The sequence below is a fragment of the Phyllobates terribilis genome, unplaced genomic scaffold (assembly GCF_046119375.1).
Source record: "Phyllobates terribilis strain yellow unplaced genomic scaffold, ASM4611937v1 Scaffold_2__4_contigs__length_985480577, whole genome shotgun sequence".
Classification (NCBI taxonomy): domain Eukaryota; kingdom Metazoa; phylum Chordata; class Amphibia; order Anura; family Dendrobatidae; genus Phyllobates; species Phyllobates terribilis.
This window is the reverse complement of record NW_027362762.1, coordinates 314,571,364-314,715,542: the sequence shown is the minus strand read 5'-3', so window position 1 is coordinate 314,715,542 and position 144,179 is coordinate 314,571,364.

The window sequence follows — 144,179 nt, the reverse complement described above, 5'->3', positions numbered from 1 at the left end:
AAAAATTATATTCAATTTGCAACCTGATGGAGGTCAGTATAGATGGACTAATAGACCAAATCCCACACACTGCTAGAAGCCCAAATATTTTTTCAGAGCTAGATACAGATAAAAATTATTTTTAATTTGCAACCTGATGGAGGTCAGTATAGATGAACTAATAGACCAAGTCCCACACACTGCTAGAAGCCCAAATATTTTTTCAGAGCTAGATGCAGAAAAAAATTATTTTTAATTTGCAACCTGATGGAGGTCAGTATAGATGGACGAATAGACCAAGTCCCACACACTGCTAGAAGCCCAAATATTTTTTCAAAGCTAGATGCAGATAAAAATTATTTTTAATTTGCAACCTGATGGAGGTCAGTATAGATGGAAAAATAGACCAAGTCCCACACACTGCTAGAAGCCCAAATATTTTTTCAGAGCTAGATGCAGATAAAAATTATTTTTAATTTGCAACCCGATGGTCAATATAGATGGACTAATGGACCAAGTCCCACACACTGCTAGAAGCCCAAATATTTTTTCAGAGCTAGATGCAGATAAAAATTATTTTTAATTTGCAACCTGATGGAGGTCAGTATAGATGGACTAATAGATCAAGTCCCACACACTGCTAGAAGCCCAAATATTTTTCAGAGCTAGATGCAGAAAAAAATTATATTCAATTTGCAACCTGATGGAGGTCAGTATAGATGGACTAATAGACCAAGTCCCACACACTGCTAGAAGCCCAAATATTTTTTCAGAGCTAGATGCAGATAAAAATTATTTTTCATTTGCAACCTAATGGAGGTCAGTATAGATGGAATAATGCAACAAGTCCCACACACTGCTAGAAGCGCAAATATTTTTTCAGAGCTAGATGCAGATAAAAATTATTTTTAATTTGCAACCTGATGGAGGTCAGTATAGATGGACTAATAGACCAAGTCCCACACACTGCTAGAAGCCCAAATATTTTTTCAGAGCTAGATGCAGATAAAAATTATTTTTAATTTACAACCTGATGGAGGTCAGTATAGATGGACTAATAGACCAAGTCCCACACACTGCTAGAAGCCCAAATATTTTTTCAGAGCTAGATGCAGATAAAAATTATTTTTAATTTACAACCTGATGGAGGTCAGTATAGATGGACTAATAGACCAAGTACCACACACTGCTAGAAGCCCAAATATTTTTTCAGAGCTAGATGCAGAAAAAAATTATATTCAATTTTCAACCTGATGGAGGTCAGTATAGATGGACTAATAGACCAAGTCCCACACAGTGCTAGAAGCCCAAATATTTTTTCAGAGCTAGATGCAGAGAAAAATTATTTTTAATTTGCAACCTGATGGAGGTCAGTATAGATGGACTAATAGATCAAGTCCCACACACTGCTAGAAGCCCAAATATTTTTTCAGAGCTAGATGCAGAAAAAAATTATATTTAATTTGCAACCTGATGGAGGTCAGTATAGATGGACTAATAGACCAAGTCCCACACACTGCTAGAAGCCCAAATATTTTTTCAGAGCTAGATGCAGAAAAAAATTATATTCAATTTGCACCCTGGTGGAGGTCGTTATAGATGGACTAATAGAACAAGTCCCACACACTGCTAGAAGCCCAAATATTTTTTCAAAGCTAGATGCAGATAAAAATTATTTTTAATTTGCAATCTGATGGAGGTCAGTATAGATGGACAAATAGACCAAGTCCCACACACTGCTAGAAGCCCAAATATTTTTTCAGAGCTAGATGCAGATAAAAATTATTTTTAATTTGCAACCTGATGGTCAGTATAGATGGACTAATGGACTAAGTCCCACACACTGCTAGAAGCCCAAATATTTTTTCAGAGCTAGATGCAGATAAAAATTATTTTTAATTTGCAACCTGATGGAGGTCAGTATAGATGGACGAATAGATCAAGTCGCACACACTGCTAGAAGCCCAAATATTTTTTCAGAGCTAGATGCAGAAAAAAATTATATTCAATTAGCAACCTGATGGAGGTCAGTATAGATGGACTAATAGAACAAGTCCCACACGCTGCTAGAAGCCCAAATATTTTTTCAGAGCTAGATGCAGAAAAAAATTATATTCAATTTGCAACCTGGTGGAGGTCAGTATAGATGGACTAATAGAACAAGTCCCACACACTGCTAGAAGCCCAAATATTTTTTCAGAGCTAGATGCAGATAAAAATTATTTTTAATTTGCAACCTGATGGAGGTCAGTACAGATGGACTAATAGAACAAGTCCCACACACTGCTAGAAGCCCAAATATTTTTTCAGAGCTAGATGCAGAAAAAAATTATATTCAATTTGCAACCTGATGGAGGTCAGTATAGATGGACTAATAGACCAAGTCCCACACACTGCTAGAAGCCCAAATATTTTTTCAGAGCTAGATGCAGAAAAAAATTATATTCAATTTGCAACCTGGTGGAGGTCGTTATAGATGGACTAATAGAACAAGTCCCACACACTGCTAGAAGCCCAAATATTTTTTCAGAGCTAGATGCAGATACAAATTATTTTTAATTTGCAACCTGATGGAGGTCAGTATAGATGGACTAATAGACCAAGTCCCACACACTGCTAGAAGCCCAAATATTTTTTCAGAGCTAGATGCAGAAAAAAATTATATTCAATTTGCAACCTGATGGAGGTCAGTATAGATGGACTAATAGAACAAGTCCCACACACTGCTAGAAGCCCAAATATTTTTTCAGAGCTAGATGCAGATAAAAATTATTTTTAATTTGCAACCTGATGGAGGTCAGTATAGATGGACTAATAGACCAAGTCCCACACACTGCTAGAAGCCCAAATATTTTTTCAGAGCTAGATGCAGATAAAAATTATTTTTAATTTGCAACCTGATGGAGGTCAGTATAGATGGACTAATAGACCAAGTCCCACACACTGCTAGAAGCCCAAATATTTTTTCAGAGCTAGATGCAGAAAAAAACTATATTTAATTTGCAACCTGGTGGAGGTAAGTATAGATGGACTAATAGAACAAGTCCCACACACTGCTAGAAGCCCAAATATTTTTTCAGAGCTAGATGCAGATAAAAATTATTTTTAATTTGCAACCTGATGGAGGTCAGTATAGATGGACTAATAGACCAAGTCCCACACACTGCTAGAAGCCCAAATATTTTTTCAGAGCTAGATGCAGATAAAAATTATTTTTAATTTTCAACCTGATGGAGGTCAGTATAGATGGACTAATAGACCAAGTCCCACACACTGCTAGAAGCCCAAATATTTTTTCAGAGCTAGATGCAGAGAAAAATTATTTTTAATTTGCAACCTGATGGAGGTTAGTATAGATGGACTAATAGACCAAGTCCCACACACTGCTAGAAGCCAAAATATTTTTTCAGAGCTAGATGCAGAAAAAAATTATATTCAATTTGCAACCTGATGGAGGTCAGTATAGATGGACTAATAGACCAAACCCCACACACTGCTAGAAGCCCAAATATTTTTTCAGAGCTAGATGCAGAAAAAAATTATTTTTAATTTGCAACCTGATGGAGGTCAGTATAGATGGACGAATAGACCAAGTAACACACACTGCTAGAAGCCCAAATATTTTTTCAAAGCAAGATGCAGATAAAAATTATTTTTAATTTGCAATCTGATGGAGGTCAGTATAGATGGACAAATAGACCAAGTCCCACACACTGCTAGAAGCCCAAATATTTTTTCAGAGCTAGATGCAGATAAAAATTATTTTTAATTTGCAACCTGATGGTCAGTATAGATGGACTAATGGACTAAGTCCCACACACTGCTAGAAGCCCAAATATTTTTTCAGAGCTAGATGCAGATAAAAATTATTTTTAATTTGCAACCTGATGGAGGTCAGTATAGATGGACGAATAGATCAAGTCGCACACACTGCTAGAAGCCCAAATATTTTTTCAGAGCTAGATGCAGAAAAAAATTATATTCAATTAGCAACCTGATGGAGGTCAGTATAGATGGACTGATAGAACAAGTCCCACACGCTGCTATAAGCCCAAATATTTTTTCAGAGCTAGAAGGAGAAAAAAATTATATTCAATTTGCAACCTGATGGAGGTCAGTATAGATGGACTAATAGACCAAGTCCCACACACTCCTAGAAGCCCAAATATTTTTTCAGAGCTAGATGCAGAAAAAAATTATATTCAATTTGCAACCTGGTGGAGGTCGTTATAGATGGACTAATAGAACAAGTCCCACACACTGCTAGAAGCCCAAATATTTTTTCAGAGCTAGATGCAGATACAAATTATTTTTAATTTGCAACCTGATGGAGGTCAGTATAGATGGACTAATAGACCAAGTCCCACACACTGCTAGAAGCCCAAATATTTTTTCAGAGCTAGATGCAGAAAAAAATTATATTCAATTTGCAACCTGATGGAGGTCAGTATAGATGGACTAATAGAACAAGTCCCACACACTGCTAGAAGCCCAAATATTTTTTCAGAGCTAGATGCAGATAAAAATTATTTTTAATTTGCAACCTGATGGAGGTCAGTATAGATGGACTAATAGACCAAGTCCCACACACTGCTAGAAGCCCAAATATTTTTTCAGAGCTAGATGCAGATAAAAATTATTTTTAATTTACAACCTGATGGAGGTCAGTATAGATGGACTAATAGACCAAGTCCCACACACTGCTAGAAGCCCAAATATTTTTTCAGAGCTAGATGCAGATAAAAATTATTTTTAATTTACAACCTGATGGAGGTCAGTATAGATGGACTAATAGACCAAGTACCACACACTGCTAGAAGCCCAAATATTTTTTCAGAGCTAGATGCAGAAAAAAATTATATTCAATTTTCAACCTGATGGAGGTCAGTATAGATGGACTAATAGACCAAGTCCCACACAGTGCTAGAAGCCCAAATATTTTTTCAGAGCTAGATGCAGAGAAAAATTATTTTTAATTTGCAACCTGATGGAGGTCAGTATAGATGGACTAATAGATCAAGTCCCACACACTGCTAGAAGCCCAAATATTTTTTCAGAGCTAGATGCAGAAAAAAATTATATTTAATTTGCAACCTGATGGAGGTCAGTATAGATGGACTAATAGACCAAGTCCCACACACTGCTAGAAGCCCAAATATTTTTTCAGAGCTAGATGCAGAAAAAAATTATATTCAATTTGCAACCTGGTGGAGGTCGTTATAGATGGACTAATAGAACAAGTCCCACACACTGCTAGAAGCCCAAATATTTTTTCAAAGCTAGATGCAGATAAAAATTATTTTTAATTTGCAAACTGATGGAGGTCAGTATAGATGGACAAATAGACCAAGTCCCACACACTGCTAGAAGCCCAAATATTTTTTCAGAGCTAGATGCAGATAAAAATTATTTTTAATTTGCAACCTGATGGTCAGTATAGATGGACTAATGGACTAAGTCCCACACACTGCTAGAAGCCCAAATATTTTTTCAGAGCTAGATGCAGATAAAAATTATTTTTAATTTGCAACCTGATGGAGGTCAGTATAGATGGACGAATAGATCAAGTCGCACACACTGCTAGAAGCCCAAATATTTTTTCAGAGCTAGATGCAGAAAAAAATTATATTCAATTAGCAACCTGATGGAGGTCAGTATAGATGGACTAATAGAACAAGTCCCACACGCTGCTAGAAGCCCAAATATTTTTTCAGAGCTAGATGCAGAAAAAAATTATATTCAATTTGCAACCTGGTGGAGGTCAGTATAGATGGACTAATAGAACAAGTCCCACACACTGCTAGAAGCCCAAATATTTTTTCAGAGCTAGATGCAGATAAAAATTATTTTTAATTTGCAACCTGATGGAGGTCAGTACAGATGGACTAATAGAACAAGTCCCACACACTGCTAGAAGCCCAAATATTTTTTCAGAGCTAGATGCAGAAAAAAATTATATTCAATTTGCAACCTGATGGAGGTCAGTATAGATGGACTAATAGACCAAGTCCCACACACTGCTAGAAGCCCAAATATTTTTTCAGAGCTAGATGCAGAAAAAAATTATATTCAATTTGCAACCTGGTGGAGGTCGTTATAGATGGACTAATAGAACAAGTCCCACACACTGCTAGAAGCCCAAATATTTTTTCAGAGCTAGATGCAGATACAAATTATTTTTAATTTGCAACCTGATGGAGGTCAGTATAGATGGACTAATAGACCAAGTCCCACACACTGCTAGAAGCCCAAATATTTTTTCAGAGCTAGATGCAGAAAAAAATTATATTCAATTTGCAACCTGATGGAGGTCAGTATAGATGGACTAATAGAACAAGTCCCACACACTGCTAGAAGCCCAAATATTTTTTCAGAGCTAGATGCAGATAAAAATTATTTTTAATTTGCAACCTGATGGAGGTCAGTATAGATGGACTAATAGACCAAGTCCCACACACTGCTAGAAGCCCAAATATTTTTTCAGAGCTAGATGCAGATAAAAATTATTTTTAATTTGCAACCTGATGGAGGTCAGTATAGATGGACTAATAGACCAAGTCCCACACACTGCTAGAAGCCCAAATATTTTTTCAGAGCTAGATGCAGAAAAAAACTATATTTAATTTGCAACCTGGTGGAGGTAAGTATAGATGGACTAATAGAACAAGTCCCACACACTGCTAGAAGCCCAAATATTTTTTCAGAGCTAGATGCAGATAAAAATTATTTTTAATTTGCAACCTGATGGAGGTCAGTATAGATGGACTAATAGACCAAGTCCCACACACTGCTAGAAGCCCAAATATTTTTTCAGAGCTAGATGCAGATAAAAATTATTTTTAATTTTCAACCTGATGGAGGTCAGTATAGATGGACTAATAGACCAAGTCCCACACACTGCTAGAAGCCCAAATATTTTTTCAGAGCTAGATGCAGAGAAAAATTATTTTTAATTTGCAACCTGATGGAGGTCAGTATAGATGGACTAATAGACCAAGTCCCACACACTGCTAGAAGCCAAAATATTTTTTCAGAGCTAGATGCAGAAAAAAATTATATTCAATTTGCAACCTGATGGAGGTCAGTATAGATGGACTAATAGACCAAACCCCAAACACTGCTAGAAGCCCAAATATTTTTTCAGAGCTAGATGCAGAAAAAAATTATTTTTAATTTGCAACCTGATGGAGGTCAGTATAGATGGACGAATAGACCAAGTCCCACACACTGCTAGAAGCCCAAATATTTTTTCAAAGCAAGATGCAGATAAAAATTATTTTTAATTTGCAATCTGATGGAGGTCAGTATAGATGGACAAATAGACCAAGTCCCACACACTGCTAGAAGCCCAAATATTTTTTCAGAGCTAGATGCAGATAAAAATTATTTTTAATTTGCAACCTGATGGTCAGTATAGATGGACTAATGGACTAAGTCCCACACACTGCTAGAAGCCCAAATATTTTTTCAGAGCTAGATGCAGATAAAAATTATTTTTAATTTGCAACCTGATGGAGGTCAGTATAGATGGACGAATAGATCAAGTCGCACACACTGCTAGAAGCCCAAATATTTTTTCAGAGCTAGATGCAGAAAAAAATTATATTCAATTAGCAACCTGATGGAGGTCAGTATAGATGGACTAATAGAACAAGTCCCACACGCTGCTATAAGCCCAAATATTTTTTCAGAGCTAGATGCAGAAAAAAATTATATTCAATTTGCAACCTGATGGAGGTCAGTATAGATGGACTAATAGACCAAGTCCCACACACTCCTAGAAGCCCAAATATTTTTTCAGAGCTAGATGCAGAAAAAAATTATATTCAATTTGCAACCTGGTGGAGGTCGTTATAGATGGACTAATAGAACAAGTCCCACACACTGCTAGAAGCCCAAATATTTTTTCAGAGCTAGATGCAGATACAAATTATTTTTAATTTGCAACCTGATGGAGGTCAGTATAGATGGACTAATAGACCAAGTCCCACACACTGCTAGAAGCCCAAATATTTTTTCAGAGCTAGATGCAGAAAAAAATTATATTCAATTTGCAACCTGATGGAGGTCAGTATAGATGGACTAATAGAACAAGTCCCACACACTGCTAGAAGCCCAAATATTTTTTCAGAGCTAGATGCAGATAAAAATTATTTTTAATTTGCAACCTGATGGAGGTCAGTATAGATGGACTAATAGACCAAGTCCCACACACTGCTAGAAGCCCAAATATTTTTTCAGAGCTAGATGCAGATAAAAATTATTTTTAATTTGCAACCTGATGGAGGTCAGTATAGATGGACTAATAGACCAAGTCCCACACACTGCTAGAAGCCCAAATATTTTTTCAGAGCTAGATGCAGAAAAAAATGATATTCAATTTGCAACCTGATGGAGTTCAGTGTAGATGGAATAATAGACCACGTCCCACACACTGCAAGAAGCCCAAATATTTTTTCAGAGCTCAATGCAGATAAAAATTATTTTTAATTTGCAACCTGATGGAGATCAGTATAGATGGACTAATAGACCAAGTCCCACACACTGCTAGAAGCCGAAATATTTTTTCAGAGCTAGATGCAGAAAAAAATTATATTGAATTTGCAACCTGATGGAGGTCAGTATAGATGGACTAATAGACCAAGTCCCACACACTGCTAGAAGCCCAAATATTTTTTCAGAGCTAGATGCAGATAAAAATTATTTTTCATTTGCAACCTAATGGAGGTCAGTATAGATGGACTAATATAACAAGTCCCACACACTGCTAGAAGCCCAAATATTTTTTCAGAGCTAGATGCAGATAAAAATTATTTTTAATTTGCAACCTGATGGAGGTCAGTATAGATGGACGAATAGAACAAGTCCCACACACTGCTAGAAGCCCAAATATTTTTTCAGAGCTAGATGCAGAAAAAAACTATATTTAATTTGCAACCTGGTGGAGGTAAGTATAGATGGACTAATAGAACAAGTCCCACACACTGCTAGAAGCCCAAATATTTTTTCAGAGCTAGATGCAGATAAAAATTATTTTTAATTTGCAACCTGATGGAGGTCAGTATAGAAGGACTAATAGACCAAGTCACACACACTGCTAGAAGCCCAAATATTTTTTCAGAGCTAGATGCAGATAAAAATTATTTTTAATTTGCAACCTGATGGAGGTCAGTATAGATGGACTAATAGACCAAGTCCCACACACTGCTAGAAGCCCAAATATTTTTTCAGAGCTAGATGCAGAAAAAAATTATATTCAATTTTCAACCTGATGGAGGTCAGTATAGATGGACTAATAGACCAAGTCCCACACACTGCTAGAAGCCCAAATATTTTTTCAGAGCTAGATGTAGAGAAAAATTATTTTTAATTTGCAACCTGATGGAGGTCAGTATAGATGGACTAATAGACCAAGTCTCACACACTGCTAGAAGCCAAAATATTTTTTCAGAGCTAGATGCAGAAAAAAATTATATTCAATTTGCAACCTGATGGAGGTCAGTATAGATGGACTAATAGACCAAATCCCACACACTGCTAGAAGCCCAAATATTTTTTCAGAGCTAGATACAGATAAAAATTATTTTTAATTTGCAACCTGATGGAGGTTAGTATAGATGAACTAATAGACCAAGTCCCACACACTGCTAGAAGCCCAAATATTTTTTCAAAGCTAGATGCAGATAAAAATTATTTTTAATTTGCAACCTGATGGAGGTCAGTATAGATGGACAAATGTACAAAGTACCACACACTGCTAGAAGCCCAAATATTTTTTCAGAGCTAGATGCAGACAAAAATTATTTTTAATTTGCAACCTGATGGTCAATATAGATGGACTAATGGACCAAGTCCCACACACTGCTAGAAGCCCAAATATTTTTTCAGAGCTAGATGCAGATAAAAATTATTTTTAATTTGCAACCTGATGGAGGTCAGTATAGATGGACTAATAGATCAAGTCGCACACACTGCTAGAAGCCCAAATACTTTTTGAGAGCTAGGTGCAGAAAAAAATTATATTCAATTAGCAACCTGATGGAGGTCAGTATAGATGGACTAATAGAACAAGTCCCACACGCTGCTAGAAGCCCAAATATTTTTTCAGAGCTAGATGCAGAAAAAAATTATATTCAATTTGCAACCTGGTGGAGGTCAGTATAGATGGACTAATAGAACAAGTCCCACACACTGCTAGAAGCCCAAATATTTTTTCAGAGCTAGATGCAGATAAAAGTTATTTTTAATTTGCAACCTGATGGAGGTCAGTATAGATGGACTAATAGAACAAGTCCTACACACTGCTAGAAGCCCAAATATTTTTTCAGAGCTAGATGCAGAAAAAAATTATATTCAATTTGCAACCTGATGGAGGTCAGTATAGATGGACTAATAGACCAAATCCCACACACTGCTAGAAGCCCAAATATTTTTTCAGCGCTAGATGCAGAAAAAAATTATTTTTAATTTGCAATCTGATGGAGGACAGTATAGATGGACGAATAGACCAAGTCCCACACACTGCTAGAAGCCCAAATATTTTTTCAAAGCTAGATGCAGATAAAAATTATTTTTAATTTGCAATCTGATGGAGGTCAGTATAGATGGACAAATATACCAAGTCCCACACACTGCTAGAAGCCCAAATATTTTTTCAGAGCTAGATGCAGATAAAAATTATTTTTAATTTGCAACCTGATGGTCAGTATAGATGGACTAATGGACTAAGTCCCACACACTGCTAGAAGCCCAAATATTTTTTCAGAGCTAGATGCAGATAAAAATTATTTTTAATTTGCAACCTGATGGAGGTCAGTATAGATGGACGAATAGATCAAGTCGCACACACTGCTAGAAGCCCAAATATTTTTTCAGAGCTAGATGCAGAAAAAAATTATATTCAATTAGCAACCTGATGGAGGTCAGTATAGATCGACTAATAGAACAAGTCCCACACGCTGCTAGAAGCCCAAATATTTTTTCAGAGCTAGATGCAGAAAAAAATTATATTCAATTTGCAAACTGGTGGAGGTCAGTATAGATGGACGAATAGAACAAGTCCCACACACTGCTAGAAGCCCAAATATTTTTTCAGAGCTAGATGCAGATAAAAATTATTTTTAATTTGCAACCTGATGGAGGTCAGTACAGATGGACTAATAGAACAAGTCCCACACACTGCTAGAAGCCCAAATATTTTTTCAGAGCTAGATGCAGAAAAAAATTATATTCAATTTGCAACCTGATGGAGGTCAGTATAGATGGACTAATAGACCAAGTCCCACACACTCCTAGAAGCCCAACTATTTTTTCAGAGCTAGATGCAGAAAAAAATTATATTCAATTTGCAACCTGGTGGAGGTCGTTATAGATGGACTAATAGAACAAGTCCCACACACTGCTAGAAGCCTAAATATTTTTTCAGAGCTAGATGCAGATACAAATTATTTTTAATTTGCAACCTGATGGAGGTCAGTATAGATGGACTAATAGACCAAGTCCCACACACTGCTAGAAGCCCAAATATTTTTTCAGAGCTAGATGCAGAAAAAAATTATATTCAATTTGCAACCTGATGGAGGTCAGTATAGATGGACTAACAGAACAAGTCCCACACACTGCTAGAAGCCCAAATATTTTTTCAGAGCTAGATGCAGATAAAAATTATTTTTAATTTGCAACCTGATGGAGGTCAGTATAGATGGACTAATAGACCAAGTCCCACACACTGCTAGAAGCCCAAATATTTTTTCAGAGCTAGATGCAGATAAAAATTATTTTTAATTTGCAACCTGATGGAGGTCAGTATAGATGGACTAATAGACCAAGTCCCACACACTGCTAGAAGCCCAAATATTTTTTCAGAGCTAGATGCAGAAAAAAATGATATTCAATTTGCAACCTGATGGAGTTCAGTGTAGATGGACTAATAGACCACGTCCCACACACTGCAAGAAGCCCAAATATTTTTTCAGAGCTCAATGCAGATAAAAATTATTTTTAATTTGCAACCTGATGGAGATCAGTATAGATGGACTAATAGACCAAGTCCCACACACTGCTAGAAGCCGAAATATTTTTTCAGAGCTAGATGCAGAAAAAAATTATATTGAATTTGCAACCTGATGGAGGTCAGTATAGATGGACTAATAGACCAAGTCCCACACACTGCTAGAAGCCCAAATATTTTTTCAGAGCTAGATGCAGATAAAAATTATTTTTCATTTGCAACCTGATGGAGGTCAGTATAGATGGACGAATAGACCAAGTCCCACACACTGCTAGAAGCCCAAATATTTTTTCAAAGCTAGATGCAGATAAAAATTATTTTTAATTTGCAATCTGATGGAGGTCAGTATAGATGGACAAATATACCAAGTCCCACACACTGCTAGAAGCCCAAATATTTTTTCAGAGCTAGATGCAGATAAAAATTATTTTTAATTTGCAACCTGATGGTCAGTATAGATGGACTAATGGACTAAGTCCCACACACTGCTAGAAGCCCAAATATTTTTTCAGAGCTAGATGCAGATAAAAATTATTTTTAATTTGCAACCTGATGGAGGTCAGTATAGATGGACGAATAGATCAAGTCGCACACACTGCTAGAAGCCCAAATATTTTTTCAGAGCTAGATGCAGAAAAAAATTATATTCAATTAGCAACCTGATGGAGGTCAGTATAGATGGACTAATAGAACAAGTCCCACACGCTGCTAGAAGCCCAAATATTTTTTCAGAGCTAGATGCAGAAAAAAATTATATTCAATTTGCAAACTGGTGGAGGTCAGTATAGATGGACGAATAGAACAAGTCCCACACACTGCTAGAAGCCCAAATATTTTTTCAGAGCTAGATGCAGATAAAAATTATTTTTAATTTGCAACCTGATGGAGGTCAGTACAGATGGACTAATAGAACAAGTCCCACACACTGCTAGAAGCCCAAATATTTTTTTCAGAGCTAGATGCAGAAAAAAATTATATTCAATTTGCAACCTGATGGAGGTCAGTATAGATGGACTAATAGACCAAGTCCCACACACTCCTAGAAGCCCAAATATTTTTTCAGAGCTAGATGCAGAAAAAAATTATATTCAATTTGCAACCTGGTGGAGGTCGTTATAGATGGACTAATAGAACAAGTCCCACACACTGCTAGAAGCCCAAATATTTTTTCAGAGCTAGATGCAGATACAAATTATTTTTAATTTGCAACCTGATGGAGGTCAGTATAGATGGACTAATAGACCAAGTCCCACACACTGCTAGAAGCCCAAATATTTTTTCAGAGCTAGATGCAGAAAAAAATTATATTCAATTTGCAACCTGATGGAGGTCAGTATAGATGGACTAATAGAACAAGTCCCACACACTGCTGGAAGCCCAAATATTTTTTCAGAGCTAGATGCAGATAAAAATTATTTTTAATTTGCAACCTGATGGAGGTCAGTATAGATGGACTAATAGACCAAGTCCCACACACTGCTAGAAGCCCAAATATTTTTTCAGAGCTAGATGCAGATAAAAATTATTTTTAATTTGCAACCTAATGGAGGTCAGTATAGATGGACTAATAGATCAAGTCGCACACACTGCTAGAAGCCCAAATATTTTTTCAGAGCTAGATGCAGAAAAAAATTATATTCAATTAGCAACCTGATGGAGGTCAGTATAGATGGACTAATAGAACAAGTCCCACACGCTGCTAGAAGCCCAAATATTTTTTCAGAGCTAGATGCAGAAAAAAATTATATTCAATTTGCAAACTGGTGGAGGTCAGTATAGATGGACGAATAGAACAAGTCCCACACACTGCTAGAAGCCCAAATATTTTTTCAGAGCTAGATGCAGATAAAAATTATTTTTAATTTGCAACCTGATGGAGGTCATTACAGATGGACTAATAGAACAAGTCCCACACACTGCTAGAAGCCCAAATATTTTTTCAGAGCTAGATGCAGAAAAAAATTATATTCAATTTGCAACCTGATGGAGGTCAGTATAGATGGACTAATAGACCAAGTCCCACACACTCTTAGAAGCCCAAATATTTTTTCAGAGCTAGATGCAGAAAAAAATTATATTCAATTTGCAACCTGGTGGAGGTCGTTATAGATGGACTAATAGAACAAGTCCCACACACTGCTAGAAGCCCAAATATTTTTTCAGAGCTAGATGCAGATACAAATTATTTTTAATTTGCAACCTGATGGAGGTCAGTATAGATGGACTAATAGACCAAGTCCCACACACTGCTAGAAGCCCAAATATTTTTTCAGAGCTAGATGCAGAAAAAAATTATATTCAATTTGCAACCTGATGGAGGTCAGTATAGATGGACTAATAGAACAAGTCCCACACACTGCTAGAAGCCCAAATATTTTTTCAGAGCTAGATGCAGATAAAAATTATTTTTAATTTGCAACCTGATGGAGGTCAGTATAGATGGACTAATAGACCAAGTCCCACACACTGCTAGAAGCCCAAATATTTTTTCAGAGCTAGATGCAGATAAAAATTATTTTTAATTTGCAACCTGATGGAGTTCAGTATAGATGGACTAATAGACCAAGTCCCACACACTGCTAGAAGCCCAAATATTTTTTCAGAGCTAGATGCAGAAAAAAATGATATTCAATTTGCAACCTGATGGAGTTCAGTGTAGATGGACTAATAGACCACGTCCCACACACTGCAAGAAGCCCAAATATTTTTTCAGAGCTCAATGCAGATAAAAATTATTTTTAATTTGCAACCTGATGGAGATCAGTATAGATGGACTAATAGACCAAGTCCCACACACTGCTAGAAGCCGAAATATTTTTTCAGAGCTAGATGCAGAAAAAAATTATATTGAATTTGCAACCTGATGGAGGTCAGTATAGATGGACTAATAGACCAAGTCCCACACACTGCTAGAAGCCCAAATATTTTTTCAGAGCTAGATGCAGATAAAAATTATTTTTCATTTGCAACCTGATGGAGGTCAGTATAGATGGACGAATAGATCAAGTCGCACACACTGCTAGAAGCCCAAATATTTTTTCAGAGCTAGATGCAGAAAAAAATTATATTCAATTAGCAACCTGATGGAGGTCAGTATAGATGGACTAATAGAACAAGTCCCACACGCTGCTAGAAGCCCAAATATTTTTTCAGAGCTAGATGCAGAAAAAAATTATATTCAATTTGCAAACTGGTGGAGGTCAGTATAGATGGACGAATAGAACAAGTCCCACACACTGCTAGAAGCCCAAATATTTTTTCAGAGCTAGATGCAGATAAAAATTATTTTTAATTTGCAACCTGATGGAGGTCAGTACAGATGGACTAATAGAACAAGTCCCACACACTGCTAGAAGCCCAAATATTTTTTCAGAGCTAGATGCAGAAAAAAATTATATTCAATTTGCAACCTGATGGAGGTCAGTATAGATGGACTAATAGACCAAGTCCCACACACTCCTAGAAGCCCAAATATTTTTTCAGAGCTAGATGCAGAAAAAAATTATATTCAATTTGCAACCTGGTGGAGGTCGTTATAGATGGACTAATAGAACAAGTCCCACACACTGCTAGAAGCCCAAATATTTTTTCAGAGCTAGATGCAGATACAAATTATTTTTAATTTGCAACCTGATGGAGGTCAGTATAGATGGACTAATAGACCAAGTCCCACACACTGCTAGAAGCCCAAATATTTTTTCAGAGCTAGATGCAGAAAAAAATTATATTCAATTTGCAACCTGATGGAGGTCAGTATAGATGGACTAATAGAACAAGTCCCACACACTGCTGGAAGCCCAAATATTTTTTCAGAGCTAGATGCAGATAAAAATTATTTTTAATTTGCAACCTGATGGTCAGTATAGATGGACTAATGGACTAAGTCCCACACACTGCTAGAAGCCCAAATATTTTTTCAGAGCTAGATGCAGATAAAAATTATTTTTAATTTGCAACCTGATGGAGGTCAGTATAGATGGACGAATAGATCAAGTCGCACACACTGCTAGAAGCCCAAATATTTTTTCAGAGCTAGATGCAGAAAAAAATTATATTCAATTAGCAACCTGATGGAGGTCAGTATAGATGGACTAATAGAACAAGTCCCACACGCTGCTAGAAGCCCAAATATTTTTTCAGAGCTAGATGCAGAAAAAAATTATATTCAATTTGCAAACTGGTGGAGGTCAGTATAGATGGACGAATAGAACAAGTCCCACACACTGCTAGAAGCCCAAATATTTTTTCAGAGCTAGATGCAGATAAAAATTATTTTTAATTTGCAACCTGATGGAGGTCAGTACAGATGGACTAATAGAACAAGTCCCACACACTGCTAGAAGCCCAAATATTTTTTCAGAGCTAGATGCAGAAAAAAATTATATTCAATTTGCAACCTGATGGAGGTCAGTATAGATGGACTAATAGACCAAGTCCCACACACTCCTAGAAGCCCAAATATTTTTTCAGAGCTAGATGCAGAAAAAAATTATATTCAATTTGCAACCTGGTGGAGGTCGTTATAGATGGACTAATAGAACAAGTCCCACACACTGCTAGAAGCCCAAATATTTTTTCAGAGCTAGATGCAGATACAAATTATTTTTAATTTGCAACCTGATGGAGGTCAGTATAGATGGACTAATAGACCAAGTCCCACACACTGCTAGAAGCCCAAATATTTTTTCAGAGCTAGATACAGAAAAAAATTATATTCAATTTGCAACCTGATGGAGGTCAGTATAGATGGACTAATAGAACAAGTCCCACACACTGCTGGAAGCCCAAATATTTTTTCAGAGCTAGATGCAGATAAAAATTATTTTTAATTTGCAACCTGATGGAGGTCAGTATAGATGGACTAATAGACCAAGTCCCACACACTGCTAGAAGCCCAAATATTTTTTCAGAGCTAGATGCAGATAAAAATTATTTTTAATTTGCAACCTAATGGAGGTCAGTATAGATGGACTAATAGATCAAGTCGCACACACTGCTAGAAGCCCAAATATTTTTTCAGAGCTAGATGCAGAAAAAAATTATATTCAATTAGCAACCTGATGGAGGTCAGTATAGATGGACTAATAGAACAAGTCCCACACGCTGCTAGAAGCCCAAATATTTTTTCAGAGCTAGATGCAGAAAAAAATTATATTCAATTTGCAAACTGGTGGAGGTCAGTATAGATGGACGAATAGAACAAGTCCCACACACTGCTAGAAGCCCAAATATTTTTTCAGAGCTAGATGCAGATAAAAATTATTTTTAATTTGCAACCTGATGGAGGTCAGTACAGATGGACTAATAGAACAAGTCCCACACACTGCTAGAAGCCCAAATATTTTTTCAGAGCTAGATGCAGAAAAAAATTATATTCAATTTGCAACCTGATGGAGGTCAGTATAGATGGACTAATAGACCAAGTCCCACACACTCCTAGAAGCCCAAATATTTTTTCAGAGCTAGATGCAGAAAAAAATTATATTCAATTTGCAACCTGGTGGAGGTCGTTATAGATGGACTAATAGAACAAGTCCCACACACTGCTAGAAGCCCAAATATTTTTTCAGAGCTAGATGCAGATACAAATTATTTTTAATTTGCAACCTGATGGAGGTCAGTATAGATGGACTAATAGACCAAGTCCCACACACTGCTAGAAGCCCAAATATTTTTTCAGAGCTAGATGCAGAAAAAAATTATATTCAATTTGCAACCTGATGGAGGTCAGTATAGATGGACTAATAGAACAAGTCCCACACACTGCTGAAAGCCCAAATATTTTTTCAGAGCTAGATGCAGATAAAAATTATTTTTAATTTGCAACCTGATGGAGGTCAGTATAGATGGACTAATAGACCAAGTCCCACACACTGCTAGAAGCCCAAATATTTTTTCAGAGCTAGATGCAGATAAAAATTATTTTTAATTTGCAACCTAATGGAGGTCAGTATAGATGGACTAATAGACCAAGTCCCACACACTGCTAGAAGCCCAAATATTTTTTCAGAGCTAGATGCAGAAAAAAATGATATTCAATTTGCAACCTGATGGAGTTCAGTGTAGATGGACTAATAGACCACGTCCCACACACTGCAAGAAGCCCAAATATTTTTTCAGAGCTCAATGCAGATAAAAATTATTTTTAATTTGCAACCTGATGGAGATCAGTATAGATGGACTAATAGACCAAGTCCCACACACTGCTAGAAGTAGAAATATTTTTTCAGAGCTAGATGCAGAAAAAAATTATATTGAATTTGCAACCTGATGGAGGTCAGTATAGATGGACTCATAGACCAAATCCCACACACTGCTAGAAGCCCAAATATTTTTTCAGAGCTAGATGCAGAAAAAAATTATTTTTAATTTGCAACCTGATGGAGGTCAGTATAGATGGACAAATAGACCAAGTCCCACACACTGCTAGAAGCCCAAATATTTTTTCAGAGCTAGATGCAGATAAAAATTATTTTTAATTTGCAACCTGATGGTCAGTATAGATGGACTAATGGACTAAGTCCCACACACTGCTAGAAGCCCAAATATTTTTTCAGAGCTAGATGCAGATAAAAATTATTTTTAATTTGCAACCTGATGGAGGTCAGTATAGATGGACTAATAGAACAAGTCCCACACACTGCTAGAAGCCCAAATATTTTTTCAGAGCTAGATGCAGAAAAAAATTATATTCAATTTGCAACCTGATGGAGGTCAGTATAGATGGACTAATAGACCAAATCCCACACACTGCAAGAAGCCCAAATATTTTTTCAGAGCTAGATGCAGAAAAAAATTATTTTTAATTTGCAACCTGTTGGAGGTCAGTATAGATGGACGAATAGACCAAGTCCCACACACTGCTAGCAGCCCAAATATTTTTTCAAAGCTAGATGCAGATAAAAATTATTTTTAATTTGCAATCTGATGGAGGTCAGTATAGATGGACAAATATACCATGTCCCACACACTGCTAGAAGCCCAAATATTTTTTCAGAGCTAGATGCAGATAAAAATTATTTTTAATTTGCAACCTGATGGTCAGTATAGATGGACTAATGGACTAAGTCCCACACACTGCTAGAAGCCCAAATATTTTTTCAGAGCTAGATGCAGATAAAAATTATTTTTAATTTGCAACCTGATGGAGGTCAGTATAGATGGACGAATAGATCAAGTCGCACACACTGCTAGAAGCCCAAATATTTTTTCAGAGCTAGATGCAGAAAAAAATTATATTCAATTAGCAACCTGATGGAGGTCAGTATAGATGGACTAATAGAACAAGTCCCACACGCTGCTAGAAGCCCAAATATTTTTTCAGAGCTAGATGCAGAAAAAAATTATATTCAATTTGCAACCTGGTGGAGGTCAGTATAGATGGACTAATAGAACAAGTCCCACACACTGCTAGAAGCCCAAATATTTTTTCAGAGCTAGATGCAGATAAAAATTATTTTTAATTTGCAACCTGATGGAGGTCAGTACAGATGGACTAATAGAACAAGTCCCACACACTGCTAGAAGCCCAAATATTTTTTCAGAGCTAGATGCAGATACAAATTAGTTTTAATTTGCAACCTGATGGAGGTCAGTATAGATGGACTAATAGACCAAGTCCCACACACTGCTAGAAGCCCAAATATTTTTTCAGAGCTAGATGCAGATAAAAATTATTTTTAATTTGCAACCTGATGGAGGTCAGTATAGATGGACGAATAGATCAAGTCGCACACACTGCTAGAAGCCCAAATATTTTTTCAGAGCTAGATGCAGAAAAAAATTATATTCAATTAGCAACCTGATGGAGGTCAGTATAGATGGACTAATAGAACAAGTCCCACACGCTGCTAGAAGCCCAAATATTTTTTCAGAGCTAGATGCAGAAAAAAATTATATTCAATTTGCAACCTGGTGGAGGTCAGTAAAGATGGACTAATAGAACAAGTCCCACACACTGCTAGAAGCCCAAATATTTTTTCAGAGCTAGATGCAGATAAAAATTATTTTTAATTTGCAACCTGATGGAGGTCAGTACAGATGGACTAATAGAACAAGTCCCACACACTGCTAGAAGCCCAAATATTTTTTCAGAGCTAGATGCAGAAAAAAATTATATTCAATTTGCAACCTGATGGAGGACAGTATAGATGGACTAATAGACCAAGTCCCACACACTGCTAGAAGCCCAAATATTTTTTCAGAGCTAGATGCAGAAAAAAATTATATTCAATTTGCAACCTGGTGGAGGTCGTTATAGATGGACTAATAGAACAAGTCCCACACACTGCTAGAAGCCCAAATATTTTTTCAGAGCTAGATGCAGATACAAATTAGTTTTAATTTGCAACCTGATGGAGGTCAGTATAGATGGACTAATAGACCAAGTCCCACACACTGCTAGAAGCCCAAATATTTTTTCAGAGCTAGATGCAGATAAAAATTATTTTTAATTTGCAACCTGATGGAGGTCAGTATAGATGGACTAATAGACCAAGTCCCACACACTGCTAGAAGCTCAAATATTTTTTCAGAGCTAGATGCAGATAAAAATTATTTTTAATTTGCAACCTGATGGAGGTCAGTATAGATGGACTAATAGACCAAGTCCCACACACTGCTAGAAGCCCAAATATTTTTTCAGAGCTAGATGCAGAAAAAAAATTATATTGAATTTGCAACCTGATGGAGGTCAGTATAGATGGACAAATAGACCAAGTCCCACACACTGCTAGAAGCCCAAATATTTTTTCAGAGCTAGATGCAGAAAAAAATTATATTCAATTTGCAACCTGGTGGAGGTCAGTATAGATGGACTAATAGAACAAGTCCCACACACTGCTAGAAGCCCAAATATTTTTTCAGAGCTAGATGCAGAAAAAAATTATATTCAATTTGCAACCTGGTGGAGGTCAGTATAGATGGACTAATAGAACAAGTCTCACACACTGCTAGAAGCCCAAATATTTTTTCAGAGCTTGATGCAGAAAAAAATTATTTTTAATTTGCAACCTGATGGAGGTCAGTATAGATGGACTAATAGACCAAGTCCCACACACTGCTAGAAGCCCAAATATTTTTTCAGAGCTAGATGCAGAAAAAAATTATATTTAATTTGCAACCTGATGGAGGTCAGTATAGATTGATTAATCGACCAAGTCCCACACACTGCTAGAAGCCCAAATATTTTTTCAGAGCTAGATGCAGATAAAAAATATTTTTAATTTGCAACCTGATGGAGGTCAGTATATATGGACTAATAGACCAAGTCCCACACACTGCTAGAAGCCCAAATATTTTTTCAGAGCTAGATGCAGAAAAAAATTATATTCAATTTGCAACCTGATGGAGGTCAGTATAGATGGACTAAAAGACCAAGTCGCACACACTGCTAGAAGCCCAAATATTTTTTCAGAGCTAGATGCAGAAAAAAATTATATTCAATTTGCAACCTGGTGGAGGTCTTTATAGATGGACTAATAGAACAAGTCCCACACACTTCTAGAAGCCCAAATATTTTTTCAGCGCTAGATGCAGATAAAAATTATATTCAATTTGCAACCTGGTGGCGGTAAGTATAGATGGACTAATAGAACAAGTCCCACACACTGCTAGATGCCGAAATATTTTTTCAGAGCTAGATGCAGAAAAAAATTAAATTCAATTTGCAACCTGATGGAGGTCAGTATAGATGGACTAATAGACCAAGTCCCACACACTGCTAGAAGCCCAAATATTTTTTCAGAGCTAGATGCAGATAAAAATTATTTTTAATTTGCAACCTGATGGAGGTCAGTATAGATGGACTAATAGACCAAGTCCCACACACTGCTAGAAGCCGAAATATTTTTTCAGAGCTAGATGCAGATAAAAATTATTTTTAATTTGCAACCTGATGGAAGTCAGTATAGATGGACTAATAGACCAAGTCCCACACACTGCTAGAAGCCGAAATATTTTTTCAGAGCTAGATGCAGAAAAAAATTATATTCAATTTGCAACCTGATGGAGGTCAGTATAGATGGACTAAAAGACCAAGTCGCACACACTGCTAGAAGCCCAAATATTTTTTCAGAGCTAGATGCAGAAAAAAATTATATTCAATTTGCAACCTGGTGGAGGTCTTTATAGATGGACTAATAGAACAAGTCCCACACACTTCTAGAAGCCCAAATATTTTTTCAGCGCTAGATGCAGATAAAAATTATATTCAATTTGCAACCTGGTGGAGGTAAGTATAGATGGACTAATAGAACAAGTCCCACACACTGCTAGAAGCCGAAATATTTTTTTCAGAGGTAGATGCAGAAAAAAATTAAATTCAATTTGCAACCTGATGGAGGTCAGTATAGATGGACTAATAGACCAAGTCCCACACACTGCTAGAAGCCCAAATATTTTTTCAGAGCTAGATGCAGATAAAAATTATTTTTAATTTGCAACCTGATGGAGGTCAGTATAGATGGACTAATAGACCAAGTCCCACACACTGCTAGAAGCCCAAATATTTTTTCAGAGCTAGATGCAGAAAAAAATTATATTCAATTTGCAACCTGATGGAGGTCAGTATAGATTGATTAATCGACCAAGTCCCACACACTGCTAGAAGCCCAAATATTTTTTCAGAGCTAGATGCAGATAAAAATTATTTTTAATTTGCAACCTGATGGAGGTCAGTATAGATGGACTAATAGACCAAGTCCCACACACTGCTAGAAGCCGAAATATTTTTTCAGAGCTAGATGCAGATAAAAATTCTTTTTAATTTGCAACCTGATGGAGGTCAGTATAGATGGACTAATAGACCAAGTCCCACACACTGCTAGAAGCCCAAATATTTTTTCAGAGCTAGATGCAGAAAAACATTATATTCAATTTGCAACCTGATGGAGGTCAGTATAGATGGACTAAAAGACCAAGTCGCACACACTGCTAGAAGCCCAAATATTTTTTCAGAGCTAGATGCAGAAAAAAATTATATTCAATTTGCAACCTGGTGGAGGTCTTTATAGATGGACTAATAGAACAAGTCCCACACACTTCTAGAAGCCCAAATATTTTTTCAGCGCTAGATGCAGATAAAAATTATATTCAATTTGCAACCTGGTGGAGGTAAGTATAGATGGACTAATAGAACAAGTCCCACACACTGCTAGAAGCCGAAATATTTTTTCAGAGCTAGATGCAGAAAAAAATTAAATTCAATTTGCAACCTGATGGAGGTCAGTATAGATGGACTAATAGACCAAGTCCCACACACTGCTAGAAGCCCAAATATTTTTTCAGAGCTAGATGCAGATAAAAATTATTTTTAATTTGCAACCTGATGGAGGTCAGTATAGATGGACTAATAGACCAAGTCCCACACAGTGCTAGAAGCCCAAATATTTTTTCAGAGCTAGATGCAGATAAAAATTATTTTTAATTTGCAACCTGATGGAGATCAGTATAGATGGACTAATAGACCACGTCCCACACACTGCAAGAAGCCCAAATATTTTTTCAGAGCTAAATGCAGATAAAAATTATTTTTAATTTGCAACCTGATGGAGATCAGTATAGATGGACTAATAGACCAAGTCCCAGACACTGTTAGAAGCCCAAATATTTTTTCAGAGCTAGATGCAGAAAAAAATTATATTGAATTTGCAACCTGATGGAGGTCAGTATAGATGGACTAATAGACCAAGTCCCACACACTGCTAGAAGCCCAAATATTTTTTCAGAGCTAGATGCAGAAAAAAATTATATTGAATTTGCAACCTGATGGAGGTCAGTATAGATGGACTAATAGACCAAGTCCCAAACACTGCAAGAAGCCCAAATATTTTTTCAGAGCTAAATGCAGATAAAAATTATTTTTAATTTGCAACCTGATGGAGATCAGTATAGATGCACTAATAGACCAAGTCCCACACACTGCTAGAAGCCCAAATATTTTTTCAGAGCTAAATGCAGAAAAAAATTATATTGAATTTGCAACCTGATGGAGGTCAGTATAGATGGACTAATAGACCAAGTCCCACACACTGCTAGAAGCCCAAATATTTTTTCAGAGCTAGATGCAGATAAAAATTATTTTTAATTTGCAACCTGATGGAGGTCAGTATAGATGGACTAATATAACAAGTCCCACACACTGCTAGAGGCCCAAATATTTTTTCAGAGCTAGATGCAGATAAAAATTATTTTTAATTTGCAACTTGATGGAGTTCAGTATAGATGGACTAATAGAACAAGTCCCACACACTGCTAGAAGCCCAAATATTTTTTCAGAGCTAGATGCAGAAAAAAATTATATTTAATTTGCAACCTGGTGGAGGTCAGTATAGATGGACTAATAGAACAAGTCCCACACACTGCTAGAAGCCCAAATATTTTTTCAGAGCTAGATGCAGATAAAAATTATTTTTAATTTGCAACCTGATGGAGGTCAGTATAGATGGACAAATAGACCAAGTCCCACACACTGCTAGAAGCCCAAATATTTTTTCAGAGCTAGATGCAGAAAAAAATTATATTGAATTTGCAACCTGATGGAGGTCAGTATAGATGGACTAATAGACCAAGTCCCAAACACTGCAAGAAGCCCAAATATTTTTTCAGAGCTAAATGCAGATAAAAATTATTTTTAATTTGCAACCTGATGGAGATCAGTATAGATGCACTAATAGACCAAGTCCCACACACTGCTAGAAGCCCAAATATTTTTTCAGAGCTAAATGCAGAAAAAAATTATATTGAATTTGCAACCTGATGGAGGTCAGTATAGATGGACTAATAGACCAAGTCCCACACACTGCTAGAAGCCCAAATATTTTTTCAGAGCTAGATGCAGATAAAAATTATTTTTAATTTGCAACCTGATGGAGGTCAGTATAGATGGACTAATATAACAAGTCCCACACACTGCTAGAGGCCCAAATATTTTTTCAGAGCTAGATGCAGATAAAAATTATTTTTAATTTGCAACTTGATGGAGTTCAGTATAGATGGACTAATAGAACAAGTCCCACACACTGCTAGAAGCCCAAATATTTTTTCAGAGCTAGATGCAGAAAAAAATTATATTTAATTTGCAACCTGGTGGAGGTCAGTATAGATGGACTAATAGAACAAGTCCCACACACTGCTAGAAGCCCAAATATTTTTTCAGAGCTAGATGCAGATAAAAATTATTTTTAATTTGCAACCTGATGGAGGTCAGTATAGATGGACTAATAGACCAAGTCCCACACACTGCTAGAAGCCCAAATATTTTTTCAGAGCTAGATGCAGATAAAAATTATTTTTTATTTGCAACCTGATGGAGGTCAGTATAGATGGACTAATAAACCAAGGCCCACACACTGCTAGAATCCCAAATATTTTTTCAGAGCTAGATGCAGATAAAAATTATTTTTAATTTGCAACCTGATGGAGGTCAGTATAGATGGACTAATAGACCAAGTCCCACACACTGCTAGAAGCCCAAATATTTTTTCAGAGCTAGATGCAGATAAAAATTATTTTTAATTTGCAACCTGATGGAGGTCAGTATACATGGACTAATAGACCAAGTCCCACACACTGCTAGAAGCCAAAATATTTTTTCAGAGCTAGATGCAGAAAAAAATTATATTCAATTTGCAACCTGATGGAGGTCATTATAGATGGACTAATAGACCAAGTCCCACACACTGCTAGAAGCCCAAATATTTTTTCAGAGCTAGATGCAGATACAAATTATTTTTAATTTGCTACCTGATGGAGTTCAGTATAGATGGACTAATAGACCACGTCCCACACACTGCAAGAAGCCCAAATATTTTTTCAGAGCTAAATGCAGATAAAAATTATTTTTAATTTGCAACCTGATGGAGATCAGTATAGATGGACTAATAGACCAAGTCCCACACACTGCTAGAAGCCCAAATATTTTTTCAGAGCTAGATGCAGAAAAAAATTATATTGAATTTGCATCCTGATGGAGGTCAGTATAGATGGACTAATAGACCAAGTCCCACACACTGCTAGAAGCCCAAATATTTTTTCAGAGCTAGATGCAGAAAAAAATTATATTGAATTTGCAACCTGATGGAGGTCAGTATAGATGGACTAATAGACCAAGTCCCACACACTGCTAGAAGCCCAAATATTTTTTCAGAGCTAGATGCAGAAAAAAATTATATTGAATTTGCAACCTGATGGAGGTCAGTATAGATGGACTAATAGACCAAGTCCCACACACTGCTAGAAGCCCAAATATTTTTTCAGAGCTAGATGCAGAAACAAATTATTTTTAATTTGCTACCTGATGGAGTTCAGTATAGATGGACTAATAGACCAAGTCCCACACACTGCTAGAAGCCCAAATATTTTTTCAGAGCTAGATGCAGATAAAAATTATTTTTAATTTGCAACCTGATGGAGGTCAGTATAGATGGACTAATAGACCAAGTCCCACACACTGCAAGAAGCCCAAATATTTTTTCAGAGCTAAATGCAGATAAAAATTATTTTTAATTTGCAACCTGATGGAGATCAGTATAGATGGACTAATAGACCACGTCCCACACACTGCAAGAAGCCCAAATATTTTTTCAGAGCTAAATGCAGATAAAAATTATTTTTAATTTGCAACCTGATGGAGATCAGTATAGATGGACTAATAGACCAAGTCTCACACACTGCTAGAAGCCCAAATATTTTTTCAGAGCTAGATGCAGAAAAAAATTATATTGAATTTGCAACCTGATGGAGGTCAGTATAGATGGACTAATAGACCAAGTCCCACACACTGCTAGAAGCCCAAATATTTTTTCAGAGCTAGATGCAGAAAAAAATTATATTGAATTTGCAACCTGATGGAGGTCAGTATAGATGGACTAATAGACCAAGTCCCAAACACTGCAAGAAGCCCAAATATTTTTTCAGAGCTAAATGCAGATAAAAATTATTTTTAATTTGCAACCTGATGGAGATCAGAATACATGCACTAATAGACCAAGTCCCACACACTGCTAGAAGCCCAAATATTTTTTCAGAGCTAAATGCAGAAAAAAATTATATTGAATTTGCAACCTGATGGAGGTCAGTATAGATGGACTAATAGACCAAGTCCCACACACTGCTAGAAGCCCAAATATTTTTTCAGAGCTAGATGCAGATAAAAATTATTTTTAATTTGCAACCTGATGGAGGTCAGTATAGATGGACTAATACAACAAGTCCCACACACTGCTAGAGGCCCAAATATTTTTTCAGAGCTAGATGCAGATAAAAATTATTTTTAATTTGCAACTTGATGGAGTTCAGTATAGATGGACTAATAGAACAAGTCCCACACACTGCTAGAAGCCCAAATATTTTTTCAGAGCTAGATGCAGAAAAAAATTATATTTAATTTGCAACCTGGTGGAGGTCAGTATAGATGGACTAATAGAACAAGTCCCACACACTGCTAGAAGCCCAAATATTTTTTCAGAGCTAGATGCAGATAAAAATTATTTTTAATTTGCAACCTGATGGAGGTCAGTATAGATGGACTAATAGACCAAGTCCCACACACTGCTAGAAGCCCAAATATTTTTTCAGAGCTAGATGCAGATAAAAATTATTTTTAATTTGCAACCTGATGGAGGTCAGTATAGATGGACTAATAGACCAAGTCCCACACACTGCTAGAAGCCCAAATATTTTTTCAGAGCTAGATGCAGAAAAAAATTATATTGAATTTGCAACCTGATGGAGGTCAGTATAGATGGACTAATAGACCAAGTCCCACACACTGCTAGAAGCCCAAATATTTTTTCAGAGATAGATGCAGAAAAAAATTATATTGAATTTGCAACCTGATGGAGGTCAGTATAGATGGACTAATAGACCAAGTCCCACACACTGCTAGAAGCCCAAATATTTTTTCAGAGCTAGATGCAGATACAAATTATTTTTAATTTGCTACCTGATGGAGTTCAGTATAGATGGACTAATAGACCACGTCCCACACACTGCAAGAAGCCCAAATATTTTTTCAGAGCTAAATGCAGATAAAAATTATTTTTAATTTGCAACCTGATGGAGATCAGTATAGATGGACTAATAGACCAAGTCCCACACACTGCTAGAAGCCCAAATATTTTTTCAGAGCTAGATGCAGAAAAAATTATATTGAATTTGCAACCTGATGGAGGTCAGTATAGATGGACTAATAGACCAAGTCCCACACACTGCTAGAAGCCCAAATATTTTTTCAGAGCTAGATGCAGAAAAAAATTATATTGAATTTCCAACCTGATGGAGGTCAGTATAGATGGACTAATAGACCAAGTCCCACACACTGCTAGAAGCCCAAATATTTTTTCAGAGCTAGATGCAGATAAAAATTATTTTTAATTTGCAACCTGATGGAGGTCAGTATAGATGGACTAATAGACCACGTCCCACACACTGCAAGAAGCCCAAATATTTTTTCAGAGCTAAATGCAGATAAAAATTATTTTTAATTTGCAACCTGATGGAGATCAGTATAGATGGACTAATAGACCAAGTCCCACACACTGCTAGAAGCCCAAATATTTTTTCAGAGCTAGATGCAGAAAAAAATTATATTGAATTTGCAACCTGATGGTGGTCAGTATAGATGGACTAATAGACCAAGTCCCACACATTGCTAGAAGCCCAAATATTTTTTCAGAGCTAGATGCAGAAAAAAATTATATTGAATTTGCAACCTGATGGAGGTCAGTATAGATGGACTAATAGACCAAGTCCCACACACTGATAGAAGCCCAAATATTTTTTCAGAGCTAGATGCAGATAAAAATTATTTTTAATTTGCAACCTGATGGAGGTCAGTATAGATGGACTAATAGACCAAGTCCCACACACTGCTAGAAGACCAAATATTTTTTCAGAGCTAGATGCAGATAAAAATTATTTTTAATTTGCAACCTGATGGAGGTCAGTATAGATGGACTAATATAACAAGTCCCACACACTGCTAGAAGCCCAAATATTTTTTCAGAGCTAGATGCAGATAAAAATTATTTTTAATTTGCAACTTGATGGAGGTCAGTATAGATGGACTAATAGAACAAGTCCCACACACTGCTAGAAGCCCAAATATTTTTTCAGAGCTAGATGCAGATAAAAATTATTTTTAATTTGCAACCTGATGGAGGTCAGTATAGATGGACTAATAGACCAAGTCCCACACACTGCTAGAAGCCCAAATATTTTTTCAGAGCTAGATGCAGATAAAAATTATTTTTAATTTGCAACCTGATGGAGGTCAGTATAGATGGACTAATAGACCAAGTCTTCACACTGCTAGAAGCCCAAATATTTTTTCAGAGCCAGATGCAGAAAAAAATTATATTCAATTTGCAACCTGGTGGAGGTCAGTATAGATGGACTAATAGACCAAGTCCCACACACTGCTAGAAGCCCAAATATTTTTTCAGAGCTAGATGCAGATAAAAATTATTTTTAATTTGCAACCTGATGGAGGTCAGTATAGATGGACTAATAGACCAAGTCCCACACACTGCTAGAAGCCCAAATATTTTTTCAGAGCTAGATGCAGAAAAAAATGATATTCAATTTGCAACCTGATGGAGTTCAGTGTAGATGGACTAATAGACCACGTCCCACACACTGCAAGAAGCCCAAATATTTTTTCAGAGCTCAATGCAGATAAAAATTATTTTTAATTTGCAACCTGATGGAGATCAGTATAGATGGACTAATAGACCAAGTCCCACACACTGCTAGAAGCCGAAATATTTTTTCAGAGCTAGATGCAGAAAAAAATTATATTGAATTTGCAACCTGATGGAGGTCAGTATAGATGGACTAATAGACCAAGTCCCACACACTGCTAGAAGCCCAAATATTTTTTCAGAGCTAGATGCAGATAAAAATTATTTTTCATTTGCAACCTAATGGAGGTCAGTATAGATGGACTAATATAACAAGTCCCACACACTGCTAGAAGCCCAAATATTTTTTCAGAGCTAGATGCAGATAAAAATTATTTTTAATTTGCAACCTGATGGAGGTCAGTATAGATGGACAAATATACCATGTCCCACACACTGCTAGAAGCCCAAATATTTTTTCAAAGCTAGATGCAGATAAAAATTATTTTTAATTTGCAATCTGATGGAGGTCAGTATAGATGGACAAATATACCATGTCCCACACACTGCTAGAAGCCCAAATATTTTTTCAGAGCTAGATGCAGATAAAAATTATTTTTAATTTGCAATCTGATGGAGGTCAGTATAGATGGACAAATATACCATGTCCCACACACTGCTAGAAGCCCAAATATTTTTTCAGAGCTAGATGCAGATAAAAATTATTTTTAATTTGCAACCTGATGGTCAGTATAGATGGACTAATGGACTAAGTCCCACACACTGCTAGAAGCCCAAATATTTTTTCAGAGCTAGATGCAGATAAAAATTATTTTTAATTTGCAACCTGATGGAGGTCAGTATAGATGGACGAATAGATCAAGTCGCACACACTGCTAGAAGCCCAAATATTTTTTCAGAGCTAGATGCAGAAAAAAATTATATTCAATTAGCAACCTGATGGAGGTCAGTATAGATGGACTAATAGAACAAGTCCCACACGCTGCTAGAAGCCCAAATATTTTTTCAGAGCTAGATGCAGAAAAAAATTATATTCAATTTGCAACCTGGTGGAGGTCAGTATAGATGGACTAATAGAACAAGTCCCACACACTGCTAGAAGCCCAAATATTTTTTCAGAGCTAGATGCAGATAAAAATTATTTTTAATTTGCAACCTGATGGAGGTCAGTACAGATGGACTAATAGAACAAGTCCCACACAATGCTAGAAGCCCAAATATTTTTTCAGAGCTAGATGCAGAAAAAAATTATATTCAATTTGCAACCTGATGGAGGACAGTATAGATGGACTAATAGACCAAGTCCCACACACTGCTAGAAGCCCAAATATTTTTTCAGAGCTAGATGCAGAAAAAAATTATATTCAATTTGCAACCTGGTGGAGGTCGTTATAGATGGACTAATAGAACAAGTCCCACACACTGCTAGAAGCCCAAATATTTTTTCAGAGCTAGATGCAGATACAAATTAGTTTTAATTTGCAACCTGATGGAGGTCAGTATAGATGGACTAATAGACCAAGTCCCACACACTGCTAGAAGCCCAAATATTTTTTCAGAGCTAGATGCAGAAAAAAATTATATTCAATTTGCAACCTGATGGAGGTCAGTATAGATGGACTAATAGACCAAGTCCCACACACTGCTAGAAGCCCAAATATTTTTTCAGAGCTAGATGCAGAAAAAAATTATATTCAATTTGCAACCTGGTGGAGGTCGTTATAGATGGACTAATAGAACAAGTCCCACACACTGCTAGAAGCCCAAATATTTTTTCAGAGCTAGATGCAGAAAAAAATTATATTCAATTTGCAACCTGATGGAGGTCAGTATAGATGGACTAATAGACCAAGTCCCACACACTGCTAGAAGCCCAAATATTTTTTCAGAGCTAGATGCAGAAAAAAATTATATTCAAATTGCAACCTGGTGGAGGTCGTTATAGATGGACTAATAGAACAAGTCCCACACACTGCTAGAAGCCCAAATATTTTTTCAGAGCTAGATGCAGATATAAATTATTTTTAATTTGCAACCTGATGGAGGTCAGTATAGATGGACTATTAGACCAAGTCCCACACACTGCTAGAAGCCCAAATATTTTTTCAGAGCTAGATGCAGAAAAAAAATTATATTGAATTTGCAACCTGATGGAGGTCAGTATAGATGGACAAATAGACCAAGTCCCACACACTGCTAGAAGCCCAAATATTTTTTCAGAGCTAGATGCAGAAAAAAATTATATTCAATTTGCAACCTGGTGGAGGTCAGTATAGATGGACTAATAGAACAAGTCCCACACACTGCTAGAAGCCCAAATATTTTTTCAGAGCTAGATGCAGAAAAAAATTATATTCAATTTGCAACCTGGTGGAGGTCAGTATAGATGGACTAATAGAACAAGTCTCACACACTGCTAGAAGCCCAAATATTTTTTCAGAGCTTGATGCAGAAAAAAAATATTTTTAATTTGCAACCTGATGGAGGTCAGTATAGATGGACTAATAGACCAAGTCCCACACACTGCTAGAAGCCGAAATATTTTTTCAGAGCTAGATGCAGATAAAAATTATTTTTAATTTGCAACCTGATGGAGGTCAGTATAGATGGACTAATAGACCAAGTCCCACACACTGCTAGAAGCCCAAATATTTTTTCAGAGCTAGATGCAGAAAAAAATTATATTCAATTTGCAACCTGATGGAGGTCAGTATAGATGGACTAAAAGACCAAGTCACACACACTGCTAGAAGCCCAAATATTTTTTCAGAGCTAGATGCAGAAAAAAATTATATTCAATTTGCAACCTGGTGGAGGTCTTTATAGATGGACTAATAGAACAAGTCCCACACACTTCTAGAAGCCCAAATATTTTTTCAGCGCTAGATGCAGATAAAAATTATATTCAATTTGCAACCTGGTGGAGGTAAGTATAGATGGACTAATAGAACAAGTCCCACACACTGCTAGAAGCCGAAATATTTTTTCAGAGCTAGATGCAGAAAAAAATTAAATTCAATTTGCAACCTGATGGAGGTCAGTATAGATGGACTAATAGACCAAGTCCCACACACTGCTAGAAGCCCAAATATTTTTTCAGAGCTAGATGCAGATAAAAATTATTTTTAATTTGCAACCTGATGGAGGTCAGTATAGATGGACTAATAGACCAAGTCCCACACACTGCTAGAAGCCCAAATATTTTTTCAGAGCTAGATGCAGAAAAACATTATATTCAATTTGCAACCTGATGGAGGTCAGTATAGATGGACTAAAAGACCAAGTCGCACACACTGCTAGAAGCCCAAATATTTTTTCAGAGCTAGATGCAGAAAAAAATTATATTCAATTTGCAACCTGGTGGAGGTCTTTATAGATGGACTAATAGAACAAGTCCCACACACTTCTAGAAGCCCAAATATTTTTTCAGCGCTAGATGCAGATAAAAATTATATTCAATTTGCAACCTGGTGGAGGTAAGTATAGATGGACTAATAGAACAAGTCCCACACACTGCTAGAAGCCGAAATATTTTTTCAGAGCTAGATGCAGAAAAAAATTAAATTCAATTTGCAACCTGATGGAGGTCAGTATAGATGGACTAATAGACCAAGTCCCACACACTGCTAGAAGCCCAAATATTTTTTCAGAGCTAGATGCAGATAAAAATTGTTTTTAATTTGCAACCTGATGGAGGTCAGTATAGATGGACTAATAGACCAAGTCCCACACACTGCTAGAAGCCCAAATATTTTTTCAGAGCTAGATGCAGATAAAAATTATTTTTAATTTGCAACCTGATGGAGATCAGTATAGATGGACTAATAGACCACGTCCCACACACTGCAAGAAGCCCAAATATTTTTTCAGAGCTAAATGCAGATAAAAATTATTTTTAATTTGCAACCTGATGGAGATCAGTATAAATGGACTAATAGACCAAGTCCCACACACTGTTAGAAGCCCAAATATTTTTTCAGAGCTAGATGCAGAAAAAAATTATATTGAATTTGCAACCTGATGGAGGTCAGTATAGATGGACTAATAGACCAAGTCCCACACACTGCTAGAAGACCAAATATTTTTTCAGAGCTAGATGCAGAAAAAAATTATATTGAATTTGCAACCTGATGGAGGTCAGTATAGATGGACTAATAGACCAAGTCCCAAACACTGCAAGAAGCCCAAATATTTTTTCAGAGCTAAATGCAGATAAAAATTATTTTTAATTTGCAACCTGATGGAGATCAGTATAGATGCACTAATAGACCAAGTCCCACACACTGCTAGAAGCCCAAATATTTTTTCAGAGCTAAATGCAGAAAAAAATTATATTGAATTTGCAACCTGATGGAGGTCAGTATAGATGGACTAATAGACCAAGTCCCACACACTGCTAGAAGCCCAAATATTTTTTCAGAGCTAGATGCAGATAAAAATTATTTTTAATTTGCAACCTGATGGAGGTCAGTATAGATGGACTAATATAACAAGTCCCACACACTGCTAGAGGCCCAAATATTTTTTCAGAGCTAGATGCAGATAAAAATTATTTTTAATTTGCAACTTGATGGAGTTCAGTATAGATGGACTAATAGAACAAGTCCCACACACTGCTAGAAGCCCAAATATTTTTTCATAGCTAGATGCAGAAAAAAATTATATTTAATTTGCAACCTGGTGGAGGTCAGTATAGATGGACTAATAGAACAAGTCCCACACACTGCTAGAAGCCCAAATATTTTTTCAGAGCTAGATGCAGATAAAAATTATTTTTAATTTGCAACCTGATGGAGGTCAGTATAGATGGACTAATAGACCAAGTCCCACACACTGCTAGAAGCCCAAATATTTTTTTCAGAGCTAGATGCAGAAAAAAATTATATTGAATTTGCAACCTGATGGAGGTCAGTATAGATGGACTAATAGACCAAGTCCCAAACACTGCAAGAAGCCCAAATATTTTTTCAGAGCTAAATGCAGATAAAAATTATTTTTAATTTGCAACCTGATGGAGATCAGTATAGATGCACTAATAGACCAAGTCCCACACACTGCTAGAAGCCCAAATATTTTTTCAGAGCTAAATGCAGAAAAAAATTATATTGAATTTGCAACCTGATGGAGGTCAGTATAGATGGACTAATAGACCAAGTCCCACACACTGCTAGAGGCCCAAATATTTTTTCAGAGCTAGATGCAGATAAAAATTATTTTTAATTTGCAACTTGATGGAGTTCAGTATAGATGGACTAATAGAACAAGTCCCACACACTGCTAGAAGCCCAAATATTTTTTCAGAGCTAGATGCAGAAAAAAATTATATTTAATTTGCAACCTGGTGGAGGTCAGTATAGATGGACTAATAGAACAAGTCCCACACACTGCTAGAAGCCCAAATATTTTTTCAGAGCTAGATGCAGATAAAAATTATTTTTAATTTGCAACCTGATGGAGGTCAGTATAGATGGACTAATAGACCAAGTCCCACACACTGCTAGAAGCCCAAATATTTTTTTCAGAGCTAGATGCAGAAAAAAATTATATTGAATTTGCAACCTGATGGAGGTCAGTATAGATGGACTAATAGACCAAGTCCCAAACACTGCAAGAAGCCCAAATATTTTTTCAGAGCTAAATGCAGATAAAAATTATTTTTAATTTGCAACCTGATGGAGATCAGTATAGATGCACTAATAGACCAAGTCCCACACACTGCTAGAAGCCCAAATATTTTTTCAGAGCTAAATGCAGAAAAAAATTATATTGAATTTGCAACCTGATGGAGGTCAGTATAGATGGACTAATAGACCAAGTCCCACACACTGCTAGAGGCCCAAATATTTTTTCAGAGCTAGATGCAGATAAAAATTATTTTTAATTTGCAACTTGATGGAGTTCAGTATAGATGGACTAATAGAACAAGTCCCACACACTGCTAGAAGCCCAAATATTTTTTCAGAGCTAGATGCAGAAAAAAATTATATTTAATTTGCAACCTGGTGGAGGTCAGTATAGATGGACTAATAGAACAAGTCCCACACACTGCTAGAAGCCCAAATATTTTTTCAGAGCTAGATGCAGATAAAAATTATTTTTAATTTGCAACCTGATGGAGGTCAGTATAGATGGACTAATAGACCAAGTCCCACACACTGCTAGAAGCCCAAATATTTTTTTCAGAGCTAGATGCAGAAAAAAATTATATTGAATTTGCAACCTGATGGAGGTCAGTATAGATGGACTAATAGACCAAGTCCCAAACACTGCAAGAAGCCCAAATATTTTTTCAGAGCTAAATGCAGATAAAAATTATTTTTAATTTGCAACCTGATGGAGATCAGTATAGATGCACTAATAGACCAAGTCCCACACACTGCTAGAAGCCCAAATATTTTTTCAGAGCTAAATGCAGAAAAAAATTATATTGAATTTGCAACCTGATGGAGGTCAGTATAGATGGACTAATAGACCAAGTCCCACACACTGCTAGAAGCCCAAATATTTTTTCAGAGCTAGATGCAGATAAAAATTATTTTTAATTTGCAACCTGATGGAGGTCAGTATAGATGGACTAATATAACAAGTCCCACACACTGCTAGAGGCCCAAATATTTTTTCAGAGCTAGATGCAGGTAAAAATTATTTTTAATTTGCAACTTGATGGAGTTCAGTATAGATGGACTAATAGAACAAGTCCCACACACTGCTAGAAGCCCAAATATTTTTTCAGAGCTAGATGCAGAAAAAAATTATATTTAATTTGCAACCTGGTGGAGGTCAGAATAGATGGACTAATAGAACAAGTCCCACACACTGCTAGAAGCCCAAATATTTTTTCAGAGCTAGATGCAGATAAAAATTATTTTTAATTTGCAACCTGATGGAGGTCAGTATAGATGGACTAATAGACCAAGTCCCACACACTGCTAGAAGCCCAAATATTTTTTCAGAGCTAGATGCAGATAAAAATTATTTTTTATTTGCAACCTGATGGAGGTCAGTATAGATGGACTAATAAACCAAGTCCCACACACTGCTAGAAGCCCAAATATTTTTTCAGAGCTAGAGGCAGATAAAAATTATTTTTAATTTGCAACCTGATGGAGGTCAGTATAGATGGACTAATAGACCAAGTCCCACACACTGCTAGAAGCCCAAATATTTTTTCAGAGCTAGATGCAGATAAAAATTATTTTTAATTTGCAACCTGATGGAGGTCAGTATACATGGACTAATAGACCAAGTCCCACACACTGCTAGAAGCCAAAATATTTTTTCAGAGCTAGATGCAGAAAAAAATTATATTCAATTTGCAACCTGATGGAGGTCATTATAGATGGACTAATAGACCAAGTCCCACACACTGCTAGAAGCCCAAATATTTTTTCAGAGCTAGATGCAGATACAAATTATTTTTAATTTGCTACCTGATGGAGTTCAGTATAGATGGACTAATAGACCACGTCCCACACACTGCAAGAAGCCCAAATATTTTTTCAGAGCTAAATGCAGATAAAAATTATTTTTAATTTGCAACCTGATGGAGATCAGTATAGATGGACTAATAGACCAAGTCCCACACACTGCTAGAAGCCCAAATATTTTTTTCAGAGCTAGATGCAGAAAAAAATTATATTGAATTTGCATCCTGATGGAGGTCAGTATAGATGGACTAATAGACCAAGTCCCACACACTGCTAGAAGCCCAAATATTTTTTCAGAGCTAGATGCAGAAAAAAATTATATTGAATTTGCAACCTGATGGAGGTCAGTATAGATGGACTAATAGACCAAGTCCCACACACTGCTAGAAGCCGAAATATTTTTTCAGAGCTAGATGCAGAAAAAAATTATATTGAATTTGCAACCTGATGGAGGTCAGTATAGATGGACTAATAGACCAAGTCCCACAGACTGCTAGAAGCCCAAATATTTTTTCAGAGCTAGATGCAGAAACAAATTATTTTTAATTTGCTACCTGATGGAGTTCAGTATAGATGGACTAATAGACCACGTCCCACACACTGCAAGAAGCCCAAATATTTTTTCAGAGCTAAATGCAGATAAAAATTATTTTTAATTTGCAACCTGATGGAGATCAGTATAGATGGACTAATAGACCAAGTCCCACACACTGCTAGAAGCCCAAATATTTTTTCAGAGCTAGATGCAGAAAAAAGTTATATTGAATTTGCAACCTGATGGAGGTCAGTATAGATGGACTAATAGACCAAGTCCCACACACTGCTAGAAGCCCAAATATTTTTTCAGAGCTAGATGCAGAAAAAAATTATATTGAATTTGCAACCTGATGGAGGTCAGTATAGATGGACTAATAGACCAAGTCCCACACACTGCTAGAAGCCCAAATATTTTTTCAGAGCTAGATGCAGAAAAAAATTATATTGAATTTGCAACCTGATGGAGGTCAGTATAGATGGACTAATAGACCAAGTCCCACACACTGCTAGAAGCCCAAATATTTTTTCAGAGCTAGATGCAGATAAAAATTATTTTTAATTTGCAACCTGATGGAGGTCAGTATAGATGGACTAATAGACCAAGTCCCACACACTGCAAGAAGCCCAAATATTTTTTCAGAGCTAAATGCAGATAAAAATTATTTTTAATTTGCAACCTGATGGAGATCAGTATAGATGGACTAATAGACCACGTCCCACACACTGCAAGAAGCCCAAATATTTTTTCAGAGCTAAATGCAGATAAAAATTATTTTTAATTTGCAACCTGATGGAGATCAGTATAGATGGACTAATAGACCAAGTCTCACACACTGCTAGAAGCCCAAATATTTTTTCAGAGCTAGATGCAGAAAAAAATTATATTGAATTTGCAACCTGATGGAGGTCAGTATAGATGGACTAATAGACCAAGTCCCACACACTGCTAGAAGCCCAAATATTTTTTCAGAGCTAGATGCAGAAAAAAATTATATTGAATTTGCAACCTGATGGAGGTCAGTATAGATGGACTAATAGACCAAGTCCCAAACACTGCAAGAAGCCCAAATATTTTTTCAGAGCTAAATGCAGATAAAAATTATTTTTAATTTGCAACCTGATGGAGATCAGTATAGATGCACTAATAGACCAAGTCCCACACACTGCTAGAAGCCCAAATATTTTTTCAGAGCTAAATGCAGAAAAAAATTATATTGAATTTGCAACCTGATGGAGGTCAGTATAGATGGACTAATAGACCAAGTCCCACACACTGCTAGAAGCCCAAATATTTTTTCAGAGCTAGATGCAGATAAAAATTATTTTTAATTTGCAACCTGATGGAGGTCAGTATAGATGGACTAATATAACAAGTCCCACACACTGCTAGAGGCCCAAATATTTTTTCAGAGCTAGATGCAGATAAAAATTATTTTTAATTTGCAACTTGATGGAGTTCAGTATAGATGGACTAATAGAACAAGTCCCACACACTGCTAGAAGCCCAAATATTTTTTCAGAGCTAGATGCAGAAAAAAATTATATTTAATTTGCAACCTGGTGGAGGTCAGTATAGATGGACTAATAGAACAAGTCCCACACACTGCTAGAAGCCCAAATATTTTTTCAGAGCTAGATGCAGATAAAAATTTATTTTTAATTTGCAACCTGATGGAGGTCAGTATAGATGGACTAATAGACCAAGTCCCACACACTGCTAGAAGCCCAAATATTTTTTCAGAGCTAGATGCAGATAAAAATTATTTTTAATTTGCAACCTGATGGAGGTCAGTATAGATGGACTAATAGACCAAGTCCCACACACTGCTAGAAGCCCAAATATTTTTTCAGAGCTAGATGCAGAAAAAAATTATATTGAATTTGCAACCTGATGGAGGTCAGTATAGATGGACTAATAGACCAAGTCCCACACACTGCTAGAAGCCCAAATATTTTTTCAGAGCTAGATGCAGAAAAAAATTATATTGAATTTGCAACCTGATGGAGGTCAGTATAGATGGACTAATAGACCAAGTCCCACACACTGCTAGAAGCCCAAATATTTTTTCAGAGCTAGATGCAGATACACATTATTTTTAATTTGCTACCTGATGGAGTTCAGTATAGATGGACTAATAGACCACGTCCCACACACTGCAAGAAGCCCAAATATTTTTTCAGAGCTAAATGCAGATAAAAATTATTTTTAATTTGCAACCTGATGGAGATCAGTATAGATGGACTAATAGACCAAGTCCCACACACTGCTAGAAGCCCAAATATTTTTTCAGAGCTAGATGCAGAAAAAATTATATTGAATTTGCAACCTGATGGAGGTCAGTATAGATGGACTAATAGACCAAGTCCCACACACTGCTAGAAGCCCAAATATTTTTTCAGAGCTAGATGCAGAAAAAAATTATATTGAATTTGCAACCTGATGGAGGTCAGTATAGATGGACTAATAGACCAAGTCCCACACACTGCTAGAAGCCCAAATATTTTTTCAGAGCTAGATGCAGATAAAAATTATTTTTAATTTGCAACCTGATGGAGGTCAGTATAGATGGACTAATAGACCACGTCCCACACACTGCAAGAAGCCCAAATATTTTTTCAGAGCTAAATGCAGATAAAAATTATTTTTAATTTGCAACCTGATGGAGATCAGTATAGATGGACTAATAGACCAAGTCCCACACACTGCTAGAAGCCCAAATATTTTTTCAGAGCTAGATGCAGAAAAAAATTATATTGAATTTGCAACCTGATGGTGGTCAGTATAGATGGACTAATAGACCAAGTCCCACACACTGCTAGAAGCCCAAATATTTTTTCAGAGCTAGATGCAGAAAAAAATTATATTGAATTTGCAACCTGATGGAGGTCAGTATAGATGGACTAATAGACCAAGTCCCACACACTGATAGAAGCCCAAATATTTTTTCAGAGCTAGATGCAGATAAAAATTATTTTTAATTTGCAACCTGATGGAGGTCAGTATAGATGGACTAATAGACCAAGTCCCACACACTGCTAGAAGCCCAAATATTTTTTCAGAGCTAGATGCAGATAAAAATTATTTTTAATTTGCAACCTGATGGAGGTCAGTATAGATGGACTAATAGACCAAGTCCCACACACTGCTAGAAGACCAAATATTTTTTCAGAGCTAGATGCAGATAAAAATTATTTTTAATTTGCAACCTGATGGAGGTCAGTATAGATGGACTAATATAACAAGTCCCACACACTGCTAGAAGCCCAAATATTTTTTCAGAGCTAGATGCAGATAAAAATAATTTTTAATTTGCAACTTGATGGAGGTCAGTATAGATGGACTAATAGACCAAGTCCCACACACTGCTAGAAGCCCAAATATTTTTTCAGAGCTAGATGCAGAAAAAAATTATATTTAATTTGCAACCTGGTGGAGGTCAGTATAGATGGATTAATAGAACAAGTCCCACACACTGCTAGAAGCCCAAATATTTTTTCAGAGCTAGATGCAGATAAAAATTATTTTTAATTTGCAACCTGATGGAGGTCAGTATAGATGGACTAATAGACCAAGTCCCACACACTGCTAGAAGCCCAAATATTTTTTCAGAGCTAGATGCAGATAAAAATTATTTTTAATTTGCAACCTGATGGAGGTCAGTATAGATGGATTAATAGACCAAGTCCCACACACTGCTAGAAGCCCAAATATTTTTTCAGAGCTAGATGCAGATAAAAATTATTTTTAATTTGCAACCTGATGGAGGTCAGTATAGATGGACTAATAGACCAAGTCCCACACACTGCTAGAAGCCCAAATATTTTTTCAGAGCTAGATGCAGATAAAAATTATTTTTAATTTGCAACCTGATGGAGGTCAGTATAGATGGACTAATAGACCAAGTCCCACACACTGCTAGAAGCCCAAATATTTTTTCAGAGCCAGATGCAGAAAAAAATTATATTCAATTTGCTACCTGGTGGAGGTCAGTATAGATGGACTAATAGACCAAGTCCCACACACTGCTAGAAGCCCAAATATTTTTTCAGAGCTAGATGCAGAAAAAAATTATTTTTAATTTGCAACCTGATGGAGGTCAGTATAGATGGACTAATAGACCAAGTGTCACACACTGCTAGAAGCCAAAATATTTTTTCAGAGCTAGATGCAGAAAAAAATTATATTGAATTTGCAACCTGATGGAGGTCAGTGTAGATGGACTAATAGACCAAGTCCCACACACTGCTAGAAGCCCAAATATTTTTTCAGAGCTAGATGAAGATAAAAATTATTTTTAATTTGCAACCTGATGGAGGTCAGTATAGATGGACTAATATAACAAGTCCCACACACTGCTAGAAGCCCAAATATTTTTTCAGAGCTACATGCAGATAAAATTTATTTTTAATTTGCAACCTGATGGAGGTCAGTATAGATGGACTAATAGAACAAGTCCCACACACTGCTAGAAGCCCAAATATTTTTTCAGAGCTGGATGCAGAAGAAAATTATATTCAATTTGCAACCTGATGGAGGTCAGTATAGATGGACTAATAGAACAAGTCCCACACACTGCTAGAAGCCCAAATATTTTTTCAGAGCTAGATGCAGATAAAAATTATTTTTAATTTGCTACCTGATGGAGTTCAGTATAGATGGACTAATAGACCACGTCCCACACACTGCAAGAAGCCCAAATACTTTTTCAGAGCTAAATGCAGATAAAAATTATTTTTAATTTGCAACCTGATGGAGATCAGTATAGATGGACTAATAGACCAAGTCCCACACACTGCTAGAAGCCCAAATATTTTTTCAGATCTAGATGCAGAAAAAAATTATATTGAATTTGCAACCTGATGGAGGTCAGTATAGATGGACTAATAGACCAAGTCCCACACACTGCTAGAAGCCCAAATATTTTTTCAGAGCTAGATGCAGAAAAAAATTATATTGAATTTGCAACCTGATGGAGGTCAGTATAGATGGACTAATAGACCAAGTCCCACACACTGCTAGAAGCCCAAATATTTTTTCAGAGCTAGATGCAGATAAAAATTATTTTTAATTTGCAACCTGATGGAGGTCAGTATAGATGGACTAATATAACAAGTCCCACACACTGCTAGAAGCCCAAATATTTTTTCAGAGCTACATGCAGATAAAAATTATTTTTAATTTGCAACCTGATGGAGGTCAGTATAGATGGACTAATAGAACAAGTCCCACACACTGCTAGAAGCCCAAATATTTTTTCAGAGCTCGATGCAGAAAAAAATTATATTTAATTTGCAACCTGGTGGAGGTCAGTATAGATGGACTAATAGAACAAGACCCACACACTGCTAGAAGCCCAAATATTTTTTCAGAGCTAGATGCAGATAAAAATTATTTTTAATTTGCAACCTGATGGAGGTCAGTATAGATGGACTAATAGACCAAGTCCCACACACTGCTAGAAGCCCAATATTTTTTCAGAGCTAGATGCAGATAAAAATTATTTTTAATTTGCAACCTGATGGAGGTCAGTATAGATGGACTAATAGACCAAGTCCCACACACTGCTAGAAGCCCAAATATTTTTTCAGAGCTAGATGCAGATAAAAATTATTTTTAATTTGCAACCTGATGGAGGTCAGTATAGATGGACTAATAGACCAAGTCCCACACACTGCTAGAAGCCCAAATATTTTTTCAGAGCTAGATGCAGAAAAAAATTATATTGAATTTGCAACCTGATGGAGGTCAGTATAGATGGACTAATAGACCAAGTCCCACACACTGCTAGAAGCCCAAATATTTTTTCAGAGCTAGATGCAGAAAAAAATTATATTGAATTTGCAACCTGATGGAGGTCAGTATAGATGGACTAATAGACCAAGTCCCACACACTGCTAGAAGCCCAAATATTTTTTCAGAGCTAGATGCAGATACAAATTATTTTTAATTTGCTACCTGATGGAGTTCAGTATAGATGGACTAATAGACCACGTCCCACACACTGCAAGAAGCCCAAATATTTTTTCAGAGCTAAATGCAGATAAAAATTATTTTTAATTTGCAACCTGATGGAGATCAGTATAGATGGACTAATAGACCAAGTCCCACACACTGCTAGAAGGCCAAATATTTTTTCAGAGCTAGATGCAGAAAAAATTATATTGAATTTGCAACCTGATGGAGGTCAGTATAGATGGACTAATAGACCAAGTCCCACACACTGCTAGAAGCCCAAATATTTTTTCAGAGCTAGATGCAGAAAAAAATTATATTGAATTTGCAACCTGATGGAGGTCAGTATAGATGGACTAATAGACCAAGTCCCACACACTGCTAGAAGCCCAAATATTTTTTCAGAGCTAGATGCAGATAAAAATTATTTTTAATTTGCCACCTGATGGAGGTCAGTATAGATGGACTAATAGACCACGTCCCACACACTGCAAGAAGCCCAAATATTTTTTCAGAGCTAAATGCAGATAAAAATTATTTTTAATTTGCAACCTGATGGAGATCAGTATAGATGGACTAATAGACCAAGTCCCACACACTGCTAGAAGCCCAAATATTTTTTCAGAGCTAGATGCAGAAAAAAATTATATTGAATTTGCAACCTGATGGTGGTCAGTATAGATGGACTAATAGACCAAGTCCCACACACTGCTAGAAGCCCAAATATTTTTTCAGAGCTAGATGCAGAAAAAAATTATATTGAATTTGCAACCTGATGGAGGTCAGTATAGATGGACTAATAGACCAAGTCCCACACACTGATAGAAGCCCAAATATTTTTTCAGAGCTAGATGCAGATAAAAATTATTTTTAATTTGCAACCTGATGGAGGTCAGTATAGATGGACTAATAGACCAAGTCCCACACACTGCTAGAAGCCCAAATATTTTTTCAGAGCTAGATGCAGATAAAAATTATTTTTAATTTGCAACCTGATGGAGGTCAGTATAGATGGACTAATAGACCAAGTCCCACACACTGCTAGAAGACCAAATATTTTTTCAGAGCTAGATGCAGATAAAAATTATTTTTAATTTGCAACCTGATGGAGGTCAGTATAGATGGAATAATATAACAAGTCCCACACACTGCTAGAAGCCCAAATATTTTTTCAGAGCTAGATGCAGATAAAAATTATTTTTAATTTGCAACTTGATGGAGGTCAGTATAGATGGACTAATAGAACAAGTCCCACACACTGCTAGAAGCCCAAATATTTTTTCAGAGCTAGATGCAGAAAAAAATTATATTTAATTTGCAACCTGGTGGAGGTCAGTATAGATGGATTAATAGAACAAGTCCCACACACTGCTAGAAGCCCAAATATTTTTTCAGAGCTAGATGCAGATAAAAATTATTTTTAATTTGCAACCTGATGGAGGTCAGTATAGATGGACTAATAGACCAAGTCCCACACACTGCTAGAAGCCCAAATATTTTTTCAGAGCTAGATGCAGATAAAAATTATTTTTAATTTGCAACCTGATGGAGGTCAGTATAGATGGATTAATAGACCAAGTCCCACACACTGCTAGAAGCCCAAATATTTTTTCAGAGCTAGATGCAGATAAAAATTATTTTTAATTTGCAACCTGATGGAGGTCAGTATAGATGGACTAATAGACCAAGTCCCACACACTGCTAGAAGCCCAAATATTTTTTCAGAGCTAGATGCAGATAAAAATTATTTTTAATTTGCAACCTGATGGAGGTCAGTATAGATGGACTAATAGACCAAGTCCCACACACTGCTAGAAGCCCAAATATTTTTTCAGAGCCAGATGCAGAAAAAAATTATATTCAATTTGCAACCTGGTGGAGGTCAGTATAGATGGACTAATAGACGAAGTCCCACACACTGCTAGAAGCCCAAATATTTTTTCAGAGCTAGATGCAGAAAAAAATTATTTTTAATTTGCAACCTGATGGAGGTCAGTATAGATGGACTAATAGACCAAGTGTCACACACTGCTAGAAGCCAAAATATTTTTTCAGAGCTAGATGCAGAAAAAAATTATATTGAATTTGCAACCTGATGGAGGTCAGTGTAGATGGACTAATAGACCAAGTCCCACACACTGCTAGAAGCCCAAATATTTTTTCAGAGCTAGATGAAGATAAAAATTATTTTTAATTTGCAACCTAATGGAGGTCAGTATAGATGGACTAATATAACAAGTCCCACACACTGCTAGAAGCCCAAATATTTTTTCAGAGCTACATGCAGATAAAATTTATTTTTAATTTGCAACCTGATGGAGGTCAGTATAGATGGACTAATAGAACAAGTCCCACACACTGCTAGAAGCCCAAATATTTTTTCAGAGCTGGATGCAGAAGAAAATTATATTCAATTTGCAACCTGATGGAGGTCAGTATAGATGGACTAATAGAACAAGTCCCACACACTGCTAGAAGCCCAAATATTTTTTCAGAGCTAGATGCAGATAAAAATTATTTTTAATTTGCTACCTGATGGAGTTCAGTATAGATGGACTAATAGACCACGTCCCACACACTGCAAGAAGCCCAAATATTTTTTCAGAGCTAAATGCAGATAAAAATTATTTTTAATTTGCAACCTGATGGAGATCAGTATAGATGGACTAATAGACCAAGTCCCACACACTGCTAGAAGCCCAAATATTTTTTCAGATCTAGATGCAGAAAAAAATTATATTTAATTTGCAACCTGATGGAGGTCAGTATAGATGGACTAATAGACCAAGTGTCACACACTGCTAGAAGCCAAAATATTTTTTCAGAGCTAGATGCAGAAAAAAATTATATTGAATTTGCAACCTGATGGAGGTCAGTGTAGATGGACTAATAGACCAAGTCCCACACACTGCTAGAAGCCCAAATATTTTTTCAGAGCTAGATGAAGATAAAAATTATTTTTAATTTGCAACCTGATGGAGGTCAGTATAGATGGACTAATATAACAAGTCCCACACACTGCTAGAAGCCCAAATATTTTTTCAGAGCTACATGCAGATAAAATTTATTTTTAATTTGCAACCTGATGGAGTTCAGTATAGATGGACTAATAGAACAAGTCCCACACACTGCTAGAAGCCCAAATATTTTTTCAGAGCTAAATGCAGATAAAAATTATTTTTAATTTGCAACCTGATGGAGATCAGTATAGATGGACTAATAGACCAAGTCCCACACACTGCTAGAAGCCCAAATATTTTTTCAGATCTAGATGCAGAAAAAAATTATATTGAATTTGCAACCTGATGGAGGTCAGTATAGATGGACTAATAGACTAAGTCCCACACACTGCTAGAAGCCCAAATATTTTTTCAGAGCTAGATGCAGAAAAAAATTATATTGAATTTGCAACCTGATGGAGGTCAGTATAGATGGACTAATAGACCAAGTCCCACACACTGCTAGAAGCCCAAATATTTTTTCAGAGCTAGATGCAGATAAAAATTATTTTTAATTTGCAACCTGATGGAGGTCAGTATAGATGGACTAATATAACAAGTCCCACACACTGCTAGAAGCCCAAATATTTTTTCAGAGCTACATGCAGATAAAAATTATTTTTAATTTGCAACCTGATGGAGGTCAGTATAGATGGACTAATAGAACAAGTCCCACACACTGCTAGAAGCCCAAATATTTTTTCAGAGCTCGATGCAGAAAAAAATTATATTTAATTTGCAACCTGGTGGAGGTCAGTATAGATGGACTAATAGAACAAGACCCACACACTGCTAGAAGCCCAAATATTTTTTCAGAGCTAGATGCAGATAAAAATTATTTTTAATTTGCAACCTGATGGAGGTCAGTATAGATGGACTAATAGACCAAGTCCCACACACTGCTAGAAGCCCAATATTTTTTCAGAGCTAGATGCAGATAAAAATTATTTTTAATTTGCAACCTGATGGAGGTCAGTATAGATGGACTAATAGAACAAGTCCCACACACTGCTAGAAGCCCAAATATTTTTTCAGAGCTAGATGCAGAAAAAAATTATATTCAATTTGCAACCTGATGGAGGTCAGTATAGATGGACTAATAGACCAAGTCCCACACACTGCTAGAAGCCCAAATATTTTTTCAGAGCTAGATGCAGATACAAATTATTTTTAATTGGCAACCTGATGGAGGTCAGTATAGATGGACTAATAGACCAAGTCCCACACACTGCTAGAAGCACAAATATTTTTTCAGAGCTAGATGCAGATAAAAAATATTTTTAATTTGCAACCTGATGGAGGTCAGTATAGATGGACTAATAGACCAAGTCCCACACACTGCTAGAAGCCCAAATATTTTTTCAGAGCTAGATGCAGATAAAAATTATTTTTAATTTGCAACCTGATGGAGGTCAGTATAGATGGACTAATAGACCAAGTCCCACACACTGCTAGAAGCCCAAATATTTTTTCAGAGCTAGATGCAGAAAAAAAATTATATTGAATTTGCAACCTGATGGAGGTCAGTATACATGGACAAATAGACCAAGTCCCACACACTGCTAGAAGCCCAAATATTTTTTCAGAGCTAGATGCAGAAAAAAATTATATTCAATTTGCAACCTGGTGGAGGTCAGTATAGATGGACTAATAGAACAAGTCCCACACACTGCTAGAAGCCCAAATTTTTTTTCAGAGCTAGATGCAGAAAAAAATTATATTCAATTTGCAACCTGGTGGAGGTCAGTATTGATGGACTAATAGAACAAGTCCCACACACTGCTAGAAGCCCAAATATTTTTTCAGAGCTTGATGCAGATAAAAATTATTTTTAATTTGCAACCTGATGGAGATCAGTATAGATGGACTAATAGACCAAGTCCCACACACTGCTAGAATCCCAAATATTTTTTCAGAGCTAGATGCAGAAAAAAATTATATTCAATTTTCAACCTGATGGAGGTCAGGATAGATGGATTAATCGACCAAGTCCCACACACTGCTAGAAGCCCAAATATTTTTCAGAGCTAGATGCAGATAAAAATTATTTGTAATTTGCAACCTGATGGAGGTCAACATAGATGGACTAATTAGAACAAGTCCCACACACTGCTAGAAGCCCAAATATTTTTTCAGAACTAGATGCAGAAAAAAATTATATTTAATTTGCAACCTGGTGGAGGTGAGTATAGATGGAATAATAGAACAAGTCCCACACACTGCTAGAAGCCCAAATATTTTTTCAGAGCTAGATGCAGATAAAAATTATTTTTAATTTGCAACCTGATGGAGGTCAGTATAGATGGACTAATAGACCAAGTCCCACACACTGCTAGAAGCCCAAATATTTTTTCAGAGCTAGATGCAGATAAAAATTATTTTTAATTTGCAACCTGATGGAGGTCAGTATAGATGGATTAATAGACCAAGTCCCACACACTGCTAGAAGCCCAAATATTTTTTCAGAGCTAGATGCAGAAAAAAATTATATTCAATTTTCAACCTGATGGAGGTCAGTATAGATGGACTAATAGACCAAGTCCCACACACTGCTAGAAGCCCAAATATTTTTTCAGTGCTAGATGCTGATAAAAATTATTTTTAATTTGCAACCTGATGGAGGTCAGTATAGATGGACTAATAGACCAAGTCCCACACACTGGTAGAAGCCCAAATATTTTTTCAGAGCCAGATGCAGAAAAAAATTATATTCAATTTGCAACCTGGTGGAGGTCAGTATAGATGGACTAATAGACCAGGTCCCACACACTGCTAGAAGCCCAAATATTTTTTCAGAGCTTGATGCAGATAAAAATTATTTTTAATTTGCAACCTGATGGAGGTCAGTATAGATGGACTAATAGACCAAGTCCCACACACTGCTAGAAGCCGAAATATTTTTTCAGAGCTAGATGCAGAAAAAAATTATATTCAATTTGCAACCTGATGTAGGTCAGTATAGATGGACTAATAGACCAAGTCCAACACACTGCTAGAAGCCCAAATATTTTTTCAGAGCTAGATGTAGAAAAAAATTATATTCAATTTGCAACCTGATGGAGGTCAGTATAGATGGATTAATCGACCAAGTCCCACACACTGCTAGAAGCCCAAATATTTTTTCAGAGCTAGATGCAGATAAAAAATATTTTTAATTTGCAGCCTGATGGTGGTCAGTATAGATGGACTAATAGACCAAGTCCCACACACTGATAGAAGACCAAATATTTTTTCAGAGCTAGATGCAGAAAAAAATTATATTCAATTTGCAACCTGATGGAGGTCAGTATAGATGGACTAATAGACCAAGTCCCACACACTGCTAGAAGCCCAAATATTTTTTCAGAGCTAGATGCAGAAAAAAATTATATTAAATTTGCAACCTGGTGGAGGTCATTATAGATGGACAAATATAACAAGTCCCACACACTTCTAGAAGCCCAAATATTTTTTCAGCGCTAGATGCAGATAAAAATGATATTCAATTTGCAACCTGGTGGAGGTAAGTATAGATGGACTAATAGAACAAGTCCCACACACTGCTAGAAGCCGAAATATTTTTTCAGAGCTAGATGCAGAAAAAAATTAAATTCAATTTGCAACCTGATGGAGGTCAGTATAGACGGACTAATAGAACAAGTCCCACACACTGCTAGAAGCCGAAATATTTTTTCAGAGCTAGATGCAGATAAAAATTATTTTTAATTTGCAACCTGATGTTGGTCAGTATAGATGGACTAATAGAACAAGTCCCACACACTGCTAGAAGCCCAAATATTTTTTCAGAGCTAGATGCAGATAAAAAAATTTTTAATTTGAAACCTGATGTTGGTCAGTATAGATGGACTAATAGAACAAGTCCCACACACTGCTAGAAGCCCAAATATTTTTCCAGAGCTAGATGCAGATAAAAATTATATTCAGTAAGCAACCTGATGGAGGTCAGTATAGACGGACTAATAGAACAAGTCCCACACACTGCTAGAAGCCCAAATATTTTTTCAGAGCTAGATGCAGAAAAAAATTATATTCAATTAGCAACCTGGTGGAGGTCATTATAGATGGACAAATAGAACAAGTCCCACACACTGCTAGAAGCCCAAATATTTTTTCAGAGCTAGATGCAGATACAAATTATTTTTAATTTGCAACCTGATGGAGGTCAGTATAGATGGACTAATAGACCAAGTCCCACACACTGCTAGAAGCCCAAATATTTTTTCAGAGCTAGATGCAGTTAAAAATTATTTTTAATTTGCAACCTGATGGAGGTCAGTATAGATGGACTAATAGACCTAGTCCCACACACTGCTAGAAGCCCAAATATTTTTTCAGAGCTAGATGCAGAAAAAAAATTATATGGAATTTGCAACCTGATGGAGGTCAGTATACATGGACAAATAGACCAAGTCCCACACACTGCTAGAAGCCCAAATATTTTTTCAAAGCTAGATGCAGAAAAAAATTATATTCAATTTGCAACCTGATGGAGGTCAGTATAGATGGACTAATAGACCAAGTCCCACACACTGCTAGAAGCCCAAATATTTTTTCAGAGGTAGATGCAGAAAAAAATTATATTCAATTTGCACCCTGGTGGAGGTCATTATAGATGGACTAATAGAACAAGTCCCACACACTTCTAGAAGCCCAAATATTTTTTCAGCGCTAGATGCAGATAAAAATTATATACAATTTGCAACCTGGTGGAGGTAAGTATAGATGGACTAATAGAACAAGTCCCACACACTGCTAGAAGCCCAAATATTTTTTCAGAGCTAGATGCAGATAAAAATTATTTTTAATTTGCAACCTGATGGAGGTCAGTATAGATGGACTAATAGAACAAGTCCCACACACTGCTAGAAGCCCAAATATTTTTTCAGAGCTAGATGCAGAAAAAAATTATATTCAATTTGCAACCTGATGGAGGTCAGTATAGATGGACTAATAGACCAAGTCCCACACACTGCTAGAAGCCCAAATATTTTTTCAGAGCTAGATGCAGATACAAATTATTTTTAATTGGCAAGGGGTCAGTATAGATGGACTAATAGACCAAGTCCCACACACTGCTAGAAGCACAAATATTTTTTCAGAGCTAGATGCAGATAAAAAATATTTTTAATTTGCAACCTGATGGAGGTCAGTATAGATGGACTAATAGACCAAGTCCCACACACTGCTAGAAGCCCAAATATTTTTTCAGAGCTAGATGCAGATAAAAATTATTTTTAATTTGCAACCTGATGGAGGTCAGTATAGATGGACTAATAGACCAAGTCCCACACACTGCTAGAAGCCCAAATATTTTTTCAGAGCTAGATGCAGAAAAAAAATTATATTGAATTTGCAACCTGATGGAGGTCAGTATACATGGACAAATAGACCAAGTCCCACACACTGCTAGAAGCCCAAATATTTTTTCAGAGCTAGATGCAGAAAAAAATTATATTCAATTTGCAACCTGGTGGAGGTCAGTATAGATGGACTAATAGAACAAGTCCCACACACTGCTAGAAGCCCAAATTTTTTTTCAGAGCTAGATGCAGAAAAAAATTATATTCAATTTGCAACCTGGTGGAGGTCAGTATAGATGGACTAATAGAACAAGTCCCACACACTGCTAGAAGCCCAAATATTTTTTCAGAGCTTGATGCAGATAAAAATTATTTTTAATTTGCAACCTGATGGAGATCAGTATAGATGGACTAATAGACCAAGTCCCACACACTGCTAGAAGCCCAAATATTTTTTCAGAGCTAGATGCAGAAAAAAATTATATTCAATTTTCAACCTGATGGAGGTCAGGATAGATGGATTAATCGACCAAGTCCCACACACTGCTAGAAGCCCAAATATTTTTCAGAGCTAGATGCAGATAAAAATTATTTGTAATTTGCAACCTGATGGAGGTCAACATAGATGGACTAATTAGAACAAGTCCCACACACTGCTAGAAGCCCAAATATTTTTTCAGAACTAGATGCAGAAAAAAATTATATTTAATTTGCAACCTGGTGGAGGTGAGTATAGATGGAATAATAGAACAAGTCCCACACACTGCTAGAAGCCCAAATATTTTTTCAGAGCTAGATGCAGATAAAAATTATTTTTAATTTGCAACCTGATGGAGGTCAGTATAGATGGACTAATAGACCAAGTCCCACACACTGCTAGAAGCCCAAATATTTTTTCAGAGCTAGATGCAGATAAAAATTATTTTTAATTTGCAACCTGATGGAGGTCAGTATAGATGGATTAATAGACCAAGTCCCACACACTGCTAGAAGCCCAAATATTTTTTCAGAGCTAGATGCAGAAAAAAATTATATTCAATTTTCAACCTGATGGAGGTCAGTATAGATGGACTAATAGACCAAGTCCCACACACTGCTAGAAGCCCAAATATTTTTTCAGAGCTAGATGCTGATAAAAATTATTTTTAATTTGCAACCTGATGGAGGTCAGTATAGATGGACTAATAGACCAAGTCCCACACACTGGTAGAAGCCCAAATATTTTTTCAGAGCCAGATGCAGAAAAAAATTATATTCAATTTGCAACCTGGTGGAGGTCAGTATAGATGGACTAATAGACCAGGTCCCACACACTGCTAGAAGCCCAAATATTTTTTCAGAGCTTGATGCAGATAAAAATTATTTTTAATTTGCAACCTGATGGAGGTCAGTATAGATGGACTAATAGACCAAGTCCCACACACTGCTAGAAGCCGAAATATTTTTTCAGAGCTAGATGCAGAAAAAAATTATATTCAATTTGCAACCTGATGGAGGTCAGTATAGATGGACTAATAGACCAAGTCCAACACACTGCTAGAAGCCCAAATATTTTTTCAGAGCTAGATGTAGAAAAAAATTATATTGAATTTGCAACCTGATGGAGGTCAGTATAGATGGATTAATCGACCAAGTCCCACACACTGCTAGAAGCCCAAATATTTTTTCAGAGCTAGATGCAGATAAAAAATATTTTTAATTTGCAGCCTGATGGTGGTCAGTATAGATGGACTAATAGACCAAGTCCCACACACTGATAGAAGCCCAAATATTTTTCCAGAGCTAGATGCAGAAAAAAATTATATTCAATTTGCAACCTGATGGAGGTCAGTATAGATGGACTAATAGACCAAGTCCCACACACTGCTAGAAGCCCAAATATTTTTTCAGAGCTAGATGCAGAAAAAAATTATATTAAATTTGCAACCTGGTGGAGGTCATTATAGATGGACAAATATAACAAGTCCCACACACTTCTAGAAGCCCAAATATTTTTTCAGCGCTAGATGCAGATAAAAATGATATTCAATTTGCAACCTGGTGGAGGTAAGTATAGATGGACTAATAGAACAAGTCCCACACACTGCTAGAAGCCGAAATATTTTTTCAGAGCTAGATGCAGAAAAAAATTAAATTCAATTTGCAACCTGATGGAGGTCAGTATAGACGGACTAATAGAACAAGTCCCACACATTGCTAGAAGCCGAAATATTTTTTCAGAGCTAGATGCAGATAAAAATTATTTTTAATTTGCAACCTGATGTTGGTCAGTATAGATGGACTAATAGAACAAGTCCCACACACTGCTAGAAGCCCAAATATTTTTTCAGAGCTAGATGCAGATAAAAAAATTTTTAATTTGCAACCTGATGTTGGTCAGTATAGATGGACTAATAGAACAAGTCCCACACACTGCTAGAAGCCCAAATATTTTTCCAGAGCTAGATGCAGATAAAAATTATATTCAGTAAGCAACCTGATGGAGGTCAGTATAGACGGACTAATAGAACAAGTCCCACACACTGCTAGAAGCCCAAATATTTTTTCAGAGCTAGATGCAGAAAAAAATTATATTCAATTAGCAACCTGGTGGAGGTCATTATAGATGGACAAATAGAACAAGTCCCACACACTGCTAGAAGCCCAAATATTTTTTCAGAGCTAGATGCAGATACAAATTATTTTTAATTTGCAACCTGATGGAGGTCAGTATAGATGGACTAATAGACCAAGTCCCACACACTGCTAGAAGCCCAAATATTTTTTCAGAGCTAGATGCAGATAAAAATTATTTTTAATTTGCAACCTGATGGAGGTCAGTATAGATGGACTAATAGACCTAGTCCCACACACTGCTAGAAGCCCAAATATTTTTTCAGAGCTAGATGCAGAAAAAAAATTATATGGAATTTGCAACCTGATGGAGGTCAGTATACATGGACAAATAGACCAAGTCCCACACACTGCTAGAAGCCCAAATATTTTTTCAGAGCTAGATGCAGAAAAAAATTATATTCAATTTGCAACCTGGTGGAGGTCAGTATAGATGGACTAATAGAACAAGTCCCACACACTGCTAGAAGCCCAAATATTTTTTCAGAGCTAGATGCAGAAAAAAATTATATTCAATTTGCAACCTGGTGGAGGTCAGTATAGATGGACTAATAGAACAAGTCCCACACACTGCTAGAAGCCCAAATATTTTTTCAGAGCTAGATGCAGATAAAAATTATTTTTAATTTGCAACCTGATGGAGGTCAGTATAGATGGACTAATAGACCAAGTCAAACACACTGCTAGAAGCCCAAATATTTTTTCAGAGCTAGATGCAGAAAAAAATTAAATTCAATTTGCAAACTGATGGAGGTCAGTATAGATGGACTAATAGACCAAGTCCCACACACTGCTAGAAGCCCAAATATTTTTTCAGAGCTAGATGCAGAAAAAAATTATTTTCAATTTGCAACCTGATGGAGGTCAGTATAGATGGACTAATAGACCAAGTCCCACACACTGCTAGAAGCCCAAATATTTTTTCAGAGCTAGATGCAGAAAAAAATTATATTCAATTTGCAACCTGGTGGAGGTCAATATAGATGGACTAATAGAACCAGTCCCACACACTTCTAGCAGCCCAAATATTTTTTCAGCGCTAGATGCAGATAAAAATTATACTCAATTTGCAACCTGGTGGAGGTCAGTATAGATGGACTAATAGAACAAGTCCCACACACTGCTAGAAGCCGAAATATTTTTTCAGAGCTAGATGCAGAAAAAAATTATATTCAATTTGCAACCTGATGGAGGTCAGTATAGATGGACTAATAGACCAAGGCCCACACACTGCTAGAAGCCCAAATATTTTTTCAGAGCTAGATGCAGATAAAAATTATTTTTAATTTGCAACCTGATGGAGGTCAGTATAGATGGACTAATAGACCTAGTCCCACACACTGCTAGAAGCCCAAATATTTTTTCAGAGCTAGATGCAGAAAAAAAATTATATTGAATTTGCAACCTGATGGAGGTCAGTATACATGGACAAATAGACCAAGTCCCACACACTGCTAGAAGCCCAAATATTTTTTCAGAGCTAGATGCAGAAAAAAATTATATTCAATTTGCAACCTGGTGGAGGTCAGTATAGATGGACTAATAGAACAAGTCCCACACACTGCTAGAAGCCCAAATATTTTTTCAGAGCTAGATGCAGAAAAAAATTATATTCAATTTGCAACCTGGTGGAGGTCAGTATAGATGGACTAATAGAACAAGTCCCACACACTGCTAGAAGCCCAAATATTTTTTCAGAGCTAGATGCAGATAAAAATTATTTTTAATTTGCAACCTGATGGAGGTCAGTATAGATGGACTAATAGACCAAGTCCCACACACTGCTAGAAGCCCAAATATTTTTTCAGAGCTAGATGCAGAAAAAAATTAAATTCAATTTGCAACCTGATGGAGGTCAGTATAGATGGACTAATAGACCAAGTCCCACACACTGCTAGAAGCCCAAATATTTTTTCAGAGCGAGATGCAGAAAAAAAATTATATTGAATTTGCAACCTGATGGAGGTCAGTATACATGGACAAATAGACCAAGTCCCACACACTGCTAGAAGCCCAAATATTTTTTCAGAGCTAGATGCAGAAAAAAATTATATTCAATTTGCAACCTGGTGGAGGTCAGTATAGATGGACTAATAGAACAAGTCCCACACACTGCTAGAAGCCCAAATTTTTTTTCAGAGCTAGATGCAGAAAAAAATTATATTCAATTTGCAACCTGGTGGAGGTCAGTATAGATGGACTAATAGAACAAGTCCCACACACTGCTAGAAGCCCAAATATTTTTTCAGAGCTTGATGCAGATAAAAATTATTTTTAATTTGCAACCTGATGGAGATCAGTATAGATGGACTAATAGACCAAGTCCCACACACTGCTAGAAGCCCAAATATTTTTTCAGAGCTAGATGCAGAAAAAAATTATATTCAATTTTCAACCTGATGGAGGTCAGGATAGATGGATTAATCGACCAAGTCCCACACACTGCTAGAAGCCCAAATATTTTTCAGAGCTAGATGCAGATAAAAATTATTTGTAATTTGCAACCTGATGGAGGTCAACATAGATGGACTAATTAGAACAAGTCCCACACACTGCTAGAAGCCCAAATATTTTTTCAGAACTAGATGCAGAAAAAAATTATATTTAATTTGCAACCTGGTGGAGGTGAGTATAGATGGAATAATAGAACAAGTCCCACACACTGCTAGAAGCCCAAATATTTTTTCAGAGCTAGATGCAGATAAAAATTATTTTTAATTTGCAACCTGATGGAGGTCAGTATAGATGGACTAATAGACCAAGTCCCACACACTGCTAGAAGCCCAAATATTTTTTCAGAGCTAGATGCAGATAAAAATTATTTTTAATTTGCAACCTGATGGAGGTCAGTATAGATGGATTAATAGACCAAGTCCCACACACTGCTAGAAGCCCAAATATTTTTTCAGAGCTAGATGCAGAAAAAAATTATATTCAATTTTCAACCTGATGGAGGTCAGTATAGATGGACTAATAGACCAAGTCCCACACACTGCTAGAAGCCCAAATATTTTTTCAGAGCTAGATGCTGATAAAAATTATTTTTAATTTGCAACCTGATGGAGGTCAGTATAGATGGACTAATAGACCAAGTCCCACACACTGGTAGAAGCCCAAATATTTTTTCAGAGCCAGATGCAGAAAAAAATTATATTCAATTTGCAACCTGGTGGAGGTCAGTATAGATGGACTAATAGACCAGGTCCCACACACTGCTAGAAGCCCAAATATTTTTTCAGAGCTTGATGCAGATAAAAATTATTTTTAATTTGCAACCTGATGGAGGTCAGTATAGATGGACTAATAGACCAAGTCCCACACACTGCTAGAAGCCGAAATATTTTTTCAGAGCTAGATGCAGAAAAAAATTATATTCAATTTGCAACCTGATGGAGGTCAGTATAGATGGACTAATAGACCAAGTCCAACACACTGCTAGAAGCCCAAATATTTTTTCAGAGCTAGATGTAGAAAAAAATTATATTCAATTTGCAACCTGATGGAGGTCAGTATAGATGGATTAATCGACCAAGTCCCACACACTGCTAGAAGCCCAAATATTTTTTCAGAGCTAGATGCAGATAAAAAATATTTTTAATTTGCAGCCTGATGGTGGTCAGTATAGATGGACTAATAGACCAAGTCCCACACACTGATAGAAGCCCAAATATTTTTCCAGAGCTAGATGCAGAAAAAAATTATATTCAATTTGCAACCTGATGGAGGTCAGTATAGATGGACTAATAGACCAAGTCCCACACACTGCTAGAAGCCCAAATATTTTTTCAGAGCTAGATGCAGAAAAAAATTATATTAAATTTGCAACCTGGTGGAGGTCATTATAGATGGACAAATATAACAAGTCCCACACACTTCTAGAAGCCCAAATATTTTTTCAGCGCTAGATGCAGATAAAAATGATATTCAATTTGCAACCTGGTGGAGGTAAGTATAGATGGACTAATAGAACAAGTCCCACACACTGCTAGAAGCCGAAATATTTTTTCAGAGCTAGATGCAGAAAAAAATTAAATTCAATTTGCAACCTGATGGAGGTCAGTATAGACGGACTAATAGAACAAGTCCCACACACTGCTAGAAGCCGAAATATTTTTTCAGAGCTAGATGCAGATAAAAATTATTTTTAATTTGCAACCTGATGTTGGTCAGTATAGATGGACTAATAGAACAAGTCCCACACACTGCTAGAAGCCCAAATAATTTTTCAGAGCTAGATGCAGATAAAAAAAATTTTAATTTGCAACCTGATGTTGGTCAGTATAGATGGACTAATAGAACAAGTCCCACACACTGCTAGAAGCCCAAATATTTTTCCAGAGCTAGATGCAGATAAAAATTATATTCAGTAAGCAACCTGATGGAGGTCAGTATAGACGGACTAATAGAACAAGTCCCACACACTGCTAGAAGCCCAAATATTTTTTCAGAGCTAGATGCAGAAAAAAATTATATTCAATTAGCAACCTGGTGGAGGTCATTATAGATGGACAAATAGAACAAGTCCCACACACTGCTAGAAGCCCAAATATTTTTTCAGAGCTAGATGCAGATACAAATTATTTTTAATTTGCAACCTGATGGAGGTCAGTATAGATGGACTAATAGACCAAGTCCCACACACTGCTAGAAGCCCAAATATTTTTTCAGAGCTAGATGCAGATAAAAATTATTTTTAATTTGCAACCTGATGGAGGTCAGTATAGATGGACTAATAGACCTAGTCCCACACACTGCTAGAAGCCCAAATATTTTTTCAGAGCTAGATGCAGAAAAAAAATTATATGGAATTTGCAACCTGATGGAGGTCAGTATACATGGACAAATAGACCAAGTCCCACACACTGCTAGAAGCCCAAATATTTTTTCAGAGCTAGATGCAGAAAAAAATTATATTCAATTTGCAACCTGGTGGAGGTCAGTATAGATGGACTAATAGAACAAGTCCCACACACTGCTAGAAGCCCAAATATTTTTTCAGAGCTAGATGCAGAAAAAAATTATATTCAATTTGCAACCTGGTGGAGGTCAGTATAGATGGACTAATAGAACAAGTCCCACACACTGCTAGAAGCCCAAATATTTTTTCAGAGCTAGATGCAGATAAAAATTATTTTTAATTTGCAACCTGATGGAGGTCAGTATAGATGGACTAATAGACCAAGTCAAACACACTGCTAGAAGCCCAAATATTTTTTCAGAGCTAGATGCAGAAAAAAATTAAATTCAATTTGCAAACTGATGGAGGTCAGTATAGATGGACTAATAGACCAAGTCCCACACACTGCTAGAAGCCCAAATATTTTTTCAGAGCTAGATGCAGAAAAAAATTATTTTCAATTTGCAACCTGATGGAGGTCAGTATAGATGGACTAATAGACCAAGTCCCACACACTGCTAGAAGCCCAAATATTTTTTCAGAGCTAGATGCAGAAAAAAATTATATTCAATTTGCAACCTGGTGGAGGTCAATATAGATGGACTAATAGAACCAGTCCCACACACTTCTAGCAGCCCAAATATTTTTTCAGCGCTAGATGCAGATAAAAATTATACTCAATTTGCAACCTGGTGGAGGTCAGTATAGATGGACTAATAGAACAAGTCCCACACACTGCTAGAAGCCGAAATATTTTTTCAGAGCTAGATGCAGAAAAAAATTATATTCAATTTGCAACCTGATGGAGGTCAGTATAGATGGACTAATAGACCAAGGCCCACACACTGCTAGAAGCCCAAATATTTTTTCAGAGCTAGATGCAGATAAAAATTATTTTTAATTTGCAACCTGATGGAGGTCAGTATAGATGGACTAATAGACCTAGTCCCACACACTGCTAGAAGCCCAAATATTTTTTCAGAGCTAGATGCAGAAAAAAAATTATATTGAATTTGCAACCTGATGGAGGTCAGTATACATGGACAAATAGACCAAGTCCCACACACTGCTAGAAGCCCAAATATTTTTTCAGAGCTAGATGCAGAAAAAAATTATATTCAATTTGCAACCTGGTGGAGGTCAGTATAGATGGACTAATAGAACAAGTCCCACACACTGCTAGAAGCCCAAATATTTTTTCAGAGCTAGATGCAGAAAAAAATTATATTCAATTTGCAACCTGGTGGAGGTCAGTATAGATGGACTAATAGAACAAGTCCCACACACTGCTAGAAGCCCAAATATTTTTTCAGAGCTAGATGCAGATAAAAATTATTTTTAATTTGCAACCTGATGGAGGTCAGTATAGATGGACTAATAGACCAAGTCCCACACACTGCTAGAAGCCCAAATATTTTTTCAGAGCTAGATGCAGAAAAAAATTAAATTCAATTTGCAACCTGATGGAGGTCAGTATAGATGGACTAATAGACCAAGTCCCACACACTGCTAGAAGCCCAAATATTTTTTCAGAGCTAGATGCAGAAAAAAATTATTTTCAATTTGCAACCTGATGGAGGTCAGTATAGATGGACTAATAGACCAAGTCCCACACACTGCTAGAAGCCCAAATATTTTTTCAGAGCTAGATGCAGAAAAAATTATATTCAATTTGCAACCTGGTGGAGGTCATTATAGATGGACTAATAGAACCAGTCCCACACACTTCTAGCAGCCCAAATATTTTTTCAGCGCTAGATGCAGATAAAAATTATACTCAATTTGCAACCTGGTGGAGGTCAGTATAGATGGACTAATAGAACAAGTCCCACACACTGCTAGAAGCCGAAATATTTTTTCAGAGCTAGATGCAGAAAAAAATTATATTCAATTTGCAACCTGATGGAGGTCAGTATAGATGGACTAATAGACCAAGGCCCACACACTGCTAGAAGCCCAAATATTTTTTCAGAGCTAGATGCAGATAAAAATTATTTTTAATTTGCAACCTGATGGAGGTCAGCATAGATGGACTAATAGACCTAGTGCCACACACTGCTAGAAGCCCAAATATTTTTTCAGAGCTAGATGCAGAAAAAAAATTATATTGAATTTGCAACCTGATGGAGGTCAGTATACATGGACAAATAGAACAAGTCCCACACACTGCTAGAAGCCCAAATATTTTTTCACAGCTAGATGCAGATAAAAATTATTTTTAATTTGCAACCTGATGGAGGTCAGTATAGATGGACTAATAGACCAAGTCCCACACACTGCTAGAAGCCCAAATATTTTTTCAGAGCTAGATGCAGAAAAAAATTATATTCAATTTGCAACCTGATGGAGGTCAGTATAGATGGACTAATAGACCAAGTCCCACACACTGCTAGAAGCCCAAATATTTTTTCAGAGCTAGATGCAGAAAAAAATTATATTCAATTTGCAACCTGATGGAGGTCAGTATAGATGGACTAATAGACCAAGTCCCACACACTGCTAGAACCCCAAATGTTTTTTCAGAGCTAGATGCAGAAAAATTTATATTCAATTTGCAACCTGGTGGAGGTCATTATAGATGGACTAATAGAACCAGTCCCACACACTTCTAGCAGCCCAAATATTTTTTCAGCGCTAGATGCAGATAAAAATTATACTCAATTTGCAACCTGGTGGAGGTCAGTATAGATGGACTAATAGAACAAGTCCCACACACTGCTAGAAGCCGAAATATTTTTTCAGAGCTAGATGCAGAAAAAAATTATATTCAATTTGCAACCTGATGGAGGTCAGTATAGATGGACTAATAGACCAAGGCCCACACACTGCTAGAAGCCCAAATATTTTTTCAGAGCTAGATGCAGATAAAAATTATTTTAAATTTACAACCTGATGGAGGTCAGTATAGATGAACTAATAGACCAAGTCCCACACACTGCTAGAAGCCCAAATATTTTTTCAGAGCTAGATGCAGAAAAAAATTATTTTTAATTTGCAACCTGATGGAGGTCAGTATAGATGGACGAATAGACCAAGTCCCACACACTGCTTGAAGCCCAAATATTTTTTCAAAGCTAGATGCAGATAAAGATTATTTTTAATTTGCAACCTGATGGAGGTCAGTATAGATGGACTAATAGACCAAGTCCCACACACTGCTAGAAGCCTAAATATTTTTTCAGAGCTTGATGCAGATAAAAATTATTTTTAATTTGCAACCTGATGAAGGTAAGTATAGATGGACTAATGGACCAAGTCCCACACACTGCTAGAAGCCCAAATATTTTTTCAGAGCTAGATGCAGATAAAAATTATTTTTAATTTGCAACCTGATGTAGGTCAGTATAGATGGACTAATAGATCAAGTCGCACACACTGCTAGAAGCCCAAATATTTTTTCAGAGCTAGATGCAGAAAAAAATTATATTCAATTAACAGCCTGATGGAGGTCAGTATAGATGGACTAATAGAACAAGTCCCACACACTGCTAGAAGCCCAAATATTTTTTCAGAGCTAGATGCAGAAAAAAATTATATTCAATTTGAAACCTGGTGGAGGTCAGTATAGATCGACTAATAGAACAAGTCCCACACACTGCTAGAAGCCCAAATATTTTTTCAGAGCTAGATGCAGAAAAAAATTATATTCAATTTGCAACCTGATGGAGGTCAGTATAGATGGACTAATAGACCAAGTCCCACACACTGCTAGAAGCCCAAATATTTTTTCAGAGCTAGATGCAGAAAAAAACTATATTCAATTTGCAACCTGGTGGAGGTCATTATAGATGAACTAATATAACAAGTCCCACACACTGCTAGAAGCCCAAATATTTTTTCAGAGCTAGATGCAGATAAAAATTATTTTTAATTTGCAACCTGATGGAGGTCAGTATAGATGGACTAATAGACCAAGTCCCACACACTGCTAGAAGCCCAAATATTTTTTCAGAGCAAGATGCAAAAAAAAATTATATTCAATTTGCAACCTGATGGAGGTCAGTATAGATGGACTAATAGACCAAGTCCCACACACTGCTAGAAGCCCAAATATTTTTCCAGAGCTAGATGCAGAAAAAAATTATATTCAGTAAGCAACCTGATGGAGGTCAGTATAGACGGACTAATAGAACAAGTCCCACACACTGCTAGAAGCCCAAATATTTTTTCAGAGCTAGATGCAGATAAAAATTATTTTTAATTTGCAACCTGATGTTGGTCAGTATAGATGGACTAATAGAACAAGTCCCACACACTGCTAGAAGCCCAAATATTTTTTCAGAGCTAGATGCAGAAAAAAATTATATTCAATTTGCAACCTGATGGAGGTCAGTATAGATGGACTAATAGATCAAGTCCCACACACTGCTAGAAGCCCAAATATTTTTTCAGAGCTAGATGCAGAAAAAAAATATATTCAATTAGCAACCTGGTGGAGGTCATTATAGATGGACAAATAGAACAAGTCCCACACACTGCTAGAAGCCCAAATATTTTTTCAGAGCTAGATGCAGATACAAATTATTTTTAATTTGCAACCTGATGGAGGTCAGTATAGATGGACTAATAGACCAAGTCCCACACACTGCTAGAAGCCCAAATATTTTTCCAGAGCTAGATGCAGATAAAAATTATATTCAGTAAGCAACCTGATGGAGGTCAGTATAGACGGACTAATAGAACAAGTCCCACACACTGCTAGAAGCCCAAATATTTTTTCAGAGCTAGATGCAGATAAAAATTATTTTTAATTTGCAACCTGATGTTGGTCAGTATAGATGGACTAATAGAACAAGTCCCACACACTGCTAGAAGCCCAAATATTTTTTCAGAGCTAGATGCAGAAAAAAATTATATTCAATTTGCAACCTGATGGAGGTCAGTATAGATGGACTAATAGATCAAGTCCCACACACTGCTAGAAGCCCAAATATTTTTTCAGAGCTAGATGCAGAAAAAAAATATATTCAATTAGCAACCTGGTGGAGGTCATTATAGATGGACAAATAGAACAAGTCCCACACACTGCTAGAAGCCCAAATATTTTTTCAGAGCTAGATGCAGATACAAATTATTTTTAATTTGCAACCTGATGGAGGTCAGTATAGATGGACTAATAGAACAAGTCCCACACACTGCTAGAAGCCCAAATATTTTTTCAGAGCTAGATGCAGAAGAAAATTTTATTCAATTTGCAACCTGATGGAGGTCAGTATAGATGGACTATTAGAACAAGTCCCACACACTGCTTGAAGCCCAAATATTTTTTCAGAGCTAGATGCAGAAAAAAATTATATTCAATTTGCAACCTGGTGGAGGTCAGTATAGATGGACTAATAGAACAAGTCCCACACACTGCTAGAAGCCCAAATATTTTTTCAGAGCTTGATGCAGATAAAAATTATTTTTAATTTGCAACCTGATGGAGGTCAGTATAGATGGACTAATAGACCAAGTCCCACACACAGCTAGAAGCCCAAATATTTTTTCAGAGCTAGATGCAGAAAAAAATTATATTCAATTAGCAACCTGGTGGAGGTCATTATAGATGGACTAATAGAAGAAGTCCCACACACTGCTAGAAGCCCAAATATTTTTTCAGAGCTAGATGCAGATAAAAATTATTTTTAATTTGCAACCTGATGGAGGTCAGTATAGATGGACTAATAGACCAAGTCCCACACACTGCTAGTAGCCCAAATATTTTTTCAGAGCTAGATGCAGATAAAAATTATTTTTAATTTGCAACCTGATGGAGGTCAGTATAGATGGACTAATAGACCAAGTCCCACACACTGCTAGAAGCCCAAATATTTTTTCAGAGCAAGATGCAGAAAAAAAAATATATTGAATTTGCAACCTGATGGAGGTCAGTATACGTTCACAAATAGACCAAGTCCCACACACTGCTAGAAGCCCAAATATTTTTTCAGAGCTAGATGCAGAAGAAAATTATATTCAATTTGCAACCTGATGGAGGTCAGTATAGATGGACTAATAGAACAAGTCCCACACACTGCTAGAAGCCCAAATATTTTTTCAGAGCTAGATGCAGAAAAAAATTATATTCAATTTGCAACCTGGTGGAGGTCAGTATAGATGGACTAATAGAACAAGTCCCACACACTGCTAGAAGCCCAAATATTTTTTCAGAGCTAGATGCAGAAAAAAATTATATTCAATTTGCAACCTGGTGGAGGTCAGTATAGATGGACTAATAGAACAAGTCCCACACACTGCTAGAAGCCCAAATATTTTTTCAGAGCTAGATGCAGAAAAAAATTATATTCAATTTGCAACCTGATGGAGTTCAGTATAGATGGACTAATAGACCAAGTCCCACACACTGCTAGAAGCCCAAATATTTTTTCAGAGCTAGATGCAGAAAAAAATTATATTCAATTTGCAACCTGATGGAGGTCAGTATAGATGGACTAATAGACCAAGTCCCACACACTGCTAGAAGCCCAAATATTTGTTCAGAGCTAGATGCAGAAAAAAATTATATTCAATTTGCAACCTGGTGGAGGTCATTATAGATGGACTAATAGAACCAGTCCCACACACTTCTAGCAGCCCAAATATTTTTTCAGCGCTAGATGCAGATAAAAATTATACTCAATTTGCAACCTGGTGGAGGTCAGTATAGATGGACTAATAGAACAAGTCCCACACACTGCTAGAAGCCGAAATATTTTTTCAGAGCTAGATGCAGATAAAAATTATTTTTAATTTGCAACCTGATGGAGGTCAGTATAGATGAACTAATAGACCAAGTCCCACACACTGCTAGAAGCCCAAATATTTTTTCAGAGCTAGATGCAGAAAAAAATTATTTTTAATTTGCAACCTGATGGAGGTCAGTATAGATGGACGAATAGACCAAGTCCCACACACTGCTCGAAGCCCAAATATTTTTTCAAAGCTAGATGCAGATAAAAATTATTTTTAATTTGCAACCTGATGGAGGTCAGTATAGATGGACTAATAGACCAAGTCCCACACACTGCTAGAAGCCTAAATATTTTTTCAGAGCTTGATGCAGGTAAAAATTATTTTTAATTTGCAACCTAATGAAGGTAAGTATAGATGGACTAATGGACCAAGTCCCACACACTGCTAGAAGCCCAAATATTTTTTCAGAGCTAGATGCAGATAAAAATTATTTTTAATTTGCAAAATGATGGAGGTCAGTATAGATGGACTAATAGATCAAGTCGCACACACTGCTAGAAGCCCAAATATTTTTTCAGAGCTAGATGCAGAAAAAAATTATATTCAATTAGCAACCTGATGGAGGTCAGTATAGATGGACTAATAGAACAAGTCCCACACACTGCTAGAAGCCCAAATATTTTTTCAGAGCTAGATGCAGAAAAAAATTATATTTAATTTGCAACCTGGTGGAGGTCAGTATAGATCGACTAATAGAACAAGTCCCACACACTGCTAGAAGCCCAAATATTTTTTCAGAGCTAGATGCAGAAAAAAATTATATTCAATTTGCAACCTGATGGAGGTCAGTATAGATGGACTAATAGACCAAGTCCCACACACTGCTAGAAGCCCAAATATTTTTTCAGAGCTAGATGCAGATACAAATTATTTTTAATTTGCAACCTGATGGAGGTCAGTATAGATGGACTAATAGACCAAGTCCCACACACTGCTAGAAGCCCAAATATTTTTTCAGAGCTAGATGCAGATAAAAATTATTTTTAATTAGCAACCTGATGGAGGTCAGTATAAATGGACTAATAGACCAAGTCCCACACACTGCTAGAAGCCCAAATATTTTTTCAGAGCTAGATGCAGATGAAAATTATTTTTAATTTGCAACCTGATGGAGGTCAGTATAGATGGACTAATAGACCAAGTCCCACACACTGCTAGGAGCCCAAATATTTTTTCAGAGCTAGATGCAGAAAAAAAATTATATTGAATTTGCAACCTGATGGAGGTCAGTATAGATGGACAAATAGACCAAGTCCCACACACTGCTAGAAGCCCAAATATTTTTTCAGAGCTAGATGCAGAAAAAAATTATATTCAATTTGCAACCTGATGGAGGTCAGTATAGATGGACTAATAGAACAAGTCCCACACACTGCTAGAAGCCCAAATATTTTTTCAGAACTAGATGCAGAAAAAAATTATATTCAATTTGCAACCTGGTGGAGGTCAGTATAGATGGACTAATAGAACAAGTCCCACACACTGCTAGAAGCCCAAATATTTTTTCAGAGCTTGATGCAGAAAAAAATTATTTTTAATTTGCAACCTGATGGAGGTCAGTATAGATGGACTAATAGACCAAGTCCCACACACTGCTAGAAGCCCAAATATTTTTTCAGAGCTAGATGCAGAAAAAATTTATATTCAATTTGCAACCTGATGGAGGTCAGTATAGATGGATTAATCGACCAAGTCCCACACACTGCTAGAAGCCCAAATATTTTTTCAGAGCTAGATGCCGATAAAAATTATTTTTAATTTGCAACCTGATGGAGGTCAGCATAGATGGACTAATAGACCAAGTCCCACACACTGCTAGAAGCCCAAATATTTTTTCAGAGCTAGATGCAGAAATTTTTTTTTTTTAATTTGCAACCTGATGCAGGTCAGTATAGATGGACGAATAGACCAAGTCCCACACACTGCTCGAAGCCCAAATATTTTTTCAAAGCTAGATGCAGATAAAAATTATTTTTAATTTGCAACCTGATGGAGGTCAGTATAGATGGACTAATAGACCAAGTCCCACACACTGCTAGAAGCCTAAATATTTTTTCAGAGCTTGATGCAGATAAAAATTATTTTTAATTTGCAACCTGATGAAGGTAAGTATAGATGGACTAATGGACCAAGTCCCACACACTGCTAGAAGCCCAAATATTTTTTCAGAGCTAGATGCAGGTAAAAATTATTTTTAATTTGCAACCTGATGGAGGTCAGTATAGATGGACAAATAGACCAAGTCCCACACACTGCTAGAAGCCCAAATATTTTTCAGAGCTAGATGCAGAAAAAAATTATATTCAATTTGCAACCTGATGGAGGTCAGTATAGATGGACTAATAGAACAAGTCCCACACACTGCTAGAAGCCCAAATATTTTATCAGAACTAGATGCAGAAAAAAATTATATTCAATTTGCAACCTGGTGGAGGTCAGTATAGATGGACTAATAGAACAAGTCCCACACACTGCTAGAAGCCCAAATATTTTTTCAGAGCTTGATGCAGAAAAAAATTATTTTTAATTTGCAACCTGATGGAGGTCAGTATAGATGGACTAATAGACCAAGTCCCACACACTGCTAGAAGCCCAAATATTTTTTCAGAGCTAGATGCAGAAAAAATTTATATTCAATTTGCAACCTGATGGAGGTCAGTATAGATGGATTAATCGACCAAGTCCCACACACTGCTAGAAGCCCAAATATTTTTTCAGAGCTAGATGCCGATAAAAAATATTTTTAATTTGCAACCTGATGGAGGTCAGCATAGATGGACTAATAGACCAAGTCCCACACACTGCTAGAAGCCCAAATATTTTTTCAGAGCTAGATGCAGAAAAAAATTTTTTTTAATTTGCAACCTGATGCAGGTCAGTATAGATGGACGAATAGACCAAGTCCCACACACTGCTCGAAGCCCAAACATTTTTTCAAAGCTAGATGCAGATAAAAATTATTTTTAATTTGCAACCTGATGGAGGTCAGTATAGATGGACTAATAGACCAAGTCCCACACACTGCTAGAAGCCTAAATATTTTTTCAGAGCTTGATGCAGATAAAAATTATTTTTAATTTGCAACCTGATGAAGGTAAGTATAGATGGACTAATGGACCAAGTCCCACACACTGCTAGAAGCCCAAATATTTTTTCAGAGCTAGATGCAGGTAAAAATTATTTTTAATTTGCAACCTGATGGAGGTCAGTATAGATGGACTAATAGATCAAGTCGCACACACTGCTAGAAGCCCAAATATTTTTTCAGAGCTAGATGCAGAAAAAAATTATATTCAATTAGCAACCTGATGGAGGTCAGTATAGATGGACTAATAGAACAAGTCCCACACACTGCTAGAAGCCCAAATATTTTTTCAGAGCTAGATGCAGAAAAAAATTATATTTAATTTGCAACCTGGTGGAGGTCAGTATAGATCGACTAATAGAACAAGTCCCACACACTGCTAGAAGCCCAAATATTTTTTCAGAGCTAGATGCAGAAAAAAATTATATTCAATTTGCAACCTGATGGAGGTCAGTATAGATGGACTAATAGACCAAGTCCCACACACTGCTAGAAGCCCAAATATTTTTTCAGAGCTAGATGCAGAAAAAAATTATATTCAATTTGCAACCTGGTGGAGGTCATTATAGATGAACTAATAGAACAAGTCCCACACACTGCTAGAAGCCCAAATATTTTTTCAGAGCTAGGTGCAGATACAAATTATTTTTAATTTGCAACCTGATGGAGGTCAGTATAGATGGACTAATAGACCAAGTCCCACACACTGCTAGAAGCCCAAATATTTTTTCAGAGCTAGATGCAGATAAAAATTATTTTTAATTAGCAACCTGATGGAGGTCAGTATAAATGGACTAATAGACCAAGTCCCACACACTGCTAGAAGCCCAAATATTTTTTCAGAGCTAGATGCAGATGAAAATTATTTTTAATTTGCAACCTGATGGAGGTCAGTATAGATGGACTAATAGACCAAGTCCCACACACTGCTAGAAGCCCAAATATTTTTTTAGAGCTAGATGCAGGAAAAAAATTATATTGAATTTGCAACCTGATGGAGGTCAGTATAGATGGACTAATAGAACAAGTCCCACACACTGCTAGAAGCCCAAATATTTTTTCAGAACTAGATGCAGAAAAAAATTATATTCAATTTGCAACCTGGTGGAGGTCAGTATAGATGGACTAATAGAACAAGTCCCACACACTGCTAGAAGCCCAAATATTTTTTCAGAGCTTGATGCAGAAAAAAAATATTTTTAATTTGCAACCTGATGGAGGTCAGTATAGATGGACTAATAGACCAAGTCCCACACACTGCTAGAAGCCCAAATATTTTTTCAGAGCTAGATGCAGAAAAAATTTATATTCAATTTGCAACCTGATGGAGGTCAGTATAGATGGATTAATCGACCAAGTCCCACACACTGATAGAAGCCCAAATATTTTTTCAGAGCTAGATGCCGATAAAAAATATTTTTAATTTGCAACCTGATGGAGGTCAGCATAGATGGACTAATAGACCAAGTCCCACACACTACTAGAAGCCCAAATACTTTTTCAGAGCTAGATGCAGAAAAAAAATTATATTGAATTTGCAACCTGATGGAGGTCAGTATAGATGGACAAATAGACCAAGTCCCACACACTGCTAGAAGTCCACATATTTTTTCAGAGCTAGATGCAGAAAAAAATTATATTCAATTTGCAACCTGATGGAGGTCAGTATAGATGGACTAATAGAACAAGTCCCACACACTGCTAGAAGCCCAAATATTTTTTCAGAACTAAATGCAGAAAAATATTATATTCAATTTGCAACCTGGTGGAGGTCAGTATAGATGGACTAATAGAACAAGTCCCACACACTGCTAGAAGCCCAAATATTTTTTCAGAGCTTGATGCAGAAAAAAATTATTTTTAATTTGCAACCTGATGGAGGTCAGTATAGATGGACTAATAGACCAAGTCCCACACACTGCTAGAAGCCCAAATATTTTTTCAGAGCTAGATGCAGAAAAAATTTATATTCAATTTGCAACCTGATGGAGGTCAGTATAGATGGATTAATCGACCAAGTCCCACACACTGCTAGAAGCCCAAATATTTTTTCAAAGCTAGATGCCGATAAAAAATATTTTTAATTTGCAACCTGATGGAGGTCAGCATAGATGGACTAATAGACCAAGTCCCACACACTGCTAGAAGCCCAAATATTTTTTCAGAGCTAGATGCAGATAAAAATTATATTCAATTTGCAACCTGGTGGAGGTCAGTATAGATGGACTAATAGAACAAGTCCCACACACTGCTAGAAGCCCAAATATTTTTTCAGAGCTTGATGCAGATAAAAATTATTTTTAATTTGCAACCTGATGGAGGTCAGTATAGATGGACTAATAGACCAAGTCCCACACACAGCTAGAAGCCCAAATATTTTTTCAGAGCTAGATGCAGAAAAAAATTATATTCAATTAGCAACCTGGTGGAGGTCATTATAGATGGACTAATAGAAGAAGTCCCACACACTGCTAGAAGCCCAAATATTTTTTCAGAGCTAGATGCAGATAAAATTTATTTTTAATTTGCAACCTGATGGAGGTCAGTATAGATGGACTAATAGACCCAGTCCCACACACTGCTAGAAGCCCAAATATTTTTTCAGAGCTAGATGCAGATAAAAATTATTTTTAATTTGCAACCTGATGGAGGTCAGTATAGATGGACTAATAGACCAAGTCCCACACACTGCTAGTAGCCCAAATATTTTTTCAGAGCTAGATGCAGATAAAAATTATTTTTAATTTGCAACCTGATGGAGGTCAGTATAGATGGACTAATAGACCAAGTCCCACACACTGCTAGAAGCCCAAATATTTTTTCAGAGCAAGATGCAGAAAAAAAAATATATTGAATTTGCAACCTGATGGAGGTCAGTATACGTTCACAAATAGACCAAGTCCCACACACTGCTAGAAGCCCAAATATTTTTTCAGAGCTAGATGCAGAAGAAAATTATATTCAATTTGCAACCTGATGGAGGTCAGTATAGATGGACTAATAGAACAAGTCCCACACACTGCTAGAAGCCCAAATATTTTTTCAGAGCTAGATGCAGAAAAAAATTATATTCAATTTGCAACCTGGTGGAGGTCAGTATAGATGGACTAATAGAACAAGTCCCACACACTGCTAGAAGCCCAAATATTTTTTCAGAGCTAGATGCAGAAAAAAATTATATTCAATTTGCAACCTGGTGGAGGTCAGTATAGATGGACTAATAGAACAAGTCCCACACACTGCTAGAAGCCCAAATATTTTTTCAGAGCTAGATGCAGAAAAAAATTATATTCAATTTGCAACCTGATGGAGTTCAGTATAGATGGACTAATAGACCAAGTCCCACACACTGCTAGAAGCCCAAATATTTTTTCAGAGCTAGATGCAGAAAAAAATTATATTCAATTTGCAACCTGATGGAGGTCAGTATAGATGGACTAATAGAACAAGTCCCACACACTGCTAGAAGCCGAAATATTTTTTCAGAGCTAGATGCAGATAAAAATTATTTTTAATTTGCAACCTGATGGAGGTCAGTATAGATGAACTAATAGACCAAGTCCCACACACTGCTAGAAGCCCAAATATTTTTTCAGAGCTAGATGCAGAAAAAAATTATTTTTAATTTGCAACCTGATGGAGGTCAGTATAGATGGACGAATAGACCAAGTCCCACACACTGCTCGAAGCCCAAATATTTTTTCAAAGCTAGATGCAGATAAAATTATTTTTAATTTGCAACCTGATGGAGGTCAGTATAGATGGACTAATAGACCAAGTCCCACACACTGCTAGAAGCCTAAATATTTTTTCAGAGCTTGATGCAGATAAAAATTATTTTTAATTTGCAACCTAATGAAGGTAATTATAGATGGACTAATGGACCAAGTCCCACACACTGCTAGAAGCCCAAATATTTTTTCAGAGCTAGATGCAGATAAAAATTATTTTTAATTTGCAACCTGATGGAGGTCAGTATAGATGGACTAATAGATCAAGTCGCACACACTGCTAGAAGCCCAAATATTTTTTCAGAGCTAGATGCAAAAAAAAATTATATTCAATTAGCAACCTGATGGAGGTCAGTATAGATGGACTAATAGAACAAGTCCCACACACTGCTAGAAGCCCAAATATTTTTTCAGAGCTAGATGCAGAAAAAAATTATATTTAATTTGCAACCTGGTGGAGGTCAGTATAGATCGACTAATAGAACAAGTCCCACACACTGCTAGAAGCCCAAATATTTTTTCAGAGCTAGATGCAGAAAAAAATTATATTCAATTTGCAACCTGATGGAGGTCAGTATAGATGGACTAATAGACCAAGTCCCACACACTGCTAGAAGCCCAAATATTTTTTCAGAGCTAGATGCAGATACAAATTATTTTTAATTTGCAACCTGATGGAGGTCAGTATAGATGGACTAATAGACCAAGTCCCACACACTGCTAGAAGCCCAAATATTTTTTCAGAGCTAGATGCAGATAAAAATTATTTTTAATTAGCAACCTGATGGAGGTCAGTATAAATGGACTAATAGACCAAGTCCCACACACTGCTAGAAGCCCAAATATTTTTTCAGAGCTAGATGCAGATGAAAATTATTTTTAATTTGCAACCTGATGGAGGTCAGTATAGATGGACTAATAGACCAAGTCCCACACACTGCTAGAAGCCCAAATATTTTTTCAGAGCTAGATGCAGAAAAAAAATTATATTGAATTTGCAACCTGATGGAGGTCAGTATAGATGGACAAATAGACCAAGTCCCACACACTGCTAGAAGCCCAAATATTTTTTCAGAGCTAGATGCAGAAAAAAATTATATTCAATTTGCAACCTGATGGAGGTCAGTATAGATGGACTAATAGAACAAGTCCCACACACTGCTAGAAGCCCAAATATTTTTTCAGAACTAGATGCAGAAAAAAATTATATTCAATTTGCAACCTGGTGGAGGTCAGTATAGATGGACTAATAGAACAAGTCCCACACACTGCTAGAAGCCCAAATATTTTTTCAGAGCTTGATGCAGAAAAAAATTATTTTTAATTTGCAACCTGATGGAGGTCAGTATAGATGGACTAATAGACCAAGTCCCACACACTGCTAGAAGCCCAAATATTTTTTCAGAGCTAGATGCAGAAAAAATTTATATTCAATTTGCAACCTGATGGAGGTCAGTATAGATGGATTAATCGACCAAGTCCCACACACTGCTAGAAGCCCAAATATTTTTTCAGAGCTAGATGCCGATAAAAATTATTTTTAATTTGCAACCTGATGGAGGTCAGCATAGATGGACTAATAGACCAAGTCCCACACACTGCTAGAAGCCCAAATATTTTTTCAGAGCTAGATGCAGAAAATTTTTTTTTTTACTTTGCAACCTGATGCAGGTCAGTATAGATGGACGAATAGACCAAGTCCCACACACTGCTCGAAGCCCAAATATTTTTTCAAAGCTAGATGCAGATAAAAATTATTTTTAATTTGCAACCTGATGGAGGTCAGTATAGATGGACTAATAGACCAAGTCCCACACACTGCTAGAAGCCTAAATATTTTTTCAGAGCTTGATGCAGATAAAAATTATTTTTAATTTGCAACCTGATGAAGGTAAGTATAGATGGACTAATGGACCAAGTCCCACACACTGCTAGAAGCCCAAATATTTTTTCAGAGCTAGATGCAGGTAAAAATTATTTTTAATTTGCAACCTGATGGAGGTCAGTATAGATGGACAAATAGACCAAGTCCCACACACTGCTAGAAGCCCAAATATTTTTCAGAGCTAGATGCAGAAAAAAATTATATTCAATTTGCAACCTGATGGAGGTCAGTATAGATGGACTAATAGAACAAGTCCCACACACTGCTAGAAGCCCAAATATTTTATCAGAACTAGATGCAGAAAAAAATTATATTCAATTTGCAACCTGGTGGAGGTCAGTATAGATGGACTAATAGAACAAGTCCCACACACTGCTAGAAGCCCAAATATTTTTTCAGAGCTTGATGCAGAAAAAAATTATTTTTAATTTGCAACCTGATGGAGGTCAGTATAGATGGACTAATAGACCAAGTCCCACACACTGCTAGAAGCCCAAATATTTTTTCAGAGCTAGATGCAGAAAAAATTTATATTCAATTTGCAACCTGATGGAGGTCAGTATAGATGGATTAATCGACCAAGTCCCACACACTGCTAGAAGCCCAAATATTTTTTCAGAGCTAGATGCCGATAAAAAATATTTTTAATTTGCAACCTGATGGAGGTCAGCATAGATGGACTAATAGACCAAGTCCCACACACTGCTAGAAGCCCAAATATTTTTTCAGAGCTAGATGCAGAAAAAATTTTTTTTTAATTTGCAACCTGATGCAGGTCAGTATAGATGGACGAATAGACCAAGTCCCACACACTGCTCGAAGCCCAAATATTTTTTCAAAGCTAGATGCAGTTAAAAATTATTTTTAATTTGCAACCTGATGGAGGTCAGTATAGATGGACTAATAGACCAAGTCCCACACACTGCTAGAAGCCTAAATATTTTTTCAGAGCTTGATGCAGATAAAAATTATTTTTAATTTGCAACCTGATGAAGGTAAGTATAGATGGACTAATGGACCAAGTCCCACACACTGCTAGAAGCCCAAATATTTTTTCAGAGCTAGATGCAGGTAAAAATTATTTTTAATTTGCAACCTGATGGAGGTCAGTATAGATGGACTAATAGATCAAGTCGCACACACTGCTAGAAGCCCAAATATTTTTTCAGAGCTAGATGCAGAAAAAAATTATATTCAATTAGCAACCTGATGGAGGTCAGTATAGATGGACTAATAGAACAAGTCCCACACACTGCTAGAAGCCCAAATATTTTTTCAGAGCTAGATGCAGAAAAAAATTATATTTAATTTGCAACCTGGTGGAGGTCAGTATAGATCGACTAATAGAACAAGTCCCACACACTGCTAGAAGCCCAAATATTTTTTCAGAGCTAGATGCAGAAAAAAATTATATTCAATTTGCAACCTGATGGAGGTCAGTATAGATGGACTAATAGACCAAGTCCCACACACTGCTAGAAGCCCAAATATTTTTTCAGAGCTAGATGCAGAAAAAAATTATATTCAATTTGCAACCTGGTGGAGGTCATTATAGATGAACTAATAGAACAAGTCCCACACACTGCTAGAAGCCCAAATATTTTTTCAGAGCTAGGTGCAGATACAAATTATTTTTAATTTGCAACCTGATGGAGGTCAGTATAGATGGACTAATAGACCAAGTCCCACACACTGCTAGAAGCCCAAATATTTTTTCAGAGCTAGATGCAGATAAAAATTATTTTTAATTAGCAACCTGATGGAGGTCAGTATAAATGGACTAATAGACCAAGTCCCACACACTGCTAGAAGCCCAAATATTTTTTCAGAGCTAGATGCAGATGAAAATTATTTTTAATTTGCAACCTGATGGAGGTCAGTATAGATGGACTAATAGACCAAGTCCCACACACTGCTAGAAGCCCAAATATTTTTTCAGAGCTAGATGCAGAAAAAAAATTATATTGAATTTGCAACCTGATGGAGGTCAGTATAGATGGACTAATAGAACAAGTCCCACACACTGCTAGAAGCCCAAATATTTTTTCAGAACTAGATGCAGAAAAAAATGATATTCAATTTGCAACCTGGTGGAGGTCAGTATAGATGGACTAATAGAACAAGTCCCACACACTGCTAGAAGCCCAAATATTTTTTCAGAGCTTGATGCAGAAAAAAAATATTTTTAATTTGCAACCTGATGGAGGTCAGTATAGATGGACTAATAGACCAAGTCCCACACACTGCTAGAAGCCCAAATATTTTTTCAGAGCTAGATGCAGAAAAAATTTATATTCAATTTGCAACCTGATGGAGGTCAGTATAGATGGATTAATCGACCAAGTCCCACACACTGATAGAAGCCCAAATATTTTTTCAGAGCTAGATGCCGATAAAAAATATTTTTAATTTGCAACCTGATGGAGGTCAGCATAGATGGACTAATAGACCAAGTCCCACACACTACTAGAAGCCCAAATATTTTTTCAGAGCTAGATGCAGAAAAAAAATTATATTGAATTTACAACCTGATGGAGGTCAGTATAGATGGACAAATAGACCAAGTCCCACACACTGCTAGAAGTCCACATATTTTTTCAGAGCTAGATGCAGAAAAAAATTATATTCAATTTGCAACCTGATGGAGGTCAGTATAGATGGACTAATAGAACAAGTCCCACACACTGCTAGAAGCACAAATATTTTTTCAGAACTAGATGCAGAAAAATATTATATTCAATTTGCAACCTGGTGGAGGTCAGTATAGATGGACTAATAGAACAAGTCCCACACACTGCTAGAAGCCCAAATATTTTTTCAGAGCTTGATGCAGAAAAAAATTATTTTTAATTTGCAACCTGATGGAGGTCAGTATAGATGGACTAATAGACCAAGTCCCACACACTGCTAGAAGCCCAAATATTTTTTCAGAGCTAGATGCAGAAAAAATTTATATTCAATTTGCAACCTGATGGAGGTCAGTATAGATGGATTAATCGACCAAGTCCCACACACTGCTAGAAGCCCAAATATTTTTTCAGAGCTAGATGCCGATAAAAAATATTTTTAATTTGCAACCTGATGGAGGTCAGCATAGATGGACTAATAGACCAAGTCCCACACACTGCTAGAAGCCCAAATATTTTTTCAGAGCTAGATGCAGAAAAAAATTATATTCAATTTGCAACCTGATGGAGGTCAGTATAGATGGACTAATAGACCAAGTCCCACACAGTTCTAGAAGCCCAAATATTTTTTCAGCGCTAGAAGCAGATAAAAATTATATTCAATTTGCAACCTGGTGGAGGTAAGTATAGATGGACTAATAGAACAAGTCCCACACACTGCTAGAAGCCAAAATATTTTTTCAGAGCTAGATGCAGAAAAAAATTAAATTCAATTTGCAACCTGATGGAGGTCAGTATAGATGGACTAATAGACCAAGTCCCACACACTGCTAGAAGCCCAAATATTTTTTCAGAGCTAGATGCAGATAAAAATTATTTTTAATTTACAACCTGATAGAGGTCAGTATAGATGGTCTAATAGACCAAGTCCCACACACTGCTAGAAGCCCAAATATTTTTTCAGAGTTAGATGCAGATAAAAATTATTTTTAATTTGCAACCTGATGAAGGTCAGTATAGATGGACTAATAGACCAAGTCCCACACACTGCTAGAAGCCCAAATATTTTTTCAGAGCTAGATGCAGAAAAAAATTATTTTTAATTTGCAACCTGATGGAGGTCAGTATAGATGGACTAATAGACCAAGTCCCACACACTGCTAGAAGCCCAATTATTTTTTCAGAGCTAGATGCAGATAGAAATTATTTTTAATTTGCAACCTGATAGAGGTCAGTATAGATGGACTAATAGAACAAGTCCCAAACACTGCTAGAAGCCCAAATATTGTTTCAGAGCTAGATGCAGATAAAAATTATTTTTAATTTGCAACCGGCTGGAGGTCAGTATAGATGGACTAATAGACCAAGTCCCACACACTGCTAGAAGCACAAATATTTTTTCAGAGCTAGATGCAGATAAAAATTATTTTTAATTTGCAACCTGATAGAGGTCAGTATAGATGGACTAATAGAACAAGTCCCACACACTGCTAGAAGCCCAAATATTGTTTCAGAGCTAGATGCAGATAAAAATTATTTTTAATTTGCAACCTGCTGGAGGTCAGCATAGATGGTCTAATAGACCAAGTCCCACACACTGCTAGAAGCCCAAATATTTTTTCAGAGCTAGATGCAGAAAAAAATGATATTCAATTTGCAACCTGATGGAGGTCAGTATAGATGGACTAATAGACCAAGTCCTACACACTGCTAGAAGCCCAAATATTTTTTCAGAGATAGATGCAGAAAAAAATTATATTCAATTTGCAACCTGATGGAGGTCAGTATAGATGGACTAATAGACCAAGTCTCATACACTGCTAGAAGCCCAAATATTTTGTCAGAGCTAGATGCAGAAAAAAATTATATTCAATTTGCAACCTGATGGAGGTCAGTATATATGGACTAATAGACGAAGGCCCACACACTGCTAGAAGCCCAAATATTTTTTCAGAGCTAGATGCAGATAAAAATTATTTTTAATTTGCAACCTGATGGAGGTCAGTATAGATGAACTAATAGACCAAGTCAGACACACTGCTAGAAGCCCAAATATTTTTTCAGAGCTAGATGCAGAAAAAAATTATTTTTAGTTTGCAACCTGAAGGAGGTCAGTATAGATGGACGAATAGACCAAGTCCCACACACTGCTCGAATCCCAAATATTTTTTCAAAGCTAGATGCAGATAAAAATTATTTTTAATTTGCAACCTGATGGAGGTCAGTATAGATGGACTAATAGACCAAGTCCCACACACTGCTAGAAGCCTAAATATTTTTTCAGAGCTTGATGCAGATAAAAATTATTTTTAATTTGCAACCTGATGAAGGTAAGTATAGATGGACTAATGGACCAAGTCCCACACACTGCTAGAAGCCCAAATATTTTTTCAGAGCTAGATGCAGATAAAAATTATTTTTAATTTGCAACCTGATGGAGGTCAGTATAGATGGACTAATAGATCAAGTCGCACACACTGCTAGAAGCCCAAATATTTTTTCAGAGCTAGATGGAGAAAAAAATTATATTCAATTAGCAACCTGATGGAGGTCAGTATAGATGGACTAATAGAACAAGTCCCACACACTGCTAGAAGCCCAAATATTTTTTCAGAGCTAGATGCAGAAAAAAATTATATTTAATTTGCAACCTGGTGGAGGTCAGTATAGATCGACTAATAGAACAAGTCCCACACACTGCTAGAAGCCCAAATATTTTTTCAGAGCTAGATGCAGAAAAAAATTATATTCAATTTGCAACCTGATGGAGGTCAGTATAGATGGACTAATAGACCAAGTCCCACACACTGCTAGAAGCCCAAATATTTTTTCAGAGCTAGATGCAGAAAAAAATTATATTCAATTTGCAACCTGGTGGAGGTCATTATAGATGAACTAATAGAACAAGTCCCACACACTGCTAGAAGCCCAAATATTTTTTCAGAGCTAGATGCAGATACAAATTATTTTTAATTTGCAACCTGATGGAGGTCAGTATAGATGGACTAATAGACCAAGTCCCACACACTGCTAGAAGCCCAAATATTTTTTCAGAGCTAGATGCAGATAAAAATTATTTTTAATTAGCAACCTGATGGAGGTCAGTATAAATGGACTAATAGACCAAGTCCCACACACTGCTAGAAGCCCAAATATTTTTTCAGAGCTAGATGCAGATGAAAATTATTTTTAATTTGCAACCTGATGGAGGTCAGTATAGATGGACTAATAGACCAAGTCCCACACACTGCTAGAAGCCCAAATATTTTTTCAGAGCTAGATGCAGAAAAAAAATTATATTCAATTTGCAACCTGATGGAGGTCAGTATAGATGGACTAATAGACCAAGTCCCACACACTGCTAGAAGCCCAAATATTTTTTCAGAGCTAGATGCAGAAAAAAATTATTTTTAATTTGCAACCTGATGGAGGTCAGTATAGATGGACTAATAGACCAAGTCCCACACACTGCTAGAAGCCCAATTATTTTTTCAGAGCTAGATGCAGATAAAAATTATTTTTAATTTGCAACCTGATAGAGGTCAGTATAGATGGACTAATAGAACAAGTCCCAAACACTGCTAGAAGCCCAAATATTGTTTCAGAGCTAGATGCAGATAAAAATTATTTTTAATTTGCAACCGGCTGGAGGTCAGTATAGATGGACTAATAGACCAAGTCCCACACACTGCTAGAAGCCCAAATATTTTTTCAGAGCTAGATGCAGATAAAAATTATTTTTAATTTGCAACCTGATAGAGGTCAGTATAGATGGACTAATAGAACAAGTCCCACACACTGCTAGAAGCCCAAATATTGTTTCAGAGCTAGATGCAGATAAAAATTATTTTTAATTTGCAACCTGCTGGAGGTCAGCATAGATGGTCTAATAGACCAAGTCCCACAGACTGCTAGAAGCCCAAATATTTTTTCAGAGCTAGATGCAGAAAAAAATGATATTCAATTTGCAACCTGATGGAGGTCAGTATAGATGGACTAATAGACCAAGTCCTACACACTGCTAGAAGCCCAAATATTTTTTCAGAGATAGATGCAGAAAAAAATTATATTCAATTTGCAACCTGATGGAGGTCAGTATAGATGGACTAATAGACCAAGTCTCATACACTGCTAGAAGCCCAAATATTTTGTCAGAGCTAGATGCAGAAAAAAATTATATTCAATTTGCAACCTGATGGAGGTCAGTATAGATGGACTAATAGACCAAGTCCCAAACACTGCTAGAAGCCCAAATATTTTTTCAGAGCTAGATGCAGAAAAAAATTATATTCAATTGGCAACCTGGTGGAGGTCATTATAGATGGACTAATAGAACCAGTCCCACACACTTCTAGCAGCCCAAATATTTTTTCAGCGCTAGATGCAGATAAAAATTATACTCAATTTGCAACCTGGTGGAGGTCAGTATAGATGGACTAATAGGACAAGTCCCACACACTGCTAGAAGCCGAAATATTTTTTCAGAGCTAGATGCAGAAAAAAATTATATTCAATTTGCAACCTGATGGAGGTCAGTATAGATGGACTAATAGACGAAGGCCCACACACTGCTAGAAGCCCAAATATTTTTTCAGAGCTAGATGCAGATAAAAATTATTTTTAATTTGCAACCTGATGGAGGTCAGTATAGATGAACTAATAGACGAAGTCACACACACTGCTAGAAGCCCAAATATTTTTTCAGAGCTAGATGCAGAAAAAAATTATTTTTAGTTTGCAACCTGAAGGAGGTCAGTATAGATGGACGAATAGACCAAGTCCCACACACTGCTCGAATCCCAAATATTTTTTCAGAGCTAGATGCAGATGAAAATTATTTTTAATTTGCAACCTGATGGAGGTCAGTATAGATGGACTAATAGACCAAGTCCCACACACTGCTAGAAGCCCAAATATTTTTTCAGAGCTAGATGCAGAAAAAAAATTATATTCAATTTGCAACCTGATGGAGGTCAGTATAGATGGACTAATAGACCAAGTCCCACACACTGCTAGAAGCCCAAATATTTTTTCAGAGCTAGATGCAGAAAAAAATGATATTCAATTTGCAACCTGGTGGAGGTCATTATAGATGAACTAATAGAACAAGTCCCACACACTGCTAGAAGCCCAAATATTTTTTCAGAGCTAGATGCATATACAAATTATTTTTAATTTGCAACCTGATGGAGGTCAGTATAGATGGACTAATAGACCAAGTCCCACACACTGCTAGAAGCCCAAATATTTTTTCAGAGCTAGATGCAGATAAAAATTATTTTTAATTAGCAACCTGATGGAGGTCAGTATAAATGGACTAATAGACCAAGTCCCACACACTGCTAGAAGCCCAAATATTTTTTCAGAGCTAGATGCAGATGAAAATTATTTTTAATTTGCAACCTGATGGAGGTCAGTATAGATGGACTAATAGACCAAGTCCCACACACTGCTAGAAGCCCAAATATTTTTTCAGAGCTAGATGCAGAAAAAAAATTATATTGAATTTGCAACCTGATGGAGGTCAGTATAGATGGACAAATAGACCAAGTCCCACACACTGCTAGAAGCCCAAATATTTTTTCAGAGCTAGATGCAGAAAAAAATTATATTCAATTTGCAACCTGATGGAGGTCAGTATAGATGGACTAATAGAACAAGTCCCACACACTGCTAGAAGCCCAAATATTTTTTCAGAACTAGATGCAGAAAAAAATTATATTCAATTTGCAACCTGGTGGAGGTCAGTATAGATGGACTAATAGAACAAGTCCCACACACTGCTAGAAGCCCAAATATTTTTTCAGAGCTTGATGCAGAAAAAAATTATTTTTAATTTGCAACCTGATGGAGGTCAGTATAGATGGACTAATAGACCAAGTCCCACACACTGCTAGAAGCCCAAATATTTTTTCAGAGCTAGATGCAGAAAAAAATTATATTCAATTTGCAACCTGATGGAGGTCAGTATAGATGGATTAATCGACCAAGTCCCACAAACTGCTAGAAGCCCAAATATTTTTTCAGAGCTAGATGCCGATAAAAAATATTTTTAATTTGCAACCTGATGGAGGTCAGCATAGATGGACTAATAGACCAAGTCCCACACACTGCTAGAAGCCCAAATATTTTTTCAGAGCTAGATGCAGAAAATTTTTTTTTTTAATTTGCAACCTGATGCAGGTCAGTATAGATGGACGAATAGACCAAGTCCCACACACTGCTCAAAGCCCAAATATTTTTTCAAAGCTAGATGCAGATAAAAATTATTTTTAATTTGCAACCTGATGGAGGTCAGTATAGATGGACTAATAGACCAAGTCCCACACACTGCTAGAAGCCTAAATATTTTTTCAGAGCTTGATGCAGATAAAAATTATTTTTAATTTGCAACCTGATGAAGGTAAGTATAGATGGACTAATGGACCAATTCCCACACACTGCTAGAAGCCCAAATATTTTTTCAGAGCTAGATGCAGGTAAAAATTATTTTTAATTTGCAACCTGATGGAGGTCAGTATAGATGGACAAATAGACCAAGTCCCACACACTGCTAGAAGCCCAAATATTTTTCAGAGCTAGATGCAGAAAAAAATTATATTCAATTTGCAACCTGATGGAGGTCAGTATAGATGGACTAATAGAACAAGTCCCACACACTGCTAGAAGCCCAAATATTTTTTCAGAGCTTGATGCAGAAAAAAATTATTTTTAATTTGCAACCTGATGGAGGTCAGTATAGATGGACTAATAGACCAAGTCCCACACACTGCTAGAAGCCCAAATATTTTTTCAGAGCTAGATGCAGAAAAAATTTATATTCAATTTGCAACCTGATGGAGGTCAGTATAGATGGATTAATCGACCAAGTCCCACACACTGCTAGAAGCCCAAATATTTTTTCAGAGCTAGATGCCGATAAAAAATATTTTTAATTTGCAACCTGATGGAGGTCAGCATAGATGGACTAATAGACCAAGTCCCACACACTGCTAGAAGCCCAAATATTTTTTCAGAGCTAGATGCAGAAAAAATTTTTTTTTAATTTGCAACCTGATGCAGGTCAGTATAGATGGACGAATAGACCAAGTCCCACACACTGCTCGAAGCCCAAATATTTTTTCAAAGCTAGATGCAGATAAAAATTATTTTTAATTTGCAACCTGATGGAGGTCAGTATAGATGGACTAATAGACCAAGTCCCACACACTGCTAGAAGCCTAAATATTTTTTCAGAGCTTGATGCAGATAAAAATTATTTTTAATTTGCAACCTGATGAAGGTAAGTATAGATGGACTAATGGACCAAGTCCCACACACTGCTAGAAGCCCAAATATTTTTTCAGAGCTAGATGCAGGAAAAAATTATTTTTAATTTGCAACCTGATGGAGGTCAGTATAGATGGACTAATAGATCAAGTCGCACACACTGCTAGAAGCCCAAATATTTTTTCAGAGCTAGATGCAGAAAAAAATTATATTCAATTAGCAACCTGATGGAGGTCAGTATAGATGGACTAATAGAACAAGTCCCACACACTGCTAGAAGCCCAAATATTTTTTCAGAGCTAGATGCAGAAAAAAATTATATTTAATTTGCAACCTGGTGGAGGTCAGTATAGATCGACTAATAGAACAAGTCCCACACACTGCTAGAAGCCCAAATATTTTTTCAGAGCTAGATGCAGAAAAAAATTATATTCAATTTGCATCCTGATGGAGGTCAGTATAGATGGACTAATAGACCAAGTCCCACACACTGCTAGAAGCCCAAATATTTTTTCAGAGCTAGATGCAGAAAAAAATTATATTCAATTTGCAACCTGGTGGAGGTCATTATAGATGAACTAATAGAACAAGTCCCACACACTGCTAGAAGCCCAAATATTTTTTCAGAGCTAGATGCAGATACAAATTATTTTTAATTTGCAACCTGATGGAGGTCAGTATAGATGGACTAATAGACCAAGTCCCACACACTGCTAGAAGCCCAAATATTTTTTCAGAGCTAGATGCAGATAAAAATTATTTTTAATTAGCAACCTGATGGAGGTCAGTTTAAATGGACTAATAGACCAAGTCCCACACACTGCTAGAAGCCCAAATATTTTTTCAGAGCTAGATGCAGATGAAAATTATTTTTAATTTGCAACCTGATGGAGGTCAGTATAGATGGACTAATAGACCAAGTCCCACACACTGCTAGAAGCCCAAATATTTTTTCAGAGCTAGATGTAGAAAAAAAATTATATTGCAATTTGCAACCTGATGGAGGTAAGTATAGATGGACTAATAGAACAAGTCCCACACACTGCTAGAAGCCCAAATATTTTTTCAGAACTAGATGCAGAAAAAAATTATATTCAATTTGCAACCTGGTGGAGGTCAGTATAGATGGACTAATATAACAAGTCCCACACACTGCTAGAAGCCCAAATATTTTTTCAGAGCTTGATGCAGAAAAAAATTATTTTTAATTTGCAACCTGATGGAGGTCAGTATAGATGGACTAATAGACCAAGTCCCACACACTGCTAGAAGCCCAAATATTTTTTCAGAGCTAGATGCAGAAAAAATTTATATTCAATTTGCAACCTGATGGAGGTCAGTATAGATGGATTAATCGACCAAGTCCCACACACTGATAGAAGCCCAAATATTTTTTCAGAGCTAGATGCCGATAAAAAATATTTTTAATTTGCAACCTGATGGAGGTCAGCATAGATGGACTAATAGACCAAGTCCCACACACTACTAGAAGCCCAAATATTTTTTCAGAGCTAGATGCAGGAAAAAATTATTTTTAATTTGCAACCTGATGGAGGTCAGTATAGATGGACTAATAGATCAAGTCGCACACACTGCTAGAAGCCCAAATATTTTTTCAGAGCTAGATGCAGAAAAAAATTATATTCAATTTGCAACCTGATGGAGGTCAGTATAGATGGACTAATAGACCAAGTCCCACACACTGCTAGAAGCCCAAATATTTTTTCAGAGCTAAATGCAGAAAAAAATTATATTCAATTTGCAACCTGGTGGAGGTCATTATAGATGAACTAATAGAACAAGTCCCACACACTGCTAGAAGCCCAAATATTTTTTCAGAGCTAGATGCAGAAAAAAATTATATTCAATTTGCAACCTGATGGAGGTCAGTATAGATGGACTAATAGAACAAGTCCCACACACTGCTAGAAGCCCAAATATTTTTTCAGAACTAGATGCAGAAAAAAATTATATTCAATTTGCAACCTGGTGGAGGTCAGTATAGATGGACTAATAGAACAAGTCCCACACACTGCTAGAAGCCCAAATATTTTTTCAGAGCTTGATGCAGAAAAAAATTATTTTTAATTTGCAACCTGATGGAGGTCAGTATAGATGGACTAATAGACCAAGTCCCACACACTGCTAGAAGCCCAAATATTTTTTCAGAGCTAGATGCAGAAAAAAATTATATTCAATTTGCAACCTGATGGAGGTCAGTATAGATGGATTAATCGACCAAGTCCCACACACTGCTAGAAGCCCAAATATTTTTCAGAGCTAGATGCAGATAAAAAATATTTTTAATTTGCAACCTGATGGAGGTCAGCATAGATGGACTAATAGACCAAGTCCCACACACTGCTAGAAGCCCAAATATTTTTTCAGAGCTAGATGCAGAAAATTTTTTTTTTTAATTTGCAACCTGATGCAGGTCAGTATAGATGGACGAATAGACCAAGTCCCACACACTGCTCGAAGCCCAAATATTTTTTCAAAGCTAGATGCAGGTAAAAATTATTTTTAATTTGCAACCTGATGGAGGTCAGTATAGATGGACAAATAGACCAAGTCCCACACACTGCTAGAAGCCCAAATATTTTTCAGAGCTAGATGCAGAAAAAAATTATATTCAATTTGCAACCTGATGGAGGTAAGTATAGATGGACTAATAGAACAAGTCCCACACACTGCTAGAAGCCCAAATATTTTTTCAGAACTAGATGCAGAAAAAAATTATATTCAATTTGCAACCTGGTGGAGGTCAGTATAGATGGACTAATATAACAAGTCCCACACACTGCTAGAAGCCCAAATATTTTTTCAGAGCTTGATGCAGAAAAAAATTATTTTTAATTTGCAACCTGATGGAGGTCAGTATAGATGGACTAATAGACCAAGTCCCACACACTGCTAGAAGCCCAAATATTTTTTCAGAGCTAGATGCAGAAAAAATTTATATTCAATTTGCAACCTGATGGAGGTCAGTATAGATGGATTAATCGACCAAGTCCCACACACTGATAGAAGCCCAAATATTTTTTCAGAGCTAGATGCCGATAAAAAATATTTTTAATTTGCAACCTGATGGAGGTCAGCATAGATGGACTAATAGACCAAGTCCCACACACTACTAGAAGCCCAAATATTTTTTCAGAGCTAGATGCAGGAAAAAATTATTTTTAATTTGCAACCTGATGGAGGTCAGTATAGATGGACTAATAGATCAAGTCGCACACACTGCTAGAAGCCCAAATATTTTTTCAGAGCTAGATGCAGAAAAAAATTATATTCAATTAGCAACCTGATGGAGGTCAGTATAGATGGACTAATAGAACAAGTCCCACACACTGCTAGAAGCCCAAATATTTTTTCAGAGCTAGATGCAGAAAAAAATTATATTTAATTTGCAACCTGGTGGAGGTCAGTATAGATCGACTAATAGAACAAGTCCCACACACTGCTAGAAGCCCAAATATTTTTTCAGAGCTAGATGCAGAAAAAAATTATATTCAATTTGCAACCTGATGGAGGTCAGTATAGATGGACTAATAGACCAAGTCCCACACACTGCTAGAAGCCCAAATATTTTTTCAGAGCTAAATGCAGAAAAAAATTATATTCAATTTGCAACCTGGTGGAGGTCATTATAGATGAACTAATAGAACAAGTCCCACACACTGCTAGAAGCCCAAATATTTTTTCAGAGCTAGATGCAGAAAAAAATTATATTCAATTTGCAACCTGATGGAGGTCAGTATAGATGGACTAATAGAACAAGTCCCACACACTGCTAGAAGCCCAAATATTTTTTCAGAACTAGATGCAGAAAAAAATTATATTCAATTTGCAACCTGGTGGAGGTCAGTATAGATGGACTAATAGAACAAGTCCCACACACTGCTAGAAGCCCAAATATTTTTTCAGAGCTTGATGCAGAAAAAAATTATTTTTAATTTGCAACCTGATGGAGGTCAGTATAGATGGACTAATAGACCAAGTCCCACACACTGCTAGAAGCCCAAATATTTTTTCAGAGCTAGATGCAGAAAAAAATTATATTCAATTTGCAACCTGATGGAGGTCAGTATAGATGGACTAATAGAACAAGTCCCACACACTGCTAGAAGCCCAAATATTTTTTCAGAACTAGATGCAGAAAAAAATTATATTCAATTTGCAACCTGGTGGAGGTCAGTATAGATGGACTAATAGAACAAGTCCCACACACTGCTAGAAGCCCAAATATTTTTTCAGAGCTTGATGCAGAAAAAAATTATTTTTAATTTGCAACCTGATGGAGGTCAGTATAGATGGACTAATAGACCAAGTCCCACACACTGCTAGAAGCCCAAATATTTTTTCAGAGCTAGATGCAGAAAAAAATTATATTCAATTTGCAACCTGATGGAGGTCAGTATAGATGGATTAATCGACCAAGTCCCACACACTGCTAGAAGCCCAAATATTTTTCAGAGCTAGATGCAGATAAAAAATATTTTTAATTTGCAACCTGATGGAGGTCAGCATAGATGGACTAATAGACCAAGTCCCACACACTGCTAGAAGCCCAAATATTTTTTCAGAGCTAGATGCAGAAAATTTTTTTTTTTAATTTGCAACCTGATGCAGGTCAGTATAGATGGACGAATAGACCAAGTCCCACACACTGCTCGAAGCCCAAATATTTTTTCAAAGCTAGATGCAGGTAAAAATTATTTTTAATTTGCAACCTGATGGAGGTCAGTATAGATGGACAAATAGACCAAGTCCCACACACTGCTAGAAGCCCAAATATTTTTCAGAGCTAGATGCAGAAAAAAATTATATTCAATTTGCAACCTGATGGAGGTAAGTATAGATGGACTAATAGAACAAGTCCCACACACTGCTAGAAGCCCAAATATTTTTTCAGAACTAGATGCAGAAAAAAATTATATTCAATTTGCAACCTGGTGGAGGTCAGTATAGATGGACTGATATAACAAGTCCCACACACTGCTAGAAGCCCAAATATTTTTTCAGAGCTTGATGCAGAAAAAAATTATTTTTAATTTGCAACCTGATGGAGGTCAGTATAGATGGACTAATAGACCAAGTCCCACACACTGCTAGAAGCCCAAATATTTTTTCAGAGCTAGATGCAGAAAAAATTTATATTCAATTTGCAACCTGATGGAGGTCAGTATAGATGGATTAATCGACCAAGTCCCACACACTGATAGAAGCCCAAATATTTTTTCAGAGCTAGATGCCGATAAAAAATATTTTTAATTTGCAACCTGATGGAGGTCAGCATAGATGGACTAATAGACCAAGTCCCACACACTACTAGAAGCCCAAATATTTTTTCAGAGCTAGATGCAGGAAAAAATTATTTTTAATTTGCAACCTGATGGAGGTCAGTATAGATGGACTAATAGATCAAGTCGCACACACTGCTAGAAGCCCAAATATTTTTTCAGAGCTAGATGCAGAAAAAAATTATATTCAATTAGCAACCTGATGGAGGTCAGTATAGATGGACTAATAGAACAAGTCCCACACACTGCTAGAAGCCCAAATATTTTTTCAGAGCTAGATGCAGAAAAAAATTATATTTAATTTGCAACCTGGTGGAGGTCAGTATAGATCGACTAATAGAACAAGTCCCACACACTGCTAGAAGCCCAAATATTTTTTCAGAGCTAGATGCAGAAAAAAATTATATTCAATTTGCAACCTGATGGAGGTCAGTATAGATGGACTAATAGACCAAGTCCCACACACTGCTAGAAGCCCAAATATTTTTTCAGAGCTAAATGCAGAAAAAAATTATATTCAATTTGCAACCTGGTGGAGGTCATTATAGATGAACTAATAGAACAAGTCCCACACACTGCTAGAAGCCCAAATATTTTTTCAGAGCTAGATGCAGAAAAAAATTATATTCAATTTGCAACCTGATGGAGGTCAGTATAGATGGACTAATAGAACAAGTCCCACACACTGCTAGAAGCCCAAATATTTTTTCAGAACTAGATGCAGAAAAAAATTATATTCAATTTGCAACCTGGTGGAGGTCAGTATAGATGGACTAATAGAACAAGTCCCACACACTGCTAGAAGCCCAAATATTTTTTCAGAGCTTGATGCAGAAAAAAATTATTTTTAATTTGCAACCTGATGGAGGTCAGTATAGATGGACTAATAGACCAAGTCCCACACACTGCTAGAAGCCCAAATATTTTTTCAGAGCTAGATGCAGAAAAAAATTATATTCAATTTGCAACCTGATGGAGGTCAGTATAGATGGATTAATCGACCAAGTCCCACACACTGCTAGAAGCCCAAATATTTTTTCAGAGCTAGATGCCGATAAAAAATATTTTTAATTTGCAACCTGATGGAGGTCAGCATAGATGGACTAATAGACCAAGTCCCACACACTGCTAGAAGCCCAAATATTTTTTCAGAGCTAGATGCAGAAAATTTTTTTTTTTAATTTGCAACCTGATGCAGGTCAGTATAGATGGACGAATAGACCAAGTTCCACACACTGCTCGAAGCCCAAATATTTTTTCAAAGCTAGATGCAGATAAAAATTATTTTTAATTTGCAACCTGATGGAGGTCAGTATAGATGGACTAATAGACCAAGTCCCACACACTGCTAGAAGCCTAAATATTTTTTCAGAGCTTGATGCAGATAAAAATTATTTTTAATTTGCAACCTGATGAAGGTAAGTATAGATGGACTAATAGACCAAGTCCCACACACTGCTAGAAGCCCAAATATTTTTTCAGAGCTAGATGCAGGTAAAAATTATTTTTAATTTGCAACCTGATGGAGGTCAGTATAGATGGACAAATAGACCAAGTCCCACACACTGCTAGAAGCCCAAATATTTTTCAGAGCTAGATGCAGAAAAAAATTATATTCAATTTGCAACCTGATGAAGGTCAGTATAGATGGACTAATAGAACAAGTCCCACACACCGCTAGAAGCCCAAATATTTTTTCAGAACTAGATGCAGAAAAAAATTATATTCAATTAGCAACCTGATGGAGGTCAGTATAGATGGACTAATAGAACAAGTCCCACACACTGCTAGAAGCCCAAATATTTTTTCAGAGCTAGATGCAGAAAAAAATTATATTTAATTTGCAACCTGGTGGAGGTCAGTATAGATCGACTAATAGAACAAGTCCCACACACTGCTAGAAGCCCAAATATTTTTTCAGAGCTAGATGCAGAAAAAAATTATATTCAATTTGCAACCTGATGGAGGTCAGTATAGATGGACTAATAGACCAAGTCCCACACACTGCTAGAAGCCCAAATATTTTTTCAGAGCTAGATGCAGAAAAAAATTATATTCAATTTGCAACCTGGTGGAGGTCATTATAGATGAACTAATAGAACAAGTCCCACACACTGCTAGAAGCCCAAATATTTTTTCAGAGCTAGATTCAGATAAAAATTATTTTTAATTTGCAACCTGATGGAGGTCAGTATAGATGGACTAATAGACCAAGTTCCACACACTGCTAGAAGCCCAAATATTTTTTCAGAGCTAGATGCAGATAAAAATTATTTTTAATTAGCAACCTGATGGAGGTCAGTTTAAATGGACTAATAGACCAAGTCCCACACACTGCTAGAAGCCCAAATATTTTTTCAGAGCTAGATGCAGATGAAAATTATTTTTAATTTGCAACCTGATGGAGGTCAGTATAGATGGACTAATAGACCAAGTCCCACACACTGCTAGAAGCCCAAATATTTTTTCAGAGCTAGATGTAGAAAAAAAATTATATTGCAATTTGCAACCTGATGGAGGAAAGTATAGATGGACTAATAGAACAAGTCCCACACACTGCTAGAAGCCCAAATATTTTTTCAGAACTAGATGCAGAAAAAAATTATATTCAATTTGCAACCTGGTGGAGGTCAGTATAGATGGACTAATATAACAAGTCCCACACACTGCTAGAAGCCCAAATATTTTTTCAGAGCTTGATGCAGAAAAAAATTATTTTTAATTTGCAACCTGATGGAGGTCAGTATAGATGGACTAATAGACCAAGTCCCACACACTGCTAGAAGCCCAAATATTTTTTCAGAGCTAGATGCAGAAAAAATTTATATTCAATTTGCAACCTGATGGAGGTCAGTATAGATGGATTAATCGACCAATTCCCACACACTGATAGAAGCCCAAATATTTTTTCAGAGCTAGATGCCGATAAAAAATATTTTTAATTTGCAACCTGATGGAGGTCAGCATAGATGGACTAATAGACCAAGTCCCACACACTACTAGAAGCCCAAATATTTTTTCAGAGCTAGATGCAGGAAAAAATTATTTTTAATTTGCAACCTGATGGAGGTCAGTATAGATGGACTAATAGATCAAGTCGCACACACTGCTAGAAGCCCAAATATTTTTTCAGAGCTAGATGCAGAAAAAAATTATATTCAATTAGCAACCTGATGGAGGTCAGTATAGATGGACTAATAGAACAAGTCCCACACACTGCTAGAAGCCCAAATATTTTTTCAGAGCTAGATGCAGAAAAAAATTATATATAATTTGCAACCTGGTGGAGGTCAGTTTAGATCGACTAATAGAACAAGTCCCACACACTGCTAGAAGCCCAAATATTTTTTCAGAGCTAGATGCAGAAAAAAATTATATTCAATTTGCAACCTGATGGAGGTCAGTATAGATGGACTAATAGACCAAGTCCCACACACTGCTAGAAGCCCAAATATTTTTTCAGAGCTAAATGCAGAAAAAAATTATATTCAATTTGCAACCTGGTGGAGGTCATCATAGATGAACTAATAGAACAAGTCCCACACACTGCTAAAGCCCAAATATTTTTTCAGAGCTAGATGCAGATACAAATTATTTTTAATTTGCAACCTGATGGAGGTCAGTATAGATGGACTAATAGACCAAGTCCCACACACTGCTAGAAGCCCAAATATTTTTTCAGAGCTAGATGCAGATAAAAATTATTTTTACTTAGCAACCTGATGGAGGTCAGTATAAATGGACTAATAGACCAAGTCCCACACACTGCTAGAAGCCCAAATATTTTTTCAGAGCTAGATGCAGATGAAAATTATTTTTAATTTGCAACCTGATGGAGGTCAGTATAGATGGACTAATAGACCAAGTCCCACACACTGCTAGAAGCCCAAATATTTTTTCAGAGCTAGATGCAGAAAAAAATTATATTCAATTTGCAACCTGATGGAGGTCAGTATAGATGGACTAATAGACCAAGTCCCACACAGTTCTAGAAGCCCAAATATTTTTTCAGCGCTAGAAGCAGATAAAAATTATATTCAATTTGCAACCTGGTGGAGGTAAGTATAGATGGACTAATAGAACAAGTCCCACACACTGCTAGAAGCCGAAATATTTTTTCAGAGCTAGATGCAGAAAAAAATTAAATTCAATTTGCAACCTGATGGAGGTCAGTATAGATGGACTAATAGACCAAGTCCCACACACTGCTAGAAGCCCAAATATTTTTTCAGAGCTAGATGCAGATAAAAATTATTTTTAATTTGCAACCTGATAGAGGTCAGTATAGATGGTCTAATAGACCAAGTCCCACACACTGCTAGAAGCCCAAATATTTTTTCAGAGTTAGATGCAGATGAAAATTATTTTTAATTTGCAACCTGATGGAGGTCAGTATAGATGGACTAATAGACCAAGTCCCACACACTGCTAGAAGCCCAAATATTTTTTCAGAGCTAGATGCAGAAAAAAAATTATATTGAATTTGCAACCTGATGGAGGTAAGTATAGATGGACTAATAGAACAAGTCCCACACACTGCTAGAAGCCCAAATATTTTTTCAGAACTAGATGCAGAAAAAAATTATATTCAATTTGCAACCTGGTGGAGGTCAGTATAGATGGACTAATAGAACAAGTCCCACACACTGCTAGAAGCCCAAATATTTTTTCAGAGCTTGATGCAGAAAAAAATTATTTTTAATTTGCAACCTGATGGAGGTCAGTATAGATGGACTAATAGACCAAGTCCCACACACTGCTAGAAGCCCAAATATTTTTTCAGAGCTAGATGCAGAAAAAAAATATATTCAATTTGCAACCTGATGGAGGTCAGTATAGATGGATTAATCGACCAAGTCCCACACACTGATAGAAGCCCAAATATTTTTTCAGAGCTAGATGCCGATAAAAAATATTTTTAATTTGCAACCTGATGGAGGTCAGCATAGATGGACTAATAGACCAAGTCCCACACACTACTAGAAGCCCAAATATTTTTTCAGAGCTAGATGCAGAAAAAAAATTATATTGAATTTGCAACCTGATGGAGGTCAGTATAGATGGACAAATAGACCAAGTCCCACACACTGCTAGAAGCCCACATATTTTTTCAGAGCTAGATGCAGAAAAAAATTATATTCAATTTGCAACATGATGGAGGTCAGTATAGATGGACTAATAGAACAAGTCCCACACACTGCTAGAAGCCCAAATATTTTTTCAGAACTAGATGCAGAAAAAAATTATATTCAATTTGCAACCTGGTGGAGGTCAGTATAGATGGACTAATAGAACAAGTCCCACACACTGCTAGAAGCCCAAATATTTTTTCAGAGCTTGATGCAGAAAAAAATTATTTTTAATTTGCAACCTGATGGAGGTCAGTATAGATGGACTAATAGACCAAGTCCCACACACTGCTAGAAGCCCAAATATTTTTTCAGAGCTAGATGCAGAAAAAAATTATATTCAATTTGCAACCTGATGGAGGTCAGTATAGATGGATTAATCGACCAAGTCCCACACACTGCTAGAAGCCCAAATATTTTTTCAGAGCTAGATGCCGATAAAAAATATTTTTAATTTGCAACCTGATGGAGGTCAGCATAGATGGACTAATAGACCAAGTCCCACACACTGCTAGAAGCCCAAATATTTTTTCAGAGCTAGATGCAGAAAAAAATTATATTCAATTTGCAACCTGATGGAGGTCAGTATAGATGGACTAATAGACCAAGTCCCACACAGTTCTAGAAGCCCAGATATTTTTTCAGCGCTAGAAGCAGATAAAAATTATATTTAATTTGCAACCTGGTGGAGGTAAGTATAGATGGACTAATAGAACAAGTCCCACACACTGCTAGAAGCCGAAATATTTTTTCAGATCTAGATGCAGAAAAAAATTAAATTCAATTTGCAACCTGATGGAGGTCAGTATAGATGGACTAATAGACCAAGTCCCACACACTGCTAGAAGCCCAAATATTTTTTCAGAGCTAGATGCAGATAAAAATTATTTTTAATTTGCAACCTGATAGAGGTCAGTATAGATGGTCTAATAGCCAAGTCCCACACACTGCTAGAAGCCCAAATATTTTTTCAGAGTTAGATGCAGATAAAAATTATTTTTAATTTGCAACCTGATGAAGGTCAGTATAGATGGACTAATAGACGAAGTCCCACACACTGCTAGAAGCCCAAATATTTTTCCAGAGCTAGATGCAGATAAAAATTATTTTTAATTTGCAACCTGATGGAGGTCAGTATAGATGGACGAATAGATCAAGTTGCACACACTGGTAGAAGCCCAAATATTTTTTGAGAGCTAGATGCAGAAAAAAATTATATTCAATAAGCAGCCTGATGGAGGTCAGTATAGATGGACTAATAGAACAAGTCCCACACACTGCTAGAAGCCCAAATATTTTTTCAAAGCTAGATGCAGAAAAAAATTATATTCAATTTGCTACCTGGTGGAGGTCAGTATAGATCGACTAATAGAACAAGTCCCACACACTGCTAGAAGCCCAAATATTTTTTCAGAGCTAGATGCAGAAAAAAATTATATTCAATTTGCAACCTGATGGAGGTCAGTATAGATGGACTAATAGTCCAAGTCCCACACACTGCTAGAAGCCCAAATATTTTTTCAGAGCTAGATGCAGAAAAAAATTATATTCAATTTGCAACCTGTTGGAGGTCATTATAGATGGACTAATAGAACAAGTCCCACACACTTCTAGCAGCCCAAATATTTTTTCAGCGCTAGATGCAGATAAAAATTATATTCAATTTGCAACCTGGTGGAGGTCAGTATAGATGGACTAATAGAACAAGTCTCACACACTGCTAGAAGCCCAAATATTTTTGCAGAGCTAGATGCAGATAAAAATTATTTTTAATTTGCAACCTGATGGAGGTCAGTATAGATGGACTAATAGACCAAGTCCCACACACTGCTAGAAGCCCAAATATTTTTTCAGAGCTAGATGCAGAAAAAAATTATTTTTAATTTGCAACCTGATGGAGGTCAGTATAGATGGACTAATAGACCAAGTCCCACACACTGCTAGAAGCCCAATTATTTTTTCAGAGCTAGATGCAGATAAAAATTATTTTTAATTTGCAACCTGATGGAGGTCAGTATAGATGGACTAATAGACCAAGTCCCACACACTGCTAGAAGCCCAAATATTTTTTCAGAGCTAGATGCAGAAAAAAATTATATTGAATTTGCAACCTGATGGAGGTCAGTATAGGTGGACTAATAGACCAAGTCCCACACACTGCTAGAAGCCCAAATATTTTTTCAGAGCTAGATGCAGAAAAAAATTATATTCAATTTGCAACCTGATGGAGGTCAGTATAGATGGACTAATAGACCAAGTTCCACACACTGCTAGAAGCCCAAATATTTTTTCAGAGCTAGATGCAGATAAAAATTATTTTTAATTTGCAACCTGATAGAGGTCAGTATAGATGGTCTAATAGCCAAGTCCCACACACTGCTAGAAGCCCAAATATTTTTTCAGAGTTAGATGCAGATAAAAATTATTTTTAATTTGCAACCTGATGAAGGTCAGTATAGATGGACTAATAGACGAAGTCCCACACACTGCTAGAAGCCCAAATATTTTTCCAGAGCTAGATGCAGATAAAAATTATTTTTAATTTGCAACCTGATGGAGGTCAGTATAGATGGACGAATAGATCAAGTTGCACACACTGGTAGAAGCCCAAATATTTTTTCAGAGCTAGATGCAGAAAAAAATTATATTCAATAAGCAGCCTGATGGAGGTCAGTATAGATGGACTAATAGAACAAGTCCCACACACTGCTAGAAGCCCAAATATTTTTTCAAAGCTAGATGCAGAAAAAAATTATATTCAATTTGCTACCTGGTGGAGGTCAGTATAGATCGACTAATAGAACAAGTCCCACACACTGCTAGAAGCCCAAATATTTTTTCAGAGCTAGATGCAGAAAAAAATTATATTCAATTTGCAACCTGATGGAGGTCAGTATAGATGGACTAATAGTCCAAGTCCCACACACTGCTAGAAGCCCAAATATTTTTTCAGAGCTAGATGCAGAAAAAAATTATATTCAATTTGCAACCTGTTGGAGGTCATTATAGATGGACTAATAGAACAAGTCCCACACACTTCTAGCAGCCCAAATATTTTTTCAGCGCTAGATGCAGATAAAAATTATATTCAATTTGCAACCTGGTGGAGGTCAGTATAGATGGACTAATAGAACAAGTCTCACACACTGCTAGAAGCCGAAATATTTTTGCAGAGCTAGATGCAGATAAAAATTATTTTTAATTTGCAACCTGATGGAGGTCAGTATAGATGGACTAATAGACCAAGTCCCACACACTGCTAGAAGCCCAAATATTTTTTCAGAGCTAGATGCAGAAAAAAATTATTTTTAATTTGCAACCTGATGGAGGTCAGTATAGATGGACTAATAGACCAAGTCCCACACACTGCTAGAAGCCCAATTATTTTTTCAGAGCTAGATGCAGATAAAAATTATTTTTAATTTGCAACCTGATGGAGGTCAGTATAGATGGACTAATAGACCAAGTCCCACACACTGCTAGAAGCCCAAATATTTTTTCAGAGCTAGATGCAGAAAAAAATTATATTGAATTTGCAACCTGATGGAGGTCAGTATAGGTGGACTAATAGACCAAGTCCCACACACTGCTAGAAGCCCAAATATTTTTTCAGAGCTAGATGCAGAAAAAAATTATATTCAATTTGCAACCTGATGGAGGTCAGTATAGATGGACTAATAGACCAAGTCCCACACACTGCTAGAAGCCCAAATATTTTTTCAGAGCTAGATGCAGATAAAAATTATTTTTAATTTGCAACCTGATAGAGGTCAGTATAGATGGACTAATCGAACAAGTCCCAAACACTGCTAGAAGCCCAAATATTGTTTCAGAGCTAGATGCAGATAAAAATTATTTTTAATTTGCAACCTGCTGGAGGTCAGTATAGATGGACTAATAGACCAAGTCCCACACACTGCTAGAAGCCCAAATATTTTTTCAGAGCTAGATGCAGATAAAAATTATTTTTAATTTGCAACCTGATAGAGGTCAGTATAGATGGTCTAATAGACCAAGTCCCACACACTGCTAGAAGCCCAAATATTTTTTCAGAGTTAGATGCAGATAAAAATTATTTTTAATTTGCAACCTGATGAAGGTCAGTATAGATGGACTAATAGACGAAGTCCCACACACTGCTAGAAGCCCAAATATTTTTCCAGAGCTAGATGCAGATAAAAATTATTTTTAATTTGCAACCTGATGGAGGTCAGTATAGATGGACGAATAGATCAAGTTGCACACACTGGTAGAAGCCCAAATATTTTTTCAGAGCTAGATGCAGAAAAAAATTATATTCAATAAGCAGCCTGATGGAGGTCAGTATAGATGGACTAATAGAACAAGTCCCACACACTGCTAGAAGCCCAAATATTTTTTCAAAGCTAGATGCAGAAAAAAATTATATTCAATTTGCTACCTGGTGGAGGTCAGTATAGATCGACTAATAGAACAAGTCCCACACACTGCTAGAAGCCCAAATATTTTTTCAGAGCTAGATGCAGAAAAAAATTATATTCAATTTGCAACCTGATGGAGGTCAGTATAGATGGACTAATAGTCCAAGTCCCACACACTGCTAGAAGCCCAAATATTTTTTCAGAGCTAGATGCAGAAAAAAATTATATTCAATTTGCAACCTGTTGGAGGTCATTATAGATGGACTAATAGAACAAGTCCCACACACTTCTAGCAGCCCAAATATTTTTTCAGCGCTAGATGCAGATAAAAATTATATTCAATTTGCAACCTGGTGGAGGTCAGTATAGATGGACTAATAGAACAAGTCCCACACACTGCTAGAAGCCAAAATATTTTTTCACAGCTAGATGCAGAAAAAAATTATATTCAATTTGCAACCTGATGGAGGTCAGTATAGATGGACTAATAGACCAAGTCTCACACACTGCTAGAAGCCCAAATATTTTTGCAGAGCTAGATGCAGATAAAAATTATTTTTAATTTGCAACCTGATGGAGGTCAGTATAGATGGACTAATAGACCAAGTCCCACACACTGCTAGAAGCCCAAATATTTTTTCAGAGCTAGATGCAGAAAAAAATTATTTTTAATTTGCAACCTGATGGAGGTCAGTATAGATGGACTAATAGACCAAGTCCCACACACTGCTAGAAGCCCAATTATTTTTTCAGAGCTAGATGCAGATAAAAATTATTTTTAATTTGCAACCTGATGGAGGTCAGTATAGATGGACTAATAGACCAAGTCCCACACACTGCTAGAAGCCCAAATATTTTTTCAGAGCTAGATGCAGAAAAAAATTATATTGAATTTGCAACCTGATGGAGGTCAGTATAGGTGGACTAATAGACCAAGTCCCACACACTGCTAGAAGCCCAAATATTTTTTCAGAGCTAGATGCAGAAAAAAATTATATTCAATTTGCAACCTGATGGAGGTCAGTATAGATGGACTAATAGACCAAGTCCCACACACTGCTAGAAGCCCAAATATTTTTTCAGAGCTAGATGCAGATAAAAATTATTTTTAATTTGCAACCTGATAGAGGTCAGTATAGATGGACTAATAGAACAAGTCCCAAACACTGCTAGAAGCCCAAATATTGTTTCAGAGCTAGATGCAGATAAAAATTATTTTTAATTTGCAACCTGCTGGAGTTCAGTATAGATGGACTAATAGACCAAGTCCCACACACTGCTAGAAGCCCAAATATTTTTTCAGAGCTAGATGCAGATAAAAATTATTTTTAATTTGCAACCTGATAGAGGTCAGTATAGATGGACTAATAGAACAAGTCCCACACACTGCTAGAAGCCCAAATATTGTTTCAGAGCTAGATGCAGATAAAAATTATTTTTAATTTGCAACCTGCTGGAGGTCAGCATAGATGGTCTAATAGACCAAGTCCCACACACTGCTAGAAGCCCAAATATTTTTTCAGAGCTAGATGCAGAAAAAAATGATATTCAATTTGCAACCTGATGGAGGTCAGTATAGATGGACTAATAGACCAAGTCCCACACACTGCTAGAAGCCCAAATATTTTTTCAGAGTTAGATGCAGATAAAAATTATTTTTAATTTGCAACCTGATGAAGGTCAGTATAGATGGACTAATAGACGAAGTCCCACACACTGCTAGAAGCCCAAATATTTTTCCAGAGCTAGATGCAGATAAAAATTATTTTTAATTTGCAACCTGATGGAGGTCAGTATAGATGGACGAATAGATCAAGTTGCACACACTGGTAGAAGCCCAAATATTTTTTCAGAGCTAGATGCAGAAAAAAATTATATTCAATAAGCAGCCTGATGGAGGTCAGTATAGATGGACTAATAGAACAAGTCCCACACACTGCTAGAAGCCCAAATATTTTTTCAGAGCTAGATGCAGAAAAAAATTATATTCAATTTGCTACCTGGTGGAGGTCAGTATAGATCGACTAATAGAACAAGTCCCACACACTGCTAGAAGCCCAAATATTTTTTCAGAGCTAGATGCAGAAAAAAATTATATTCAATTTGCAACCTGATGGAGGTCAGTATAGATGGACTAATAGTCCAAGTCCCACACACTGCTAGAAGCCCAAATATTTTTTCAGAGCTAGATGCAGAAAAAAATTATATTCAATTTGCAACCTGTTGGAGGTCATTATAGATGGACTAATAGAACAAGTCCCACACACTTCTAGCAGCCCAAATATTTTTTCAGCGCTAGATGCAGATAAAAATTATATTCAATTTGCAACCTGGTGGAGGTCAGTATAGATGGACTAATAGAACAAGTCCCACACACTGCTAGAAGCCAAAATATTTTTTCACAGCTAGATGCAGAAAAAAATTATATTCAATTTGCAACCTGATGGAGGTCAGTATAGATGGACTAATAGACCAAGTCTCACACACTGCTAGAAGCCCAAATATTTTTGCAGAGCTAGATGCAGATAAAAATTATTTTTAATTTGCAACCTGATGGAGGTCAGTATAGATGGACTAATAGACCAAGTCCCACACACTGCTAGAAGCCCAAATATTTTTTCAGAGCTAGATGCAGAAAAAAATTATTTTTAATTTGCAACCTGATGGAGGTCAGTATAGATGGACTAATAGACCAAGTCCCACACACTGCTAGAAGCCCAATTATTTTTTCAGAGCTAGATGCAGATAAAAATTATTTTTAATTTGCAACCTGATGGAGGTCAGTATAGATGGACTAATAGACCAAGTCCCACACACTGCTAGAAGCCCAAATATTTTTTCAGAGCTAGATGCAGAAAAAAATTATATTGAATTTGCAACCTGATGGAGGTCAGTATAGGTGGACTAATAGACCAAGTCCCACACACTGCTAGAAGCCCAAATATTTTTTCAGAGCTAGATGCAGAAAAAAATTATATTCAATTTGCAACCTGATGGAGGTCAGTATAGATGGACTAATAGACCAAGTCCCACACACTGCTAGAAGCCCAAATATTTTTTCAGAGCTAGATGCAGATAAAAATTATTTTTAATTTGCAACCTGATAGAGGTCAGTATAGATGGACTAATAGAACAAGTCCCAAACACTGCTAGAAGCCCAAATATTGTTTCAGAGCTAGATGCAGATAAAAATTATTTTTAATTTGCAACCTGCTGGAGGTCAGTATAGATGGACTAATAGACCAAGTCCCACACACTGCTAGAAGCCCAAATATTTTTTCAGAGCTAGATGCAGATAAAAATTATTTTTAATTTGCAACCTGATAGAGGTCAGTATAGATGGACTAATAGAACAAGTCCCACACACTGCTAGAAGCCCAAATATTGTTTCAGAGCTAGATGCAGATAAAAATTATTTTTAATTTGCAACCTGCTGGAGGTCAGCATAGATGGTCTAATAGACCAAGTCCCACACACTGCTAGAAGCCCAAATATTTTTTCAGAGCTAGATGCAGAAAAAAATGATATTCAATTTGCAACCTGATGGAGGTCAGTATAGATGGACTAATAGACCAAGTCCTACACACTGCTAGAAGCCCAAATATTTTTTCAGAGATAGATGCAGAAAAAAATTATATTCAATTTGCAACCTGATGGAGGTCAGTATAGATGGACTAATAGACCAAGTCTCATACACTGCTAGAAGCCCAAATATTTTGTCAGAGCTAGATGCAGAAAAAAATTATATTCAATTTGCAACCTGATGGAGGTCAGTATAGATGGACTAATAGACCAAGTCCCAAAACACTGCTAGAAGCCCAAATATTTTTTCAGAGCTAGATGCAGAAAAAAATTATATTCAATTGGCAACCTGGTGGAGGTCATTATAGATGGACTAATAGAACCAGTCCCACACACTTCTAGCAGCCCAAATATTTTTTCAGCGCTAGATGCAGATAAAAATTATACTCAATTTGCAACCTGGTGGAGGTCAGTATAGATGGACTAATAGAACAAGTCCCACACACTGCTAGAAGCCGAAATATTTTTTCAGAGCTAGATGAGGAAAAAAATTATATTCAATTTGCAACCTGATGGAGGTCAGTATAGATGGACTAATAGACGAAGGCCCACACACTGCTAGAAGCCCAAATATTTTTTCAGAGCTAGATGCAGAAAAAAATTATTTTTAATTTGCAACCTGAAGGAGGTCAGTATAGATGGACGAATAGACCAAGTCCCACACACTGCTCGAAGCCCAAATATTTTTTCAAAGCTAGATGCAGATAAAAATTATTTTTAATTTGCAACCTGATGGAGGTCAGTATAGATGGACTAATAGACCAAGTCCCACACACTGCTAGAAGCCTAAATATTTTTTCAGAGCTTGATGCAGATAAAAATTATTTTTAATTTGCAACCTGATGAAGGTAAGTATAGATGGACTAATGGACCAAGTCCCACACACTGCTAGAAGCCCAAATATTTTTTCAGAGCTAGATGCAGAAAAAAATTATATTCAATTAGCAACCTGATGGAGGTCAGTATAGATGGACTAATAGAACAAGTCCCACACACTGCTAGAAGCCCAAATATTTTTTCAGAGCTAGATGCAGAAAAAAATTATTTTCAATTTGCAACCTGGTGGAGGTCAGTATAGATCGTCTAATAGAACAAGTCCCACACACTGCTAGAAGCCCAAATATTTTTTCAGAGCTAGATGCAGAAATAAATTATATTCAATTTGCAACCTGATGGAGGTCAGTATAGATGGACTAATAGACCAAGTCTCATACACTGCTAGAAGCCCAAATATTTTGTCAGAGCTAGATGCAGAAAAAAATTATATTCAATTTGCAACCTGATGGAGGTCAGTATAGATGGACTAATAGACCAAGTCCCAAAACACTGCTAGAAGCCCAAATATTTTTTCAGAGCTAGATGCAGAAAAAAATTATATTCAATTGGCAACCTGGTGGAGGTCATTATAGATGGACTAATAGAACCAGTCCCACACACTTCTAGCAGCCCAAATATTTTTTCAGCGCTAGATGCAGATAAAAATTATACTCAATTTGCAACCTGGTGGAGGTCAGTATAGATGGACTAATAGAACAAGTCCCACACACTGCTAGAAGCCGAAATATTTTTTCAGAGCTAGATGAGGAAAAAAATTATATTCAATTTGCAACCTGATGGAGGTCAGTATAGATGGACTAATAGACGAAGGCCCACACACTGCTAGAAGCCCAAATATTTTTTCAGAGCTAGATGCAGAAAAAAATTATTTTTAATTTGCAACCTGAAGGAGGTCAGTATAGATGGACGAATAGACCAAGTCCCACACACTGCTCGAAGCCCAAATATTTTTTCAAAGCTAGATGCAGATAAAAATTATTTTTAATTTGCAACCTGATGGAGGTCAGTATAGATGGACTAATAGACCAAGTCCCACACACTGCTAGAAGCCTAAATATTTTTTCAGAGCTTGATGCAGATAAAAATTATTTTTAATTTGCAACCTGATGAAGGTAAGTATAGATGGACTAATGGACCAAGTCGCACACACTGCTAGAAGCCCAAATATTTTTTCAGAGCTAGATGCAGAAAAAAATTATATTCAATTAGCAACCTGATGGAGGTCAGTATAGATGGACTAATAGAACAAGTCCCACACACTGCTAGAAGCCCAAATATTTTTTCAGAGCTAGATGCAGAAAAAAATTATTTTCAATTTGCAACCTGGTGGAGGTCAGTATAGATCGTCTAATAGAACAAGTCCCACACACTGCTAGAAGCCCAAATATTTTTTCAGAGCTAGATGCAGAAAAAAATTATATTCAATTTGCAACCTGATGGAGGTCAGTATAGATGGACTAATAGACCAAGTCCCACACACTGCTAGAAGCCCAAATATTTTTTCAGAGCTAGATGCAGAAAAAAATTATATTCAATTTGCAACCTGGTGGAGGTCATTATAGATGAACTAATGGAACAAGTCCCACACACAGCTAGAAGCCCAAATATTTTTTCAGAGCTAGATGCAGATACAAATTATTTTTAATTTGCAACCTGATGGAGGTCAGTATAGATGGACTAATAGACCAAGTCCCACACAGTGCTAGAAGCCCAAATATTTTTTCAGAGCTAGATGCAGATAAAAAATATTTTTAATTAGCAACCTGATGGAGGTCAGTATAAATGGACTAATAGACCAAGTCCCACACACTGCTAGAAGCCCAAATATTTTTTCAGAGCTAGATACAGGTGAAAATTATTTTTAATTTGCAACCTGATGGAGGTCAGTATAGATGGACTAATAGACCAAGTCCCACACACTGCTAGAAACCCAAATATTTTTTCAGAGCTAGATGCAGAAAAAAATTTATATTGAATTTGCAACCTGATGGAGGTCAGTATAGATGGACTAATAGAACAAGTCCCACACACTGCTAGAAGCCCAAATATTTTTTCAGAACTAGATGCAGAAAAAAATTATATTCAATTTGCAACCTGGTGGAGGTCAGTATAGATGGACTAATAGAACAAGTCCCACACACTGCTAGAAACCCAAATATTTTTTCAGAGCTTGATGCAGAAAAAAATTATTTTTAATTTGCAACCTGATGGAGGTCAGTATAGATGGACTAATAGACCAAGTCCCACACACTGCTAGAAGCCCAAATATTTTTTCAGAGCTAGATGCAGAAAAAATTTATATTCAATTTGCAACCTGATGGAGGTCAGTATAGATGGATTAATCGACCAAGTCCCACACACTGCTAGAAGCCCAAATATTTTTTCAGAGCTAGATGCCGATAAAAAATATTTTTAATTTGCAACCTGATGGAGGTCAGCATAGATGGACTAATAGACCAAGTCGCACACACTGCTAGAAGCCCAAATATTTTTTCAGAGCTAGATGCAGAAAAAAATTATATTCAATTTGCAACCTGATGGAGGTCAGTATAGATGGACTAATAGACCAAGTCCCACACAGTTCTAGAAGCCCAAATATTTTTTCAGAGCTAGAAGCAGATAAAAATTATATTCAATTTGCAACCTGGTGGAGGTAAGTATAGATGGACTAATAGAACAAGTCCCACACACTGCTAGAAGCCGAAATATTTTTTCAGAGCTAGATGCAGAAAAAAATTAAATTCAATTTGCAACCTGATGGAGGTCAGTATAGATGGACTAATAGACCAAGTCCCACACACTGCTAGAAGCCCAAATATTTTTTCAGAGCTAGATGCAGATAAAAATTATTTTTAATTTGCAACCTGATGGAGGTCAGTATAGATGGACTAATAGACCAAGTCCCACACACTGCTAGAAGCCCAAATATTTTTTCAGAGTTAGATGCAGATAAAAATTATTTTTAATTTGCAACCTGATGAAGGTCAGTATAGATGGACTAATAGACCAAGTCCCACACACTGCTAGAAGCCCAAATATTTTTCCAGAGCTAGATGCAGATAAAAATTATTTTTAATTTGCAACCTGATGAAGGTCAGTATAGATGGACTAATAGACCAAGTCCCACACACTGCTAGAAGCCCAAATATTTTTCCAGAGCTAGATGCAGATAAAAATTATTTTTAATTTGCAACCTGATGGAGATCATTATAGATGGACTAATAGAACAAGTCCCACACACTTCTAGCAGCCCAAATATTTTTTCAGCGCTAGATGCAGATAAAAATTATATTCAATTTGCAACCTGGTGGAGGTCAGTATAGATGGACTAATAGAACAAGTCCCACACACTGCTAGAAGCCAAAATATTTTTTCAGAGCTAGATGCAGAAAAAAATTAAATTCAATTTGCAACCTGATGGAGGTCAGTATAGATGGACTAATAGGCCAAGTCCCACACACTGCTAGAAGCCCAAATATTTTTGCAGAGCTAGATGCAGATAAAAATTATTTTTAATTTGCAACCTGATGGAGGTCAGTATAGATGGACTAATAGACCAAGTCCCACACACTGCTAGAAGCCCAAATATTTTTTCAGAGCTAGATGCAGAAAAAAATTATTTTTAATTTGCAACCTGATGGAGGTCAGTATAGATGGACTAAAAGACCAAGTCCCACACACTGCTAGAAGCCCAAATATTTTTTCAGAGCTAGATGCAGATAAAAATTATTTTTAATTTGCAACCTGATGGAGGTCAGTATAGATGGACTAATAGACCAAGTCCCACACACTGCTAGAAGCCCAAATATTTTTTCAGAGCTAGATGCAGAAAAAAATTATTTTTAATTTGCAACCTGATGGAGGTCAGTATAGATGGACTAAAAGACCAAGTCCCACACACTGCTAGAAGCCCAAATATTTTTTCAGAGCTAGATGCAGATAAAAATTATTTTTAATTTGCAACCTGATGGAGGTCAGTATAGATGGACTAATAGACCAAGTCCCACACACTGCTAGAAGCCCAAATATTTTTTCAGAGCTAGATGCAGAAAAAAAATTATATTGAATTTGCAACCTGATGGAGGTCAGTATAGGTGGACTAATAGACCAAGTCCCACACACTGCTAGAAGCCCAAATATTTTTTCAGAGCTAGAAGCAGATAAAAATTATATTCAATTTGCAACCTGATGGAGGTCAGTATAGATGGACTAATAGAACAAGTCCCACACACTGCTAGAAGCCCAAATATTTTTTCAGAGCTAGATGCAGAAAAAAATCATATTCAATTTGCATCCTTGTGGAGGTCAGTATAGATGGACTAATAGAACAAGTCCCACACACTGCTAGAAGCCCAAATATTTTTTCAGAGTTAGATGCAGATAAAAATTATTTTTAATTTGCAACCTGATGAAGGTCAGTATAGATGGACTAATAGACCAAGTCCCACACACTGCTAGAAGCCCAAATATTTTTTCAAAGCTAGATGCAGAAAAAAATGATATTCAATTTGCTACCTGGTGGAGGTCAGTATAGATGGACTAATAGAACAAGTCCCACACACTGCTAGAAGCCCAAATTTTTTTTCAGAGCTAGATGCAGATAAAAAATATTTTTAATTTGCAACCTGATGGAGGTAAGTATAGATGGACTAATAGACCAAGTCCCACACACTGCTAGAAGCCCAAATATTTTTTCAGAGCTAGATGCAGAAAAAAATTATATTCAATTTGCAACCTGATGGAGGTCAGTATAGATGGACTAATAGACCAAGTCCCACACACTGCTAGAAGCCCAAATATTTTTTCAGAGCTAGATGCAGAAAAAAATTATATTCAATTTGCAACCTGGTGGAGGTCATTATAGATGGACTAATAGAACAAGTCCCACACACTTCTAGCAGCCCAAATATTTTTTCAGCGCTAGATGCAGATAAAAATTATATTCAATTTGCAACCTTGTGGAGGTCAGTATAGATGGAATAATAGAACAAGTCCCACACACTGCTAGAAGCCAAAATATTTTTTCAGAGCTAGATGCAGAAAAAAATTATATTCAATTTGCAACCTGATGGAGGTCAGTATAGATGGACTAATAGAACAAGTCCCACACACTGCTAGAAGCCCAAATATTTTTTCAGAACTAGATGCAGAAAAAAATTATATTCAATTTGCAACCTGGTGGAGGTCAGTATAGATGGACTAATAGAACAAGTCCCACACACTGCTAGAAGCCCAAATATTTTTTCAGAGCTTGATGCAGAAAAAAATTATTTTTAATTTGCAACCTGATGGAGGTCAGTATAGATGGACTAATAGACCAAGTCCCACACACTGCTAGAAGCCCAAATATTTTTTCAGAGCTAGATGCAGAAAAAATTTATATTCAATTTGCAACCTGATGGAGGTCAGTATACATGGATTAATCGACCAAGTCCCACACACTGCTAGAAGCCCAAATATTTTTTCAGAGCTAGATGCAGAAAAAAATTATTTTTAATTTGCAACCTGATGGAGGTCAGTATAGATGGACTAAAAGACCAAGTCCCACACACTGCTAGAAGCCCAAATATTTTTTCAGAGCTAGATGCAAATAAAAATTATTTTTAATTTGCAACCTGATGGAGGTCAGTATAGATGGACTAATAGACCAAGTCCCACACACTGCTAGAAGCCCAAATATTTTTTCAGAGCTAGATGCAGAAAAAAATTATTTTTAATTTGCAACCTGATGGAGGTCAGTATAGATGGACTAAAAGACCAAGTCCCACACACTGCTAGAAGCCCAAATATTTTTTCAGAGCTAGATGCAGATAAAAATTATTTTTAATTTGCAACCTGATGGAGGTCAGTATAGATGGACTAATAGACCAAGTCCCACACACTGCTAGAAGCCCAAATATTTTTTCAGAGCTAGATGCAGAAAAAAAATTATATTGAATTTGCAACCTGATGGAGGTCAGTATAGGTGGACTAATAGACCAAGTCCCACACACTGCTAGAAGCCCAAATATTTTTTCAGAGCTAGAAGCAGATAAAAATTATATTCAATTTGCAACCTGATGGAGGTCAGTATAGATGGACTAATAGAACAAGTCCCACACACTGCTAGAAGCCCAAATATTTTTTCAGAGCTAGATGCAGAAAAAAATCATATTCAATTTGCATCCTTGTGGAGGTCAGTATAGATGGACTAATAGAACAAGTCCCACACACTGCTAGAAGCCCAAATATTTTTTCAGAGTTAGATGCAGATAAAAATTATTTTTAATTTGCAACCTGATGAAGGTCAGTATAGATGGACTAATAGACCAAGTCCCACACACTGCTAGAAGCCCAAATATTTTTTCAAAGCTAGATGCAGAAAAAAATTATATTCAATTTGCTACCTGGTGGAGGTCAGTATAGATGGACTAATAGAACAAGTCCCACACACTGCTAGAAGCCCAAATTTTTTTTCAGAGCTAGATGCAGATAAAAAATATTTTTAATTTGCAACCTGATGGAGGTAAGTATAGATGGACTAATAGACCAAGTCCCACACACTGCTAGAAGCCCAAATATTTTTTCAGAGCTAGATGCAGAAAAAAATTATATTCAATTTGCAACCTGATGGAGGTCAGTATAGATGGACTAATAGACCAAGTCCCACACACTGCTAGAAGCCCAAATATTTTTTCAGAGCTAGATGCAGAAAAAAATTATATTCAATTTGCAACCTGGTGGAGGTCATTATAGATGGACTAATAGAACAAGTCCCACACACTTCTAGCAGCCCAAATATTTTTTCAGCGCTAGATGCAGATAAAAATTATATTCAATTTGCAACCTTGTGGAGGTCAGTATAGATGGAATAATAGAACAAGTCCCACACACTGCTAGAAGCCAAAATATTTTTTCAGAGCTAGATGCAGAAAAAAATTATATTCAATTTGCAACCTGATGGAGGTCAGTATAGATGGACTAATAGAACAAGTCCCACACACTGCTAGAAGCCCAAATATTTTTTCAGAACTAGATGCAGAAAAAAATTATATTCAATTTGCAACCTGGTGGAGGTCAGTATAGATGGACTAATAGAACAAGTCCCACACACTGCTAGAAGCCCAAATATTTTTTCAGAGCTTGATGCAGAAAAAAATTATTTTTAATTTGCAACCTGATGGAGGTCAGTATAGATGGACTAATAGACCAAGTCCCACACACTGCTAGAAGCCCAAATATTTTTTCAGAGCTAGATGCAGAAAAAATTTATATTCAATTTGCAACCTGATGGAGGTCAGTATAGATGGATTAATCGACCAAGTCCCACACACTGCTAGAAGCCCAAATATTTTTTCAGAGCTAGATGCAGAAAAAAATTATTTTTAATTTGCAACCTGATGGAGGTCAGTATAGATGGACTAAAAGACCAAGTCCCACACACTGCTAGAAGCCCAAATATTTTTTTAGAGCTAGATGCAGATAAAAATTATTTTTAATTTGCAACCTGATGGAGGTCAGTATAGATGGACTAATAGACCAAGTCCCACACACTGCTAGAAGCCCAAATATTTTTTCAGAGCTAGATGCAGAAAAAAATTATTTTTAATTTGCAACCTGATGGAGGTCAGTATAGATGGACTAAAAGACCAAGTCCCACACACTGCTAGAAGCCCAAATATTTTTTCAGAGCTAGATGCAGATAAAAATTATTTTTAATTTGCAACCTGATGGAGGTCAGTATAGATGGACTAATAGACCAAGTCCCACACACTGCTAGAAGCCCAAATATTTTTTCAGAGCTAGATGCAGAAAAAAAATTATATTGAATTTGCAACCTGATGGAGGTCAGTATAGGTGGACTAATAGACCAAGTCCCACACACTGCTAGAAGCCCAAATATTTTTTCAGAGCTAGAAGCAGATAAAAATTATATTCAATTTGCAACCTGATGGAGGTCAGTATAGATGGACTAATAGAACAAGTCCCACACACTGCTAGAAGCCCAAATATTTTTTCAGAGCTAGATGCAGAAAAAAATCATATTCAATTTGCATCCTTGTGGAGGTCAGTATAGATGGACTAATAGAACAAGTCCCACACACTGCTAGAAGCCCAAATATTTTTTCAGAGTTAGATGCAGATAAAAATTATTTTTAATTTGCAACCTGATGAAGGTCAGTATAGATGGACTAATAGACCAAGTCCCACACACTGCTAGAAGCCCAAATATTTTTTCAAAGCTAGATGCAGAAAAAAATTATATTCAATTTGCTACCTGGTGGAGGTCAGTATAGATGGACTAATAGAACAAGTCCCACACACTGCTAGAAGCCCAAATTTTTTTTCAGAGCTAGATGCAGATAAAAAATATTTTTAATTTGCAACCTGATGGAGGTAAGTATAGATGGACTAATAGACCAAGTCCCACACACTGCTAGAAGCCCAAATATTTTTTCAGAGCTAGATGCAGAAAAAAATTATATTCAATTTGCAACCTGATGGAGGTCAGTATAGATGGACTAATAGACCAAGTCCCACACACTGCTAGAAGCCCAAATATTTTTTCAGAGCTAGATGCAGAAAAAAATTATATTCAATTTGCAACCTGGTGGAGGTCATTATAGATGGACAAATAGAACAAGTCCCACACACTTCTAGCAGCCCAAATATTTTTTCAGCGCTAGATGCAGATAAAAATTATATTCAATTTGCAACCTTGTGGAGGTCAGTATAGATGGAATAATATAACAAGTCCCACACACTGCTAGAAGCCAAAATATTTTTTCAGAGCTAGATGCAGAAAAAAATTATATTCAAATTGCAACCTGATGGAGGTCAGTATAGATGGACTAATAGACCAAGTCCCACACACTGCTAGAAGCCTAAATATTTTTTCAGAGCTTGATGCAGATAAAAATTATTTTTAATTTGCAACCTGATGAAGGTAAGTATAGATGGACTAATGGACCAAGTCCCACACACTGCTAGAAGCCCAAATATTTTTTCAGAGCTAGATGCAGGTAAAAATTATTTTTAATTTGCAACCTGATGGAGGTCAGTATAGATGGACAAATAGACCAAGTCCCACACACTGCTAGAAGCCCAAATATTTTTCAGAGCTAGATGCAGAAAAAAATTATATTCAATTTGCAACCTGATGGAGGTCAGTATAGATGGACTAATAGAACAAGTCCCACACACTGCTAGAAGCCCAAATATTTTTTCAGAACTAGATGCAGAAAAAAATTATATTCAATTTGCAACCTGGTGGAGGTCAGTATAGATGGACTAATAGAACTAGTCCCACACACTGCTAGAAGCCCAAATATTTTTTCAGAGCTTGATGCAGAAAAAAATTATTTTTAATTTGCAACCTGATGGAGGTCAGTATAGATGGACTAATAGACCAAGTCCCACACACTGCTAGAAGCCCAAATATTTTTTCAGAGCTAGATGCAGAAAAAATTTATATTCAATTTGCAACCTGATGGAGGTCAGTATAGATGGATTAATCGACCAAGTCCCACACACTGCTAGAAGCACAAATATTTTTTCAGAGCTAGATGCCGATAAAAAATATTTTTAATTTGCAACCTGATGGAGGTCAGCATAGATGGACTAATAGACCAAGTCCCACACTGCTAGAAGCCCAAATATTTTTTCAGAGCTAGATGCAGAAAAAAAAATTTTTTAATTTGCAACCTGATGCAGGTCAGTATAGATGGACGAATAGACCAAGTCCCACACACTGCTCGAAGCCCAAATATTTTTTCAAAGCTAGATGCAGATAAAAATTATTTTTAATTTGCAACCTGATGGAGGTCAGTATAGATGGACTAATAGACCAAGTCCCACACACTGCTAGAAGCCTAAATATTTTTTCAGAGCTTGATGCAGATAAAAATTATTTTTAATTTGCAACCTGATGAAGGTAAGTATAGATGGACTAATGGACCAAGTCCCACACACTGCTAGAAGCCCAAATATTTTTTCAGAGCTAGATGCAGGTAAAAATTATTTTTAATTTGCAACCTGATGGAGGTCAGTATAGATGGACTAATAGATCAAGTCGCACACACTGCTAGAAGCCCAAATATTTTTTCAGAGCTAGATGCAGAAAAAAATTATATTCAATTAGCAACCTGATGGAGGTCAGTATAGATGGACTAATAGAACAAGTCCCACACACTGCTAGAAGCCCAAATATTTTTTCAGAGCTAGATGCAGAAAAAAATTATATTTAATTTGCAACCTGGTGGAGGTCAGTATAGATCGACTAATAGAACAAGTCCCACACACTGCTAGAAGCCCAAATATTTTTTCAGAGCTAGATGCAGAAAAAAATTATATTCAATTTGCAACCTGATGGAGGTCAGTATAGATGGACTAATAGACCAAGTCCCACACATTGCTAGAAGCCCAAATATTTTTTCAGAGCTAGATGCAGATAAAAATTATTCTTAATTAGCAACCTGATGGAGGTCAGTATAAATGGACTAATAGACCAAGTCCCACACACTGCTAGAAGCCCAAATATTTTTTCAGAGCTAGTTGCAGATGAAAATTATTTTTAATTTGCAACCTGATGGAGGTCAGTATAGATGGACTAATAGACCAAGTCCCACACACTGCTAGAAGCCCAAATATTTTTTCAGAGCTAGATGCAGAAAAAAAATTATATTGAATTTGCAACCTGATGGAGGTCAGTATAGATGGACTAATAGAACAAGTCCCACACACTGCTAGAAGCCCAAATATTTTTTCAGAACTAGATGCAGAAAAAAATTATATTCAATTTGCAACCTGGTGGAGGTCAGTATAGATGGACTAATAGAACAAGTCCCACACACTGCTAGAAGCCCAAATATTTTTTCAGAGCTTGATGCAGAAAAAAAATATTTTTAATTTGCAACCTGATGGAGGTCAGTATAGATGGACTAATAGACCAAGTCCCACACACTGCTAGAAGCCCAAATATTTTTTCAGAGCTAGATGCAGAAAAAATTTATATTCAATTTGCAACCTGATGGAGGTCAGTATAGATGGATTAATCGACCAAGTCCCACACACTGATAGAAGCCCAAATATTTTTTCAGAGCTAGATGCCGATAAAAAATATTTTTAATTTGCAACCTGATGGAGGTCAGCATAGATGGACTAATAGACCAAGTCCCACACACTACTAGAAGCCCAAATATTTTTTCAGAGCTAGATGCAGAAAAAAAATTATATTGAATTTGCAACCTGATGGAGGTCAGTATAGATGGACAAATAGACCAAGTCCCACACACTGCTAGAAGTCCAGATATTTTTTCAGAGCTAGATGCAGAAAAAAATTATATTCAATTTGCAACCTGATGGAGGTCAGTATAGATGGACTAATAGAACAAGTCCCACACACTGCTAGAAGCCCAAATATTTTTTCAGAACTAGATGCAGAAAAAAATTATATTCAATTTGCAACCTGGTGGAGGTCAGTATAGATGGACTAATAGAACAAGTCCCACACACTGCTAGAAGCCCAAATATTTTTTCAGAGCTAGATGCCGATAAAAAATATTTTTAATTTGCAACCTGATGGAGGTCAGCATAGATGGACTAATAGACCAAGTCCCACACACTGCTAGAAGCCCAAATATTTCTTCAGAGCTAGACGCAGAAAAAAATTATATTCAATTTGCAACCTGATGGAGGTCAGTATAGATGGACTAATAGACCAAGTCCCACACAGTTCTAGAAGCCCAAATATTTTTTCAGCGCTAGAAGCAGACAAAAATTATATTCAATTTGCAACCTGGTGGAGGTAAGTATAGATGGACTAATAGAACAAGTCCAACACACTGCTAGAAGCCGAGATATTTTTTCAGAGCTAGATGCAGAAAAAAATTAAATTCAATTTGCAACCTGATGGAGGTCAGTATAGATGGACTAATAGACCAAGTCCCACACACTGCTAGAAGCCCAAATATTTTTTCAGAGCTAGATGCAGATAAAAATTATTTTTAATTTGCAACCTGATAGAGGTCAGTATAGATGGTCTAATAGACCAAGTCCCACACACTGCTAGAAGCCCAAATATTTTTTCAGAGTTAGATGCAGATAAAAATTATTTTTAATTTGCAACCTGATGAAGGTCAGTATAGATGGACTAATAGACGAAGTCCCACACACTGCTAGAAGCCCAAATATTTTTCCAGAGCTAGATGCAGATAAAAATTATTTTTAATTTGCAACCTGATGGAGGTCAGTATAGATGGACGAATAGATCAAGTTGCACACACTGGTAGAAGCCCAAATATTTTTTCAGAGCTAGATGCAGAAAAAAATTATATTCAGTTTGCTACCTGGTGGAGGTCAGTATAGATCGACTAATAGAACAAGTCCCACACACTGCTAGAAGCCCAAATATTTTTTCAGAGCTAGATGCAGATAAAAAATATTTTTAATTTGCAACCTGATGGAGGTCAGTATAGATGGACTAATAGACCAAGTCCCACACACTGCTAGAAGCCCAAATATTTTTTCAGAGCTAGATGCAGAAAAAAATTATATTCAATTTGCAACCTGATGGGGGTCAGTATAGATGGACTAATAGTCCAAGTCCCACACACTGCTAGAAGCCCAAATATTTTTTCAGAGCTAGATGCAGAAAAAAATTATATTCAATTTGCAACCTGGTGGAGGTCATTATAGATGGACTAATAGAACAAGTCCCACACACTTCTAGCAGCCCAAATATGTTTTCAGCGCTAGATGCAGATAAAAATTATATTCAATTTGCAACCTGGTGGAGGTCAGTATAGATGGACTAATAGAACAAGTCCCACACACTGCTAGAAGCCAAAATATTTTTTCAGAGCTAGATGCAGAAAAAAATTATATTCAATTTGCAACCTGATGGAGGTCAGTATAGATGGACCAATAGACCAAGTCCCACACACTGCTAGAAGCCCAAATATTTTTGCAGAGCTAGATGCAGATAAAAATTATTTATAATTTGCAACCTGATGGAGGTCAGTATAGATGGACTAATAGACCAAGTCCCACACACTGCTAGAAGCCCAAATATTTTTTCAGAGCTAGATGCAGAAAAAAATTATTTTTAATTTGCAACCTGATGGAGGTCAGTATAGATGGACTAATAGACCAAGTCCCACACACTGCTAGAAGCCCAATTATTTTTTCAGAGCTAGATACAGATAAAAATTATTTTTAATTTGCAACCTGATGGAGGTCAGTATAGATGGACTAATAGACCAAGTCCCACACACTGCTAGAAGCCCAAGTATTTTTTCAGAGCTAGATGCAGAAAAAAATTATATTGAATTTGCAACCTGATGGAGGTCAGTATAGGTGGACTAATAGACCAAGTCCCACACACTGCAAGAAGCCCAAATATTTTTTCAGAGCTAGAAGCAGATAAAAATTATATTCAATTTGCAACCTGATGGAGGTCAGTATAGATGGACTAATAGAACAAGTCCCACACACTGCTAGAAGCCCAAATATTTTTTCAGAGCTAGATGCAGATAAAAATTATTTTTAATTTGCAACCTGATGGAGGTCAGTATAGATGAACTAATAGACCAAGTCCCACACACTGCTAGAAGCCCAAATATTTTTTCAGAGCTAGATGCAGAAAAAAATTATTTTTAATTTGCAACCTGAAGGAGGTCAGTATAGATGGACGAATAGACCAAGTCCCACACACTGCTCGAAGCCCAAATATTTTTTCAAAGCTAGATGCAGATAAAAATTATTTTTAATTTGCAACCTGATGGAGGTCAGTATAGATGGACTAATAGACCAAGTCCCACACACTGCTAGAAGCCTAAATATTTTTTCAGAGCTTGATGCAGATAAAAATTATTTTTAATTTGCAACCTGATGAAGGTAAGTATAGATGGACTAATGGACCAAGTCCCACACACTGCTAGAAGCCCAAATATTTTTTCAGAGCTAGATGCAGATAAAAATTATTTTTAATTTGCAACCTGATGGAGGTCAGTATAGATGGACTAATAGATCAAGTCGCACACACTGCTAGAAGCCCAAATATTTTTTCAGAGCTAGATGCAGAAAAAAATTATATTCAATTAGCAACCTGATGGAGGTCAGTATAGATGGACTAATAGAACAAGTCCCACACACTGCTAGAAGCCCAAATATTTTTTCAGAGCTAGATGCAGAAAAAAATTATATTTAATTTGCTACCTGGTGGAGGTCAGTATAGATCGACTAATAGAACAAGTCCCACACACTGCTAGAAGCCCAAATATTTTTTCAGAGCTAGATGCAGAAAAAAATTATATTCAATTTGCAACCTGATGGAGGACAGTATAGATGGACTAATAGACCAAGTCCCACACACTGCTAGAAGCCCAAATATTTTTTCAGAGCTAGATGCAGAAAAAAATTATATTCAATTTGCAACCTGGTGGAGGTCATTATAGATGAACTAATAGAACAAGTCCCACACACTGCTAGAAGCCCAAATATTTTTTCAGAGCTAGATGCAGATACAAATTATTTTTAATTTGCAACCTGATGGAGGTCAGTATAGATGGACTAATAGACCAAGTCCCACACAATGCTAGAAGCCCAAATATTTTTTCAGAGCTAGATGCAGATAAAAATTATTTTTAATTAGCAACCTGATGGAGGTCAGTATAAATGGACTAATAGACCAAGTCCCACACACTGCTAGAAGCCCAAATATTTTTTCAGAGCTAGATGCAGATGAAAATTATTTTTAATTTGCAACCTGATGGAGGTCAGTATAGATGGACTAATAGACCAAGTCCCACACACTGGTAGAAGCCCAAATATTTTTTCAGAGCTAGATGCAGAAAAAAAATTAAATTGAATTTGCAACCTGATGGAGGTCAGTATAGATGGACAAATAGACCAAGTCCCACACACTGCTAGAAGCCCAAATATTTTTTCAGAGCTAGATGCAGAAAAAAATTATATTCAATTTGCAACCTGATGGAGGTCAGTATAGATGGACTAATAGAACAAGTCCCACACACTGCTAGAAGCCCAAATATTTTTTCAGAACTAGATGCAGAAAAAAATTATATTCAATTTGCAACCTGGTGGAGGTCAGTATAGATGGACTAATAGAACAAGTCCCACACACTGCTAGAAGCCCAAATATTTTTTCAGAGCTTGATGCAGAAAAAAATTATTTTTAATTTGCAACCTGATGGAGGTCAGTATAGATGGACTAATAGACCAAGTCCCACACACTGCTAGAAGCCCAAATATTTTTTCAGAGCTAGATGCAGAAAAAATTTATATTCAATTTCCAACCTGATGGAGGTCAGTATAGATGGATTAATCGACCAAGTCCCACACACTGCTAGAAGCCCAAATATTTTTTCAGAGCTAGATGCCGATAAAAAATATTTTTAATTTGCAACCTGATGGAGGTCAGCATAGATGGACTAATAGACCAACTCCCACACACTGCTAGAAGCCCAAATATTTTTTCAGAGCTAGATGCAGAAAATTTTTTTTTTTAATTTGCAACCTGATGCAGGTCAGTATAGATGGACGAATAGACCAAGTCCCACACACTGCTCGAAGCCCAAATATTTTTTCAAAGCTAGATGCAGATAAAAATTATTTTTAATTTGCAACCTGATGGAGGTCAGTATAGATGGACTAATAAAACAAGTCCCACACACTGCTAGAAGCCTAAATATTTTTTCAGAGCTTGATGCAGATAAAAATTATTTTTAATTTGCAACCTGATGAAGGTAAGTATAGATGGACTAATGGACCAAGTCCCACACACTGCTAGAAGCCCAAATATTTTTTCAGAGCTAGATGCAGGTAAAAATTATTTTTAATTTGCAACCTGATGGAGGTCAGTATAGATGGACAAATAGACCAAGTCCCACACACTGCTAGAAGCCCAAATATTTTTCAGAGCTAGATGCAGAAAAAAATTATATTCAATTTGCAACCTGATGGAGGTCAGTATAGATGGACTAATAGAACAAGTCCCACACACTGCTAGAAGCCCAAATATTTTTTCAGAGCTAGATGCAGAAAAAAATTATATTTAATTTGCAACCTGGTGGAGGTCAGTATAGATCGACTAATAGAACAAGTCCCACACACTGCTAGAAGCCCAAATATTTTTTCAGAGCTAGATGCAGAAAAAAATTATATTCAATTTGCAACCTGATGGAGGACAGTATAGATGGACTAAGAGACCAAGTCCCACACACTGCTAGAAGCCCAAATATTTTTTCAGAGCTAGATGCAGAAAAAAATTATATTCAATTTGCAACCTGGTGGAGGTCATTATAGATGAACTAATAGAACAAGTCCCACACACTGCTAGAAGCCCAAATATTTTTTCAGAGCTAGATGCAGATACAAATTATTTTTAATTTGCAACCTGATGGAGGTCAGTATAGATGGACTAATAGACCAAGTCCCACACAATGCTAGAAGCCCAAATATTTTTTCAGAGCTAGATGCAGATAAAAATTATTTTTAATTAGCAACCTGATGGAGGTCAGTATAAATGGACTAATAGACCAAGTCCCACACACTGCTAGAAGCCCAAATATTTTTTCAGAGCTAGATGCAGATGAAAATTATTTTTAATTTGCAACCTGATGGAGGTCAGTATAGATGGACTAATAGACCAAGTCCCACACACTGGTAGAAGCCCAAATATTTTTTCAGAGCTAGATGCAGAAAAAAAATTATATTGAATTTGCAACCTGATGGAGGTCAGTATAGATGGACAAATAGACCAAGTCCCACACACTGCTAGAAGCCCAAATATTTTTTCAGAGCTAGATGCAGAAAAAAATTATATTCAATTTGCAACCTGATGGAGGTCAGTATAGATGGACTAATAGAACAAGTCCCACACACTGCTAGAAGCCCAAATATTTTTTCAGAACTAGATGCAGAAAAAAATTATATTCAATTTGCAACCTGGTGGAGGTCAGTATAGATGGACTAATAGAACAAGTCCCACACACTGCTAGAAGCCCAAATATTTTTTCAGAGCTTGATGCAGAAAAAAATTATTTTTAATTTGCAACCTGATGGAGGTCAGTATAGATGGACTAATAGACCAAGTCCCACACACTGCTAGAAGCCCAAATATTTTTTCAGAGCTAGATGCAGAAAAAATTTATATTCAATTTGCAACCTGATGGAGGTCAGTATAGATGGATTAATCGACCAAGTCCCACACACTGCTAGAAGCCCAAATATTTTTTCAGAGCTAGATGCCGATAAAAAATATTTTTAATTTGCAACCTGATGGAGGTCAGCATAGATGGACTAATAGACCAACTCCCACACACTGCTAGAAGCCCAAATATTTTTTCAGAGCTAGATGCAGAAAATTTTTTTTTTTAATTTGCAACCTGATGCAGGTCAGTATAGATGGACGAATAGACCAAGTCCCACACACTGCTCGAAGCCCAAATATTTTTTCAAAGCTAGATGCAGATAAAAATTATTTTTAATTTGCAACCTGATGGAGGTCAGTATAGATGGACTAATAAAACAAGTCCCACACACTGCTAGAAGCCTAAATATTTTTTCAGAGCTTGATGCAGATAAAAATTATTTTTAATTTGCAACCTGATGAAGGTAAGTATAGATGGACTAATGGACCAAGTCCCACACACTGCTAGAAGCCCAAATATTTTTTCAGAGCTAGATGCAGGTAAAAATTATTTTTAATTTGCAACCTGATGGAGGTCAGTATAGATGGACAAATAGACCAAGTCCCACACACTGCTAGAAGCCCAAATATTTTTCAGAGCTAGATGCAGAAAAAAATTATATTCAATTTGCAACCTGATGGAGGTCAGTATAGATGGACTAATAGAACAAGTCCCACACACTGCTAGAAGCCCAAATATTTTTTCAGAGCTAGATGCAGAAAAAAATTATATTTAATTTGCAACCTGGTGGAGGTCAGTATAGATCGACTAATAGAACAAGTCCCACACACTGCTAGAAGCCCAAATATTTTTTCAGAGCTAGATGCAGAAAAAAATTATATTCAATTTGCAACCTGATGGAGGTCAGTATAGATGGACTAATAGACCAAGTCCCACACACTGCTAGAAGCCCAAATATTTTTTCAGAGCTAGATGCAGAAAAAAATTATATTCAATTTGCAACCTGGTGGAGGTCATTATAGATGAACTAATAGAACAAGTCCCACACACTGCTAGAAGCCCAAATATTTTTTCAGAGCTAGATGCAGATACAAATTATTTTTAATTTGCAACCTGATGGAGGTCAGTATAGATGGACTAATAGACCAAGTCCCACACACTGCTAGAAGCCCAAATATTTTTTCAGAGCTAGATGCAGATAAAAATTATTTTTAATTAGCAACCTGATGGAGGTCAGTATAAATGGACTAATAGACCAAGTCCCACACACTGCTAGAAGCCCAAATATTTTTTCAGAGCTAGATGCAGATGAAAATTATTTTTAATTTGCAACCTGATGGAGGTCAGTATAGATGGACTAATAGACCAAGTCCCACACACTGCTAGAAGCCCAAATATTTTTTCAGAGCTAGATGCAGAAAAAAAATTATATTGAATTGCAACCTGATGGAGGTCAGTATAGATGGACTAATAGAACAAGTCCCACACACTGCTAGAAGCCCAAATATTTTTTCAGAACTAGATGCAGAAAAAAATTATATTCAATTTGCAACCTGGTGGAGGTCAGTATAGATGGACTAATAGCACAAGTACCACACACTGCTAGAAGCCCAAATATTTTTTCAGAGCTTGATGCAGAAAAAAATTATTTTTAATTTGCAAACTGATGGAGGTCAGTATAGATGGACTAATAGACCTAGTCCCACACACTGCTAGAAGCCCAAATATTTTTTCAGAGCTTGATGCAGAAAAAAATTATTTTTAATTTGCAACCTGATGGAGGTCAGTATAGATGGACTAATAGACCAAGTCCCACACACTGCTAGAAGCCCAAATATTTTTTCAGAGCTAGATGCAGAAAAAATTTATATTCAATTTGCAACCTGATGGAGGTCAGTATAGATGGATTAATCGACCAAGTCCCACACACTGCTAGAAGCCCAAATATTTTTTCAGAGCTAGATGCCGATAAAAAATATTTTTAATTTGCAACCTGATGGAGGTCAGCATAGATGGACTAATAGACCAAGTCCCACACACTGCTAGAAGCCCAAATATTTTTTCAGAGCTAGATGCAGAAAATTTTTTTTTTTAATTTGCAACCTGATGCAGGTCAGTATAGATGGACGAATAGACCAAGTCCCACACACTGCTCGAAGCCCAAATATTTTTTCAAAGCTAGATGCAGATAAAAATTATTTTTAATTTGCAACCTGATGGAGGTCAGTATAGATGGACTAATAGACCAAGTCCCACACACTGCTAGAAGCCTAAATATTTTTTCATAGCTTGATGCAGATAAAAATTATTTTTAATTTGCAACCTGATGAAGGTAAGTATAGATGGACTAATGGACCAAGTCCCACACACTGCTAGAAGCCCAAATATTTTTTCAGAGCTAGATGCAGGTAAAACTTATTTTTAATTTGCAACCTGATGGAGGTCAGTATAGATGGACTAATAGATCAAGTCGCACACACTGCTAGAAGCCCAAATATTTTTTCAGAGCTAGATGCAGAAAAAAATTATATTCAATTAGCAACCTGATGGAGGTCAGTATAGATGGACTAATAGAACAAGTCCCACACACTGCTAGAAGCCCAAATATTTTTTCAGAGCTAGATGCAGAAAAAAATTATATTTAATTTGCAACCTGGTGGAGGTCAGTATAGATCGACTAATAGAACAAGTCCCACACACTGCTAGAAGCCCAAATATTTTTTCAGAGCTAGATGCAGAAAAAAATTATATTCAATTTGCAACCTGATGGAGGTCAGTATAGATGGACTAATAGACCAAGTCCCACACACTGCTAGAAGCCCAAACATTTTTTCAGAGCTAGATGCAGAAAAAAATTATATTCAATTTGCAACCTGGTGGAGGTCATTATAGATGAACTAATAGAACAAGTCCCACACACTGCTAGAAGCCCAAATATTTTTTCAGAGCTAGATGCAGATACAAATTATTTTTAATTTGCAACCTGATGGAGGTCAGTATAAATGGACTAATAGACCAAGTCCCACACACTGCTAGAAGCCCAAATATTTTTTCAGAGCTAGATGCAGATGAAAATTATTTTTAATTTGCAACCTGATGGAGGTCAGTATAGATGGACTAATAGACCAAGTCCCACACACTGCTAGAAGCCCAAATATTTTTTCAGAGCTAGATGCAGAAAAAAAATTATATTGAATTTGCAACCTGATGGAGGTCAGTATAGATGGACTAATAGAACAAGTCCCACACACTGCTAGAAGCCCAAATATTTTTTCAGAACTAGATGCAGAAAAAAATTATATTCAATTTGCAACCTGGTGGAGGTCAGTATAGATGGACTAATAGAACAAGTCCCACACACTGCTAGAAGCCCAAATATTTTTTCAGAGCTTGATGCAGAAAAAAATTATTTTTAATTTGCAACCTGATGGAGGTCAGTATAGATGGACTAATAGACCAAGTCCCACACACTGCTAGAAGCCCAAATATTTTTTCAGAGCTAGATGCAGAAAAAATTTATATTCAATTTGCAACCTGATGGAGGTCAGTATAGATGGATTAATCGACCAAGTCCCACACACTGATAGAAGCCCAAATATTTTTTCATAGCTAGATGCCGATAAAAAATATTTTTAATTTGCAACCTGATGGAGGTCAGCATAGATGGACTAATAGACCAAGTCCCACACACTACTAGAAGCCCAAATATTTTTTCAGAGCTAGATGCAGAAAAAAAATTATATTGAATTTGCAACCTGATGGAGGTCAGTATAGATGGACAAATAGACCAAGTCCCACACACTGCTAGAAGCCCACATATTTTTTTCAGAGCTAGATGCAGAAAAAAATTATATTCAATTTGCAACCTGATGGAGGTCAGTATAGATGGACTAATAGAACAAGTCCCACACACTGCTAGAAGCCCAAATATTTTTTCAGAACTAGATGCAGAAAAAAATTATATTCAATTTGCAACCTGGTGGAGGTCAGTATAGATGGACTAATAGTACAAGTCCCACACACTGCTAGAAGCCCAAATATTTTTTCAGAGCTTGATGCAGAAAAAAATTATTTTTAATTTGCAACCTGATGGAGGTCAGTATAGATGGACTAATAGACCAAGTCCCACACACTGCTAGAAGCCCAAATATTTTTTCAGAGCTAGATGCAGAAAAAATTTATATTCAATTTGCAACCTGATGGAGGTCAGTATAGATGGATTAATCGACCAAGTCCCACACACTGCTAGAAGCCCAAATATTTTTTCAGAGCTAGATGCAGATAAAAAATATTTTTAATTTGCAACCTGATGGAGGTCAGTATAGATGGACTAATAGACCAAGTCCCACACACTGCTAGAAGCCCAAATATTTTTTCAGAGCTAGATGCAGAAAAAAATTATATTCAATTTGCAACCTGGTGGAGGTCATTATAGATGGACTAATAGAACAAGTCCCACACACTTCTAGCAGCCCAAATATTTTTTCAGAGCTAGATGCAGATAAAAATTATATTCAATTTGCAGCCTGGTGGAGGTCAGTATAGATGGACTAATAGAACAAGTCCCACACACTGCTAGAAGCCAAAATATTTTTTCAGAGCTAGATGCAGAAAAAAATTATATTCAATTTGCAACCTGATGGAGGTCAGTATAGATGGACTAATAGACCAAGTCCCACACACTGCTAGAAGCCCAAATATTTTTGCAGAGCTAGATGCAGATAAAAATTATTTTTAATTTGCAACCTGATGGAGGTCAGTATAGATGGACTAATAGACCAAGTCCCACACACTGCTAGAAGCCCAAATATTTTTTCAGAGCTAGATGCAGAAAAAAATTATTTTTAATTTGCAACCTGATGGAGGTCAGTATAGATGGACTAATAGACCAAGTCCCACACACTGCTAGAAGCCCAATTATTTTTTCAGAGCTAGATGCAGATAAAAATTATTTTTAATTTGCAACCTGATGGAGGTCAGTATAGATGGACTAATAGACCAAGTCCCACACAATGCTAGAAGCCCAAATATTTTTTCAGAGCTAGATGCAGATAAAAATTATTTTTAATTAGCAACCTGATGGAGGTCAGTATAAATGGACTAATAGACCAAGTCCCACACACTGCTAGAAGCCCAAATATTTTTTCAGAGCTAGATGCAGATGAAAATTATTTTTAATTTGCAACCTGATGGAGGTCAGTATAGATGGACTAATAGACCAAGTCCCACACACTGGTAGAAGCCCAAATATTTTTTCAGAGCTAGATGCAGAAAAAAAATTATATTGAATTTGCAACCTGATGGAGGTCAGTATAGATGGACAAATAGACCAAGTCCCACACACTGCTAGAAGCCCAAATATTTTTTCAGAGCTAGATGCAGAAAAAAATTATATTCAATTTGCAACCTGATGGAGGTCAGTATAGATGGACTAATAGAACAAGTCCCACACACTGCTAGAAGCCCAAATATTTTTTCAGAACTAGATGCAGAAAAAAATTATATTCAATTTGCAACCTGGTGGAGGTCAGTATAGATGGACTAATAGAACAAGTCCCACACACTGCTAGAAGCCCAAATATTTTTTCAGAGCTTGATGCAGAAAAAAATTATTTTTAATTTGCAACCTGATGGAGGTCAGTATAGATGGACTAATAGACCAAGTCCCACACACTGCTAGAAGCCCAAATATTTTTTCAGAGCTAGATGCAGAAAAAATTTATATTCAATTTGCAACCTGATGGAGGTCAGTATAGATGGATTAATCGACCAAGTCCCACACACTGCTAGAAGCCCAAATATTTTTTCAGAGCTAGATGCCGATAAAAAATATTTTTAATTTGCAACCTGATGGAGGTCAGCATAGATGGACTAATAGACCAACTCCCACACACTGCTAGAAGCCCAAATATTTTTTCAGAGCTAGATGCAGAAAATTTTTTTTTTTAATTTGCAACCTGATGCAGGTCAGTATAGATGGACGAATAGACCAAGTCCCACACACTGCTCGAAGCCCAAATATTTTTTCAAAGCTAGATGCAGATAAAAATTATTTTTAATTTGCAACCTGATGGAGGTCAGTATAGATGGACTAATAAAACAAGTCCCACACACTGCTAGAAGCCTAAATATTTTTTCAGAGCTTGATGCAGATAAAAATTATTTTTAATTTGCAACCTGATGAAGGTAAGTATAGATGGACTAATGGACCAAGTCCCACACACTGCTAGAAGCCCAAATATTTTTTCAGAGCTAGATGCAGGTAAAAATTATTTTTAATTTGCAACCTGATGGAGGTCAGTATAGATGGACAAATAGACCAAGTCCCACACACTGCTAGAAGCCCAAATATTTTTCAGAGCTAGATGCAGAAAAAAATTATATTCAATTTGCAACCTGATGGAGGTCAGTATAGATGGACTAATAGAACAAGTCCCACACACTGCTAGAAGCCCAAATATTTTTTCAGAGCTAGATGCAGAAAAAAATTATATTTAATTTGCAACCTGGTGGAGGTCAGTATAGATCGACTAATAGAACAAGTCCCACACACTGCTAGAAGCCCAAATATTTTTTCAGAGCTAGATGCAGAAAAAAATTATATTCAATTTGCAACCTGATGGAGGTCAGTATAGATGGACTAATAGACCAAGTCCCACACACTGCTAGAAGCCCAAATATTTTTTCAGAGCTAGATGCAGAAAAAAATTATATTCAATTTGCAACCTGGTGGAGGTCATTATAGATGAACTAATAGAACAAGTCCCACACACTGCTAGAAGCCCAAATATTTTTTCAGAGCTAGATGCAGATACAAATTATTTTTAATTTGCAACCTGATGGAGGTCAGTATAGATGGACTAATAGACCAAGTCCCACACACTGCTAGAAGCCCAAATATTTTTTCAGAGCTAGATGCAGATAAAAATTATTTTTAATTAGCAACCTGATGGAGGTCAGTATAAATGGACTAATAGACCAAGTCCCACACACTGCTAGAAGCCCAAATATTTTTTCAGAGCTAGATGCAGATGAAAATTATTTTTAATTTGCAACCTGATGGAGGTCAGTATAGATGGACTAATAGACCAAGTCCCACACACTGCTAGAAGCCCAAATATTTTTTCAGAGCTAGATGCAGAAAAAAAATTATATTGAATTGCAACCTGATGGAGGTCAGTATAGATGGACTAATAGAACAAGTCCCACACACTGCTAGAAGCCCAAATATTTTTTCAGAACTAGATGCAGAAAAAAATTATATTCAATTTGCAACCTGGTGGAGGTCAGTATAGATGGACTAATAGCACAAGTACCACACACTGCTAGAAGCCCAAATATTTTTTCAGAGCTTGATGCAGAAAAAAATTATTTTTAATTTGCAAACTGATGGAGGTCAGTATAGATGGACTAATAGACCTAGTCCCACACACTGCTAGAAGCCCAAATATTTTTTCAGAGCTTGATGCAGAAAAAAATTATTTTTAATTTGCAACCTGATGGAGGTCAGTATAGATGGACTAATAGACCAAGTCCCACACACTGCTAGAAGCCCAAATATTTTTTCAGAGCTAGATGCAGAAAAAATTTATATTCAATTTGCAACCTGATGGAGGTCAGTATAGATGGATTAATCGACCAAGTCCCACACACTGCTAGAAGCCCAAATATTTTTTCAGAGCTAGATGCCGATAAAAAATATTTTTAATTTGCAACCTGATGGAGGTCAGCATAGATGGACTAATAGACCAAGTCCCACACACTGCTAGAAGCCCAAATATTTTTTCAGAGCTAGATGCAGAAAATTTTTTTTTTTAATTTGCAACCTGATGCAGGTCAGTATAGATGGACGAATAGACCAAGTCCCACACACTGCTCGAAGCCCAAATATTTTTTCAAAGCTAGATGCAGATAAAAATTATTTTTAATTTGCAACCTGATGGAGGTCAGTATAGATGGACTAATAGACCAAGTCCCACACACTGCTAGAAGCCTAAATATTTTTTCATAGCTTGATGCAGATAAAAATTATTTTTAATTTGCAACCTGATGAAGGTAAGTATAGATGGACTAATGGACCAAGTCCCACACACTGCTAGAAGCCCAAATATTTTTTCAGAGCTAGATGCAGGTAAAAATTATTTTTAATTTGCAACCTGATGGAGGTCAGTATAGATGGACTAATAGATCAAGTCGCACACACTGCTAGAAGCCCAAATATTTTTTCAGAGCTAGATGCAGAAAAAAATTATATTCAATTAGCAACCTGATGGAGGTCAGTATAGATGGACTAATAGAACAAGTCCCACACACTGCTAGAAGCCCAAATATTTTTTCAGAGCTAGATGCAGAAAAAAATTATATTTAATTTGCAACCTGGTGGAGGTCAGTATAGATCGACTAATAGAACAAGTCCCACACACTGCTAGAAGCCCAAATATTTTTTCAGAGCTAGATGCAGAAAAAAATTATATTCAATTTGCAACCTGATGGAGGTCAGTATAGATGGACTAATAGACCAAGTCCCACACACTGCTAGAAGCCCAAACATTTTTTCAGAGCTAGATGCAGAAAAAAATTATATTCAATTTGCAACCTGGTGGAGGTCATTATAGATGAACTAATAGAACAAGTCCCACACACTGCTAGAAGCCCAAATATTTTTTCAGAGCTAGATGCAGATACAAATTATTTTTAATTTGCAACCTGATGGAGGTCAGTATAAATGGACTAATAGACCAAGTCCCACACACTGCTAGAAGCCCAAATATTTTTTCAGAGCTAGATGCAGATGAAAATTATTTTTAATTTGCAACCTGATGGAGGTCAGTATAGATGGACTAATAGACCAAGTCCCACACACTGCTAGAAGCCCAAATATTTTTTCAGAGCTAGATGCAGAAAAAAAATTATATTGAATTTGCAACCTGATGGAGGTCAGTATAGATGGACTAATAGAACAAGTCCCACACACTGCTAGAAGCCCAAATATTTTTTCAGAACTAGATGCAGAAAAAAATTATATTCAATTTGCAACCTGGTGGAGGTCAGTATAGATGGACTAATAGAACAAGTCCCACACACTGCTAGAAGCCCAAATATTTTTTCAGAGCTTGATGCAGAAAAAAATTATTTTTAATTTGCAACCTGATGGAGGTCAGTATAGATGGACTAATAGACCAAGTCCCACACACTGCTAGAAGCCCAAATATTTTTTCAGAGCTAGATGCAGAAAAAATTTATATTCAATTTGCAACCTGATGGAGGTCAGTATAGATGGATTAATCGACCAAGTCCCACACACTGATAGAAGCCCAAATATTTTTTCATAGCTAGATGCCGATAAAAAATATTTTTAATTTGCAACCTGATGGAGGTCAGCATAGATGGACTAATAGACCAAGTCCCACACACTACTAGAAGCCCAAATATTTTTTCAGAGCTAGATGCAGAAAAAAAATTATATTGAATTTGCAACCTGATGGAGGTCAGTATAGATGGACAAATAGACCAAGTCCCACACACTGCTAGAAGCCCACATATTTTTTTCAGAGCTAGATGCAGAAAAAAATTATATTCAATTTGCAACCTGATGGAGGTCAGTATAGATGGACTAATAGAACAAGTCCCACACACTGCTAGAAGCCCAAATATTTTTTCAGAACTAGATGCAGAAAAAAATTATATTCAATTTGCAACCTGGTGGAGGTCAGTATAGATGGACTAATAGTACAAGTCCCACACACTGCTAGAAGCCCAAATATTTTTTCAGAGCTTGATGCAGAAAAAAATTATTTTTAATTTGCAACCTGATGGAGGTCAGTATAGATGGACTAATAGACCAAGTCCCACACACTGCTAGAAGCCCAAATATTTTTTCAGAGCTAGATGCAGAAAAAATTTATATTCAATTTGCAACCTGATGGAGGTCAGTATAGATGGATTAATCGACCAAGTCCCACACACTGCTAGAAGCCCAAATATTTTTTCAGAGCTAGATGCAGATAAAAAATATTTTTAATTTGCAACCTGATGGAGGTCAGTATAGATGGACTAATAGACCAAGTCCCACACACTGCTAGAAGCCCAAATATTTTTTCAGAGCTAGATGCAGAAAAAAATTATATTCAATTTGCAACCTGGTGGAGGTCATTATAGATGGACTAATAGAACAAGTCCCACACACTTCTAGCAGCCCAAATATTTTTTCAGAGCTAGATGCAGATAAAAATTATATTCAATTTGCAGCCTGGTGGAGGTCAGTATAGATGGACTAATAGAACAAGTCCCACACACTGCTAGAAGCCAAAATATTTTTTCAGAGCTAGATGCAGAAAAAAATTATATTCAATTTGCAACCTGATGGAGGTCAGTATAGATGGACTAATAGACCAAGTCCCACACACTGCTAGAAGCCCAAATATTTTTGCAGAGCTAGATGCAGATAAAAATTATTTTTAATTTGCAACCTGATGGAGGTCAGTATAGATGGACTAATAGACCAAGTCCCACACACTGCTAGAAGCCCAAATATTTTTTCAGAGCTAGATGCAGAAAAAAATTATTTTTAATTTGCAACCTGATGGAGGTCAGTATAGATGGACTAATAGACCAAGTCCCACACACTGCTAGAAGCCCAATTATTTTTTCAGAGCTAGATGCAGATAAAAATTATTTTTAATTTGCAACCTGATGGAGGTCAGTATAGATGGACTAATAGACCAAGTCCCACACACTGCTAGAAGCCCAAATATTTTTTCAGAGCTAGATGCAGAAAAAAATTATATTGAATTTGCAACCTGATGGAGGTCAGTATAGGTGGACTAATACACCAAGTCCCACACACTGCTAGAAGCCCAAATATTTTTTCAGAGCTAGAAGCAGATAAAAATTATATTTAATTTGCAACCTGATGGAGGTCAGTATAGATGGACTAATAGAACAAGTCCCACACACTGCTAGAAGCCCAAATATTTTTTCAGAGCTAGATGCAGATAAAAATTATTTTTAATTTGCAACCTGATGGAGGTCAGTATAGATGGACTAATAGACCAAGTCCCACACACTGCTAGAAGCCCAAATATTTTTTCAGAGCTAGATGCAGAAAAAAATTATATTCAATTTGCAACCTGATGGAGGTCAGTATGGATGGACTAATAGACCAAGTCCCACACACTGCTAGAAGCCCAAATATTTTTTCAGAGCTAGATGCAGATAAAAATTATTTTTAATTTGCAACCTGATAGAGGTCAGTATAGATGGACTAATAGAACAAGTCCCAAACACTGCTAGAAGCCCAAATATTGTTTCAGAGCTAGATGCAGATAAAAATTATTTTTAATTTGCAACCTGCTGGAGGTCAGTATAGATGGACTAATAGACCAAGTCCCACACACTGCTAGAAGCCCAAATATTTTTACAGAGCTAGATGCAGATAAAAATTATTTTTAATTTGCAACCTGATAGAGGTCAGTATAGATGGACTAATAGAACAAGTCCCACACACTGCTAGAAGCCCAAATATTGTTTCAGAGCTAGATGCAGATAAAAATTATTTTTAATTTGCAACCCGCTGGAGGTCAGCATAGATGGTCTAATAGACCAAGTCCCACACACTGCTAGAAGCCCAAATATTTTTTCAGAGCTAGATGCAGAAAAAAATGATATTCAATTTGCAACCTGATGGAGGTCAGTATAGATGGACTAATAGACCAAGTCCTACACACTGCTAGAAGCCCAAATATTTTTTCAGAGATAGATGCAGAAAAAAATTATATTCAATTTGCAACCTGATGGAGGTCAGTATAGATGGACTAATGGACCAAGTCTCATACACTGCTAGAAGCCCAAATATTTTGTCAGAGCTAGATGCAGAAAAAAATTATATTCAATTTGCAACCTGATGGAGGTCAGTATAGATGGACTAATAGACCAAGTCCCAAACACTGCTAGAAGCCCAAATATTTTTTCAGAGCTAGATGCAGAAAAAAATTATATTCAATTGGCAACCTGGTGGAGGTCATTATAGATGGACTAATAGAACCAGTCCCACACACTTCTAGCAGCCCAAATATTTTTTCAGCGCTAGATGCAGATAAAAATTATACTCAATTTGCAACCTGGTGGAGGTCAGTATAGATGGACTAATAGAACAAGTCCCACACACTGCTAGAAGCCGAAATATTTTTTCAGAGCTAGATGCAGAAAAAAATTATATTCAATTTGCAACCTGATGGAGGTCAGTATAGATGGACTAATAGACGAAGGCCCACACACTGCTAGAAGCCCAAATATTTTTTCAGAGCTAGATGCAGATAAAAATTATTTTTAATTTGCAACCTGATGGAGGTCAGTATAGATGAACTAATAGTCCAAGTCCCACACACTGCTAGAAGCCCAAATATTTTTTCAGAGCTAGATGCAGAAAAAAATTATTTTTAATTTGCAACCTGAAGGAGGTCAGTATAGATGGACGAATAGACCAAGTCCCACACACTGCTCGAAGCCCAAATATTTTTTCAAAGCTAGATGTAGATAAAAATTATTTTTAATTTGCAACCTGATGGAGGTCAGTATAGATGGACTAATAGACCAAGTCCCACACACTGCTAGAAGCCTAAATATTTTTTCAGAGCTTGATGCAGATAAAAATTATTTTTAATTTGCAACCTGATGAAGGTAAGTATAGATGGACTAATGGACCAAGTCCCACATACTGCTAGAAGCCCAAATATTTTTTCAGAGCTAGATGCAGATAAAAATTATTTTTAATTTGCAACCTGATGGAGGTCAGTATAGATGGACTAATAGAACAAGTCCCACACACTGCTAGAAGCCCAAATATTTTTTCAGAGCTAGATGCAGAAAAAAATAATTTTCAATTTGCAACCTGGTGGAGGTCAGTATAGATCGACTAATAGAACAGGTCCCACACACTGCTAGAAGCCCAAATATTTTTTCAGAGCTAGATGCAGAAAAAAATTATATTCAAATTGCAACCTGATGGAGGTCAGTATAGATGGACTAATAGACCAAGTCCCACACACTGCTAGAAGCCCAAATATTTTTTCAGAGCTAGATGCAGAAAAAAATTATATTCAATTTGCAACCTGGTGGAGGTCATTATAGATGAACTAATAGAACAAGTCCCACACACAGCTAGAAGCCCAAATATTTTTTCAGAGCTAGATGCAGATACAAATTATTTTTAATTTGCAACCTGATGGAGGTCAGTATAGATGGACTAATAGACCAAGTCCCACACAGTGCTAGAAGCCCAAATATTTTTTCAGAGCTAGATGCAGATAAAAATTATTTTTAATTAGCAACCTGATGGAGGTCAGTATAAATGGACTAATAGACCAAGTCCCACACACTGCTAGAAGCCCAAATATTTTTTCAGAGCTAGATGCAGATGAAAATTATTTTTAATTTGCAACCTGATGGAGGTCAGTATAGATGGACTAATAAACCAAGTCCCACACACTGCTAGAAGCCCAAATATTTTTTCAGAGCTAGATGCAGAAAAAAATTTATATTGAATTTGCAACCTGATGGAGGTCAGTATAGATGGACTAATAGACCAAGTCCCACACACTGCTAGAAGCCCAAATATTTTTTCAGAGCTAGATGCAGAAAAAAATTATATTCAATTTGCAACCTGATGGAGGTCAGTATAGATGGACTAATAGAACAAGTCCCACACACTGCTAGAAGCCCAAATATTTTTTGAGAACTAGATGCAGAAAAAAATTATATTCAATTTGCAACCTGGTGGAGGTCAGTATAGATGGACTAATAGAACAAGTCCCACACACTGCTAGAAACCCAAATATTTTTTCAGAGCTTGATGCAGAAAAAAATTACTTTAAATTTGCAACCTGATGGAGGTCAGTATAGATGGACTAATAGACCAAGTCCCACACACTGCTAGAAGCCCAAATATTTTTTCAGAGCTAGATGCAGAAAAAATTTATATTCAATTTGCAACCTGATGGAGGTCAGTATAGATGGATTAATCGACCAAGTCCCACACACTGCTAGAAGCCGAAATATTTTTTCAGAGCTAGATGCAGAAAAAAATTAAATTCAATTTGCAACCTGATGGAGGTCAGTATAGATGGACTAATAGACCAAGTCCCACACACTGCTAGAAGCCCAAATATTTTTTCAGAGCTAGATGCAGATAAAAATTATTTTTAATTTGCAACCTGATGGAGGTCAGTATAGATGGACTAATAGACCAAGTCCCACACACTGCTAGAAGCCCAAATATTTTTTCAGAGTTAGATGCAGATAAAAATTATTTTTAATTTGCAACCTGATGAAGGTCAGTATAGATGGACTAATAGACCAAGTCCCACACACTGCTAGAAGCCCAAATATTTTTCCAGAGCTAGATGCAGATAAAAATTATTTTTAATTTGCAACCTGATGAAGGTCAGTATAGATGGACTAATAGACCAAGTCCCACACACTGCTAGAAGCCCAAATATTTTTCCAGAGCTAGATGCAGATAAAAATTATTTTTAATTTGCAACCTGATGGAGGTCAGTATAGATGGACTAATAGAACAAGTCCCACAAACTGCTAGAAGCCCAAATATTTTTTCAAAGCTAGATGCAGAAAAAAATTATATTCAATTTGCTACCTGGTGGAGGTCAGTATAGATGGACTAATAGAACAAGTCCCACACACTGCTAGAAGCCCAAATATTTTTTCAGAGCTAGATGCAGATAAAAAATATTTTTAATTTGCAACCTGATGGAGGTCAGTATAGATGGACTAATAGACCAAGTCCCACACACTGCTAGAAGCCCAAATATTTTTTCAGAGCTAGATGCAGAAAAAAATTATATTCAATTTGCAACCTGATGGAGGTCAGTATAGATGGACTAATAGACCAAGTCCCACACACTGCTAGAAGCCCAAATATTTTTTCAGAGCTAGATGCAGAAAAAAATTATGTTCAATTTGCAACCTGGTGGAGATCATTATAGATGGACTAATAGAACAAGTCCCACACACTTCTAGCAGCCCAAATATTTTTTCAGCGCTAGATGCAGATAAAAATTATATTCAATTTGCAACCTGGTGGAGGTCAGTATAGATGGACTAATAGAACAAGTCCCACACACTGCTAGAAGCCCAAATATTTTTTCAGAGCTAGATGCAGAAAAAAATTATATTCAATTTGCAACCTGATGGAGGTCAGTATAGATGGACTAATAGACCAAGTCCCACACACTGCTAGAAGCCCAAATATTTTTGCAGAGCTAGATGCAGATAAAAATTATTTTTAATTTGCAACCTGATGGAGGTCAGTATAGATGGACTAATAGACCAAGTCCCAAACACTGCTAGAAGCCCAAATATTTTTTCAGAGCTAGATGCAGAAAAAAATTATTTTTAATTTGCAACCTGATGGAGGTCAGTACAGATGGACTAAAAGACCAAGTCCCACACACTGCTAGAAGCCCAAATATTTTTTCAGAGCTAGATGCAGATAAAAATTATTTTTAATTTGCAACCTGATGGAGGTCAGTATAGATGGACTAATAGACCAAGTCCCACACACTGCTAGAAGCCCAAATATTTTTTCAGAGCTAGATGCAGAAAAAAAATTATATTGAATTTGCAACCTGATGGAGGTCAGTATAGGTGGACTAATAGACCAAGTCCCACACACTGCTAGAAGCCCAAATATTTTTTCAGAGCTAGAAGCAGATAAAAATTATATTCAATTTGCAACCTGATGGAGGTCAGTATAGATGGACTAATAGAACAAGTCCCACACACTGCTAGAAGCCCAAATATTTTTTCAGAGCTAGATGCAGAAAAAAATTATATTCAATTTGCAACCTGGTGAAGGTCAGTATAGATGGACGAATAGATCAAGTTGCACACATTGGTAGAAGCCCAAATATTTTTTCAGAGTTAGATGCAGATAAAAATTATTTTTAATTTGCAACCTGATGAAGGTCAGTATAGATGGACTAATAGACCAAGTCCCACACACTGCTAGAAGCCAAAATATTTTTCCAGAGCTAGATGCAGATAAAAATTATTTTTAATTTGCAACCTGATGGAGGTCAGTATAGATGGACGAATAGATCAAGTTGCACACACTGGTAGAAGCCCAAATATTTTTTCAGAGCTAGATGCAGAAAAAAATTACATTCAAAAAGCAACCTGATGGAGGTCTGTATAGATGGACAAATAGAACAAGTCCCACACACTGCTAGAAGCCCAAATATTTTTTCAAAGCTAGATGCAGAAAAAAATTATATTCAATTTGCTACCTGGTGGAGGTCAGTATAGATGGACTAATAGAACAAGTCCCACACACTGCTAGAAGCCCAAATTTTTTTTCAGAGCTAGATGCAGATAAAAAATATTTTTAATTTGCAACCTGATGGAGGTCAGTATAGATGGACTAATAGACCAAGTCCCACACACTGCTAGAAGCCCAAATATTTTTTCAGAGCTAGATGCAGAAAAAAATTATATTCAATTTGCAACCTGATGGAGGTCAGTATAGATGGACTAATAGACCAAGTCCCACACACTGCTAGAAGCCCAAATATTTTTTCAGAGCTAGATGCAGAAAAAAATTATATTCAATTTGCAACCTGGTGGAGGTCATTATAGATGGACTAATAGAACAAGTCCCACACACTTCTAGCAGCCCAAATATTTTTTCAGCGCTAGATGCAGATAAAAATTATATTCAATTTGCAACCTTGTGGAGGTCAGTATAGATGGACTAATAGAACAAGTCCCACACACTGCTAGAAGCCAAAATATTTTTCAGAGCTAGATGCAGAAAAAAATTATATTCAATTTGCAACCTGATGGAGGTCAGTATAGATGGACTAATAGACCAAGTCCCACACACTGCTAGAAGCCCAAATATTTTTGCAGAGCTAGATGCAGAAAAAAAATATTTTTAATTTGCAACCTGATGGAGGTCAGTATAGATGGACTAATAGACCAAGTCCCACACACTGCTAGAAGCCCAAATATTTTTTCAGAGCTAGATGCAGAAAAAAATTATTTTTAATTTGCAACCTGATGGAGGTCAGTATAGATGGACTAATAGACCAAGTCCCACACACTGCTAGAAGCCCAAATATTTTTTCAGAGCTAGATGCAGATAAAAATTATTTTTAATTTGCAACCTGATGGAGGTCAGTATAGATGGACTAATAGACCAAGTCCCACACACTGCTAGAAGCCCAAATATTTTTTCAGAGCTAGATGCAGAAAAAAAATTATATTGAATTTGCAACCTGATGGAGGTCAGTATAGGTGGACTAATAGACCAAGTCCAACACACTGCTAGAAGCCCAAATATTTTTCAGAGCTAGATGCAGAAAAAAATTATATTCAATTTGCAACCTGGTGAAGGGCAGTATAGATGGACTAATAGAACAAGTCCCACACACTGCTAGAAGCCCAAATATTTTTTCAGAGCTAGATGCAGAAAAAAATCATATTCAATTTGCAACCTTGTGGAGGTCAGTATAGATGGACAAATAGAACAAGTCCCACACACTGCTAGAAGCCCAAATATTTTTTCAGAGCTAGATGCAGATAAAAATTATTTTTAATTTGCAACCTGATGGAGGTCAGTATAGATGGACTAATAGACCAAGTCCCACACACTGCTAGAAGCCCAAATATTTTTTCAGAGCTAAATGCAGAAAAAAATTATATTCAATTTGCAACCTGATGGAGGTCAGTATAGATGGACTAATAGACCAAGTCCCACACACTGCTAGAAGCCCAAATATTTTTTCAGAGCTAGATGTAGATAAAAATTATTTTTAATTTGCAACCTGATAGAGGTCAGTATAGATGGACTAATAGAACAAGTCCCACACACTGCTAGAAGCCCAAATATTGTTTCAGAGCTAGATGCAGATAAAAATTATTTTTAATTTGCAACCTGATGGAGGTCAGTATAAATGGACTAATAGACCAAGTCCCACACATTGCTAGAAGCCCAAATATTTTTTCAGAGCTAGATGCATAAAAAAATGATATTCAATTTGCAACCTAATGGAGGTCAGTATAGATGGACTAATAGACCAAGTCCCATACACTGCTAGAAGCCCAAATATTTTTTCAGAGATAGATGCAGATAAAAAATATTTTTAATTTGCAACCTGATGGAGGTCAGTATAGATGGACTAATAGACCAAGTCCCACACACTGCTAGAAGCCCAAATATTTTTTCAGAGCTAGATGCAGAAAAAAAATTATATTGAATTTGCAACCTGATGGAGGTCAGTATAGGTGGACTAATAGACCAAGTCCCACACACTTCTAGAAGCCCAAATATTTTTTCAGCGCTAGAAGCAGATAAAAATTATATTCAATTTGCAACCTGGTGGAGGTAAGTATAGATGGACTAATAGAACAAGTCCCACACACTGCTAGAAGCCGAAATATTTTTTCAGAGCTAGATGCAGAAAAAAATTTAATTCAATTTGCAACCTGATGGAGGTCAGTATAGATGGACTAATAGAACAAGTCCAACACTTCTAGCAGCCCAAATATTTTTTCAGCGCTAGATGCAGATAAAAATTACATTCAATTTGCAACCTGGTGGAGGTCAGTATAGATGGACTAATAGAAGAAGTCCCACACACTGCTAGAAGCCCAAATATTTTTGCAGAGCTAGATGCAGATAAAAATTATTTTTAATTTGCAACCTGATGGAGGTCAGTATAGATGGACTAATAGACCAAGTCCCACACACTGCTAGAAGCCCAAATATTTTTTCAGAGATAGATGCAGATAAAAATTATTTTTAATTTGCAACCTGATGGACGTCAGTATAGATGGACTAATAGACCAAGTCCCACACACTGCTAGAAGCCCAAATATTTTTTCAGAGCTAGATGCAGAAAAAAAATTATATTGAATTTGCAACCTGATGGAGGTCAGTATAGGTGGACTAATAGACCAAGTCCCACACACTTCTAGAAGCCCAAATATTTTTTCAGCGCTAGAAGCAGATAAAAATTATATTCAATTTGCAACCTGGTGGAGGTAAGTATAGATGGACTAATAGAACAAGTCCCACACACTGCTAGAAGCCGAAATATTTTTTCAGAGCTAGATGCAGAAAAAAATTTAATTCAATTTGCAACCTGATGGAGGTCAGTATAGATGGACTAATAGAACAAGTCCAACACTTCTAGCAGCCCAAATATTTTTTCAGCGCTAGATGCAGATAAAAATTACATTCAATTTGCAACCTGGTGGAGGTCAGTATAGATGGACTAATAGAAGAAGTCCCACACACTGCTAGAAGCCCAAATATTTTTGCAGAGCTAGATGCAGATAAAAATTATTTTTAATTTGCAACCTGATGGAGGTCAGTATAGATGGACTAATAGACCAAGTCCCACACACTGCTAGAAGCCCAAATATTTTTTCAGAGCTAGATGCAGAAAAAAATTATTTTTAATTTGCAACCTGATGGACGTCAGTATAGATGGACTAATAGACCAAGTCCCACACACTGCTAGAAGCCCAAATATTTTTTCAGAGCTAGATGCAGAAAAAAATTATTTTTAATTTGCAACCTGATGGACGTCAGTATAGATGGACTAATAGACCAAGTCCCACACACTGCTAGAAGCCCAAATATTTTTTCAGAGCTAGATGCAGAAAAAAATTATATTCAATTTGCAACCTGGTGGAGGTCATTATAGATGGACTAATAGAACAAGTCCCACACACTTCTAGCAGCCCAAATATTTTTTCAGCGCTAGATGCAGATAAAAATTATATTCAATTTGCAACCTTGTGGAGGTCAGTATAGATGGACTAATAGAACAAGTCCCACACACTGCTAGAAGCCAAAATATTTTTTCAGAGCTAGATGCAGAAAAAAATTATATTCAATTTGCAACCTGATGGAGGTCAGTATAGATGGACTAATAGACCAAGTCCCACACACTGCTAGAAGCCCAAATATTTTTGCAGAGCTAGATGCAGATAAAAATTATTTTTAATTTGCAACCTGATGGAGGTCAGTATAGATGGACTAATAGACCAAGTCCCACACACTGCTAGAAGCCCAAATATTTTTTCAGAGCTAGATGCAGAAAAAAATTATTTTTAATTTGCAACCTGATGGAGGTCAGTATAGATGGACTAATAGACCAAGTCCCACACACTGCTAGAAGCCCAAATATTTTTTCAGAGCTAGATGCAGATAAAAATTATTTTTAATTTGCAACCTGATGGAGGTCAGTATAGATGGACTAATAGACCAAGTCCCACACACTGCTAGAAGCCCAAATATTTTTTCAGAGCTAGAAGCAGAAAAAAAATTATATTGAATTTGCAACCTGATGGAGGTCAGTATAGGTGGACTAATAGACCAAGTCCAACACACTGCTAGAAGCCCAAATATTTTTCAGAGCTAGATGCAGAAAAAAATTATATTCAATTTGCAACCTGGTGAAGGGCAGTATAGATGGACTAATAGAACAAGTCCCACACACTGCTAGAAGCCCAAATATTTTTTCAGAGCTAGATGCAGAAAAAAATCATATTCAATTTGCAACCTTGTGGAGGTCAGTATAGATGGACAAATAGAACAAGTCCCACACACTGCTAGAAGCCCAAATATTTTTTCAGAGCTAGATGCAGATAAAAATTATTTTTAATTTGCAACCTGATGGAGGTCAGTATAGATGGACTAATAGACCAAGTCCCACACACTGCTAGAAGCCCAAATATTTTTTCAGAGCTAAATGCAGAAAAAAATTATATTCAATTTGCAACCTGATGGAGGTCAGTATAGATGGACTAATAGACCAAGTCCCACACACTGCTAGAAGCCCAAATATTTTTTCAGAGCTAGATGTAGATAAAAATTATTTTTAATTTGCAACCTGATAGAGGTCAGTATAGATGGACTAATAGAATAAGTCCCACACACTGCTAGAAGCCCAAATATTGTTTCAGAGCTAGATGCAGATAAAAATTATTTTTAATTTGCAACCTGATGGAGGTCAGTATAAATGGACTAATAGACCAAGTCCCACACATTGCTAGAAGCCCAAATATTTTTTCAGAGCTAGATGCATAAAAAAATGATATTCAATTTTCAACCTGATGGAGGTCAGTATAGATGGACTAATAGACCAAGTCCCACACACTGCTAGAAGCCCAAATATTTTTTCTGAGATAGATGCAGATAAAAAATATTTTTAATTTGCAACCTGATGGAGGTCAGTATAGGTGGACTAATAGACCAAGTCCCACACACTTCTAGAAGCCCAAATATTTTTTCAGCGCTAGAACCAGATAAAAATTATATTCAATTTGCAACCTGGTGGAGGTAAGTATAGATGGACTAATAGAACAAGTCCCACACACTGCTAGAAGCCGAAATATTTTTTCAGAACTAGATGCAGAAAAAAATTTAATTCAATTTGCAACCTGATGGAGGTCAGTATAGATGGACTATTAGAACAAGTCCAACACTTCTAGCAGCCCAAATATTTTTTCAGCGCTAGATGCAGATAAAAATTACATTCAATTTGCAACCTGGTGGAGGTTAGTATAGATGGACTAATAGAAGAAGTCCCACACACTGCTAGAAGCCCAAATATTTTTGCAGAGCTAGATGCAGATAAAAATTATTTTTAATTTGCAACCTGATGGAGGTCAGTATAGATGGACTAATAGACCAAGTCCCACACACTGCTAGAAGCCCAAATATTTTTTCAGAGCTAGATGCAGAAAAAAATTATTTTTAATTTGCAACCTGATGGACGTCAGTATAGATGGACTAATAGACCAAGTCCCACACACTGCTAGAAGCCCAAATATTTTTTCAGAGCTAGATGCAGAAAAAAATTATTTTTAATTTGCAACCTGATGGAGGTCAGTATAGATGGACTAATAGAACAAGTCCCACACACTGCTAGAGGCCCAAATATTTTTTCAGAGCTAGATGCAGAAAAAAAATTATATTGAATTTGTAACCTGATGGAGGTCAGTATAGGTGGACTAATAGACCAAGTCCCACACACTGCTAGAAGCCCAAATATTTTTTCAGAGCTAGAAGCAGATAAAAATTATATTCAATTTGCAACCTGATGGAGGTCAGTATAGATGGACTAATAGAACAAGTCCCACACACTGCTAGAAGCCCAAATATTTTTTCAGAGCTAGATGCAGAAAAAAATTATATTCAATTTGCAACCTGGTGGAGGTCAGTATAGATGGACTAATAGAACAAGTCCCACACACTGCTAGAAGCCCAAATATTTTTTCAGAGCTAGATGCAGAAAAAAATTATATTCAATTTGCAACCTTGTCGAGGTTAGTATAGATGGACTAATAGAACAAGTCCCACACACTGCTAGAAGCCCAAATATTTTTTCAGAGCTAGATGCAGATAAAAATTATTTTTAATTTGCAACCTGATGGAGGTCAGTATAGATGGACTAATAGACCAAGTCCCACACACTGCTAGAAGCCCAAATATTTTTTCAAAGCTAGATGCAGAAAAAAATTATATTCAATTTGCAACCTGATGGACGTCTGTATAGATGGACTAATAGACCAAGTCCCACACACTGCTGGAAGCCCAAATATTTTTTCAGGGCTAGATGCAGATAAAAATTATTTTTAATTTGCAACCTGATGGAGGTCAGTATTAGTGTTGAGCCACCCCCGTAGTGTTCGGGTTCGGTTCGTCGAACACCGGGATGTTCGAGGAATTGTTCGTCGAACTGTTCGTCGAACACCTTAGAACACCGTCGAACACCGTTAAAACCAATGGCAGGCAAACAAAAACACATAGGAACACATAGAAAACACCTTCAAAGGTGTCCAAAAGCTCACAAACTGCTCAGAAGACGCTTTCTTTAAAAAAGCCGGCCGGCAATTCAGCAGCGGCATACACCGGTACCCGACAATTTAGACATGAAGGAATAGAGCATCACACATAGATTAGATAGATAGAAACATGTCAGTCACATATATATGAAGTACAGTGACAGTGTTGCTTACTGTACTTGTCATTTAGTGTAAAGGATTTATTAAAAAA